The 139446-nt window shown below is 42.1% G+C and overlaps 15 protein-coding genes across 26 annotated transcripts in view; 9 read left to right on the top strand and 6 right to left on the bottom strand.

The window, feature by feature from the left end:
* The window catches only part of syne1b (spectrin repeat containing, nuclear envelope 1b), a 101972-nt gene extending 99453 nt beyond the window's left edge, over positions 1-2519 (top strand). Inside the window, 1 exon segment of the mRNA XM_048228420.1 lies at positions 1501-2519. Within this exon segment, the coding sequence (XP_048084377.1) occupies positions 1501-1750 (250 nt within the window). The 3' untranslated portion in view covers positions 1751-2519.
* Positions 2520-4058: 1539 nt separating this feature from the next.
* metap1 (methionyl aminopeptidase 1) lies at positions 4059-12262 on the top strand. 2 transcript variants are annotated; one of them, XM_048228459.1, is made up of 12 exons: positions 4059-4342; positions 6386-6437; positions 6649-6740; positions 7347-7407; positions 9269-9292; positions 9857-9948; positions 10054-10137; positions 10268-10406; positions 10931-11062; positions 11410-11553; positions 11861-11926; positions 12049-12262. In XM_048228459.1, the coding sequence occupies exons 1-12, from the start codon at positions 4229-4231 to the stop codon at positions 12213-12215; spliced, it is 1167 nt and encodes a 388-aa protein (XP_048084416.1). In that variant the 5' UTR covers positions 4059-4228; the 3' UTR covers positions 12216-12262. The 2 variants fall into 2 exon arrangements, with proteins under 2 accessions (XP_048084416.1, XP_048084417.1); XM_048228460.1 differs by lacking the exon at positions 9269-9292 and having other exon boundaries at positions 4064-4342.
* A 1893-nt stretch (positions 12263-14155) lies between these two features.
* btbd9 (BTB (POZ) domain containing 9) lies at positions 14156-20026 on the top strand. 3 transcript variants are annotated; one of them, XM_048227542.1, is made up of 13 exons: positions 14156-14421; positions 14735-14802; positions 15375-15488; positions 15572-15784; positions 16254-16617; positions 16864-17131; positions 17536-17758; positions 18191-18310; positions 18458-18567; positions 18821-19010; positions 19368-19475; positions 19561-19639; positions 19737-20026. In XM_048227542.1, the coding sequence occupies exons 3-13, from the start codon at positions 15403-15405 to the stop codon at positions 19896-19898; spliced, it is 1923 nt and encodes a 640-aa protein (XP_048083499.1). In that variant the 5' UTR covers positions 14156-14421; positions 14735-14802; positions 15375-15402; the 3' UTR covers positions 19899-20026. The 3 variants fall into 3 exon arrangements, with proteins under 3 accessions (XP_048083499.1, XP_048083498.1, XP_048083500.1); XM_048227541.1 differs by lacking the exon at positions 14735-14802; XM_048227543.1 differs by lacking the exons at positions 14735-14802; positions 15375-15488.
* Positions 20027-20127: 101 nt separating this feature from the next.
* On the top strand, positions 20128-22174 carry LOC125283950 (putative nuclease HARBI1). Its single transcript, XM_048227544.1, has 4 exons — positions 20128-21175; positions 21255-21370; positions 21477-21588; positions 21685-22174. Exons 1-4 carry the CDS (start codon positions 20740-20742, stop codon positions 22056-22058), a joined length of 1038 nt encoding a protein of 345 aa, XP_048083501.1. The 5' UTR covers positions 20128-20739; the 3' UTR covers positions 22059-22174.
* Positions 22175-22501: 327 nt separating this feature from the next.
* On the bottom strand, positions 22502-24575 carry LOC125283951. The gene is made up of 6 exons (XM_048227545.1): positions 24242-24575; positions 23507-23690; positions 23288-23358; positions 23003-23197; positions 22819-22916; positions 22502-22625 (listed from the first exon to the last, which is right to left on the bottom strand). Exons 2-6 carry the CDS (start codon positions 23677-23679, stop codon positions 22542-22544), a joined length of 621 nt encoding a protein of 206 aa, XP_048083502.1. The 5' UTR covers positions 23680-23690; positions 24242-24575; the 3' UTR covers positions 22502-22541.
* A 3676-nt stretch (positions 24576-28251) lies between these two features.
* On the top strand, positions 28252-32208 carry LOC125283948 (toll-like receptor 13). Of its 2 annotated transcripts, XM_048227539.1 has the most exons (3): positions 28252-28333; positions 29031-29650; positions 30383-32208. In XM_048227539.1, exons 2-3 carry the CDS (start codon positions 29052-29054, stop codon positions 32004-32006), a joined length of 2223 nt encoding a protein of 740 aa, XP_048083496.1. In that variant the 5' UTR covers positions 28252-28333; positions 29031-29051; the 3' UTR covers positions 32007-32208. The 2 variants fall into 2 exon arrangements, with proteins under 2 accessions (XP_048083496.1, XP_048083495.1); XM_048227538.1 differs by having other exon boundaries at positions 29031-32208.
* Positions 32209-53287: 21079 nt separating this feature from the next.
* On the top strand, positions 53288-61323 carry glo1 (glyoxalase 1). Its single transcript, XM_048227674.1, has 6 exons — positions 53288-53739; positions 55336-55418; positions 55573-55713; positions 55833-55900; positions 56467-56556; positions 61002-61323. Exons 1-6 carry the CDS (start codon positions 53479-53481, stop codon positions 61106-61108), a joined length of 750 nt encoding a protein of 249 aa, XP_048083631.1. The 5' UTR covers positions 53288-53478; the 3' UTR covers positions 61109-61323.
* Positions 61324-61594: 271 nt separating this feature from the next.
* slc38a6 (solute carrier family 38 member 6) lies at positions 61595-73648 on the bottom strand. Its single transcript, XM_048227672.1, has 16 exons — positions 73401-73648; positions 70742-70860; positions 70383-70456; positions 70080-70132; positions 69897-69936; positions 68010-68088; positions 67719-67804; positions 67561-67619; positions 67396-67461; positions 67009-67062; positions 65326-65405; positions 64637-64737; positions 64166-64290; positions 63582-63726; positions 63107-63201; positions 61595-62025 (listed from the first exon to the last, which is right to left on the bottom strand). Exons 1-16 carry the CDS (start codon positions 73485-73487, stop codon positions 61942-61944), a joined length of 1347 nt encoding a protein of 448 aa, XP_048083629.1. The 5' UTR covers positions 73488-73648; the 3' UTR covers positions 61595-61941.
* A 13-nt stretch (positions 73649-73661) lies between these two features.
* trmt5 (tRNA methyltransferase 5) lies at positions 73662-76207 on the top strand. The gene is made up of 5 exons (XM_048227670.1): positions 73662-73756; positions 73952-74598; positions 74851-74975; positions 75351-75993; positions 76076-76207. The coding sequence occupies exons 1-5, from the start codon at positions 73731-73733 to the stop codon at positions 76129-76131; spliced, it is 1497 nt and encodes a 498-aa protein (XP_048083627.1). The 5' UTR covers positions 73662-73730; the 3' UTR covers positions 76132-76207.
* A 20-nt stretch (positions 76208-76227) lies between these two features.
* mnat1 (MNAT1 component of CDK activating kinase) lies at positions 76228-80453 on the bottom strand. Of its 2 annotated transcripts, XR_007191824.1 has the most exons (9): positions 80116-80453; positions 79637-79789; positions 79442-79515; positions 79104-79207; positions 78748-78888; positions 78291-78419; positions 77975-78096; positions 76662-76838; positions 76228-76627 (listed from the first exon to the last, which is right to left on the bottom strand). XR_007191824.1 is itself a non-coding variant. In XM_048227673.1 (8 exons), the coding sequence occupies exons 1-8, from the start codon at positions 80202-80204 to the stop codon at positions 76727-76729; spliced, it is 924 nt and encodes a 307-aa protein (XP_048083630.1). In that variant the 5' UTR covers positions 80205-80452; the 3' UTR covers positions 76228-76726. The 2 variants fall into 2 exon arrangements, 1 of the variants encoding a protein (XP_048083630.1); XM_048227673.1 differs by having other exon boundaries at positions 76228-76838; positions 80116-80452.
* A 2426-nt stretch (positions 80454-82879) lies between these two features.
* ppm1aa (protein phosphatase, Mg2+/Mn2+ dependent, 1Aa) lies at positions 82880-96807 on the bottom strand. 5 transcript variants are annotated; one of them, XM_048228179.1, is made up of 7 exons: positions 96471-96807; positions 94224-95175; positions 92940-93057; positions 92345-92456; positions 91323-91380; positions 84037-84132; positions 82880-83623 (listed from the first exon to the last, which is right to left on the bottom strand). In XM_048228179.1, the coding sequence occupies exons 2-6, from the start codon at positions 95136-95138 to the stop codon at positions 84082-84084; spliced, it is 1254 nt and encodes a 417-aa protein (XP_048084136.1). In that variant the 5' UTR covers positions 95139-95175; positions 96471-96807; the 3' UTR covers positions 82880-83623; positions 84037-84081. The 5 variants fall into 5 exon arrangements, with proteins under 5 accessions (XP_048084136.1, XP_048084139.1, XP_048084138.1 ...); XM_048228182.1 differs by lacking the exon at positions 84037-84132; XM_048228181.1 differs by lacking the exons at positions 82880-83623; positions 84037-84132 and adding an exon at positions 85788-86629.
* A 2765-nt stretch (positions 96808-99572) lies between these two features.
* On the top strand, positions 99573-103558 carry dhrs7 (dehydrogenase/reductase (SDR family) member 7). The gene is made up of 7 exons (XM_048228185.1): positions 99573-99830; positions 100561-100713; positions 100885-100991; positions 101151-101390; positions 102028-102150; positions 102698-102913; positions 103177-103558. The coding sequence occupies exons 1-7, from the start codon at positions 99674-99676 to the stop codon at positions 103216-103218; spliced, it is 1038 nt and encodes a 345-aa protein (XP_048084142.1). The 5' UTR covers positions 99573-99673; the 3' UTR covers positions 103219-103558.
* On the bottom strand, positions 103514-111974 carry pcnx4 (pecanex 4). Of its 2 annotated transcripts, none has more exons than XM_048228177.1 (11): positions 111711-111974; positions 109633-110434; positions 109265-109444; positions 108463-108998; positions 108164-108264; positions 107718-107840; positions 107167-107527; positions 106823-106926; positions 105077-106173; positions 104700-104886; positions 103514-104570 (listed from the first exon to the last, which is right to left on the bottom strand). In XM_048228177.1, exons 2-11 carry the CDS (start codon positions 110322-110324, stop codon positions 104319-104321), a joined length of 3633 nt encoding a protein of 1210 aa, XP_048084134.1. In that variant the 5' UTR covers positions 110325-110434; positions 111711-111974; the 3' UTR covers positions 103514-104318. The 2 variants fall into 2 exon arrangements, with proteins under 2 accessions (XP_048084134.1, XP_048084135.1); XM_048228178.1 differs by lacking the exon at positions 111711-111974 and adding an exon at positions 110937-111695.
* A 304-nt stretch (positions 111975-112278) lies between these two features.
* On the bottom strand, positions 112279-129414 carry lrrc9 (leucine rich repeat containing 9). Its single transcript, XM_048228176.1, has 33 exons — positions 129246-129414; positions 128884-128950; positions 128576-128794; positions 128221-128361; positions 127905-127968; positions 127751-127821; positions 127341-127523; positions 126969-127124; positions 126134-126342; positions 124921-125052; positions 124501-124680; positions 123240-123357; positions 122998-123133; positions 122719-122868; positions 122330-122451; positions 121598-121795; positions 121184-121303; positions 120237-120428; positions 119925-120050; positions 117969-118109; positions 117505-117682; positions 117011-117231; positions 116544-116666; positions 116207-116337; positions 115844-115952; positions 115239-115378; positions 115010-115146; positions 114646-114863; positions 114269-114337; positions 113311-113436; positions 112984-113113; positions 112727-112847; positions 112279-112515 (listed from the first exon to the last, which is right to left on the bottom strand). The coding sequence occupies exons 2-33, from the start codon at positions 128938-128940 to the stop codon at positions 112476-112478; spliced, it is 4458 nt and encodes a 1485-aa protein (XP_048084133.1). The 5' UTR covers positions 128941-128950; positions 129246-129414; the 3' UTR covers positions 112279-112475.
* A 2741-nt stretch (positions 129415-132155) lies between these two features.
* On the top strand, positions 132156-136689 carry rtn1a (reticulon 1a). Of its 2 annotated transcripts, none has more exons than XM_048227380.1 (7): positions 132156-132253; positions 134143-134350; positions 134824-134962; positions 135322-135391; positions 135692-135738; positions 135949-136007; positions 136490-136689. In XM_048227380.1, exons 1-7 carry the CDS (start codon positions 132241-132243, stop codon positions 136530-136532), a joined length of 579 nt encoding a protein of 192 aa, XP_048083337.1. In that variant the 5' UTR covers positions 132156-132240; the 3' UTR covers positions 136533-136689. The 2 variants fall into 2 exon arrangements, with proteins under 2 accessions (XP_048083337.1, XP_048083339.1); XM_048227382.1 differs by lacking the exon at positions 132156-132253 and adding an exon at positions 133997-134018.
* The last annotated feature ends 2757 nt before the right edge of the window (positions 136690-139446 follow it).

The raw sequence follows: 139446 nt of genomic DNA, 5'->3' as shown, positions 1-139446 counted from the left end.
CTCTTGAAGGGCTTCTTTCTCTCTCTCTTTCGCTGTCCCTCTCTCTGTCTCATTGTCCAACTGCTGCCCTGGACTGCAGCTTTGCCCAGTCCTCACTCTCAGCTTTCTCAGTGGCCGTCAAGCTCGCAGCTCAGGCTTCTTCACAAATCTTCAGTCAGCAGCACGCTAGGGAACGCCAGAGAAAGCCAAAAAGCGTCTGGAATGAACAATGTGTCGGTCGCATTCACTTTCTCTTCGTTTCACTACTCTGTCCTCTCTGTCTTGTCTGTGGCATCTTCTCTAACTGATTTACCCCACCCCATCTCTCCCCGTGCTCCAGCCATCTGCCCCCGGCATTTCTCACCCTCTTTAGGGGTGTCAAGGTTGTCTGCTGACCCTCAGAACACACTGGAGCTCACATACAGAAAGATGTCCTCAGAATGAGGATATACTTTCATTTTAAAACTCCTTTCTGTGTGTGTGTGTGTGTGTGTGTGTGTGTGTGTGTGTGTGTGTGTGTGTGTGTGCATATACTTGTGTGTGTTTGTTTATGTGGATGTTGTCATAATGGCTGATGGCATGATAGATGGTCACAATATTTCTCCTTTAGGTGATGTATTTCCATAAGGAAGACTGGCCTTGTTACTCTGGCTGTGTTATTGGATGGGAGAATGTGGCCACTTTTCTGTAAGAGAAATGATTGTTTATGTGGATTGGCTGGTTGTTGTGCTGAGTCAGTGGAGTTCTCGGGGAAGCCACCCTGTGTGCTTTTGGAGAGTGAATGTCCTTCATGTGCCTCGTGTCCCCTGGAGCAACTGCTGCAAGCTTTGTTTCCCCTCTTGGACTCTGAGCATGAGCCTTGACCCTGGAGCTGCAGGAGAGGTCCTTGTCTTCTTTCTGCTACTGCAGCCTTGCATTTCCCCTCCAGCTAACTACTGAACAAACAACCAAAGTGTTGTGCTTTGTTAGTGTGACCAAAGAAACATATAACATGCAACATCTGTGGCCTTGTGATATCTCAGAAACAAAACATGAGTGTCACTGAATTGTGGTAGGTTCCTCTGTAGAACAGTGTTGTGTTAGACCAGTGTTAGGTTTTGTGTTTAGGTAGCTTTGTGTTAGAAACTGAGAAAATTCAAAACTGATGTGATAGAACTGTCTCCACAAATAAAGATAAAAAATAAAAAATCCTGTAAATATAGCATACAGTACTGTACATTAGTGTATATTAAGATAGTGACATAAGACTCATGAAAATGTGTTGCAGAGTTAGCAAAATGGCTAACACCCACAAACAAAACAAAACCGCAAAGCCTTGCTGGTGTGCTCTTTCACTGGAATGCTTAAGAGCTGTTTAATGGCATGCATTTTCATTCTTGGACTAACTTTAACAACATAACAGACTCAGTACAGGAGCCCGTACAACAGAAACCGTAATTTCCTGTCAGGTGTACATGTGACAGGCCGTGAGGTGGATTGAAGCAAACCTGGTCTTGTCTTCTACTCTGCTCCCTTACTCAGGGTACTCAGCGCCGTTGGATCCGCTTCCTCCCGTTCTGAGGGGATTGTATCGTCGTGGCGACGGGGCTCGATGGTCCAGCGCGTGTTGTGGACGGCGCTGCCCCTCCAGCTGCTTCTGTTGCTGCTGCTCCTGGCTCTGGCCTGCCTGGTGCCCTCCGGCGAGCACCACTACAGCTGCTCCCAGTCCAACAATTTTGCCCGCTCCTTCCACCCCATGCTCAGCTACACCAATGGGCCACCGCCCATCTGAGCTCCAGAAGGTAGCAAAGGAGGAAGAGAAAAAGGGGGGGGGGGGAGTGAGAGTTTATGGAGATGCCACTACACTGTCAGTTCATAACAATAGTGAAGAAAGCCAACTGCCCTATGTATACCATGACTACCCACACTCTCCATCTTGTGTCAGTGTTCAGACTAATCTTTGGGGATGTGCTGAAGTGCACCTCTCTGAACTACTATGTGGGCCAAGTGGCTACAAGTGCTACATGAACATATCTTCCACTCTTCTGATGTATGCGAATGAGTGCAGTACTGGATATAGAGTGTAAATCGCTGCTGTTGAAGGTACAACACGGTTGCCATTCATGTCATAAGGCCTATGTTTTTCATGTCCTTTTTTTAATGGAAAGTATTGTCAGTTAAGTTCCACACAAAAAAACTATATTAAGCCTGTGGATCAGTTGAAAATATATGAATAACTAGTAAAATATTAAGAATTATATTGCAATTATTTTTTACATGTATTTTTTTGGCATGCTGTTATAATCTTTTATTTTAAAAATGTCATATACTTATACTGTCGGAACTTGTCATTGTGAAATGTTGATTTATGCTGTCAACTAACTTAATATCAGACTCGAGAACTGAATCATGAATATTATATGAATAACCACAGCCATTGTGGAAGATATATTTATGTATGTACAGTTTGCTAAGGCCTAACAACCTTTGCATTTTAAATACATAACATGATATATGCTTTCTGTGTGTTTGTGAGATGACTATAAACTAAATTGCGCATTCTTGTCTGTGTGGGACAACACTGGTGCCGCTGTAGCCTACAGTATCACTCAAGCAATGTCCTGCCAAGGACTAACTCTGAGACACACACAACAACACTTAGATAACCAAATAGTACTAACTCAATGAAAGTATTGTGCAGATTTTTGAAATGAAGAATGAAATTAATATTGTTTTAAAGTTGTGCACTTAGGCCATGCTCCCTTTGGGCCAATTGTTGTGTATCAATTTGATCATTTAGTCCTTGAGCGATGACTTGCTTTACCTCAAATGTCTTTACAAATAGTCTCAACAATTTGATATATTTCGGGCCAGTTATGTGCCTTTTATCATACCCATTGCCAGCCACAATTCTGTATAACTTTTTCTGATATTTTGCTTAAGGGCGTACTCACACTGTGCCATCCGTACGTTTGAACCCTAAAGTCCGGTTCGTTTGACCAGTGTGATTGCTCCGTACCGTTACTTACGGTACCGCATGGTATGCTTATCCGCCTGAGGAGGTGAACTCGGGCACGGTATGACTGGGCGAAGATTCTAAAGCACAGCAGCTTAACTGTGTGCCTGGGTACAGTTTGATAGTATGCACGCATTGCAGACCAAGAACGGGAGTGAACCGTACTTTGACACAGTACAAGCTAACGCCGAGTACACCAAGACAGAAAAAGTACTTGGGGTTTGTCAGACATCACTGAAACATGATATGCACATAAACAAAAATTAAGTTCTTTTTGACTTCAAAAACACTTCATGTGGGCTTGGTATATAAAATGTCTGGTTGAGGATCAGTAGTCCAATGCTGTGAGGCTGTTTCTACTCCAAAGGTAATAAGAAACTAAATAGTTCTCATAACCCACATGGCGTTGTAGAGTCCAGGAGGACTGGGTGATTTTAAATCAAAATCTGACTGTTTCTGTCAAGAATGGCTAGAATTGGTGATGGTTAAATAGACAGTAATCCCAAAGTACACTTCAAAATCCACTCCACTGGCTAAATGAACAGAACATTAAACTTTTCACTTTGGCAGATCAAAATTCTATTGAAAACTTGTGGGTTGAGCTCAAGTGGAGACCCAGGATTTCGGCATTGAGGAATGTCGACACTCATTTTGTGTTCATGTAAGACATCACAAGAGGAAACATTATGTTGGCAAAACTGGGTTGCACAAAATAAATAGCCTTTCTTTAGACAATAAGGGTGAAAATAATTCTGAAGTATAGGCCTTTTAATTGATATTCCAATGGGGGGAAAATACATGAAGCTGTGACTTTTGGACATCATTTGAGAAAATTCACAGTAGCCTACGTGTTTTTGTCATACTAGAAATAGAGAGGTAGGCTATGCCTGCAGGCCTTGATTGTAACTAGGCATGAATTCCAACCTGTTGGTTTCCCGAGTGAATTGACAGAAGCAATGACTTCACGTTTTATGAATAGAATAGACTGCTCTAGACTGTTCTAGACTGCTGTTCCAATGACTAGATTCTAACTTGGCAAAATGGCATATTTCAAATGCAATCAGAGATTGAGAAATGTAAAATCTACATTCCCTTGTGAATGACGAGCACCAAACCAGTCCACCAACCCAATAGATGACAGTGGCGAGCTATAATTCGGTTACTTCACAACTTCGTAGATACCCGAAGAAAAACGAACTGCTGTGGTCACGGTGACCAAAATCTGTGGCCCACCCTCTGCATCTCTGCGACAGCATGGCGGCGTTGGAGACTCGGGAATGTGAGACAGAGGGTTGCAATAGCGAGGCAAAACTTCAGTGCCCAACATGCATTAAACTTGGAATCCAAGGTTCATATTTCTGTTCGCAGGTATGATTTTCCTGGGTTGTTTGGAAGTGTTTTGTAAAGGCATCCATTTTCAACGGCACACCCCGTCCGGAGACAGCGGCTTGTCAGCTAATGTTAATGTTAGCTCTGTGTTCTTGTAGCGTTGTGCATGTGTCACACGAGGAGTTGCCTGCTTGCATGGCCTGGTGTCAACTGGCCGGTCACTTGCAGCTCCTTGAGTTTAGTTAGCTATTAACTTGAGTAACGTTACAGTGGTAGCCTCAAGTCTCAGCCTTCTTAACCCAAAGCTACTTTTATGACATTTCTCACAACTTAACTTGGCTACCTTAGCTTATATTACCTAGCTAGCTGAGTTGGCTAATGTTAGCTTCAACCCTACGTTTCCCATTGGTTAGCTAGGATAACGTCTGCTAGCATTAGAAAATGCATCTGATGTCATTGTTTTCCACGAATTGTTTAATATTAGGGCAAATTCTGGTAGAATGAATGACTAGAACTAAATGTATCTAGCGAAACTTCAAGGTAGAGTTAGCTGAACGTTAATCAAGGCTTCGTACGTAACAAGTTGGTGTAACTTAACGTTACGTTAATCATGTTATTTATTTACGTTACCTTAAGTCACAACATTAAGGAAGCTACTACTGAGGCTTGTTAGGTGTATTTATCAGATGGGTAACTATACGACCTAATCTAACGTAATGCTATTGATGTAGCATTCTCCTAAACCATATTGCTGAATATCGGAGCTCGACAACGTTAGCCAGTTTGCTGTAAATGTGAAAATTCCACACGGATGGTCGGTATAACGTAACGTTAGCTGACGTTCAGATGTTGAGTCAGCATGATGTGTATCCGGGAAGCTAATTGCACACCATGAATAGTACACATGACAAGCGAATATTCATTTATATTTGGAAGGTTTTAAGACATGTCCCGTAAAACTTTTAGATCAACTGTTGCATCCGCTGGCTGTCTGACTTAATGGGTAATGAGGTTTTGTCATCTGGTCAGGTAGTCACACCCTACCCCAGCTCACTGTTACACTGGACTTGATTTGAGTCATTGCCTCAGACCAGTAAGGCATTGATCATACTGTCCAAAACAAACAGTCTAATCAACCTCGTGTGTGGATCTGCTGTTATGACACAGGATGGCCATACATCCACTTTAAAGTTCAAAATATTGGCCAAATCTTATTTTGGTAGATGCTGATATTTGTCTAGTTTCAGTCTCAAGCTGAGAGGCAGTGGAACTGGACATAGTTCCTAAATTGCTCCTGTAGCTTTACTTCAAATAACTTGATAAAATTATTTGACTAAGTAGGTAAAGTAGGTAAGCTTTCCTTGTGTGGGTGAACATGTTGCAAAGGGACACTCATATCCTGCCTATTTAAAATGAGGAGGCCCATGGCAACCTCTCAGTGTTAACAAGACATCTCTAGTAAGTAAGATATGCCAACATATCCTGAAACATGCAAACACAGCCTCAGGTCAGTGGTCAGTTATAGCCTCACCGAAACCATATAGGGTTGTCCAGTTCACTCACTGGTACTGTTCTATATATTTGGTGTCAGCTTACCCATCTGCATGAGACGGTGACAGATGACATACCACCTGATATCTACATATACTATGCCTTTGTAGGTTACACTCTAATTGGCTGGGGAGGCAGACCTGTTCTTTGCCATGTTTAAGTAGTAATGAGAAGACTTGACGCCAACAGTCTCTTGTGTGATTAGGTTCTACCTAGTGTAGATTAGGGTAGTGTTGTGTATAATACCTGTAGCCTAAGTCTGTCTGCTCAGGTGCTTTTAGAATCTGCTGTCTACTCTTAAAGACTGACTGGCATTTTGGTTGTCAACCAGTTGATTGTATTCAGAATATATCCTATATCATGTTATCATTTGCTTCTTGCTAACTAGATAGATAGATAGATAGATAGATAGATAGATAGATACTTTATTGATCCCCAGGGGAAATTCAAGTTGTTTTTTTTTAGATAGATCTATTAGATAGAACTATTAAAATAACTCTTAATAATAATCTAATAATGTTTGTCATACAGGAATGCTTCAAGGGTAGTTGGTCCACTCATAAATTGCTCCACAAAAAAGCAAGTAAGTTCTTTTTTTCATTGATTTGCACTGCATGTTTAACAAAACCCCTACAAGAGTTGTTCTCTCACACACAGAAGTAACAGTAGTCTACCTAAACAATTTCTTGCATGGCAGTGTGTGCCTTTTGTGCCATACGTATGGAGTAACTTGTGTGTGTGTGTGTGTCTGTGTGTGTGTGTGTGTGTGTGTCTGTGTGTGTGTGTCTGATCAGAGGACGTTGTGAACTGTGTGGAGCAGGACACCAATACCGACCCATGGCCAGGCTACCGATACACGGGCAAGCTCCGCCCTCACTATCCACTGGTGGGGCCCCTGCACTCCGCCATTATCTCACATTATCAGTCACATTCATAACGTTAGCACTTATGTATAGACCCTTTCAAGAGAGTTCCATTATCAGCATCATAGTTGGCCCCACAAGACTTCCTTTTTAACATTCCATATGTTACCTTAATGCAGAGGAAGTAGTTGGGGGCCCAAATAGAACGTTCAAGCATTGTTTTTGTTTACCTTGTTGAAAGGGTCCATAATTCGCCTTATTCACACAACGGCCACTGTAAACCAAAACATGGCTATGGGGTACGCAAACCATTTCATTGTTGTGTTCTATGTGTTCGCCAGTAGGTGGCGACAACGCGTTAATGATAGTCAGTGTACCCCATATCCTCCTTTTGGTTTGCACATGGCCGCCATGTGAATAAGGCGAATATTCTTATGTATGTATTACTGCAGGAGGGGCTGAAACACTAGAGTTTTACTCTACTTATACACATATAAGGTGTAACAATAAATTAATCTCGAATGTCTGTCAACACAATGGCACATCAATACCATTGCTTAATTGTCTCTGTATTTATGCTTACTGATCTTTATGTTTATGTCTTTGTGCTATACTGGATGCTTTTTTAGACTCCCAAACGGCCTGTTCCTGGGAGCATCCAAAGACCTGACTATGCTGACCACCCCATGGGTAAATAAGCCTTACACTTACGCAGATATATGTGCACACACAGGCACAAGCATTAGATGTGGACAGTCAGTGATTAATATTGCAGCAATGTGAGTGAAAATGTGTGTTTCTCATCTGGAGCAGCAGACAGTGGGAGTAAGTAACACATAGTGCCATAGAGATGTAGACTTGTAGTCAAAAGCTCAGCTGTATTGTAGAGATGCATAGAGAACTAGACAGAATTTGTGTCAGAGTTTGTTTGCTGAATTCTGTGTTTAGAATTGTAGAGTATAAGCGTGGGTTTTGGTGTGAATGTTTAGATTGTTGTAGATGTAGAAACATAGGAGGAGCTGTGTGTGTGTGTGTATTTTGTGTGTGTTTTTGTGTGTGTGTTGCTCAGAGCATTTTTTTTTTTTTTCATATATAAATGTCAGTTTTGTGAAGATAAAATGAAAGTGTACTATAAATTTATGTGTAAGGGGTCTGTAGGCAGAGCAAAATAATAATTCCAGCAAATTCAAAATGAATCATGATGGGAGCAAAAAAGGAGCATGTCGCAATGTCCAATGTCTTGTTCTTGAAGGTCAGAGGATCATAAGAGTTATGACCAAATTAACGTTATATGCACACATGAAATGAAGTTGTTTTTCTCCAGAGTGGAAAGTCCAAAAATTTCTAAAATTGCCCCAATTGGTCATAAAGGTTTGATGACCATGATGTGTCTGAAATGTATGTTCCTGAGCTTAACATATTTGCTGAAATCCTGAGACATGGACATGAATGGAACAGTGACTGCCTCTGGTCTGCATGAAGGCAGATTTGTTAACAACCAACCCCCACCCCACCCACCCAAGAGCGATCTGGGTTCTAGGAAGTGGCTGGTCATGAAGCAAGAATTTTTAATAATGGAGAATTTTCACTCTCACGACTTACGCGTTGTGAGGGGGGCACTCACAAGAGAGTCCAACATTTATTCTGTTTCCGATATATTCCACCATACTAATAAGAACAGCACTGGCGCCAAAATTTTAGGAACTTGACAGATTTTTAAAACTTTGATTTAGTGGTGCTGATGACATTCACTCATTGCTAGCCTGACCTTACATTAGCAGGAACTGCTAGAAGTCACCTTATCCTGTAGAATAAACGGAATGTAGAAGAAACGGGTGAAATGGAGCCAGTTTCTGTACAATGGAACTAATTGGAAGTGAACAGGTTCGTAGACTCTGATGATGCATCTTGCTCAGTCTGTCTACAATCTTTGTCCCTAGTGTTAGTGCAGTTGAGTCGTGGGAAATCGGTATTAGTTACACTAATATACGCATACATTTTAATTTCAGTTGGGGTTCAGCTTGTTTGTGCATACAATGGTTTGTTATGAATTATGTTTGTCTAACTGTCCAGGCATTTTCTCTACTGACACAGGTTGCATTCAGTTGAATCTATTTGTTTTCCCCATCATGGGGAGATGCCGTGTTGGCCACGTAGGGCCATTAATCACGATGATGACTAAACTCTGTCTGTATCTGTTATGCTCCTGCCAATAAGTAGGAGCCACACCTGCAGCCTAGTCCACCTGCTAGGAAGAGACATAAGACAGGCACACTGAGTGGGCAGGGCCTGGGTAGTCGCGGCAGTGTCGTAATAGTGTGTTTTTGTGTTGCTAGACTGTTGACTGGACGTCTGAGGGGATTGCTGTATAAAATACCGATTTACAATGACCGACTGCTTTATGGGGTGTAATGTGTTTTGAATAATGTGTGAAATAGGAGGTCTGTGTGTTAGACTGTATGCCTACCCTGTATGGGTCTTCGTATTGGAGAATGCGCGCGGGTGTGTGTGTCTGTGTTTGTTGCTCAAGTTCTTCTCTCGCTCACCACAGCAGCAGAGGTGGGGCTTTTGGCAGGTACGAGGCCCCGCCGCTGTTCGTGTGAGTGGCCGTGTGTGTGTGTGTGTTTGTCCGTCTCCATATGAAAGTCCTATGTTTGGATTTGTGTGATTATCTTGATTAGCTGTAGGCCACCGTCTGTGTCTCAGTGTTGTGTAAGTGTGTGAGTGTTGGTGTCCACACCAGATCCAGGTTAATTAAACAAGGTGGGTTTAGCGAGTCTAAATTTGTGTGGTCTGGTTTTGGTGTACAGCGGTATGTGGAGTTTGTCTCTGTGGTTGTAGCATGGCTTTGTCGGATCTGCATGCCTCTTGTGTCCGGCAGCCCACTTGTTGTCATTGATGAGATGAGAGTGGATGGTTTGGAGTTGTATGGATGTACATGGATGAGAAGAATGGCCATCAGATGGTTCTTTGCATAAGTGAGAATATGTGTGTTATGTGATGCCTTTAGTGTGCGTGTGAGAGACAGAGGTGTGTGTGTGTATATGCACACACACACACATATACACACACACACACAGAAATGGATGTGTATTTCCTATCTGTGATTTTTGTATGTTAATTATGGCTGTGTGTGCAGGCATGTCTGAGTCGGAGCAATCCCTGAAAGGGACATCCCAGATAAAGATCTTGACGAACGATGAGATTGAAGGCATGCAAACAGTGTGTAAGGTAATGCTCTGGAACTGTACTCTCTGACCTCTGTTGTCCTCCTCAATTGTTGTTATTCGCAGCTGGCTTCTTTGTTGGTAAATGTTTCTGGTCTCGACTTTGCAGTTAGCACGGGAAGTGTTGGACATCGCTGCCTTGATGGTCAAACCAGGGGTCACGACGGAGGAGATTGACCATGCTGTACACCTGGTAAAGAGTCTCAGCTTCCTCCCTCTCTGTCAGCCCCCCCCCCCCTCTCTCTTTTCCCATCCCACTTTCTCACTTCCATTCTGTACTCTACTGGGTGTTGTTGCTGATGGGCATTCTCTGTTCTGCATAGGCCTGCACTGCACGCAACTGCTACCCATCTCCCTTGAACTACTACAACTTCCCCAAGTCCTGCTGCACCTCCGTCAATGAGGTCATCTGCCATGGCATCCCTGATCGCAGGGCACTACAGGAGGGTGACATACTCAACGGTACACAGACTTTCAAACACTATGAGATACCAGCTAAAGTTGTCATTGTACTTCAGACGTGGCTTTTGCATTCAGCAACTCCAATCTTCACGCAGTTCTCAGTGTAACTGAAAGTCAGCAAAAGAAGGCGACGGTGTTGACAGGAAAACGTGTGTTATTGATAGACCAGTATCTGTAAATGATATATTGGTACATTAAACTCTTACCAAATCATTTCAAAAGTATAGCAATCTTGTAAACGAAGGTTTTTAAATGCAGTTGTTTACTTAGCGATTGTATTTACTTGCCTGTGTTTTATGGACATTAGAAATGGGCTTCAATGGCCTTTTGGCCAGACGGACCTGCGGAGCAAATCCCAAATTTGCCGAAAGGTCGTATGGGTATTCCTAGGCTACTATTTTACCTTAAAGGTTGTTCTATCATTTCGATCACCAGTACAAGCTCCCAGTTCTGAAGTGTACTTTTGGTCTGTGCTGTGTCGGTGTGTACCCTCATACCCATACTTTTGCTTACTATCTCCACAGTGGATATCACAGTCTTTCACAACGGTTACCATGGAGACCTCAACGAGACCTTTTTTGTGGGCGAGGTAGATGAGGGAGCCAAGCGTCTGGTGCAGACCACCTATGAGTGCCTCATGCAGGCCATCGATGCAGGTGAGTGCATTTGTTCAGTTCTGTGTGTGTTCATATTGCTGTTCCATCTAGTTCAGTAACGGCTGTGGGAGGAGTAGCACAGATCAGAGAAATGTCCACTAGCCTATGGACTATGATTTGTTGGACTCAATCTCATCCACATAATATTAATCATGCATTGTACCATGATTTTATGTGGAAAAATTGAAGAGGACTTGAGTGCAAACTTACATTAAAATGTCTTGAAATGTTATTGAAAGTGAAACTGAAAATTTGCGGATCTGCTCCAAAATGCTGATTAGTTTTTTTTCCATAAATCTGCTGACAATCTAAACACCTGTGTGTGTGTGTGTGTGTGCGCGCCACAGTGAAACCAGGTGTGCGCTACAGGGAGCTTGGAAACATTATCCAGAAGCACGCACAGGCAAGCGGTTTCTCTGTGGTCAGGAGCTACTGTGGCCATGGCATCCACAAGCTATTTCACACAGCACCCAACGTACCACACTATGCTAGTGAGTATATAGTGTATGAACGAGTGAGTTATTAGCCCACATAGAGATGAGGCAGAGGGAGTAGAGATGCATACAAGCCGTTTCTAGGCCAAGAAGGCCTTTCTTTTTTCTCATTAAAAATGTATGAATATGTGCCTTATATATAATATGTAACCAGGGAGTTTTTAGAAGTTAATCAATAGCTGGAGTGCATCTTTAAGTATATGAAGTCTATTCAACTGTACAGCAGACTGAATACATAGTGCTCTTCATGACTGCACAGAACCCTGTCGGTTTACATAATGGCTTTTCTGTTCTCTCTGTCCAGAGAATAAGGCAGTGGGTGTGATTAAGCCAGGCCACGTCTTCACCATTGAGCCCATGATCTGTGAAGGTGAGCTGCTGCACTCCCATTGGTGTACTTGTGGGGGGTAGAGAAATGGTAGTCCATCTGCAGCCTGGCTGCCCAAAGATGGTTCTTCACTGAGGTGTGTGTGTGTGTGTGCGCGTGCGCAGGTGGTTGGCAGGACGAGACCTGGCCAGACGGCTGGACCGCGGTGACCCGAGACGGGAAGCGCTCGGCTCAGTTCGAACACACACTCCTGGTGACCGAGACCGGCTGCGACATCCTCACGCGTCGCCTCGACGACAACGGCCGCGCCCACTTCCTGTCCTTCATGTAAAAGCGGTTTGAATCTGACCAGTCGCCACCCCCTGCGCCCAGCAACCCGACCCCAATCGGTCTGGCGGGCTGGCTCTGGTCCGGAGGAAAGGGATTGCGATGAATACGAGCTGGAGACGGAGAAGCTGAGATAATTGCTGAATGTTGTCACCTTGACGGCCATGTGACTTGAGTGTTAAATTTCTTGCTGCACGTCCGATTGGATGCTCTGGTACCCCCCCCCCCCAAACCAACCCAACCCAACCCAACCTCACACACCCTCCACCCCTCGAAACGACAGAAAGAGCAGGCGCTCTCTACCCCTATTCTGCGTCACGCCGTGCACCAAGACCCAGTCTGCTTAGGGCATTAATGAACCTGTCGCCGCGTAGAAAGCCACTGTGTAGAAAATCCATGAAACATTCACTGTATGAGGAATACACAGGAGGCGTAGTGTTGGGTGTCTGTCATCCATCGCTATGTCTTCACTCCCCTCACAGGCCCTGAGGTACAGTGATGCCCATAGCAGACTGGTCAGATTAATTATGTGTGTCTATATGCACAGTCGTTTCGTGTGTTTGTGTGGAAGAGTTTTTGTGTCTGTGAGCAATCAGTGCCTGACTGTGTGTGAATGAGTGACACAATATGTCAGGATATTACTGTGAGCAGTTGCTGGCTTGTACTGTATATGGTGTGTGTTTTCTAGTGTGTGGTTGTGCGTGTGTGTGTGTGTTTGTGTGTACAAGGAGTGGGTAAAGGAGTTATAACTTTTTTAACTCTAAGTGGAGATCCTTCTCTGTCATTGTCAGTTCACCGTTTCTTAAAAGATCTGATTTAATTCCAAAGATCACTGGTCCTGTTTTATTCAAGAGTGCCTCACGTCACTGCATTCAACACGGACAATCCTCACACCACCCTCAACATTCTGTCATACAAAACTACACTCATCACCACCCATCATCACCTTCTTTTTATGCACTTAGACGAGCAGAGCAGTTCCAGAAGGTGCAGCCTTGTTCCTTGTTATGTTCTTGTTTACCTGGCAAGCAAAACTGATTGCTTTTGACTCAGACATGTCTTTTGTGGAAGTTGGAGGCGTATGTGTGTGCTCGTGTGTGTACAGAGGGGGTACGAGGAGGGGACTGAAAGGGAGTGTGCTGATGTCCAGAATACATATCTTGGATAAATGTGACCCTGTAATATGTTTTTGTTCTACATATTCATTTCCTGTGTAACTTGTTACACAATACGGTGATTCATGTGAACACACTCTCAGAAGACAGATGATCTACACATTTCTGTTGGTTTCAGAAATGAGCTGTAGGCAAGGAGCGCTAAGGCTGTGTCATGCTGTCGTTGGCTTTTCAGCCTAGAAAGTGACAGTTTCACTGGGGTTGGTATGCTACCATGATGAGCAAGCATGTCACAATTGAAGTAGTGCTTGGTGCTATGATTGTAATTTGAAAAGATAAAATAATTAAATTTATTTCAGTATTCTTTGTCAAGCTGAATTAAACTGTTCATCCTTGTGAAATGTGCATACTCTTATTTTTTTCTTGCATTGCATTCATCTGGTCTGTCTCAACATGGTCCCAAAGATTTTATTTTTTTTTAATCTGGATGGAAAATAAACTCATGATAATAACTCAATAATACAAGTTTTAAAAGTCAAACTTTTTAGGCTCAATCTAGGCCTAGTAGGTCTAGTCTATTCAGCAAGATAGTTTGGCAGGCACTTTCACAGGTGTGGTCAGATAATAAAGGTATGTAACGTTACTTTGTTATGGTGGTAACATTAATTGGTAATGGCCTCGGTTTTTTGTTGTTGCGCCAACAGTCTGGAAATATGTACATTATCGTTAGAAAGTATTACAAATATTTTTTTTCGGTTTCTATAATTAGAAAACCATCTGGCAATCTACCACAGAAGCGCTACTGCCAACAGTTGCGTAATCTCTGATGAGCAAATACTTCCCATAATTCCAATCGGCCGGAAACAACAGGCTACTCCGAGCAGCTCCTTCGTTCCTTAGCTACAAGCCGTTTACTCTTGTGTTTTGACTTAATTATATGCTTTAACGTCGGCGTGGAGTCATAATAAACCCGTTCTTTGCATAGGAAATAAATACAAACATTTGGACTTTGGAAGTATAACGTCATTGGATAACATTAGAATTGAGCATAAGGACACTGAGTGGCTAGCTAACGAGCTAGCCATTTCATCTCTGGTAAGACCTGTGATAACGTTAGCTATCTTGAGCTATTCGACATCCCCCAGTGTATGTCATGCAGTCAATCATCTATGCATAACTTGACTCGAAAACGGATATATGCTGTTCTTCTATGACTTGGTGCTGGCCAGTGTTATCTAGCATGCATGTATTTTTGGAAATGTTTGATAAGCATGTGCTTACGCAGATTAACGTTATATGTTGCTAGCCAATGTTATGTCTGGGTAACGTTAATGCTAGCCAGCTGGCCAACAGCTAATGTTGGCTGCACCATTTGACTGAGGCTTTTGTTTTGGTTTTTGCTCATCAGCCATCAAGCTAATGCCACGCCCACTTAAGCAGTCTGGTCTTGGTAAAGTTGATATACGACCTCGACAGGTAGTAAGGCTTATAGCTAATTGTAATATTAGGCAATTATCAGCTAGTAATTGTAATGTTATGCTAGCTATGTGGTGTGACCTAGCTATTTATATCGTACTAACGGTAGCTTTCAACACTGGGGAGGCAGGTGGCATACCATTATGCCCTCCCTATTCGTTTCGTTTCGTCTTTCGTTTCTTCTATGAGCTGGTTAATAGGCTATTCTTTTGATTTAATGGGGTTTAGCCAACTGTTTAAACCCTATTGCGACGCGGTAGTTGGCTGGGAAATCTGACATTGTGAGATCATTAAAGGTGACCCAAATCACCATTCACTCTAATATTGCTTTACTAATATTGCTTTACTGAGTTTGTGTAAGACTGAGTTCGTGTTCGTGTCCTTAAAAAAGCTCCCAAGGGCCAAATCTCCCAAGGGTAACACAATGGAGGGCACTGGAATAGGGAATGTAGCAATCAGTGTCTGGACTAATAAATCCATCAATGGTTTATTGTTTTGAAATATAGCCATACCCCTCTATGCCCTCTTGAAACTTATTTTGTACCTATGTTTTATCCCTGCTCTGTTCAAAGACAAATTTATAGATATGGACAACTGTGTATGTGTACACATTTACACAGCATGAGTACTATAGCGACAATGCAGTCAGTATGCCCAATTCATTCTGATGACACTGCAAATGGAAGGTAAGCACCCTTGTGTGAATTGACTGTGTTGTTGACTGTGCTCGCACTCCTCCTGAAGCTAACGTGTGCGTATGTTTCTTCAGATGTGACGATCCCATTCTAGTGGAGACCATGAGCAACAGCCACCCTCTGCGGCCGCACAGCTCGGCGGCTCAGATCGACCACATGCACCTCCTCTCCGAGCAGCTGGGGGCGCTCTTGCCAGGGGAGGAGTACAGCGACGTCACACTGGTGGTGGAGGAGAAGCGCTTCCCTGCCCACAGGGTCATCCTGGCAGCTCGATGCCATTACTTCAGGTACCTTGGCAACACAGGTTACCACGGCTGACCATATTCAACAATACACGATCACCACACCTGACCATATTTTCTTATACGTTCACACTCACAACCGTATACTCTTACAGCGGGGTTACACTGGGTGCGCGATTGAAACGCTCCGTTTGCGGTGCGTTAAAATACATACAGAAGACTGGTCTAATTTTTTCAAATGTACACACCGCTATCATGTCTGGTGTAGCCAGTTCCATTGATTATAGTGGAAGCTCATTGTTGCAGCAAACGCTCCACAAATTACGTGCCACCAAACACACATTTCTTGTTTCTTTCTGTGTAGAAGCTACTTATGTTATCACTCCACTACACTGCCTCTGCTTCTCACCTTTTTTGCTATGGAAGACCCATGGGTGTTTATATGCGATTAAACCGAAATTAACTGTTTTACTCCTCTGTCTCTTCCCTCATGACCACCACCTTCTCCTTGCAGAGCCCTGTTGTACGGCGGGATGCGTGAGTCCCGTCCGCAGGCGGAGGTGCGCCTGGAGGAGACGCACGCGGAGGCCTTCTCCATGCTGCTGCACTACTTGTACACGGGCCGGGCCAACCTGGCGGAGGCGCGCGAGGAGACGCTGCTGGACTTCCTGGGCCTGGCGCACCGCTACGGCCTGCAGCCGCTGGAGGCGTCCATCTGCGAGTTCCTGCGCACGCTGCTGAGCACGCGCAACGTGTGCCTGGTGTTTGACGTGGCCAGCCTCTACTGCCTGAGCAGCCTGGCCGAGGCCTGCTGCGCCTACATGGACCGACACGCCCCTGACGTCCTAGAGTCCGAGGGCTTCCTTTCCCTCTCCAAGGTGAGAATGCAAGACGTATTACAAACTATTGAAAGAGACACTTAACACAGGAGATACTTTCCCAATCATTTGACTCTAGCTAGTGTTCTAAACCATGACCATTTGATCTTCACATCTTTACTTCTGCTATATGTATCCGTTTAATGTTATCCTTTTTCATGCTCTTCCTGTCTTATGCTACCCTCTCCCAACACCCCCACCCCCCAACTGGACTCTCTTGCTCTCCCTCTCTCGTGTGTCCTGCAGACTGCCCTGCTGACGGTGGTGCGCAGGGACTCGTTCGCTGCGAGCGAGCGGGAGATCTTCCAGGCCCTCTGTCGCTGGTGTCGACACAACGGGGAGGGCGCCGAATGCCAGGAAGTGATGTCGGCCGTGCGTCTGCCGCTCATGAGCCTGTCGGAAATGCTGAACGTGGTGCGCCCCTCAGGCTTGCTCAGCCCCGACGACCTGCTGGACGCCATCCAAACGCGTTCTGAGAGCCGCGACATGGACCTCAACTACAGGGGCATGTTGAGTGAGTGCAGCACCATCCTGACACATGAGCAACACTAATGGAACATTTTCTTTTGCCGTGCCAGTGTGGGTGCATGTGTAGCTACACAGGGGGGCCCTAATTGAAATGCTGGGCAAAGTGTGAAGTCTAACTAAAGCTTGCTTAATAAATATGCAAAATCTATTTGCAAATTTTATACCATGAGAAAGATCCTAAGCGCAAACAGCTAAAAGCTGTCTCAAGCAACATGATGCTGTTAGATAGAAGCTTTTATCCAAAATGACTTAGAATAACAATCAAGGTAACTGTGATCCGAGCAAGGTTTCATTAACATCTAGTAAAGTCTATCGAGCCAAACAGGTCATTTCTCACTTCAGAATATCCAATATGAGCTCAAACTCACAGAGCGCTCTTTGCTTTTGTAGTTCCAGAGGAGAACATTGCAACCATGAAGCACGGTGCCGTGGTGGTAAAGGGCGAGCTGAAGTCGGCCCTGCTGGACGGTGACACGCAGAACTACGATCTGGACCACGGCTTCTCGCGGCACCCCATCGAGGAGGACGGCCGGGCCACGGGCATCCTGGTCCGGCTAGGCCAGCCCTCCATCGTCAACCACGTGCGCCTGCTGCTTTGGGACCGAGATAGCCGGTGAGCACTGCGTGTACCACTCCATTACTCAGAAACATTTCTCTCTGCCTGCACTAAACACAAATATGAATGCAACATAGAACCACCTCAAAGAATTAACTCAGTTACAGTTCATTAGGGGAAATCAGTCAGTGTATTACACTGTAAACTATAGATGGTGCTGTGGATGGTGACATATTAATTTGGGCAGCATTTTTAGAGAGGGAATATGAGCATGAGTAATCACAGGATCATTTCAGTTCATGAAACACTCTGCACTGAGGCTGAATATATATTTATTGCATGTATATTTCTGCATTATCTACAGATACTGACCAATCTCTTTGTAGCACTCTACACCATTTCTAGTAGTCTTTTCTTCTTCTGGCCACAGTAACTTGTATCTGTGCCTAAGTCTCCTGTGTGGTTCTCTTCCTCCTCTCCTGGCTCCAGGTCCTACTCGTACTATCTAGAGGTGTCAATGGACGAGCTGGACTGGGTTCGTGTCGTGGATCACTCAAAGTTCCTCTGCCGCTCGTGGCAGAGCCTCTACTTCCCAGCTCGGGTCTGCAGGTAAACACAAACACACACACACACACACACACTTTTCCCTGAGAACATAAAAAGCATTTTGAAGCTACCAAGATATGTGGGTTTTTATCTCTGGAAATAGTGTCTTTATTTGGTGTGCATAAGATGTGATTTTGTGTGTGCTTACAGGTACATCCGTGTAGTTGGGACCCACAACACAGTTAACAAGGTCTTTCACCTAGTGGCTCTTGAGTGCATGTACACTAGTCGGCCCTTCACTCTGGAGAGAGGACTGCTCGGTAATACACATTTTATTGCAAATTCCCTGTGAACTAATGCAGAATATAATCCCTCTTTGTTCTTGGTTCTTGGTGAGCTTGCTCTCTGTCCCTATTTCTTTCCCACCAGTTTTAATCATATTTAGCCTGACGGATGCTTAATGTTGTAATGGCAGTTGCAATGTTGTGACTGTTGCCAGACCTTGATTGGATTAAAGGCCAGTTTCCCGTTAACGTGTGACTGAACTAAACTGAATTGAACTCTTCCCTCCAGTGCCCACGGAAAACGTTGCCACGGTGATGGCATGTGCCAGCGTGGTTGAGGGTGTGAGTCGGAGCCGGAACGCATTACTGAACGGGGACACCAGCCACTATGACTGGGACTCAGGCTACACCTGCCACCAACTGGGCTCCGGAGCCATCGTCATCCAGCTGGCCCAGCCTTACATGATCAGCTCCATGCGGTAATGGCATAAACACGCACACACGCACACACTCATCTTCAAGCCCATCTATATGCATAATTGTTTTCACTGGTAATAATTTGAAAATGAGTTTACACAGAGATCCAGGTCCGTGCAGAAATGCTTAAAGTGATTATGCACAGATTCTACAAGTTACACACACTCATGTTTAGGTTGCTGTAACTAAACATACTCACATATGAACCTTGTGATATTCATGTTGATGTGTGTGTGATGATGCACTGTTACCTGTTAAAAATCTTAACCCCCCCCCCCCCCCCCCCCCCCCTACTTTATTTCCATGACTTGTTGAGTTCACATGTACAAACTTAACATCATTTTTTCACGTGTTTGTAGGTTGTTGTTGTGGGACTGTGATGATCGTAGTTACAGCTACTATGTGGAGGTTTCAACCAATCAGCAGCAGTGGAGCAGGGTAGTAGACCGCACCAAAATAGCTTGCAGGTATGTGTCTATTCTGAGCCGTAGGCCATCATAATATTTGCACATCATGCTGGCCCTGTACTAATTCCCTCTTACCTCTCCTTAGGTCATGGCAGACACTGCTCTTTGATGGGCAGGCTGCTTCCTTCATTCGTATTGTCGGCACCCACAACACTGCCAATGAGGTAGAATTCACACACACACAAAAAAAAAATCCTAATTCAGCTGAATAGCTCATTCTGCAGATTTGATGTCCTTATGCATAATGTTTTATATCTCCAGGTCTTCCACTGTGTCCATTTTGAGTGTCCTGCCCAGGTGGAAACGGAGGTGAAGGAGAACCCTCCGGGATCTGACCAGAGTGGCCCTGAGCCCAGCTCCCAGCATGCTCCTCTGTCCCGTACCCAGAGGCCTTCGTCCTCTCCCTCCTCCTCACACTCTTAGACTGACTTGATGTTTATCACGAACAACCCTCTGAGATGCTTCTCACATATGCTTATGATGTGCTGCTAAAAAAAGAGATGAATCTATGTAGGCTATATTTATAATAAAACTGTGGTGAATGGTGAAAATTGTTGTGGATTGATGCTGTGCATGACAGAGTTGTTTTGGGTTGAGGGTTAATGGCTATGGTTATGGTATTTAGCAGACGCTTTTGTTTTGTCCAAAGCGACTTGCAGAATTGTGAAGAGATATTTTATTTAGAAGATGAGGATTGTTGGTCTGATTCAGTGAACAAAGAGAAACCATATCAAAACTTCATATGCAATGAAGTTCAGTCAGACTTGGTCCGGCCTGAGAAAAAAACGAACAGTGTATTCCACAACAGTGCCTCTGGGGGCGTAACGCTTCAGCTTCCAAGTTCCAACCCTCCGACCAAAACATTGATCATGTGATGTTATGACGTTCCGTGGGTCGGTAGTACAAAGGCGTATTCGGGGCTGAGCACATCCTCTGAAAACTACACATTTTTGAAGTTGGTTTTTGAGGTTTGCCAGATGTCTTTAGGCTTTACGTTTATTAATATAAGAACGCCAATACAGTACATGTAATTGATGTCGTTCCTCTCTGGGGTGAGGTCTTAAAAAGTGTTCAGTATGTAGCTGCTGTGAGGCAGTTAGCTCCTGTAGCCGCCGTTTCACGAAGCCATGTGGCTTAGTTAATCGGATCAGTTTATTGACTTCTTGGAAAAGCCCTGGATTTCAGTGCACAATTTCAACAAGCTGACAATTGGTGTTCGTCGGTATGCCTACATGAATAACGTGAACAAAACACATAATAAGAAATGAACGTACCGTTTGTTAAAGAGGTTATTGTTGATGAAGGAGCAAACATTGTAAACAGAGCATTCAGAAGAGGACGCATTTTAATAGATCGACTAGACCCTTTAGCACATCCCGATGATTATTTGTATGATCAGTATCGATTTAGTCGCGAGGGAATTATTTACCTAGAACAGTTATTAGGACGCCACCTTGCAAGCCCGACGGAGCGAAGTGCAGCCTTAACTGTAGTGCAGACACTTTGTATAGGGCTCCGCTTCTTTGCCACTGGGACATATTTATATGCTGTTGGTGACGCTGAAAATATCAGTAAAGCTTCTGTTTCTCGTGCAATCAGAAAAGTTTACCTTGCTTTGAAAAGGTATGTCAATGTATTCATCAGATTCCCCGGCCACGCAAAAGTGGATGTAATCAAGGAAGGTTTCCTTTCAATTGCAGGTAAATAACACAATGAAGAGGCTAGTAACCTAGATTGAAACCTATTTAACACAGCTTAACACATGAAATGTTTCCACAGGGATTCCAGATGTCCTTGGTGTTGTGGACTGCACCCAGATTCCCATTAAATCTCCTCCTGGTCCCCATGAGGGTGATTACATTAATACAAGGGCCTTCTACAGCATCAATGTCCAGGTATAGCTAATCATACCCACTATAGGATAATGTGCAACAGTTAATGGATGGCCTATATATAAAGTTGGGGTAAAAGGAAATGATTTGCAGCGCTTTATGTTTTCAGATGATCTGTGACTCTACCTGTGTTATCACTAATATTGAGGCAAAGTGGCCTGGTGCTGTCCTTGATGACCGCATCTTCAAGGAGTCCAGTCTGTGTGACAAATTTGACCAAGGTAGTAACACATTGAATCCTGTGCATTTCAAAACATTACACCTTGCTCATTTGTAGATTGTATATTGTGATCTAATTGCATTGTGCCATCCCACAGGTCAATATGATGGCATCCTTTTAGGAGACACAGGCTACACCTGCAGGACCTTCTTCATGACACCCTACTCTGACCCAAGCCCTGGGCCCCAAGCACGCTTCAATGCAGCTTTGGCACAGACTAGATCCAAGATCGAAACTACCATAGGCCAGCTAAGAGGACGATTTCAGTGCCTTAAAGGCCTAAGGGTCGTGCCAGATAGGGCCTGTGACATTACAGTTGCATGTGCAGTACTGCATAACATTGCAACAATAAGGAAAGAAAGTGCTCCACCGGTCTGCCTGCAGCCTAACGATGACGTTGAGACTCTGTACCTGGACGAGCCTGAAGGTCTAGCTATGAGGGACAAGATAGCTGCCCAGAATTTCAGTTGAACATTTCTCCCATCTTTGGGTCAGATTCAAAGTGATGGTTATTTTATTACACCAGAGACATTGTTTGATGACACATTTTTTATTAAATTATTCTTTCTCCTGTGAAGAAAACACAATGTTTAGTTGGTTAAGCTGCATACATATGTAGAATGTAGACTTATCTCTCAACATCCATTTACTTACCAACTGCCTGTCTAGTAACTGTATTTCCTTCTCCACTTTCCTCATTTTGAGAGCCCGGTAGGCCATCTCTTGTTCCCTGTTCTCAATCTCTTTAATTAGGTAATGCCGGTACAGGGTCTTTATGTCTTCTTTGTGTCCCTGTTAAAGTAGGTATTTTATTTATATAGCACATTTTTTATGCACAAAGTGCAACACAAAGCGCTCTACAAGACATCGACACACTGATGCCGGACAGAGCGGCATCATTAAAGGAATGACCGCAATGGATGTTTATGTTTTGTTAATGCTTATGGGTACAACTCAATCCAGACACATAAGAATTACCTCTCCAGCCTTCTTTCCTGTAGGACAGCCTTTCTCCTGGGCACTGCTGGGGTCAAAATCCTGTAAAAAAAAACATTCACACTCAATTTTGTTTCATTTGATCAGAGTGGTTTTTATTTTTCATTTTTGTACATATCCTGAGATGGCTGTCCAAACATGGGCATATACTTAATTGGAGCCTCCATATCAGCCGACATTACAGACAACAGTGTTGTCACTAAATATGCAGCGCTTTTGCAAGAGAGACTCATACCTCATCCATGTGAGTGTCATTGGAGAACGTCTCATCACACACTGAGTGTTCAGGGTCACCCTGTGGCGGAGGCAGGAGGGTAAGAGAATGGCCCGTCACTGTTCAGACAAGAGTATTTGGCAATGAGTGAGTAATCCTATGACGCGTTCCGGAAAGGGTTGTGTGAAAGATGAAGCACACCCACCCCTGATGTAGGAGCTGATACATGCGGCAGCAGGCTCAGAGCTGGTGCCTCCTGGGATGCCCTCCACCATCGGCCTGCTGGAGCTATGCTGCACAACAAACTCCTCGTCAGATTCATCCGATTTGATGACGACATTTGTTTGTATCTCGTCCTCATCTTTCTTAATGTCTTCCCTTGTCGCTTTTTTCCTGTTGGCTGTTGACATGAAGATGGTTTTGAGATGTGAATCTCTTGATGATGAGGCAGCTCATTTGCAAATTGATAATTCCTTTATTGAGAACCTACCTGTTTGCACCAGATTTTTATATTTGATTTTCACTTGTTGCCATGTGCGCTTGTAGCCACTGCCAGATTGCCTGAGAAGTCATTTTCATGATATATCGTAAGGTAACAATTCCAAGAATTTATTGTGGTGAGTGTTATCAAAAAGTATACAATTCCAATTACAGCTGTTTTTCTGATTCAGCCTATTAAAATTTTCAGTTATGATTAAAATCCTCATACTTATTTAATCTGTCTGCAATTCTCTGCCAAGCTTCCTCCCTCATTTTTGATGCTCTGACAGTGTTGGACTTATCAGTTAGTATGGGTCGTTCTTCTGCATAGCCCGCTATAAGAAGTTGTTGCTCCTTTGAAGTGAAAAAGTGAGCCCTCTCACTTTTCTCCATGATTTCCATAATTTTATGATCTATAAAACAACCAGATAAAATGCTCATAGCACAACTCAAACTTTAAAACAGTACACATTTTCAGGCTGTTTTACAAAGTATTGAATTCCCACAACAGAGAAACTGGCCACATAATATACCCCACAACTTCAATACTTTCTGAAGTAATGCAAAATATCCTTCTGGGAGCTAGCTGTCTGACTCTGTGACATTAACCTAGGCTACAAGCCTACAAAGTATGGGGTATATTTAAGTACACATTCCACTGCAGTTGTAGGTCCCTACAGGAGGATCAATGGTTATACCAAAGGGCTGTCACAGCCTGGGAAACACATTTCAGAAAGTAGGCTAAGGAAAAGCTTGGGTGAAGGAACAAAAACAGTTTTTTAACACTTGAATGAATATGAATGGCAGATATTTCAGATCTGAACCCAAGACCATATTGATGTTGTATAGGATATTCTAAATGGTATATTTAACTGACTGTGATAAAACAGTCTCCTAGTAAATCAAGACAGGATTTTTAATCTGCTCATCATTGGCCTGGATTTTGGAGCGCATTCAGACTTACCTCTCTCTGTCCATATATCCTACCATAGCCTCAACATCCAGGGTTTGGTGCTTAATTTATCATCTCACAACAGTACAAGAGTGTGCATCAATTATTTATAGTATTGTTTTATTGAATAAAATCGCGCATTTAGCAGTCTGTGATCGTAATCCTCGTTCGTGAAACGCAGTAAACATGATCGAGGGTACTGGTTTAATGCGCAAGCGCCAATTCATTGACTGTGACGTGAGTTCGTCAAACGCGCCCAGGTTGGTGTTCCTGTTTCATATTCTTTTGGGAATAGGTTTACAATGAACAGAGTAGACGACATGGAGGACCCCTCTTTGCGGTTTATTTCTGCATAGCGTAATCTGTGGGTTTGACGTGACGTGAGCCTCACCATGTGATGCGTTTCAGCCAATGTTAATGCAGACCTATAAACTGCAGTGTCCAGTGTAAGAAATCCACACCATCTAATCTGTCAAGTGAATAATGAATTATACGTCCACCTCCTCATGTGAAGTTCATGTGGAAGGAGCTTGTGTGCACAGTTCAACAGATGGAAGCCAGTCAAAATAACAACGTGCTATTTCCGTCTAAACGGCCTCTGCCTTTTTATTAGGCTACATCATATAGCCTACTCTATCTGCCACAAGGGGGCTTCATTAGGCTACTTCAAACTGGAAGCTGTATTCTCATTCCCACGTGTTTACTAGCCTAAGCCTATGGCTTGAAGTTCAAATTGTGTTCAAGTCTTTTAGCCTTCACTTTAATGCCCTCCTTACACTGAAAGACTTTGCAAAGATTTGGAAAAGAATTTTGAAAGACTAGTCTCAAACCCTCTCACATCTAAAGACAAGTAATAGAGTTTTAAGTCACAGACTAGGATTTTGCAACAACTGATCTTGTAGGGTCAATACTTGTGCCCAAAAGTTAGGACTAGATTACCAGGGTCTAGATTTTCCAGGCTAACAATAGATATCAACAGGAACTCAAATGATAGCCTACTCATAGCCCTATCAAAGTCATATTTTTTTTGTTTCTGCAGCATTGTTTCATGCGTCACACCGACTGTGAAATCACACGAAAAATGTAAGGCCGGCTTTACTTGTCACATTAAGGCCTTACACTACAGCATCGACATCCAGCTAAAGCCCATCAACCCCCACACATAAATGTAACATGGAAAACATATAGTCTACTTTCACTGTAAATGGAAATGACTCAATGCTTTGTTTTAATTTTATCTGTGACAATAGACTGTATAAAATAGGTGACAGCACTATATCCTCAAGGAACCCAGACTGTGATCAATCAATTTTAGCAAGATAGCCTACCACACATTTAATCCTGCGGATTTCAAAATATTAGACCTTACCAACATGTGATGGGCAGGATTGCAGGCAGCCCAGTACTTTTATTTAAAATATCCTCCCATCTTTTGTCAGATTCAGAATGATGTGATTATATGAACATTTCCAGAGACAAAATTCTAAAAAATAAAAACCGTTTTATTGAAATTATTGTTTTTCCTGTAAAGAAAGCACATTGTTGGATATGCTGTGCATTCACATAATGAATTCATACCTTTGACCAGAAATTTCATCCATTTCTGGGTTTCATGTCCTCCTGAAAGCATACCAAATGCTTATCAAGTCACTGTTCTTTCTCCACTTTCCTCATTCTTGAGAGGGTCAGCCCTAGGTGCTGGGAAAAAAACAGCATGAACACCACTGCATAAAAATGGCACTAGATACTACAGACTAACATCTGCATCTTGTTGCAGACGTTAATGATCTCAGTTGCTGTAGGAAGTAAAGCCTCTTTGTCCTTTCTTGTGAAGATCCTCAGTGTTCTTAGACCACTCCAGTCACCTCAGTGCACCTCAGTGCTCATGTTTTACTGTTGTCTGTGGGTTTAGTCACATAAAAGGATATGGGGTTACATATGGGGTCTGTGACATACACTGTAAAAAGATTCTGTGGTTTTCACAGCATCACTACTGTATATGGAAGACATATTTATTGTAATTGAGTATGTTGCTGTAGTGTCACAATGGATTATGGTCAAAATTCGCCAAACTACAGTAATAAAAATTTGCTGTGAATCAAAACCTATTTTTTACAGTCTATGATCAAAACCCAGTAAATATCAATCTGACTCCTCCCTCTTGTCAACTTTGTGAAAAATCCAACATGGCGAACAATCGGTTGGGTTTTCTGCACATAAAACCCATAAATAAAGGCTATTTTATTATTATATTTTTAGATTTGAGGCTAGAATTAAAGGAAAATGCCGGTATTTAGCACTTTGAGTCCCTTTTCGGGTTTGTTTTGGATGAACTAGAGTGGTGGACACTGAAATTTTGACGATTGGTCCTGTCTCGACTTTTCTGACTCGTTTTAAACCGCCTTTACTGCTTCAGAGTGGCTGCCTACAGGCATGCACAAACATGTCCTAAAACAACCCTTAACGTTCGTTTTCAAAACGTTAATCGGTGATTTCACTCTTCCCATACATTTTTAAAAGAAGTAAATGGTTATACTATATTTCAGTCAAGCTTTAGTTGGTTTAGATACAACTGAACGTATGCAAAATGGATAGCTAATGTATTAACTTTGATTTGCTGTGCTGCATACTGGACAATAGATGCACAACATAAATTAGGCCCATATGAAGTATTAAAATGATTGTTTAAAATAGTCTATGTTTGAACAAATATTGAAGGGAATCAGGGGGAGCCAGTTCAGTAGCCTATGTCTTTGACAAGTAACCTAGACACAGGTAAAGAACAGTCAGCCTCAGCCAGTAGGCTAAGCACAACCAGACCCTTACAAAAAAACCTGCATTAGGCCTACTAAGTGTCAAACTGCAGATTTCTGAGTATCAAAACTGCAGTTTTGGAGGAAATATTTGCATTTTTGTGCAGTGTTTTGAACAAAACAAAACAACAAAACAGCATTGTACTGCTGCTGCTGCTACTTTATCTTCTACTGTCCTTATTGCTTAGTTGTGTGTTTTATATTATATACTTTAATTACTTTTTCTGATGTTAGTGCATGTTGTGTGTGATGTCTGTATGCTACTTTGAAGACCTTGAGACCTTGAATTTCCTCTTGGGGATCAATAAAGTATCTATCTATCTAAGCCACATTAGATCGACAGCTTGTGCATTGTGTTGATACCTTTCCACTGCAGGAACTTGTGGGAGTTTCAAGTGGATTAATATTTACAGGAACAGCCCAATGTTTAGCCTTCTTGGTCTATTGGTTCTCTGCGGTAGTACAAGACCTTACAGTCCCACAAGATGTGTAACCAAGATGTGTTTTGCTCTTTCATCTCAATGTCAATTCCAAACACGTCTAAACATGCACGCCTAAGTAAATGTTCCAGAAGGAATGGAATCCCAGTATCAATAATCCCCTAATTGTGATATGATTGGCTGGCAAAAGTTCACTTAAGGAACAGTGCCTTGTGCAACTTGTTTCTGAGTAGAAATGGGGAAATGGTCATCTTCGCACAGCAGGGATAAGAATACAACTTCAGTTTGAGCTTTATTGCATCAGATAAGTTTCAGTTCCTATTCAGAAATCAGACAATTCTCATGTCTCTCAAATGGTTTAATTGTACAGGATTAACATAAAAACCCATAGTTCATAATTTAAATAATTTAATGATAAAGATGTTCTATTGTCATGTGATAACTACATAGCATCACACATTGACCCCAAAATAATTAACATGATAAACACAGTATTGTGGTTGTTACCTTTAATGTTGTTTGTGTCAAGTTGATCAGTTTTACAAATCCAAACTATATCATATTTTTATTCATTATATTTATTATTATGTTTATTATGTTATTTTGTTTAGCCATTTAAGCTCTTCAAAGTTCTATTATGACCAAGGGGAGAGTACCGTATGTTAGTTTGCAACTGCAGGAGCAGGGAGTAGGAGGGAAGGAGGGAGGGAGAGAGAGAGACAGAGAAAGGCAGAAAGAAAGAAAGAAAGAAAGAGAGCGAGTCTCACTTCTCAATTCAGCACAGAAGAGGGAGATTAGTAACTACACTATCTGGAAGGATTTTTTCCAACATCACTTGACAAGCACCAGTGGTATGCAATGAAACATTATTTCTATATTCATGTGACATTTCAGAATGTTCATCTTCAGGGGGAAGCAAATGTCTCTGTTTACTATTTGTGAATTTATGGGACAATTGACTATACCTTACATTGTTTTAGAATTCTTAATTTGCCTATTGGTGTGCATTTCGAGAATGACACTTTAGACATTGCTCAACCATGGTATGACTGAACTTTCGCTCAAACTCCCTGTCTATAAATGAATGCACGTTTAAAACGTTGATAAGTGAAACATTCAGTTGGATGGTGAGTAGGGTGGACACCAAAAGCTTGTTTTATCAAAGACATGAACAGGAACCAACAAAAATGTATTAGGCCTATAGGCAATTCTTGGATTAGAGAACAAGCATGTTGCATTAATAGACTCCTGCGGAGAAAGAGAACAAACACAAATTTAACTTAGACTGTCATAGACTTGCATATTGAGGAAGTGACAGGCTACATTTTTTCTCTGGTGGAACAGGGTGTGGAAAGTCAAAAATGTGTTTTATTTACAAATTTGTTTAACATCAGATCAGGTTGAACTATAAAGGGACGGATAAATTACTGCTCTAGTTGCAAGTCGTTTTAATTACACTGAATATTTAATTGTTAAAAATGATAACCTTATATTCTTATATTTTTTAATTTATTTAACATTTATTAATAGTTGTAATTTTCATTACAGACTGACAAAATTGATTGCTGCATGGGCCTAGCTAAAACTGTCAGAGTCAGTATGGTGCCACGGATGGATGTCTTCCAAGGGGGGGACAGAAGCTATAAGAGAATCACCATGCATATAACTGTGCACATATGGGACACTGCTCTTCTCTGTTTTGCTCTCTACATTGTGGCTTGTGTTAGTCGTGTATCTGGATTCACATATGGGGTCTGTGAATTACATGACCCTGAGCAGTGTGGAGGACGTACCAAATTTTTCTGCTACAAAAGAAGTCTTGAGCATGTGCCACCAAAATTCCCACATAACGTAACTGATATAGACATTTCTCACAATAAAATAAAAGGGATAAAGAGTGAGGACTTCCAAAATCTTACACATTTAGAAACCTTAAACATCTCCTACAACTCAATCTCTTATGTGGAGAAAGGAGCTTTCAGAGACTTGATTTCCTTAACAGAATTGGGCCTAAGCAGTAACCGTTTGAGCATAATCACAAAAGAATTCTTCCAAGGCCTGACCAATCTAAAAGTGCTCCTCCTTGACAAGAACAACATTTCGACCACTGAAAATTCATCATTTTCTGTCTTCCACCACTTAGAATGTGTGAAACTTTCTGAGAATAAGCTAACAGACATGAAACTAATGCAACCCATTTTCAGAATACAAACATTGAATGAAATACATATTGCCTCCAACAACATCTCAAATTTTCAGTCGATTAATGTTTCAAATTCATCCCTCAGACTTCAAATACTGAATTTAGCTCACAATCCTCTAAACATTTTTAGGATTAGTGAAGATATTTTCCCCTATCTCCAGGCAATCAATCTGTCATACTGTTTTTCAAATAGAAATTCAGAATGGGAAGTGCTGAATACAAGTTTCTTCAGGAATGTAAAGAGGCTTGAAATGGCTGGTGTTAATGTCTCATTAGAGCGATTCAAGGTGATACTGCAAACATTTAATAACTCACTGGTCGCATTAACATTGAGCGCTGTACCTCTTGCAAAATCCCTTATAAGTTATACTTGTCATATTCCAACACTTACAACGCTTACTTTGAGAAATAACAACATCAGTAGCTTAAAAGGCACAGGGCTGGAGAGATGCTGTCAAATTAGGACACTGGATCTGGGCCATAATAGACTTGCTGATCTGGAAAATGTTTTGGCATCACTGACAAATCTTACTTTTTTACAACTGGGTTATAATAAATTTTCATACATTCCAAGTATGATACAAAATCTATCCATGTTGGAAAACTTAGATTTAGTATTCAATCAAATTGAAAAGTTAGGTTGTTCTACCTTTAAAAATCTTAACAATCTCAAAACTCTCCGCTTGTATAGAAATAGAATTAAAGTTGTGAAAGACTGTGTTTTCCAAGACCTGATAAATCTAAAAAAACTGTACTTAGGATCAAACTATATCAGTTTTTTAGACAGAGCCTTCCAAAATGGTCCTGCTAAATTGGAATATCTAAAACTAAGCTCAAACTCATTAGCTTCCCTTAAAACTAATGACTTCAGAGGTTTAAAATCACTCAGGACTTTGATTTTATATGACAATAAAATTAATTCAATTGATGACGGGACTTTTGATAAATTAATTAGCTTGAAAGTACTGAACTTGCATTTTAACAAGATAACAGATGAATCACTCAGACCAACTGTATTTTCAGAACTTTCTAATCTTTTAGAACTGACTTTACAGAATAATCACATATTAAAAGCTGAATACTTTCAAACACCTCCTTTTTATAATTTAACGTCTCTTAAAGTGCTTTCAGTTTTATCTCAGCGTCATCATAACAATCAGTCTTTTTTGCCCTATAATTTCCTACAAAATTTGAGACATTTACACACTTTTTGGGCCCAGAATGCTGGACTTAAATATTTGCACGACGATGTGTTCAAAGATAACACCCAGCTCGCAGAACTAGCCCTGAGTGGAAATGACCTCACAACTCTCTCTCTGAATGTATTCCTGCCCCTGCGAAAACTCTATAAGCTCCATTTAAAAGAAACTCGTCTAAAAACCTTAGATTTTCTTGTGCAAGCAAACCTTCAAGATCTCTATTATTTGCAGATTAGCAATAACCAAATTTCATCAATCAATGAAACAATTATCATGTCCCTTCCTGGGTTAAGGCTACTCGATATGCAAGGAAACACCTTCACCTGTGACTGTAGCAATGCTCAGTTCATCAAATGGTTGGAGAAAAGTAATTTCACACAAGTACTTGCCGCTAATACATACGAATGTAACAGTCCTCCCAATTTCAAAGAAACACAACTTTTAAATTTAGATGTATCTTCTTGTTCAGAAAACAATGAGCTTTATTATTACATATCCAGCACTTGTCTTGTGCTCCTGACCTTGATCATCTCTCTCACCTATAACTTCCTACACTGGCAAATAGTTTATGGCTATTATCTCTTCTTGGCATTTCTCTATGACAATAAGAAGAAGGGGTCTCACAAGCCATTAGGTTTCCAGTATGATGCTTTTGTTTCCTACAACAAGCATGATGAACTCTGGGTCACCAGTGAGTTGCTCCCCAAACTAGAGGGAGAACAGGGATGGAGATTATGTCTGCACCACCGGGACTTCCAACCAGGGAAACCCATTGTGGACAACATCGTGGATGGCATCTACAGCAGCCGCAAGACTATCTGCATCCTCAGCCAGCACTACCTGGAGAGTGAGTGGTGTTCCAGGGAAGTGCAGGTGGCCAGCTTCCGTCTGTTCGATGAGAAAAAGGACGTTCTGATCCTGTTGTTCCTGGAGGACATTCCAGTCTATCGGCTGTCCCCGTACTACAGGATGAGGGGCCTGGTGAAGAAGCGCACGTACCTCAGCTGGCCCAAAGCGGGACAGGACACACGGGTCTTCTGGGAGAAACTAAGAGTTGCCCTTGGTGCCAGAAGGGGTTCTGAGGAGGAGAATTCCCTCAGTGATGTGCAGAATGTCCTTTGATCCTTAAACAGTTACGCTTTCACAGGTTCTGTCAAGAGACAATGCCCTATGCTTATGTTACTTTTGATGAAAGTGATAAAATCATTGTAATCATTGTCAATCGTAGCTCCTTGTGTAAATTAACCCAACAGTTCTGTGTGATTTCAACATTTCAACATCTTTTTGTTCAAATATATTTTTTTAACTATTACAGGCTTCTTTAGTAAATTAACTGGCTTTTTTGTTTATTCTAGTACTTTTTTACTCTTTTACTAAATGAATGCTGATGTTGTTGAGTAATTAACATAATGTGAAAATCATACTATTAAAAATAGCACAAGAACATGTAAGTTTTCTTGCATACTGGTTTTATATGATTATAAAATCACACAAAACAATCAAATTAATGTGAATAATGTGAATTTGAATATATTCGAAAGAACAAAATAATATGGCTATTATAATATGGCACCAATTGCCGCCCCTTTCGTTTGAAAATTCTAAAACAACAATGTTTTTTAATACTTCAAATTTAACATTTGATAAATGAACCTTACATTTTTCAGTAGCCATATGTGTGTAGATTTGAACAAAATCTGGTTTGGTTCTTACCAGGGTTTTTCTGCCTGAAATATCCTATTTTGTTTACCATGCTCAGAGTTTAGTGCTGGGCTGGTGGGTACTATTAAACACGTCACATCAACAGTTAGACCGAGAATTCTCGTTGCAAAATCAAAATTCCACTGGAGCTCCAAGCGGATTTGTACAGCCTTACAACACTGTAGAGCTCTTTGAGTCACGGTAAAATTTGTTACATAGCTAATTTAGATACACTTATGGTGTGGGTGCTTGCGAATGGGTGCTTACGAATCTGCCGTCTTGGTTTGTATATTAAGTGACACATACACGTAAGAGGGCGGAAATAGGGGACGGTCGGTAATAGGTGATGTTCCGATAGTTCTTTCATCAAAGAATCCTCTATTTGCAGCAGTTTCAGCCTTGCGGAGCTTTAGCATCCTTCTTTGAGGAAAATTTATGTCATGCTACCAGATCTAATGTACCTCCCACAGGTGGAATTGGCTCGATTGGCAATTTCTTCATTCCATCATGATGACCCAAGAACTCAGTAAGACCCTTAAATGTGAAGTGTGTTTACATTGAATTTGTCCACTTTGTGTCCTCTCTGTTTTGGCCTCACATCTATGGAAATGATGTCAGAGAGAATAGAAGCAAACTGCATGTCTCAGTTTCATTTCATGTGAGGATTTCCAGACCATTCTTTTGACTTATGACTTATGACAACAAAACAGAAGTGATCATTTTTGGACCGCCAAGCACTTTCTATGTGAACTAGTTCAAAGTTCAGTTCACAAATTTTAAATTAAACTAGTTCAGTTCATAGTTCATAATTCAAAATTTTGAACTGTTCACACTTTCCAAAAATGAACTAGTTCATAATTCTTTTTTTTTGTTCATATGTTGCTGCGAGCTATTATTTTTCAAAATGATTGCCACAGCCCATATAGAATGCAGTTAATTTGGGTTGAGGATCTATCTTGACTTTCTTTTTTTTACATTTATTTATTATGGATTTTGTTCATTTTACAAACAAACAGAACAATACAAAACATCACAATAGCACACAATAAGGCACATTATAAAGAAGCAACAGCAACAGAAAAGATGCTGGTTATAAAGCATAGATATAGCATATGGTTTGTACTTACACAAATTCCACACTACAATCGTAAAGATTACATTGTATATACTTCAAAATAGAGACAAAACGGAAAAAAAACTAAAAAGACCAGAAATAAAAAAAAAAAAAAAAATAAATAATAAAATGATAATATAAACAACTTAGTCCTATTTGTCATCCATCTAACCATCTACATCCATATTAGTATTCTCAAGAAAATTATAGAAAATATTCCATATTTTCCAAAACTTGTCAAGTTTGTTCTTTGTTGAGTAGCTTATCTTCTCTAAAGCAAAGTAAAAGGTCATTCCCCTCAACCATTGTGCTGAAGGAGAAATTTTGGATTACTAACATTTTTATGTATTAGAAGTGAATACTAATCTACATTTATTACATAGAAGTGAACATTTCATTTTCTTATATTCTGTGTATGCTTTCTATACATTCAATACTGTGCATCAATTTTGCTTTGTCTGTCATTTGCTCTCTCCATGTCACGATTTTCTAATAAAGGTCATGCAACGCCCTTTGTCACGAGTTAAGGGTATTCTGCCTGAGGCAGTAATATTAGGAATATCTCGACAGGAACTAGACTATGGCAAGAAAATGCTGAAGGATGTATATGTATTGTATTAACCAATTATCTACTTACTTGGAGTAGCCAAATGACCTGCGTATGGCACATGGATCACATGCTATGTCCAAGAAGTGTCCATGTATTGTTGTATTTCTGTATGTATGAGGATTTTTGTACTCATGTGATTTGTATTACCAATGTATCTAACGTGTATAAGATGGGCCCTCGCCCTAGAGAACTTTGAGTAGTGGAACATGCTGTTGCCAGTGACGTTGCTCCTGGTATCGTGAATACCTTGAATTTCCCCTTGAGGATCAATAAAGTATCTATCTATCTATCTATCTAATAAACCTGCAGTGGTTCCTCACACCTGAGTGTTGCCTGGATATTTTTGACCACAGTGCTGTAGTACAAGGTGTGTCTGATTTCCATGAGCAAGCAATACATTCTTTGGCTTCTAAGAAACAAATATCCAGCAAAGACTTTCCTCTTTGGGTGGTAATGTATATAAGTATAAGTATAATATATACTTTTTTGATCCCGTGAGGGAAATTTGGTCTCTGCATTTAACCCAATCGGTGAATTAGTGAAACACAAACAGCACACAGTGAACACACAGTGAGGTGAAGCACACACTAATCCCGGCGCAGTGAGCTGCCTGCTTCAACGGGCGGTGCCGAGGGGAGCAGTGAGGGGTTAGGTGCCTTGCTCAAGGGCACTTTCAGCCGCGGCCCACTGGTCGGGGCTCGAACCGGCAACCCTCCGGTTACAAGTCCAGAGTGCTAACCAGTGGGCCACGGCTGAATGAAGCCCTCTGGGTAGAGATTTAATATGCATAATTTAGGATCAAGAGGAACTTCCTCACCAATGATTTGGCTAGCCAGGTCTAATACTCTCCTCCAAAATGATAGTATCTGTAGACATTCCCAGATACAGTACAACAGACAGCAGCTCATCCCGGACAGACAGGCTACAGTGCCTGCAGTGACTCGCGGGAGATATCGCAGAATTTTGTTTGCAATAAATACAGCATAACTTTCATTCTTACTCATTAAAATGAGCATGATGACTGACAAAATAAATTCTTATGATGTAATTTAAATAAACCACTGTTAAAGGATCTCAGTTGTTGTAGGAAGTAAAGCCAGCTTTCTTGTGAAGATCCTCAGTGTTCTTAGACCACTCCAGTCTGTCACCTCAGTGCACCTCAGTGCTTATGTTTTACTGTTGTCTATCTTAGTGGGTTTAGTCATGAAAGGATTTACTTATGGGGTCTGTCTGTGACATACATTGAGTGGTACGGAGGTCCAACAAAAATGTTGTGCTAACAGAATCTTGATCATGTGCCACCAAAATGTACACTTAGCACAACTAATTCAAACATTCCTCACAATAAAATACATTTTTAAAATCTAGACGCACCGCAAAGCAGTACAAAATATGACCGCTGCTCAGTTCTACACATTCTCTCTGTAAAAATAAATCACACTTATCAATTTGTCTCCATCTCCTACTCCATCCCCTACTCTTGCAACTTTTTTGTATGTAAATGAGTGTGTGCATGTGTGTTTGCTTTTGTCTATACAGTATGTGTTCTCTGTGTGTGTGCGTGTGTGTTAGCTTAGTGTATAACAGAGCTTATAACAGAGACATTCACATTGCTTCTGTTTTTGAGGTCTCAAACTCGAGACAAAAGGTGAAACACTTCTCTAATTCACCCTATGCCAGCTTGTGACACTGCCACATTAGTTTAGGTGCCATTACTTAAACTTAAAGTATTATTTATTACATATATGTCTGTAGGTCTCATATAATATCAGTGTGATATGAATATGTACTTATTTATATGTATTTATCATGCTTTATTTCCACTGTGTATGATGGTATGGATATGGGTGATTTGTATGGGGACACTGTCGGCCGATACGCCTATCACCGCGCACCCAAACTTATATAGGGGAGCGCGCTAAATGATGGGGGCGTTCTGAAGAAAGTAGCAAGCGTGTGGGAGATTTTTGAATGTGTGGCGCCAGTACTCAGTGCTGCAGCTGAAAGTGTTGTAAACTGTTTCTCGTGAGGGGTAAATAGAGAGAGAGTATCCCTACGGAGGAAACGGACTTTATATAAATGAAACGCCGCTTGTACGGTGTGGGAGACCAAGCGCGTTACCAAGAAGAGGACGCGTCAAGGAAGCCTTTGCAGTCGGCTGACTGGATTTATGCACCGGAGTTGGTGAGACCGATTGTTTTCTCCTTCTTCTATTTTGCGTGGGATAACTGCAATCCGATCATCGCATTTTTTCCCTTTTTTGTGGATTACCTTTTTTGTTTGCACGTCGCGGGACAATTCGCAGGCAGCGGCCTTCTCGTTTCCTTGTTGGGATTATACAGACTCTTGCGGGCGTCCTGGCAAAGGACAGGATATCTTTCGCTTAGTTTGGACTTCTAGGTTTATTTTCGGGACTAAAACAAAGGACATTTAATTAATTTGGGGTGGTGTGGGTCATTTAATGTATGAAAATATAAAGCGCTGTGCGCGTTTCTGGTTTATTGTTTGGTGCGTGTTTTCCTTTACTGCTGGTAAACTGAAGATACCGTGGTGACGTGGTCTAGGCTATAGTTTTGATTAAGTGTCGGATGCACTCTGATTTGTACATTGTTTCAGGCATCTCATAATAAACTGACCGTGTTTATTGTTAACTGCTTAATCTTTCAAAAGAGCCCCTTGTGCGTTTTAGTTAACACAGCCAAAGGTAAAAGGTTGATTGTTACAAGCTCACACAGGCCTCCCACCCCACCCGTACTCCTGCAGCTCCTTGCAAACTCCAAGTTTCACATCCACTTCCCTGGACTTAACAACGATACATGGATTTGAACTGTGTGATGAACAGGTAAAGTGTACGAAAGGCTTAGTGTACCAAAAGTGATCGTACTTTTGAATTGTAATCTTAATTAATTTAGCATAAACAACACTAAACGTGGCAACCATAACACTGTGTCCAATCTATCAACAACATGTAATTTATATTTTATCATGAAATATTATTATGAATCGGAAATGTATTAACTATTAATGATGGTGTTTTTACAATGGTTTGTATAAGATAAGTAATACTTTAAAATAAATGTAATTGTTGTAATGTTTAACAAAAGCATGTAAACAAAGCCACACATCAAATGATTGTGACAGAGTGGGCCTTTTGTATGGTTGTTTATGAATAGGACTGATAATTGGGTGAAAATTGTGAAATTGGTCTTTCATAACAAGGGTGAGAGGAAGATACATATATATATATATATATATATATATATATATATATATATATATATATATATATATATATATATATATATATATATACACACACACACACACACACACACACACACACATGTATGTATGTATCTTCCTTTCACCCTTGTTATGACCTTGAAAGACCAATTTGACAATTTTGGTCTTAAAGACTTACAGTATATGACAAAGTCATATTTATATATATATATATAGGCTATATATATATAGATATGGCCTACCTTTGTGCTTTTGAACATACATTGTTACTGAAAGAGATCCACACAGAAAAGGGAAGGGGACATCTGTAACAGTGTAACAGTGTGAAAAACAGTCTCTGGCAAAAGTGATGTCATGCTCTGTCTGTACTAGCTGAAGAGGCCAGAGTAGGATATCTCTAAATGCTTTTCATGTGTGGCATTGAGAGTCTCAGACCCCAATCCAGCACAGAGGAGAGAAATTAATAAACGCAGTACCTGGAAGGATTCAAACATTATCTTACAGACACCTGACAAACACAAGTAGTGCGTATGCAATTCAACTGTATTTTTATAACAGAATGTATGACAGAATCTTTAAGGGGAAACACTATGTTGCTATTTACTGTTTATATAAACATGCAATTATTAACTAGGCCTATACCTTACAGTGATTGAGAAGACAAGAAAATAATGATTCTGTTTTGGCATTGTTCTGAAAATCACAAAGCTGAGAGGGAGGGTGCAAAAGGACATGGCAAAATCACACAAAACAATCAACTTAATGTGAATAAATATATTTGAAAGAACAAAATAATTTGGTTAGTTCTATTATCAAAGAATCCTCCATTTGCAGCAGTTTCAGCCTTGCGGATCTTTGGCATTCTTCTTTGTCAAAAATTCATGCCATGCTACCAGAACTATTGTACCTCCCACAGGTGGAATTGGCTGGATTTGCCATTGCTTCATTAAAGCCCCGGCTTACATTGATTTAGAATTCTTGTTATTCTAATTCTTGCATTTCGAGAAAAGATACTTTAGACATTGCTGAATCGTGATACGACTCAACTTTCACTCAAACTAAAGGAATGTTTAAAATGTTGATAAGAGACACATTTAGTTGGATGGTGAGTGGATACCAAGCGCTTTTTTTTAGATTCACATCATCAAAGACATGAACAGGAACCAACATAGTATAACAAAAATGTAGCCTATTAGCCTAGGCTATAGGCAATTCTTGGATTAGAGAAAGTAGGCCTATGTTGCATTAATAGACTCATGTGGAGAACGGAGAACTGACACAAATTAAACTTAGGGGTCCTATTTCATTTCTCCTGACCTTCCAGCATCTGGATGTCCATCATATACGCATGTAGGTCGAGTGTTTGTACCAACAAAGTCACCTGTGACCGGGGTGACGTATGGCGCTACGTCATGCACTTAAGGTGCTTTCACCTGGAAGTGACCTCTTGCCATCTTCTCGTATGAACGTAGGTGTTTCGAGTCAATCGCTGGGAGTCTTGCAACCTTTACAGGTTGGAGCTGCGTTTTCGCCCTTTTAAGACTGCGATTGTTGTACATTTAATCAAGGTAAGGGCATGGTTTTCTAATTCGTTGACGCGTCCACGAGTGGTTTCGCTCTATGCTGAAACCGAAGGAAATTTAGCTTCTCATTAGTTGGCTTAGCCTAGGATATCGGTGGTCTCGCCGGCATTCCCAGCAGCCTTCGACCAGACTTTCGTAGGCCTACTTATCTGAACTTATATCTGAATTCAAGACAGGGTTCAATTTATTTCATTTGGCTAACGTTAGCCCAGCATTATTGCTTATCTTCTGAGCATTGAATGACACTAGGTGTCTTGTATTTTGTGTTGGTTTACATATAGCGACTGTGGATAGCGGTTACTCGCTTTCGTTCTTCAAGTCAGCTTTTGTGTTCCTTAATAGACAGCATTTCTTAATAGACAGCGTTTGTTGGCTGTTTGCTTAAAATTTCAGTTTGTGTTTTTCGCTTGTAACTGGAGTCATTTGGGCTCGCAGCGAGTGCATTTCGCTCTATGCGCAGCTGAACTGGGCTGAGTGCCCATTATCAAGAAAGTTAACCTTTTGTTTATTTAAATATTTGCGGCATGTTTTTGGTGTGCACCGAGTGCTCGGCCTCCCTTGAGCCTGATAACGGTCACGACCGTTGGCCCCGTTGCCTTGGTATAGACCACCTAAGACAAGGGCTAACTGAGGGGGCTTGTGTAGACTGCTGTTGCTTGAGTTTAGCTGCCCGCACCGCCAGACTGGCCCAACTAGAGGAAGCTTCAGGGTCTCAATTGGCCTGTGCACAGGGAGATCCTGGCCAGTCCCCTAGATTGCAGAGACGCACGCAGACAAGCGAGCGTGCTAGGGCTGCAGACGTGAAGTGCTCTGAAGCGCACTATGTCAGACCCTTTGGCCCAGAAAGTAGACTTTTTGGCGTCGGAATTCGTGCAGATAAAAGCACTACTGGAGGGTTTACAGCGCCCTGATATACAGTCAGCTAGCGGTTCCGCTACAGACACTACAACACACGACCCACCACCCCCGGTCCTGTCCCCAGCAGTAAGTGCCTCTGAGGATGATGTACTTTCCATCAGAGCCTCAGAGAGTCTAAAGACGGTAGATGATTGGGCTGGGGATCTGGCAGAGCTGGTATCTCACGCCTCTGACTTCAACTCCCTAGAGGATTGTGGTTCCCTGGGTAGCACGGTTGCTGGTCAGGCTCTAGGGCTAAGGCCAGCAATGCAGCTTAGCACTAGCATGTCTGGGGGCGGATACATCACCAGCGGAGGCAGATGTGCAGAGAGCTTTTTTCAGACAAGCCCCAACTGCAGCTTCGGCCCCCTTTATGGATGAGCTACAGAGATGTTGGGCAGACCCAAGGCATTTTTCCCATCTCCCTAGTGATTGTAGACCAATATGCAGGGTGCATCCAGCTCTGGCCTCGACAGGATGCCCGGTATAGAGCCCACATTGGCGCGTATAGGAAATTCTATGTTTCAGCCCTCTCCCAGATCCTCCAGTCCCGTGGAGTCAACCCATCAGCGCAAACCCTCAGTGAAGCCTCGCTGCGGGCATTTGCCTATATGTCGCCCAGTCTCCACTGTCAGAGTCCAGCAGGAGAGTCCTCCGTTCTCTGCCGGTTGTGCCGGGACAGCTGTTCGGACCTGCGGCACAGCAGGCCCTGGAACACAGTTTGCGGGCGACACAGGTCAGGCAACAATTTGCTAGTTTACACCACACATCTGTTCACCGGCAGAGACCATACCCAGGGACCGACAGGACCCAAGTAATACCACGACGTCGCAGTCAAGGCCACCTCCACCAGGGGGGTTTCGCAGGCCTGTCACTAGATAGACCACTCGCCCGGCGCAGCAAGATACAGCATATGGCCGCCGTCCCTCCAGGAGCTGGAGGGGCCGAGCAGGCAGGCAATGACAGCTTCGTCCCGGCGGTCGGTTGCTTCACCAGCCAACAACGGTTGAGCTGGGAAGCGCTAACATCAGACCCCTGGTGCTGGACACTATCAGAGGGCTACAGCATTCAGTTCAAACGCCAACCGTCAAGGTTCACAGGGGTCAAAATGACAGGTAAGGGACGAGGCCAAGGCACTGGCCCTGCGTCAGGAGGTCAGGGCCCTTCTAGACAAGGGAGCAATAGAGCCCATAGAGCCATGTTCACTGAACATTGGCTTCTACTCCACATATTTCATAATCCAAAAAAAGGGGGTGGACTTCGCCCCATATTGGATCTCAGGTCATTAAACAAATACCTCAAGGCCTTAAAATTTCAAATGTTGCGCACAACAGACGTCCTCGAGACCATCGGGAAAGACGTCTGGTTCACGAAAACAGACCTCAAGGATGCCTATTTTCATATACCAATTGCACCACATCACCAGCAGTTTCTGCGCTTTGCGTTCGAGGGAAGGGCCTACCAGTTCAGGGTCCTCCCTTTTGGAATATCACTGGCCCCTCGGATTTTTACAAGATTCGTGGCAGTAGCACTGGCACCACTACAGAAAGAAGGTATGCTCATACTCTCGTACCTGGACGATTGGTTGGTAGTGTCTCAGACAGAGACAGATTCATTCAGGGACCTAGCTCTGTTGATATCTCACTCGGCCAGGTTAGGCCTCAAAATAAATCACGAGAAGAGCACTTTGACACCCAGTCAGCGTATAGTGTTCATTGGTATCCAGCTGGATTCTCGGGGGAGACAGGTAACCCCATCTCCTCAACGGGTGAACGACATCCTCAGTCGGCTAGGACAGTTCAGGAGAGGCCAAGGTCGAATCTTCAGTTCCTTCCAGGTACTACTGGGCACACTCATGGCAGCTGTTGCCGTAGTCCCCCTAGGCCTACTCTCATTGAGACCACTGCAGATGTGGATCAACAAACTGGGGTTGGATCCATGGACCGACAGGCACAAGCTGGTAAGAGTCACTGCCAGGTGTATTCAGTGCATGCAACTGTAACCCGTGAGTGATGTTGGCGTAAGTTGCCGTAATCCTAAAATCTTATTTACTTCCGGGGTGCCCGTGTTTACATTTTGGCCTAGCAAGACCTTAGCTTCCTGCTACACATACCTGACGATACTTACACTGATTAGAGTAATTGCAGCCACACACAATAAAACCAGGAAACAGCCGTAACAGGGCTGTGTGTTCTTCCTTTCCACTTTATTCCGAGCTGTGGGGATTTAATGGAGATCCCGGCAAGGTTGGTCTGCTGTTTGTGTGTTAAGATTCCCTTTTTATAACATAATCTAACTGCATTGTACTTTCCTACAGTTGCGGGTATCCTCTGCGGTGTCCAGCTTCTGCGTGAGCGTCCACGGACATTGATTACGACTTGCTGTTATTCCGAGAGGGGCTACATATGTGCGAACTGGCGAACTGGTTCTTGAGTGGCACGCACTATACCTGACTAACAGTCTCAGTCTTCCCTGAGGCTAGTTCACCCGTTGCTGTCCTGGGCCTACCCCCACTTGCTGAGCCTGAGGGCAATGCACATAGAGGGCATTCAGGACACAGCAGCAGACTTCTTGTCCCTCATCCCAGGAAGTGGAGGCTGCACCCAGAGGTGGTGCAGGCCATCTGGCAGCAATACGGCAGAGCAGATGTAGATCTCTTCGCCTCCCAAGACTCTACACACTGCCCCCTATGGTTTTCCCTGGAAGAGACAACAAGCCCCTTAGGCCGGGATGCGCTGGCACCCGAGTGGCCTCAGCAGCTTTTGTATGCATTTCCCCCACTTCCACTGATTCGAGCCATTCTCCACAGGATCTCCCAGGAGGGCCACGCAAGATGGCCCGGGAGGCTGTGGTTTCCAGTGTTGCACAGACTATTGGTCAGACGCCCTTGGCACCTCCCCATTCGTGCGGACCTTCTCTCACAACTGGGGGGACAAATCTGGCATCCGAATCCAGCGCGCCTACAGTTATGGATATGGCCACTAAAGGCCCAAGCCTCTGTTAGGCGCTTGCGACCCAGCAGTTGTTTATACCATCAGCAACTCACGGGCGGCTTCCACTAATGCGCTTTACGCAAACAGGTGGAAGCTCTTCATGGAATGGTGCCGGGCCCACGGGGAGGAACCAACCAGTTGCCCAGTACCGGCAATCCTCAGATTCTTGCAGTCTCATTTCGACGAGGGCCTGGCAGCCCAGGCCCCCTGGCACCATTCATGTTCACTGACAGTTCTAGACAGGGGTGAAAGTAGTTTTTATTTCTTGGTGGTACTATGATATAGAGTTATAATGAAATTTTCACTTAGCCTAATTATTTATTATTTATTTGTTTGTTTATTTACTGTATTATAGTCTACTTATCAAGCATTCACTAGGACTTCTTATCACTCTAGTATCACTAGATATCTTTAACCCACCTGTATCTGTTTTTGATTATGAATAAATTGCAAACACTTAATTAAAACATTTATTTATTTATTTAGCCTAGTTACTCTGCTCGCTCCCACTTCCAATCGTTTTTATATAGGCTACTGTATATCATGAAACACGTTTCTTTGAGTCATGCCTTTTTATTTGGGAGACTGCAATATACTGTAGTGTTTCACTATCATGAACTGGTTTATTGTCACAAAGCACACAATGCAGCATATAACACAGCGGGCCGTATCAGGCCCAGAACCGAAAGAGGCAGAACTTTCTCGAACAGTAGCCTATATTCTCCGGGGGTCCCGCCCCCCTCTCGCCAGGCTGCCAACCATGAGCATGCCCGGGGTTATGCATAGCGCTGGCACTCCCTGATTGACAGCCGGTCGCTACAATACTTCTGTCCGCTAAAACACTTTCATTATTGCTGCGCAAGATCTGGTACATGCGCTGTCTGTCTCTCGTCTCTCCAGCGAAACACTGCACACATAAAACCAGAATAGGCTATTGAAACATCAACATATTTTTCTTTACCCTGTATGTTTTTTTAGTTATTTCGGAGACTTTCCAAGAAACGTCCGTCTGCTAAAACACTTTGGATACCAGTGCACGTTGGCGCAATTAAGCTACTGTACGCGCGCTATAGCTTGCTCGTTGTCTGTCCAGCTGCACGGGAGGTTTAGACACAATTTAGATACAGTTCAGAACGATGTATATGAAATATATTTTGGGGGAAACGTGTTGCTTCTGGTAATTTGACGTTAGCAGTTGTGTTGTCATGCTGAAAGTGCAATATTTTTCAGAGACAGTATAGTTTTCTTTCCGGTACGGCGTACCCTCTCCAAATATTTTAGTGGTACTCCGTACCGGCCAGTACCGGCTTACTTTCACCCCTGGTTCTAGAGGATATTTGCAATAACTTCAGATCAGAATTCATTCTGATACATATTATCATATGAAGAGTTTGGTTCCAAAACACCATATCCACCATTTTAATGAATTTTCATAAATATTTTGTTTTCAAAGTTATTTCAGTACAATTGCAATTGGGTAGGCGTATTGTTATTTGATATATCTTTACTCATTCAAAACAACACAACTGCAATTTGATCAATATTACCTGAAATACACAATTAAATAACATGACTTTTTAAAGTTTTTAAAAACAGAGATATAGCATTTTGAACCGGAAGTTTCGGGAGTCTCCCGCATGTTGATAGCGGCTCCTGGCGCCCGCAAATTAGATAAAAATCTCCCGGGATCGATCTAGAACGAGCGATCACACAGACCGAGACTTAAAATCGCGTGTGCATCTGAGTGTAGCGCGCACACGACAGGGGGGAGAGAGAGGGGTGTTGCGTGAGCGCATCCGAGACAGAGAGCATCCTGATTGGCCTGTTTCGCTAAATCAACCAATCAGTTTTCAGTGTAGGCGAGCTTTTTATCTCTTTTCTCCCGAACTTAATCAGTTCAGTGTGTCTAGGAACAGGAGCGTCATGGCAGAGTCAGTGCCCCCAAAAAAAGAAAATGTAAGACCCATTTCAAAGTGTACCCTTGTCTCATAATCATAAGATTAAAAAAGAATGATAGGCCTAGTTTTTGCACTGTTTGTAACAGTGACTTTAGCATTGCCCATGGTGGGTTAAATGATTGCAAAAAACATGTTGAGGTGAGTTTAACTAGTGTCAATTCATGTGCATATTATTCAGGCCTATACTAGATGGCTAGTTGCCAAGGCTACATGAAAAGACCAAACTACCAAAATCTACATATTTTATTTTCACAATTTCTATCTATAGGCCTTCCTTATTTGGTGTGCTGACTAGACATTATTCAACAAACATATTAGTCTGTATTTCAGTAACTAAACAGGCAAAGGTTATTATGATTCATATTATTATTTATTTATTTATTTATTTATTTATGGGGCATCGTGATACCTCCCTGAAATTACTTTTTGCAGGTTGGGATGTCTGTAGTAGCCTGAGACCCCCAGAAAAGGTAGTCCTACAGTGTGAACAGGAAGGAAACTGAGGCCCCATCAGAGCTGAAGTGCACCAGAAAGGGTTGCAGAAAGAGATCCAAGTCCTCTTTCAAATTAACTCATAATGTGAATACAAAATTAACGGAGTCTCTTTTGTTTTGGTCCACTTTCTGGTCCCCTTTTAGTGGACTGAGGGCCAGATGTACGTACATTTGTGAACGTAGCGTTAACAGCACATGGACAAACCGCAGATTGCGAACGCTGTCAGACCCAAGTTTCCGTCGTATTTATCAAACTAGTGTAAACTGCGCCTTTCTCCGCCCATAAGCGCAATTTACGAACGTCCACATGAATGAAGTTAACTGATGACAACATTAAAAAGAATCAAACATTTAGCGATCATGAAATAATACCATACATGATAAGATGTCAACAAGCAGGGAGATGAAGATCAGTAGTTTTACTCAAACTACTTGTGCACGTAGGCTATGGAAAATTGGTCAAATCTAGCAAGTAGGAAAGTTTAAGTGAATGACGTGAAAGTGAAAGTAAGACATTCGAAAGGCCAACGAAAGTTAAGGTTGCTTTTGATAGTACAAATACTTACAAAACTGGTGCTCTAAATAGCGATTCTGTTGTCTTTGAAAGGTTCTCTTATTGACGCATTGAACTGCAATTTGGATTAACACCTGCTTTTACAAGGCGGAAGTATTTAGGCGCAGAATAGACATGCGCTTTCAGGAGCAGTCTTTGTACATACCGCGGAATACATAATTAGGCGCTCTTTACACTTCCCCTCCCATCTTTTTACGCTAAACTCCCACTTTCCCCTGGATCCTCCCATGAATGCATATGCATGACACGAAAAACGCAATTAGCCATTTTCAGCTCCCGCTACAGTTTGCGCTTTTACATCATTGCGGCATGTTTGTATATACCTCGCAATGATTTTACATGCACGTTGCAAAACAAATACGCCTGAAGTGGGCGCAAAAGCGTTAGTACATCTGGCCCTGAGTTCGGTTATTTTAAAAGGGACTAGGCCTATATGTGAAAACACCCTAAAATTTGTTTAACATTAGATCAGGTTGAACTAGGAAGAGGCAAATAAATCATTGCTCTAGTTGCAAGTCATTTTAATTACACTGAATATTTCATTGTTAAAAATGATGACCTTATATCCTGATTCTCTAGCTCCAAATGCAGCTGTGGAAAATTCAATTCACATTACTAATAAGGTCTAATGGAATATGTAACAGTTTGTAATAAATGTGTTTTGTAGGTATTTTTATATATCATTTAGTTATGTATTACATAATACAATTACTCTTTTTTATTTATCTAACATTATTTAATAATAGTTGTCATTTTCATTACAGACTGACAGAATTGAATTGCTAGATGGGCCTAGATGGACCTGAGGCTTTCAGCTGAGGACAGAAGCTATAAGAGAATCACCATGCATGTTTTGCTCTCTACATTGTGGCTTGTAGTCACGTGTCTGGATTCACATATGGGGCCTGTATGTTACATGACCCAGAGCAGTTTGGAGGACGTACCAAATTCCACTGCTACAAAAAAGGTCTTGATCATGTGCCAAAAAACCTTCCACTTGACATAACTGATATAGACATTTCTAAAAATAGAATAAAAGCGATAAAGATTGGGGATTTCGAAAATCTTACAAAATTGAAAATCTTAAACATTTCCTACAATTCAATCTCTTATGTGGAGGAAGGACCTTTCAAAGACTTGATTTCCTTAACAGAATTGGGCCTGAGGAGTAACCGTTTGACCAGAATCACAAAAGAATTTATGCCTGACCAATCTAAAAGTGCTCCTCCTCGACAACAACAACATTTTGACCATTGAAATGTCATAATTTTCTGTCTTCCACCATCTAGAGTGTGTGAAGCTGTCTAACAACATGTTGAGAGACATGGCATCAATGCAACCCATCTTCAGAGTTCAAACTCTGACTGAAAAACATATTTCTTCCAACAACATCTCAATTTTTCAGTCAATTGATATTTCAAATTCACCCCTCAGGCTTCAAACACTGAATTTATCTCACAAACCTCTAAGCATTTTTAGGATTAGTGAAGATATTTTCCCCTATCTCTAGGCAATCAATCTGTCATACTGTTTTTCAAATAGAAATTTAGAATGGGAAGTGCTGAATACAAGTTTCTTTAGGAATGTAAAGAGGCTTGACATGGCTGGTGTTAATGTCTCATTAGAGCGATTCAAGGTGATACTGCAAACGTTTAATAATTCACTGGTCGCGAAAACTATATAAGCTCTATTTAAGCGAGACTCACCTGAAAACCTTAGATTTTGTTGTACAAACAAAACTAGATCACCTGTATTATTTGCAGGTCCGCAATAATCAAATCTCATCAATGAATGACACAATTATCATGTCCCTTCCTGGGTTAAGGCTACTCGATATGCAAGGAAACACGTTCACCTGCGACTGTAGCAATGCTTGGTTCATCAAATGGGTGGAGGAAGGTAACTTCACACAAGTATGTGCTGCTAATACATACCAATGTAATAGTTCTCAGGACACGGGTCTTCTGGGAGAAACTAATAGTTGCCCTTGGTGCCAGAAGGGGTTCTGAGGAGGAGAATTCCTTTAGTGATGTGCAAAATATCCTTTGATCCTTAAACAGTTACGCTTTCACAGATTCTGTCAAGAGAATATGCCATATGCTCATGTTAATTTTGACTTCATAACTATTGTTACATCCAAACTCATGCTGAATTCTAAACCAAACTGTTCTATGTGATTTCAACATTTCAATAGAGTATACCAGCTTTTAACTATGATTAATGGCTTGCTAATCAACTCTTACTGATTGATGATATGAGCAATTAACATAATGTTAAAATCAGCTTCTAAAAAAAACACCACAAGAAAAAGTAAATCTGTACAAATGTAAAACTTCTTTACATAGGTCATTAGGTATACTGAGCTAAAGATTGCATAGCAAAACACAACAATAAATAAAATCAGCTTGTGGATAAATAATGTGATTATTATTTCTTTCATCGAAAAATTCTCATTTGCAGCCTTGCAGACCTTTGCCATTCCTCCTTGCAAGGCCATCTCCAGACAATCAACAGGAGGCTGCTACAAATACCTCCCACTAGTGGGTGTAACACCCTAAGCAGCTTAAAACCATGGGTAACACTTTACTTGACACGTATCTACATAGGAGTGACATGACACTGTCATAACTTCTCATGACAAAAACCGAATGACACTAACCCTAATCCTAACTTGTCATGACAAAAAACGAATGACATTTGACAGAGGCGAGTGATGGAAGCCTTTTGTCATAAACATTTATGACTTGTTTATAATGTTTATGACACATTCATGACAGTGTCATGTCACTTATGTAGATACCGTCAAGTAAATTGTAACCAAACCATGTACACTACCGGTCAAAAGTTTGGGGTCACTTAGAAATTTCCATTCCACTCCATTATAGACAAAATACCAGCTGAGATCAGTTGTATTGTTTTTTTAATCAGTTTAATCAGGGCAGCATTATGTGCCAAAGGTTTCTTGACTATTGTACAGTAGAAAGAAATGGCTAATCTTTCATGTAATATCTAAATTGCCCATTTTCAGCAACCAATCATCCAATGTTCCAAAGCCACATTCTGTTCACTAATCTGATATATTTTTAAAAGGCTAACTGAGAAAGCATTGGAGAACCCTTTTGCAATTATGTAAGCACATAATGTAATCTGAAAACTGCTGCCCTGATAAAAAAAAACACAATGCAACTGATCTCAGCAGGTATTTTGTTTATAATGGAGTGGAATGGATATTTCTAAGTGGCCCTTAACTTTTAACCCGTAGTGTAGCCAACTATCAGATTCAGAAGCTCCAAAAATACATTTATAAAAAAAAGAAAAAGTGAATGTCCACACACTTTGTGAAATACATCTTCACACCACAAACTATATACAGTCTGAATACAAATGGTTACGGTCAGCTACTTTGATATTTTACATTCTGCACCTACGCATGTGTATTTCTGGTGCTATTGCCCCTCAATATTTCTATGATTTCTGTGAACAATGTGGAGCTGTTGTGTCACTTGTGTCTTTCTCTGTCTTCTCATCACGTCACCAATAGTGTTGGGCATTTCCTGGGCATATTGTCAAGTCAAGTCATTTTAATTGTAGCACATTTAAAAACAACAGCGTTGACCCAAAGTGCTTCACAATTTGTGAGGTTAGATATGACAAAATAAGATAAAAAAGACCAAACATTTGAGGAACAGAGACAGATGCAGATGCATTGCTGATGTTGTTGAGTGGGGAGCCTTTCATATGCTTCCAAACAGTTATCCACTTTTAAAGAACTATTTCCAAGGTGAATCTGAATTCAATTAAACATGTACTCTGTATTTGCAAATAAGTTTGATCACATTTACAGTTATTAATTTAGCATACATCCAAGCTACAGTGCAAAGACATTATTACAGCAGACATGAAGTTATGATTGCGTTTCAACTATCAGACTCATTTGCAGCAGTGCTTCTCTTTATCATTAATTTGGGTTCCAGGAGTGGGATTCCAATCCATGGGGACATGTGTCCTGTCCATTGGATCTTAAAACGGACTCTTAACCACTCTGCCATTCTTTTCATTGTCAGAACTTTAGAACTTTCAGAACTTTACAGATGACACCACCGTCATTGGTTTGATCCAAGATGGTGATGAGTCTGCGTACAGGCAGGAGGTGGAACAGCTGGTCCAGGTGCCGCCAGAAACAGCTTAACCCCAAGAAGACTGTGGAGATGACAATGGACTTTAGGAGAAGCCAACCCCTCGCCATTCAGAACGACACAGTGTCCAATGTGGATTTCTTTAGGTTCCTGGGATCAACCATTTCACAGGACCTAAAATTGTCCCTCCACATCGACACTATCCAGAAAAAGGCCCAGCAGAGGTTATTCTTCCTGATACAGCTAAAGAAGTTTAATCTGCATAAGGAGCTGCTGACCACTTTCTACTCAGCCATCATTCAGTCTGTCATCTGCACCTCCATCACTGCCTGGTTTGGGTCTGCCACCAAACGGGACAGGGCCAGACTGCAATGGACAATTAGGGCTGCAGAGAGCCCCACCCTTACACTGAACAAAGTCAATTAACACTGTTCTGCTCATCTACCTCATGTGTACTTCAACCTTATAGTTACAATAGTGTTATTAATACATTATCATTGCACTGAACTGCCTTGCACTATATTTATTTTTAATCTTAAACCTCAGTCTATACTGATATTGCACTATCCCCACCCTTTCAACTGTATATTGCATCTTGCTTGTGAATGTTGAGGTGTCCACGACCATGGCAACCTTGACAGGGACAACAAGGAAGCGATCATCCTCAGCTGCAGCTGATTCTGATTCTGATTAATATTTAGAGACCAAGAGCATGTAAGAGTATGGCCGAAATCGCGTCGGCCGGTGAAACACTTTGAGATTTAGAGGGATAAGGCCGCAGGAGAATGAAACACTTCACGCTATCCTCATTTGAAAGAGAGAACAGGCCCACAGCGCCTCTCACGTGGAATGAGAAGTATGTTGCGCCGTTCTCCTGTTGATCGAGTGTCTGAACAATAGACAAGCTGGTGAAGAGTTAATTGGTAACTGTTATTATTACAAACTCGTTTAATCTGACTCCATTTAATTAATAATTTGTATCAGAAAGGCAAAAAGGTTTGAGCACCAGGCTGGTTCTTACAAGCACAACACAGTTCCTACGAATTTCTAAATACTCTTCTATTTTTTCACTATATAGGAATGGGTCTGCCCATGAATGGGTGTGTCTCTTTTGCATTATAATCCTGACAGATATCCTGCTTAACTGGATGGTAACTGGCCTTACCTCTTTGTCTTTTGAGGACTCATAATTATGCTCATCTAGCCTGGGTATTCCCAGGCTAATGCTCATCCAATGTGGAGAAAGGAACGACGCTAAAGAGAGGGAGTAAAACAAGAAGAATGAATAGCCAGTAACTCCTGAGAGCAGCTGTTCAGAACTATGGGCATATACGCTTTATAGCAGCCTACACATCAGCCGACATTAAAGACAACAGTGCTGTTACTAAATATGCAGGGCTTTTACAAGAGAGGCTCATACCTCGTCCATGTCATTGGAGAGCGACTCATCACACACTGAGTGTTCGGGGTCACTCTTTGGTGGACGCAGGAGGGTGAGAGAATGACCTGTCACTGTTTAAGGGTGGGGATGGGGTGGTACATTGGGAGAGCCTGTGAAACATTCCCAGAAAGGGTTGTGTGAAAGATGAAGCACACCCACCCCTGATGTAGGAGCTGATACACGCGGTAGCAGGCTCAGAGTTGGATGCCCTCCACCATCGGCCTGGAGCTCTGCTGCAACAAACTCATCGTCAGACTCATCCGATTTTATGATTCCTCGCTGTCTTTCCTAATTTTTCTGTTGACGTGAAGATGAGATGTGAAGCCTGATTGGTGATTAGACAATTTATTTGGAAATTATTAGGCCTACTTCATTGAGAACTTAGGCTACCTGCTTGCATCAATTTTTTGTATTTCATTTCCATTTGTCGCCATGTGCGTTTGTAGCCTCTGCAATATTGTCTAAGAAGTCATTTTCAGGATGCATTTAGGGTAATTAATAATTAACAATCAGATGATTGATAGCAGCTGCTTTATCAAAAGTAGGCTATTCAAGTTGCTATGGTTTGCATTTGCTTAATAATAGTATATGTATATGTTTATTTATGTTAAAAAGTCCTCTTACAAATTGAATTTGTCTGCAATTCTCTGCCAATCTTCCTCCCTATACTGCTTATCAACTCGTTTTGACAAATACAAAATCTCTTACACCACATTTAAGTTATAAAACATTTATCTTAGACATAATTTACAAGACACAATAAATTTACTTAAGTTACCTTGGTGCATAAATCCCTCATAGACAGTAATGATTGATATTCATCAAATCCCCCCATATGTCAATGCATGTTGCATGCATATCTATGGTCTATTTTTAATGAGAAAATGATTTAGCCTAAATGAAAGAGAATGTTTTGCATTTTCCCGAAGTGATGTAACCATGTTATGTTTGTTTTGACAGACATTTTACATATATATAATTCAATGTATTTAGATATTTTGAAATGTTGTTAGGCCTAATACTAGTTGATTACAAGGGCAAAGTAAGTTGCAAATCATAGTAGGTGTTTTTTTTTTTACACCACTACATTACACAACAGTTGGCCTAATATAATTTGACCAATGCTGATTTAGTGTGGTTCTTACACAAATATTAAACTAACAAAATCATAGGCTAGGTCTAGCATGTTGGTTAAGACGCTCATAGCCTATCCGTAGGCCTAATTCCGCAGCCAGCCTTCAGTACACACATGGCCTATGATCCAGGTTTTGATAATGTTACATTTATCAAACATTCACAACACTATGCATCAGTGATTCATATCGCTTTTTTGGCTAAAATCATTTAGGAGTTTGTGATCGTAACCTACGTTCATGAAACGCATTAGTCAAAGTCAAAAAAGTCAGCTTTATTGTCACACAATACTATATGCAGGGGAATTGAAATTACGTTTCTCCCTATCCCACGGTGAAGAAGACAATAAATATGATCCAGGGTTTGATTTATTGCGCAGTCGCGAGTTCGTTTTTTTAGGTGACGTTCCCAACGTCAATACCAAAGATTCTAGAGCGCTCTAGAATGGTCAAAACTGCCACAGGGAATTCCAGTGTGAAAATCCTTGGGAACACTACTACTAGCCTACAGTCAGACATCTTCAAGGGTCTACTTTTTGCATAGCTGATTCTGCTGGCTTGAGCTCATGTGACTTGCCGCAGCCAATGTTAATGCTGACCTATATTCCCCTGAAGTTGACACATTCGTGGCGCTAGTAGTTGACAAATAGGAACTTGACCTCCATGATGGACAGTTAATAAAGAAAGCGCCACTGGTGCGCTGTTTAAATCAGCAGAATGCAGTGTTTCAGAACAACCTATTTACGTCTACCAAGTACACAATTTTGTATATACTCCATCTGCCACACGGGGGCCTACTGCGTTCAAACTGGAAGGAGCTGTATTAGGTTTGGTTTACCACGCCTAGCAGCAGCAGGCAAGACTTTGCGCCAGTCCCGTCGTTTTCACCTGAACCGGGCAGATCTCGAAATGACTGATCAAGGTTTAACAGACGAGGCTCTTGCAGCTGCTTGCAAGGATGGAAATCCTATTACCAAGGTAAAGATAGGTTTAGCCATGTTGCATGTATCGGGGGTCATCTTGGAAACCTAACATAGCAGAGTGCATAACGTTAACGCTGAGGAAGTTTTAACCGAGCCCTACGGGACAGTCGTTAGACAGCCCACTGGAATGTGAATGTTGGTGTATCAAACTCGTGGATCACTCACTGTAAAGTAACTTAACTATGGGTAGTGATACATTTCCCATCTGACGAGTCAGTAATAGTAGTAAAATAAATGATTTAAAACGTACAACGTACAACTTACCCATGTTATGTTCACAGGTTGTGCTAACACTGTGCTAACGTTTATGTTGTATCAAGTTCAACCAGAAGCTAGCCTAGGTAGTTGCTAATAATATCAGTGTTTCAACTATTTATGAACATTAAAAGTTATTGGATAGCGAATTGGCTTCTGGTCAAGAGTGGCAATTCGACAATTCCAGAATTAGCACTGACATTTCCGACTTATGCTTCTAACTGCTATGCGTGGCGAGAGCTCTGACATTATACACGATGTTAACTTGACTGATTGTGCTGCTATGTAGGTAGGCAGTTCCAGAGCCATTTCGCAGCCTATCAGAGAATATAGCGAACATTTATCAGGTGATGGGAAAGTTCCAGACTCACAGATTGTAGAAATATTTGGAAATGACCGTAATTGGACATTCCTCCCACAAAGACTTTTTTGGGGGTCCACACCCATTTTTCAAGTAGGCCTTCAATTAGGTAGCCTACTTTACCTTTTTTGCTTTACAAAAAATGACAGTCCTCAACCAGATTGCGAAACAGAGGCCTTATTGCAAATTTAACACCATTTCTGAATCAAAACAACCTTATTATATCGTCACCATTAGATTCAACTGAATTGTCATTGTGCAGATCAAGTTCAAAGACAACAAAATGCAGTTTGCGTCTAACCAAAAGTGCAAAAAAGCGTAAAAAGGTTTACAGTCATATAAATTAAATGGAAATATGTGCAGTGTATTAGCAGTAGGCTAACCTAAAGAGCAGAATGGCTATGCAGTATGATAATGTATACAACGTGCAGTGTAGTGGCAGTTCATTATAAGAGTAGTAAGAAGAATAGATATAGCCTGTATCAGTGTATTAACAGTAATATATTATGAGAAAAACAGAATAATTATGTGTATTCAGTATGAACTGAATAGACAGATATGTATAATATGTACAGCTACGTGCAGTGTGGTAACAGTACCATTGCAGTGCAGAAACAGTAACATTATAAGAGTAGTAAGAATAAGTGTATGTGCAGGATGAATAGTATGAGGAGCAGTAAAATATGATCATCATCAACCATTGTTTATTCAGGGAAGGTTGATGCCATGAGTTAACAAAAACACAGCAACAACAATCAAATAAAAACAATAAAAGAGTGTATGATACAAAAAACAAATAAAAACTAATATAGACTTGTGTGCATTATCTGTATGCCACACAGTAGCCTAGGACAATTGTTCTCAGAGGTCCCTAGACAATAAATTGACATCTTGAAAGCCTGGATGTTCATGAGGTTCATGGTGGTTGAATTCTGGTTATGATATTGGTTATGATATTGGTTGTTGTTCTTACAGGATTTCATGATGCAGCAGACTATGCTCAGAGTTAAGGATCCAGTGAAGTCCTTAGATTTTTACACACGAATTTTAGGAATGACGTGAGTCATGGATCAGCAGTCTTTTCTTGCTTTAATTCTTCTCTCTGTCTTTCCTTTGTGTTTAATCCTTCCTGGTTCTGTTCCGTAGAACACAGGAGATTATGAAAAACAATTTTAACATAGGGTTTCTGTGTGTGTGATCTGTTTTGTCCAGCTTGCTGCAAAAGTTTGATTTTCCAGCAATGCGGTTCTCTCTCTACTTCCTGGGTTATGAGGACAAGAAGGAGATTCCAGGTGATGTGAAGGAGAGGACGGCGTGGACCTTCTCCCGAAGAGCCACCATTGAGCTAACACAGTGAGTTCTGCACATCATGAGTACAAACCTTTCCGTATTGTACAGATGTCCTGCTGTGATGCTGTTGCTGAACATGGAGCTGCTGTTATTCACTACTGTAAATGCTCTCCTGCCAACAGTAACTGGGGTTCAGAAACTGATGACAGCCAGTCCTACCACAATGGAAACTCAGACCCACGTGGATTTGGTGAGTTTCTTTATGTTTTTTGAAAGCACATGATTCATCTTGATATCCAGACATGGGTAATAACTCTAACCTGACTCTCGCCAGATGAATTTAATTCCGCTTAGCTCCGCCTAGCTTCACTCACATCCATCTGGGTCCTCTTCCATTGAGAGTGATTTCTGCACCCGATTTTATGGTACAGCCAATCAGGACGCAGGGCGGGAGTTTCATAGATGTGACATAGTGTAGAAGCGACTGTGAGACTGTTCAGCGTGACGGGTTGGCTTCGATGTGAGTGGTTGAAGTAGCATGTCAATAGATGACGGACAAGTGGCGTATTCAATCATATGCAAGCATTTTTTGATTAGGCCCTGCCTTCTGAAACACCATTCCAATTGATCGGTTCCAGATGGATGAGTGGAGCTAGGCGGAACGAAATTCATCTGGCGAGTCAGGTTATAATAACTCACCAATCTCCACAAATAATAGGCCAGACATTACGTAGGATGATTATCACCATGAGGTTTTGTTCAATAAATGTTCAACAAATAAATGGGAACTGTTTTTTTATGTTTTTACTTATGTAGGGCACATTGGCATTGCTGTCCCTGATGTGTATGCAGCCTGCAAGCTTTTTGTGGAGGAAGGAGTGACCTTTGTGAAGAAGCCAGATGATGGTGGGTATTGAAAACTAAAACCTTGCATCAGCTTCATGGGTTTTAAGCATGGAGATTTAATATAGAACTACAGAGAGAGAGGGAGGAAGTACTGCCCCCATTCAGTTCAATGGCCCATGCTAGGCTAGCTACTTCAGCAAAGAAGTTTAAAATTGACCGCAGCCATCTTTATCAAAATGGTATTTCATGTAGCGTATAGAGTGGCGAAGTCCCGCCCCTTCTACTTCCGGTCCATGGGACCTATCTTTCAAAAAATTATGAACAGGAGTTAATGGAGAGATAACAATTATTTTTTGGTCCAGTTTGAATTGTGCCACCTAATTTCACATATGATATGTGTGTGAATTTAAAAGATAATTTTTCACGCCAAGAAAGTACTGTTGTTCGATAGACTTCAAAAGTTATGTTGGTTTTGTGCGAATCCACTCAGTGGACTACATCTCTCGCCTCGAGCGATGTACGCCACCAACTAAAATGAAACGATAAGAGCTGTTATGCTAGTTAACGGTTGCATCTTGCTGCCTGCTATGTCACTTAACAGTATGTAATGTACAGTCTATGGACGAATACAATTTACCTGATGTGTTTAATCCTCTGACTCATGGTATTTTCTTCGGCAAGGAAAGCCCAATTAAGACCTGTTGCTGGTATGCTTGTACAATCTAGTGTGGCTGTGAATGAGCTAACATCACTAGCGCGACTGATGGGTTTGTAGTCGTTGGAATTACGATCTTTCACAATGTTGTAATTCAATAGTTACGAAACAAACTGCAAATGTCTTTACATGAAAAATTGTCTTTAAAATTGACAAACATCATATGGGTAATTCAAGGCACAAGTCAACCGGGACCAGAAAATAATTTCTTTTTCGCCATAGACTGCCATTCAATTTTTTTTAAAGATAGGTCCCATGGAGGCAAAGGGAAGGGACGGGACTTCGCCGCTCTATTTCCGGCACCAGCTAGAGTTAACCAATTAGGTTCCACGTTACAGATGAAGACAACGGACGGAAATACAACAGCATAGACCTCTCCAGAATAAGTCCCTCCTCCTAACTTCTGTATCCATCCAACCTTCAGTCGTCAAATGTCTATGGGAAATAACATGGCGTTTTGAAAGATCGTACCTGTCAAACTCTGTAGGTGACAAAGTAGAAAAAGCTGTGGGCAGATTGGCCTACACACTTCTGCCATCTAGTTTCCACTGGATTTTTTGATTGTAACGGCACCGACAATCAAAAAATCCAGTGGAAACTAGATGGCAGAAGTGTGTAGGCCAATCTGCCCACCAGCTTTTTTCTACTTCGCTACCTACAGATGTTTTACCGGGTATGATATTTCAAACGCCATGTTATTTCCCATAGACAATCGACGCCCGGAAGTTGGATGGATACGGAAGTTACGGAGGCGGGACTTATTCTGGAGAGGTCTATGTCATTGATGTAGATTGGATATTCTTGCAGAGGAAAAGTAGTTTTTCGAGAATGCGCATCATCTATTGCCATAGGCGCAAGTTTATTTTATTGGTTCGCTATTGGGATAACATTTTGGGTATGGTGGTACAGGAGTTTGCCCCGTGTCTCGAAGTTCTATAATGTGATATTCATTGATGTTATAATACACAATGCGAGTCAATATTGAGTAAGAATTAAATATTTTGTATTGGTCACGCAAATAATGATCCCTATGACAGGCTGTATTGTAGGACATTAAGTGCACAAGATGTAGCCTACAAAAATGACTAATTGAAGTAGCCTACAAAAATGACTAATTGAAGTAGCCATGGTACATAAGAAACTTGTGGATAGCCGGGATGTTTGGTGCGCCCCGTATGTATATTTGCAGATTGTTAAACCGAAACTTGCAGGCTGAAATGAAGCCAACGCAAATTAAAACACTTACCGATAGACACACACACCCCTCAGTCAGGGTTCCCGCGGATCCTTAAAAAGTCTTAAATACAACTTACAAGGCCTAAAAAAAGTCTTAAATTGTTAGAGATGTCTTGAATTTTCGAAAGGGAGACACTCGTCTGATAATTTGCTGCGCAATTTATGAAGGAATTACGGTCTGACAGAAAAAGAAAACAAACGTTTTCGCAATCAGAAGGAAATACTGTACATGTTAAGTTGATCTGTTTGCATCTTTCCAGCGTGTGTTGCTGGCCTAGCCTAGGGAAGAAAATATCTGTCTAAGTTATAATACCTGTAATATCTGTCATCAGCTTGCTTGCCAGCCTTACCCAGTAGGCCTACTTCGCAAAAGTTGTGAAATATAACCGTTTAATATAACCATTTTTTTTAATGGCGGCAACTGGCTACATAAAAAAAACCTGTGCGTTCATAATATGTACGTGCTTGAGATGAAACCAGCAGTTTTCAGCAGGATCCGAGGAGGACCTGTCTCTTAATTACTTTAAAACAAGTCAATGGTTTTACAATGTTTCAGTCAAGCTTTGGTTAGTTTAGATACAACTGGTATGCAAAATGTAAAGTGGTGGATTAACTTTAATTTGCTGTGCTGCATATGGGACATATAATGCATATGGGAATAGATGCACATAGTAAATTATATAAAGTAGGCCTATTAAAATATTTAAATAGCTTAGTCTAACTTTGAAAAAAAAAATATTGAAGGGAATCCAGTCCAGTGCATGTCTTTGGCAAGTAATCTAGGCTACTACAGATACAGGTGAAGAACAGTCAGCCTCAGCCAGTAAGCACAACCAGATATGTACAGCTAGCTTCAAAAGCAGACCATAAAATTGGGCATTTATAGCTGTGAAGGTGATTCACACACAATTATTTTTCTTTCACCAGAATATATTTGGTAACTTCTGTAGACATCCAAAATGTGGTGGGGGTTAAAATTAGTAGGAAAAAAAAACTATTGCATAAAACAATTTTAAGTTGCCGTATGTATCTTTTTGCCGTGGTATGGTCTTCATTTTTCCATTTAGATGTCTTGAAAAGGTCTTAAAAGTCTTTAAATTTGCACTTGGAAAATGTGCAGATACCCTGCCCTCAGGTATAATGCAGTTCGAGCAACCAGGCATTTCAAGTGTCTGCAATTGCTGTCACTATCAGAAACTTCTGACACAATCTCATAGAAACCAATGCAGTTGACGCTTCATCTATTTAAAGTTGAGGGGAGAGGGTTGTTGGATATTTGGCTATTGCCTCGGCTGGCAGCCTGATCATTTAAATCAAATGGAAGTAGCCTAATCATGTCAATGGTGCAGGAAAACAAACTGATAGTCATAGAAATGAATTTTGTGTGTTTGTGTAAAAATGTTTAGTTTCTTCGACAGAGTAGGTTAATAATTGGATTTAAGTCATTGCTACACATCTGCTAAATGTATTGTCATAGTCAGTTACTTTGCCAACCCACAAATAATGGAAACATTAGCAATATAATGACATTTAATTACTTTTTTCTTTTACCACAAAGCCTAGACCATGCAAGTAGTAGGTCAAGAATCCATAGGTTAATCCAAGTAGGCAGAAATGCCTACCACCAATATGGACGCATGAGGATGCGCGTGCCCAACACTAAACTCGTGCATGAGCTGTCATCTACCAATCAGCATGTAAAAACTGGTGCCGGAAGTCGGCCCATGGGACACCATATTTTAAGAAATGTAGGCGCCCAAATGCCATGCTAATTGGCTGAAGCTAACCCTGACTCCCTGGTTTTACAGTGCAACCGGAAAGTTTTCAGACCCTTTCAAGTTTTCCACATTTTGTTATGTGTCAGACCCGCCTTAAAATGGATTCAGTTTATTTTTTTTAGAACTTGATTGGAGTCCACCTGGGACTAAATGAATTCATTGGACATTATTAGGAGAGGCACACATCTATCTATATAAGGTCTCACAGTTGATGGTGTATGTCAGAGTGAAAACCAAACCACGAGGTTGAGAGAATTGTCCGTAGATCTGAAACTGAGTAATCAGGCCCTTTGTCCCCAATTACTCAGTTTGGCTGGGCGGCCAGATCTACGAACACTGTTGGTAATGTCCAATGAATTCATTTAGGCCCAGGTGGACTCCAATCAAGTTCTAGAAGCATCTCAAGGAACGTTGATAGAAGTAGGATGCACCATAGCTCAATTGCAAGAGTCATAACAAAGGTTCTGAATACTTATGCAAATGAGTTATTTCCATCTTTTATTTTTGATAAATTTACAAAACACTCCAAACACCTGCATTTTTGTGGAATATTGGAGTATTGTGTATAGATTGATGAAAAAATTTGATTGCACTGTAAGTGCTCCTCACAACCCGATGACTAGTTTGGTTTGTGGCTGAATGTGTAGTGGTACTTTATAACCAACATTTTTGTGTGGGGGCCTGCTGTCCTCTTTACTCCAGAACTTCTCCAGCAATTGCTGACTGTTTTTCACTGACCTAGAAGAATGCCCACATGACATGCTTTCTTATTTCAGGTAAAATGAAAGGCTTAGCGTTCATTCAGGACCCGGATGGTTACTGGATTGAGATTCTGAGCCCCAACGGTATGGTCCCCATCACCTCAGGTGGAACATCAGGTTGAACCTCAGGGAGCAGGAGTTGCGTTGACCATCATGTGCAATTTAAGAACATATGGGAGAGAGAACTGGAGGTTTGCGAAATTTGTAATTACAGAGGTCAAGAATATAATGTACTAATTGTGATAACTGTGATGACAGATGCTACTATGAAATTATTTTTCTCATGCATTAAATTTTTTTTTGTCAATTATTGGTTATTAAATTGTTCTTAACACTACTTATATTTTCTGTGGTTGGTATCAACACAATCATGTAGTGTCTTCACTTGTTGCCATTTTTGACTTATAGTAGATCAATAAATGCTACTCTGAAGTCAATGCTTTTTGCTTGATAAATGTAACTTTTTCCATTCATATAATGGTAAAACTTTACTTAAAAACCTTCGTTAGCTTGTTAAATGCCATTAGTCAAAGTCAAGATCATAGTCAGAAAGAGAACTTACAAAAATGTCAATGTAACATCAATGGTTCATTTAAAAAAAAAAATGATTGAATTAGTACGTGAAATATTTATTGTAGTATTTCAGAAAATACGTGCAAAAGACAAATTATCAACATATAAAAATGATCCCTTTTTAGATCCATTATTGCTTCAATTATCAAACATCAATTAAAATCACAACATTCATGATATCATAAAAGACAAAAATTCATAATTTGTTTTCTCATCACAGAAACGTCCATATGTAAACAGTATTCAATATCAGAGTTTAGTGTGTGCGCATGTGCATGCTTGTGCAGAAACAGCCGTGTATAATGAGGAGTGTCGACTGGTCCTGTTCTGTGTGCTCAGAACAGCATACTGGTTGTTTTACCCTGACGGGGCTGGGATTGCATCAGGAGTTCTGTGCCCAGAAGACGACGATGATGCTTAGACTCAACAACCCAACAAGCACTCCAGTCACAACCAAGCACACCGCCTGCAGAAGAGCATAGAATAGCATTAGCATACACACACAAACATGCACACCAACATAGAATTCCTATGGAAAAAAGAAAACTCAGATTTGGAACTTATGTTCAGATGACTATAGTTTATGTTTAAGATGACTTAGTTGATAGCTTATAGATATATATATATATATCATTGTAAGCCTAATTCACAGTGATTTCACATTTTAGAAAATATAAAGGGCTTGAAGAGTGCATAAGGATTAAGCTTTAGGCTGTGTGAAATTTTAAGGTGTAATTTATGGTCAATATTGATAAATGCAAAAGATAAAAAGGTGTACAAAATATGAGCAAGCACCGTTATATTAAAACTGGAAAATTAATATACAGAGCATAGAAGGAAGCTGATGTAAGAGTACCACTTCATCTTACATAATCAAGTTTTTAAGGCTACATAGCGATCATGAAAACATGAACATAAGAAATAATAAGGCACAATAAGTAGAGGGGGAATCTGTCAATATCTTCACATCAGCTATTCTTGAGCAAGTAGGATTTTTATTGCCCACGACCTACTATGCTGAGTAAATCACTCACTCAGCCCATTTCAGACCAGAGGACGATGAAATACAAACAATGTCTACCCACACACACCCATGCTGGAACATACACAACGAAACTGCAATACACCCTACTGTTAGTGAAGGAGGTAAAGAGACTGCAGCTTAGCCATGGCCCCATCCTGTACATTCCTATTCAGACACCTAAATCTCACTAAGCTAAGACCAAAGCCCAAACCACCTTTACCCCATTTTATAAACACATACACTGAAAATGGCAGAAAATAAACTTAACTTTAGCATGCCAGCATGACAGGGTTAATGCGAAAAGGTAAAGATTGCAGCCTGAGGTAAATATTTATCCAAAAAGAGTTGGTTAGAAGTCAGGGTAAAAAAAGTTAGACCAAGAGGAGTATATAAAATACCTCCAAAAGCCACTAACGGTTGCGACTGGAGAGCATGCGGACACAGAGAAACAGGAGCAGAGATTCAGTATCAGAGGCGGAGAGGGAAAAGCTGAGCCATAATGGCAGAGGAGGATAAGTGGTACCCCAATGGCTGGTAGTGACAGGAGTGGGTCGGAGCGCATCCTCAAGGAGAACAGGCCCGGGAACACAAACAGCAGACAGGTGGAGGTGGTGGAGCCTGCAGGACAGAGGAGAGTTACACTCGTCGGACACTAATGAAAACACAGGCACTAACGTGAAAGACATTCTGAAGAGAGTAGCAACCAACCCCACCTGAGACCCTGACCTTTACCCTAATCTTTGTCAGCTTTACCTCAACAACTAGAATCCAAGAATATAGGACACTGTATTCTGCTACCATTATTGGTTCTTTTACTAGGAATTAATACAATTTAAGCTACTGCAATAGTATTGCAATATCCACAGATATTCTCAATAATTATTCTACTGTTGTAAGTCCATTTGGTTAAAACTTCTGCTTGTAAGAATTTGTTAGTAAGAATGCCCTGAACTGCACCCATGGCAAACAGCTAATACTCCACCCACAGCCTGACTTACCAATAACGCCAAAGACGTTCCTGATGTCAGGGACAAATATGGCTAGCAGCAGCACGATGGTGAGAAGCAGTAGAGTGGTGAGGGAGTGAGAGAACCAGGAGAATGGCCGATTCCCCATCACCAACATCTGTACAGCCTTCCGAGCCTTCCGAACACACACACACACACACACACACACACACACACACACACACACACAGAGACAGAGAATTCTGAGTCTGTCTTTTAATTATTATTAAAATAATTTTATTATTTTATTTTATTATTCTTTAATTATATTATTTTACCTTGTGTGATTTATGTTTTCTGTTTTTATTATAAGCTTTACTTTTCAAACTATTTTTTGACTATTGCCCTTTTATGCTTTTATTTGCTAATACTGTTTGCGTTTGTTTATGTAAAGCACATTGCCACACACACACACACACACCAATTTTATTACATCATCATCAACAAAATATAGAAAAGAAAGAGGGGGATATTGAAAGAAATATATCTGTGTGTGTGTGTGTGTGTGTGTGTGTTTGTGTGTGTGTGATGGAAATGGTAAGCATGTGTGAAATAGGAATGTGTGTTACACTCACTGGGAAGTGGATGAGAGGCACGGTGAGCAGCACTGCTAAAAGGATAGCCAGACGCACCAGCATCACCAGGATGTCACGTGGTAGGTAGGTATCGTAGCCTAGCAGCAGCTCAGAGTCCACCTTATCTGTTTTACACAGACCAGCTCAGTAAATCACATATGGACAGATTGTGCCTCAAATATTAGAAAGGATATAATGAATATGAATAATGAATAAATATGTCCTCAGAGACTCAGTTGTGTGTATGTATGTGTTTGTATTTTATAGAAAGAAAGAGAACATTAAATAAAAATATAAATATATAAATATAAAAAATATAAAAATTTAAATAAATAAACAAACCAACAAACTGAAGTATGCCCTACCACAGAAGGTGAGGACTCCGAATAACAATATATGAATCTGTTCTCAGAGACTCATTGGTGTGTATGTGTTTATAAGGAAGGATAGGTAAACAGGAATGTGCCATACCAAAGAAGGTGAGGTATCCAAATAAGGCAGAGATAAAATATAGTACAAAGCTGAGGGATATGCTGACATTCACCACATACTGCATTCGCTTCTTATTGGGTCTGAGCAAAGGAATCAGAGACAGCAAACATCATTTCCACTTCAGCAGTCATATCAGACAAGACTTTTTGTTGATTTGTTACAACACTGTCTGGAGCCAAAAGTTGAGTCAGAAGTTGGCTATACCCTTGACCTGACATTAAAGCAACACCAAAGAACTTTTCCCTCTGTCGCACGCACTATTTGTTTATCCAACGCCGGCTTTGCAAATAACAATGTCCACAGACAAGGTAGAATATGTTGCATGCTTTTACGAAAGTACGATGTATTGCGACATCAGATGCAAGTCAAATTTGTAGTTTCTTATGTCTCATTCCACCGAACTACAGATCCGCTTCCTGATCTTGCAAACTTACATAGTGCAGTTATAGCCGATGGAGGGCCGCGAAGCGAATGCAGAAGTGCCGTTCACCCTGTTACGAGTTGATGAACCACTGAAACGATTTTGGAAACATTATTTTAAGGTACAAAAAACTCTTTGGTGTTGCCTTAACCCGGACTTTAATCTTTAATGAGTGAATTAATTGAAAATGTTTTATGACTCACAAACCACATCAATGGACACAGACAAACAGAGATAGCATACACACCTTTGCAGTTCACAGTAGATAGGAAGGATTGCAGTGTGACAGAGGAAAGAGAAAGCCATGGTAGGGACAGCATATGCGCCCTGAAACAAATACAGAACAGACACTTCAAAAGGTACACAAAGCTTAAGGAATGTTAGGGTATCTAGATGTACCGTAAAATGGTAAAAAATATGACCACCGCTCAGTCCTGCACATTCTCTCCACAAAAATAAATCATGCTTGTCAATTTGTCTCCATCTCCTACTGCATCCCCTACTTTTGCAACTTTTGTGTATGTAAATGAGTGTGTGCATAGTGTGTTTGTTTTTGTGTATTGTTTGCTTGTGTGTGTGTGTGTGTGTGTGGGGTAAAGGGGTGTGCGTGTGTGTCTTTATGTGTGTGTGTTTTTCTGTGTGTGTATGTGTGTGCGTGTGCCTCCTTGCCTGCATGTGTGTGTGTGTTTATCTGTGTGTGTGTGTGTGCCTGCTGCCTGCATGCGTGTGTGTGTGAGTGTGTCAGGGGCGCCCCCAAGGGGTGGCCTGGGGTGGCCGTGGCCACTACATCATAAAGTCTGGCCACCCCTGGCTATGTGGTTGATGGACGCAAAATGCATCCAAATTAACACCCATTATTCTCTGTTGAATTGCTTACGGAGTACTTATCACACATAAATCAGACAATTATCACGTGGAAGAGCGGAAACAGAATTCCAATGATATTAGCGGCTAGGTGCTGTGATCAACGGTTCGGGAGAAAATTAACGTTGGATATGCATGCCATTTAATCATATTCCCATTCTGCACACAGTGCTTCGTCCATCACCACACCCATTACTCTTGGTTGCATATCTCACGAACACTTCACTCAACACATAGCAAACCAAATGTCAAAAATAAACAGCAGACCTTACCGGACTACCGGATATGAAGCATTCCTCTGTACATTCCTCTGTACTGTACTGTACAGTGTTCCTTGATATAAAGGCTGACATAAGATATATGCAAGCATGATCACATCATACTTTCCCAGATATGGGTAGCATAGTCTTGAATAGGGTATAGTCTAGCATATGAAGAGCTCTTTTCCAAAACACTATAAATCCATTTTTGAAAACATCAATAAGTCATGTCATTTAATTGTGTATTTCAGGTAATATCAATAATGCAATTACAATGCCTCGTTTTTGCCTTTTCATTTTTAACTAGGTGGTGCTACACCTCAAATGAGTGGATATGGGATGTATTGACATGGCCCCTGGAGACCAACATACCAAAATAATTTAGTCATCCTAGGCCCTACAGTTCTCAAGATATTCACAGAAAACTTAGATATGGGATGGGTTGACATGCGTGATTTATTTTGGCAGAGAGAATGTGCAGGACTGAGCGGCGGTCATATTTTTTACCGCTATGCGGTATATCTAGTTCTGACATCTAATAAGTCAGTATTGCCCTTCATTTTCTACCTTTACTCACGCTAAAAATTTGTCATACCAGCTTCAACTCATAGACCTTTATCAGTGCCCTCTATTCCCTACGACAATGATGAAAAGATTTCAGAGCCTTTTTGTGCACTTCTGCTTGAACTACTCAAAAGTCTGCATGATAATCTATGTGGTGCCAGTAGCAACAAAAATATAACAAGCATGTACTGATAATTAATGTCATATAAATGTGGACATAAATCCATATAGGTCATGCAAACCTTGCTGTTGAAAACAAAGAGTTTTGGTGTGCATTCTGACACATTCGAAGGCAGCTGTGGGAGAAAAAAAAACACAGTCATATGAAACTGATCTGAGAAACTGAGTTCTGGTGTCTTTCATTATCAGATGGCTGCATGCTAGCCTGATGCAGCCAACCCCACATTTGCAATTGTTAAACTGGAAAAGTGTATTCCAATGGAGCTAGAGGCGTTACTATTAAACTTAGACCTAAATTACACTGAAAATGGCTAAGTTAACTAGTAACTCACACTTCTGCCCCATCCTTCTCCACTACAGTCACACATGCATGTTCACATTTAAAACCATGTGTGTATGGATATGTTTAGGCATGTATGTGGGTTTATATTGTATGCATGCAAACAAACCTCATATAAACTTAGAGTTCCATTGACTGGGAGTGGACAAGGTATGGACCATTTCTTTATTACAATCTGCAAGAAAGAATATATACCATTCATAATTGCTCACACTCCAAATTGTGTGTGTGTGTGTGTGTGTGTGTGTGTGTGTGTGTGTGTGTGTGGACTTACCACCACTGTGAAAAAGAACATGAAGAAAAAGGCCAGACTGCTGGTATAACCCAAGAAACCTGTTACAAGACACATGCAAACACGCCCATATTACATCATGCAGAAACCTTTTCTTCTACCAACAGACTCCACATAAAACAGATCCCTCAAAGCCTTACCAATCTTGGGCAATATGGCCAGTGGAAGCACCACACAAACAGTAACCAGGATGACAAGAATGGTGCCATCCTCATACCATTCACCCCTACAGAGACAAAAGAGAGAGAAGGTGGGAGGGGGAGGGGGGGCAAAAATAAACATGAAATACATTTGGAGTATTAACAAGACACAAGACAAGACACAAGAGAAGTGAGAAATAAGACTAGTACTAGTCTACACGTATATACAGTATGTGTAGACCAGATGGTTATAACTTGTCTGAACGATTTGTGGAGCATGATGAGGGTTACCGTTCATGATCTGGACTGAGGAAGCCACTGATGGCGGCAGGAAACTCAGACTTGAGGATGAACATGTAGGAGGACATAGCTGTGGGAAGGGAATTCAGAGGTAAGTCACAACATTGTCGTTGTGGTAAAATGCACATTCACACAGTTGTCTACAGTGAGCTTGTACACACACACTCAAACAAACACACACACACACACACACACACACACACACACACACACACACACACATTTATAGAACCATACCTTGTCTATTTCCACAACAATTGTTTAGAATACAGTTGTTTACAATCATATTGCATATTATCATATTTCTTACATGTATTTGAGCATCAACCTTTTAATGTTTCACATTTTAGTTCTATATCTTCACTGAATAACCTTCTGTAAGTCCCAACATTTACATTTTTACTCTATAAAATGTATTTTTATTTATAATATGGTAACAGTCAGGGTTGGGTCAGATTACTTTGAAATGTAATCCATTACTGACTACAAATTACATGGCAATTTTTGTAATCAGTAACGTAATCAGTTGGATTACCAAAAACATGTAACGTAATCTGATTACTTTAGGATTACTTTTAGATTACTTCAATAAATATGTCCCTTAAGTAAAAGACACCACCACTGAATTGATGAAAGAATTCTCATTCTATTTTTCTCTTCATTATTTCATTACATCTAAGAAATCTCTTTGCTCTGAGTAAAGCATTCCTGTGTCAATTAACTAATCTTTTCCCCAAAAAATCTTAATGTAGCCCCTTGTTTTAGTGTTATCATTTACTTTGAGGTCACCAGGTCCCATTGTCTGAATAACATTTTTATAGCTATTCTCCACTTTGGGGTGGTGTTTTGGTGGTTGAAATTTTCACCCCATCCCAAAATGGATCACTTAGTCATCATGGATATGATCATGGATCACTATTCTCCAAACATGCACAACTCAGCTTAACCTTTATAAGGGCACACCTGGACAATGAATTTAGCTTTCGCTGGATTTTTTTGACCTAGGAATATGGCCTGAAATTGAATGACACCATGTCCATTTCAATTGTGGGGGTGAGAAAATTATTCCTTTGGGATGTTTTTCAACCAGGGGGACCTGCTGACTTTCTCAAAGTAAACGGTAACACTAAAACAAGAGGCTACATTAAGATTAGGAAGAAAATATCAGGCAGTGTGCCGAGAGACCTGCCCCAATAGTAAATAAGTTAGTAAGTATAGATACTCTTTTGATCCCGTGAGGGAAATTTGGTCTCCCAATCCGTGAATTAGTGAAGCACACAGAGCACACAGTGAACACACAGTGAGATGAAGCACACAAAGAACACACAGTGAGGTGAAGCACACACCAACCCAGAGCAGTGAGCTGCCTGCTACAGCGGTGCTCGGGGATCAGTGAGGGGTTAGGTGCCTTACTCAAGGGCACTTTCAGCCGTGGATGTGGGCATGGGAGAGCAGTGCTCAACCACTTCTCCCGCCCACATTTTTTCTACTGGTCGGGGATCGAACCAGCAAGCCCGAAGCTTGTCAAATTAAAAGATAGCTAGGCTATCATAAAATAGTTGCATTGTTTGCATGATAAAATGTAATCAGGTAATCCCCAACAATGTAACTGTAATCTGATTACACAATTTTTTTATTGTAATCTGGGCTGATTATAGTTACTTGATTTTTGTAATCTGATTCGTAATCCAGATTACATGCAATCCGTTACTACCCAACCCTGTGCACAGTTCATTAACAAAAATGCATTAATACTCACATTCACTAATCATTTGGCTGAGCATAAAAAAAAACATTCAGAAGTTCATTCACAACATTCAGATTTCTGGTCATTTATGAAAATCTCAAATATCATTCTAAATATTCCTGGATACATACCTCCAATGTTCTGAATAAGAATAGCGCAGGCCACCAGGATCTGTGGGTGAGCAATCATCACAGTTGGTTACTTACATACACATGCAGAACACTAGAACTACAGCAGGACCCCCTGTATGGCGATGTTAGGGGGGTGTTGCTGAGACTATTTTGGCTAAATTCAAAACAAGGAATAATACTAACTTTACCAAACCTCCCAAATGCTCGGCCACCCAGATCTTCATAGGATGTAACACCTGAGGAAGAAAAGTATTGAACACTAAAAACAAACGAAAGCGCATATTGAATACTGAAAACAGATCACTCACTCACCGATGTCTTTTTTCAAAGTTGTCTTATCATTTCCTTGCAAGCAGATGCCCACACTACTGCCCTCACAACATGTAGAAGCAAATAATCAATACTGAATGTTTCCCCTCACTGTTTTTGTTTGCACAAGGCTAAAAGCCAAAGGTCAAGAGTTACACAAAATACAGGGAGTTTTACCTGTCTGGTCACATAGAGTAAGCAGCAAATGGATTGAATATGCAGCCAAACTGGCCACTACCAGCAGCAGGATACTGTACCAGAGAACAGAGAAAACACATAATTATATCGGTGGTGTGTACACAATCATAGTGTGTGTGTGTGTGTGTGTGTGTGTGAATGTTCCATATTTTGATAGTTAAAAAATAACAACTTGTCTGCAATTTCAAAAAAAGTGTGACCTCGCTAAGTCGTGTGTATCATGCCATTTCAAAGTGTGACACTCATATTTCAATTGTTGCAAGACCAAATTAATTTAAAGTTACTGATCAGCATCTTAGAGCTGCAGTATATCCACAGTGGGCTGTGCATGTAGTCACCTGAAACCCACGATGCCTGTGCTGGCCATTGCGAAAGACAGCCCCAGGATTCCACTCCCCATAATGGCATTAATCAGGTTAAACACAGAGGACTTCAAAGAGGCATTTCCACCCCGCATCTGAATGACAAGCAGAGAGAGAAAATGTCATTTGGCTGTTATATGATTGGCAGTGCACAATAAGGGTCACACGTATGTGACAGAGACACAAACACACCTCACACATGTTATTCAACAGACAAACCTCAAAGACATCGCTGCAACATACCAACACACACCATCCATTTTTCACACATGCAAACAACGCACTAATGACTAAAGCACCTGTCCAACTTAATTGCAGACATATTCATCATACCACAAACAAACAAACAAATACATCAATGTGCTATAAGTTCATAACGAAAGGATAAAAGCAGCAGATTGTTTCAAGCTTACCAGTGTAAGAGTTTGTTAAGGTATAAAATATTACACTATGTGTTAATGAAATACTTTCCTAAATATGTTTTACTCGTTTCTCTTCTGCGCTGTCAAGCAGGGCACTACCTGACCAAACAGATGTCAATTGAATACAGCCAGAACATGGGTATAGGAGCACGGTGAGATGCTGAATGGGTATAAATCTGTGGTAAAAAATCTGAAAGATCTACAGCCTACTGCCTGACATGTTCTTAATGAAACTCTCCAGGCTTCTTCCATCACTACTTCTCTGTTAGAATAGTAACTCAGAAATAATCTTTATTGAAAGAATGTGCATATCTGTATTGTACATAATTGCCTATTTAGGAGACTGCCTAGCTTTGAGTGGATTAGCATGAACCAAAGGCTAGATCGCCTGGTGATTTTCATCAACCTAATGGATTGTATCTATTCAAAGGTTAAGAGTTACACTTACTCACACAAAGTGATTGGTAGCACATGATAAGCACATGAAAACAGTATAGCATATCTACACCGAAGTCCATTGTGATTCTCACCTGAGAAGAGACCTGATCATATTTCAAGACACATCGATTCTACCATGCATTCAAATTCAGTAGGTTTTTCTTCCTTAATCTATGCACATTTCTACTTAAAAACTACTTAATTATAGAAGGGTTTTAAGGTCAAAAGTAAGGCATTTATAAGGGGTGAAATGAAGGGGCTGTGTTTCTTAGTGAGTAAAACGCTCATGCTGTCACAAAAAGTGATGACTGCAGTTCGCACACATGTGATGTCTTCGGTGGAAGGGTGAAGTGCATATCAGCATTTATGAAAACTGTGAAATCAGTGTGAGGACTTAACTCATCTTCATAGCTAGAATAAATTCTGCCTTGGTTTAAGTGTTTTATACGGAAGCGCATTGCTGCCACACTAAAATAAATAAAAAGGCTCAGTATTATGTAATTACGTGAAAACTTCCTTGTTATAACAATATCTTTTTCATGTTTTAACAAGATATTTATCATGTTATTACATGAAATTATCACGTTATTTCATGATACTGATATTTTCACGTTATAACGTGAAAATATCATGTTATTTCAAGACATGATATTTTTACGTTTTTACAAGATATACATCACGTTATTACATGAAATTATCACGTTATTCAAGATAATGAAACTAAACGAAACAAGAGGCAAGAATAGGATATGCTCGTTTACACGACTCAATCAAATTCTATTTTCTCGTTATTGAACACGGTGGATGATATTTTATAGGCCTATAGCCTATGCGAACACCCAAGCATTGTCCAGAATAGTCTGCACCTGTGTGCAGTAGGCTAGCGGAGTGGCAATCGGGAGAGTCGGGAGGATTCCCGGTGGGGCCGGGCTGATTACAGTGTGATCTCAAAAAGCGCATGCTATTGCTGTTTGAATATTTTCTTTGCTGTGCTCTCCAGCAGCCTGCACTGTGCGACTGCAGAGCTTCACTTCTCACTCCCCGCGTCCCTTCCCCACAGCCTTAGAAATGACTGCAATGACCTGCAGGCTACCGAGCCAGAGCGCTCTATACATTCACCCACATTGCGTGAAGATTCGCATATATTTATCAAAGACCTTTCTCCCTCTTGCGTCAAGTTAACGAAAGTTTTATTTATTGTGTTGATAAGAAGATAAAGCAGAACTATCAGGCTGTGTGAGCAGGCTATCCTGCACAGAACCTCTCTTCAGCCGCTCTCTGCTGATACACACACATCCCTCTTCGCTGCTCCTCAGTCAGCTGGGAATTGACCACACACACAGCCTGCACACACATACACACATGCACAAAAATAAACATTCATCAAGCAGCACTGTGTAATAGCAGTCAGGGTGCAAGTTCATAGACACGACTAGTTATCATTTATGCCAGCCATGAGCTCTCGTGGCCTTGTTTCGTTTAGTTTCGTTATTTTGAAATAACGTGATCATTTCATGTAAAACGTGATAAATATCTTGTAAAAACGTGAAAAAGACATTGTAATAACAAGAAACTTTTCACGTAATTACATAATACTGAGCCTTTTTATTTATTTTAGTGTGGCAGCAATACGCTTCCATAGTTTTAAGGTTTAACATCATCAAGAAAGCCAGTAATAAAATGAGCAATATCAACGCACACACACACACACAACGAACCAATGCAATGATTGACTCAACGTTGTTAAATTATAGGCTAATCAAAATGCAACTTACAGGTCCCAACAGAGGAGTTGATTCTTCATCGTCCCCATCGATAGGACGGTAGTCGCTCTGAACTGTCGTGTTAATGTTACGGTTCATTCTTACTTTGCCCTTCTGTAGAGGTAGTTTTGTGAATGAGACAGAGACAGAGGTATCAATTGCCAAGACACAAAGTTACCACGGTTTTATACTTCACAGCAACATTTCTTTCCAAAGTTGTGTTCTGTTTAAGTCACATGACCTGGAGAACTATTCGTGGCACGCCCTCAACCCATAAACCAATCAAATGAGAAAATAGACGTCCACTACTGATGACGTATTTGTACTCACACAAGTCGACTCATGTGCACGAATCTGGCGATAATAAGGTGAGAAATCTCTTGTTGGTTGATAATAAAATACATATTATTCTCTTTTGTCTCACGGTTGTCTACGACTGTGTCGTTAAACAGTGACATCAAGTAGCTTGTTGAAATTCATAACGATATTATTCACTGTCATGACATGCAACAAATTAACGTTAAACGTTTCGCTCTTTTTCTGAAACGCATTTACCTCCACAGACGTGCATGTAAAGTGCTTTTCGCGGTATTGGAGACTCAACGTTGTCATCACCTGTCATCGATTCTGTGTCCTCTCTCTGGTGGAGGGGGCAGCCCTAAGCTAGTAATAGGCAGGAGTCTTGTCCGATTTAAAACAACACTGCTGACGCCAATGCAAGGCCAAGAGCAGCCCTCGCTCGAGCAAGGGCTCTACAGGGCTCCTTCCACGGTCCGGGGTATGACCTGTCTTGACCGTGAAGCCTTTGCCCAAACAATTATTGTTCCGGCCATTAGAATACCAAAGGCAGTGGTATTCTCAGTAATGAAATATCTTAAAAAGGTGTCATTGCAGAGGCCGGGTTTGAAACGTGTCGTCGATGAGGACGGTAATGAGGACAGCGAGCATAAACTGCTCCTGCTAGACCCGACAAAGATCACCTCATCGGACGCATTCAGTGAAGAGGAGGCGGGGGCACTGAGGGCCCTTGAAGTAGCGCAAGAAGTTTGTCAACATGAATTGAAACTGACCTACGATAATCTTAAAACCGAGGAGATTCTGCGTGCAGTGCTGCCAGAGGGCCAGGATGTTGCCAGCGGTTTTAGCCGCGTCGGACACATTGCGCATCTGAACCTACGAGATCATCAGCTGCCACACCAGAATCTAATAGGTGAGCGTTTCAGCTACAGCGGTTCCCGGCCCTGCTGCCCAATCTGTCTAAAAGTACTGTTATTCAGAGTCACTATGAAATGAGCTCTGATTTCAATTGGTTTTATACCCAAGCTATCTGCACAGTTCTCAATCCTTAGTAGCTGCATTTGTAATGTCATCACCTGATGCACATACAGGCGCAAGCCCACAGGATTTGTTCTACTACAGTTAATTAAATGAACCTCTGTGCTCTGATCAAATCCTTCCTCAGGCCAAGTCATCATTGACAAGAACCCAGGCATTACCTGTGTGGTGAACAAGACGAACACCATTGACTCCACCTATCGTAACTTTAAAATGGAGGTGCTGGCTGGGGAAAATAACATGGTGGCCAAGGTCAGCTGCCCACCTTGTCATGTCCATTCACACATTGACTTGATTTGTTTGCCTTTACTGTGCACCCACATCACTACCGGTACCTACACCACTCACAAAATGTCAGGGATATTCAGCTTTCGGGTGAAATTTCAGGATGAACCTAAAATCCACTATAACCTTTACAGGTGAACTTAATGTGAGCTATGTGACCATCTCTAAACATTTGAATGCGAGTGTCCAACAGTTCAATGTGTCAGTACTTTCTGTACTGAAACATTACATTTCACCAGAAAGCCAGATATGCCTAACTTTTTGTGGGTAGTGTATCATAACATTGAAAGTATGCATTGTCTGTTTCTCCAGAATTGACAATGTGAATTATTTTCCCCACAGGTGCGTGAGAATGGAGTGTCGTACGAGTTTGACTTCTCCAAAGTGTACTGGAACCCACGGTTGAGCACAGAACATGAGCGAGTGGTGTCCATGCTCAACCGGGGTGACCTGGTGATGGACGTCTTTGCAGGTGTGGGACCCTTCGCTGTGCCAGCAGCCCGCCGCGGCTGCACGGTCCTGGCCAACGACCTCAACCCAGAGTCTCACCGCTGGCTCAAGCACAACTGCCAGCTCAATAAGGTCAGCTCAAAGGTCACGACTTTCAACCTGGACGGAAGGGAGTTTATCCGTGGGCCGGTCAGAGAGCGATTGCCTGGTTTGTTGGCCAGTGATGCTGGGGTCCACTTTGTGATGAACTTGCCTGCCCTCGCCCTTGATTTTTTGGATGCCTTCAAAGGTCTTTTAGTTCCAGAGTCTGACAAAGAGACTTCTGGAAAGTCCAATCTCCCACAGGTGCACTGCTATGGGTTTTCCAAGGAGGACGACCCCAAGAAGGATGTGGTGGCCCGGGCTTCAGCCAACTTGGGTTTTGAGCTAGAGGGACACTGCTCTGTGCACATGGTCAGAAACGTGGCCCCTAACAAGGAAATGATGTGCGTGTCATTCACACTTCCACACGAGGTGCTTTACAGCACACACACAGGTGAGAAAAAGAGATACTTGCACATCTGACACACAGTACTCATAACATATTTGATGCATGTGTAACACTCTTTTGTTTACAGACAGTCCAGATGAACCAGCTGCTAAGAGACAGAAATGTGAAGAGCAACTGGACTGAAACATGCACACTTACGTATACGAATTTTCTAATAAAATTTTACATTACTATTCTCCACTCTGTGCTGCAGTCAATGACAGCTGGCCAAACAACAAATTAAAATTGTCTGTAAAAATATTTTAATGGAATATATACACACATCATTGAGGAAAAACACACTCACTAAACCCAGGGCACAGACCGACATGAAGACAGGATTGAAAGACATTTTTGCATTTTTGTCCTGTTTTTAGTCCATATACGATGCAAGAAGCAACTGTGTTGATGCCTAAATAGTTAAAGTATTGTCCATTGTAGATAGGAAAGGATTTGGGGACTTTATTTATAAAATATTTCTAGCAAACTTCACACCTTGCATCAACACAAGACTCCAAAAGGGTGGTGTGCACAAACATGAATAGTGGAGAACAGTTGGTTCTCTACAGCATCTGCTGACTTTAGGTGTAGACCAGACCAATCCCAATCTAAATGCTCTCCAGTACTAGAATGCTCCTGTGGGGCTTGGACAGCTACATCAGATGTTAGGGATTATGGCGCAATCTCTGGTCTCCGGAAGTTGATGTGCAGACTTGGGACAGGTTCTGATCAGACCAGATCAGGGGTAGAGTCCACTGAAAGCGTCCTGAAGAGCACGATGACAAGCCAATCCAGAGCAGTAGCCCCCAGCCATGTCCTGCTGAGATGCTGCTCGCACATGGTTCAGGTACCTGCAGAGAGCAGATTCAGTGAGAATGTAATCAAATGAATGAGAATAGCTCATCAAGTTATTGAATTTGGTGGTTTCCAACATGTTATAGGGCACAAGGGCCAGGTTAAACCCTCTTCTGCTTATCAAATGAGTGCTATTCAGACACAATTCCAAACAAAAGAGGCTTATTTTTGTCACACTTGCATACAAGAGGCACTCTACCATCATGGAAAGAGCAAACTTAATTGACTGATTGGTTAAGCTTTTTACAGAGTGATCGCTGGAAGTGAAACCAATACCACTAGGGCTATCACTTTACGTTCGAAAATCGATTGCACAATCGATTGGACCAAACAACACAAGTTTCGAAAACTAAAATAGGGAATCGATTTTAACCAAATATAAAAGAATTCCGAAGTGCAGAAAGCATTGCGAAAGCTAAAAAGAAAATTCCCACCAATTTTACGCACCGGGAACAGCTGTTTCAATCAGCTGCTGTGCTGCCAAAAAATGGAGGACAACGCAATCAACCTGTGCGACATGTAGAGAGACGAGTAATAGGCCCCTAATAACTTGGAGTTCGATGTGGAAGTACTTCGGATTTTTGGTATATCAAACTATGGAGAAGAACAAAGCGGTAGGCTACGCAAATTGTGCAATCGAGTTCTACGTAGGCGAAATTAGGCAACATTTCTAATCGTAAACACAGACACAGCTACGTTGAAGCCTGCAGTCATGTCACTGATGTAATGGCAGTCCACTCGGCTTACTGGTTTTCGAGAATGTTGCACTTCTGTTTGTCATTGTGCACGAAACTTCACGCCAATATATCAGAAATATTGCTGGCTTGGCGCCTACAAAGCCCTCTTTACGCTCATCCTAATGCAGTTGTTTGTGGATTGGCCTATATTTGGCGTTGAAAATGGAAACGTCTTTAGACATAAAAAATCGATTTTACAATCGATTCAATGAACACGTATGTCTCAAAAATCGAACAGGATTTTTTCACGAAAGTGACAGCCCTAAATACCACTGAATATTTTTCATTTGTAAACCCTAAACAATGGCATTGCCTCTTCCCTTTGTGCCTCTCGTCCACAGTACTCTTTTCACACCCCAACAACGACAGCAGCCAGACAGGGAAGGGAGTCTTACCCAAGTCTCTGCAGTTGGTCCAGCTCAGGTACTGGGGGCCCGTGTGTGGCAATGAACAGAGGCTGGTAGTGATACAGAACCTCCCGGATCTCTGGCACAGGCTGTAGTGACACCGTCTGACCCTAAGGAGGGGGGTTAATTTCTGTTTGTAAGCTGTGTTACAATAACAATTCCTACATGTTATTGCAACACCAACCCATATTTTCTAGGCTAACGCTAAATACTAAAGTCATCTTTGAGTAGATGGCAACCATAGATGTTCCAAATATGCCAGTTTAGGTCAGTTGGACTGAAAGCGTGCAGAAATTCAACTCACCATTGGGATGCCCGTGGAAAAGATGGTGGTTTTGACGGCCTGCTTCTGTTTCTCGATCTGCCGCTCCAGCTGTGTCGCTCTGTCCTTGTGCTGAGCCAGCAAGACACACGCGGGCAGCTGGGAGCTCTCCTACAGACCCAGGGCATAAGAGAGCATTTGAATTTGAATAAGCATCTGAATGCATGCAGTCTCTCGCTGGTCTTGTAGGATGTGCATGACATTACTAACTCAGAGAGGTTGCTCTTGTTATGTGATGGGAGGTTCTTTATCAACATCAGCTGCTGACTATCCTCACACAATGGTCCCCAGTGCCTGAGCTGAACCCGCTGCAGAAATTGTTCTAATTGTAGCTATTTTTGTGTGAAACAATTATCTATATTTGTGTGCTGTGAGAAAGACATCTAGAGCTGGAGGAGAGATGATATCTGCCTCTAGATCCGTGTATCTGCAGTCTCACCAGCTCGTCCAGCAAGGCCTGCTTGTTCTTCCTCTTGGCCTGGAGCTGCCTCTTCTCCTCCTCCAGCAGCTCCAGTCTCCTCTCCTCTGTACTTTTCTGCTCCAGCAGCAGCAGCTCCTCCAGCTCCTCCTGCTCACGAGTCTGAGGTAAGAGGAGCAAGACAAAGAGCAGAACATTGGTTCCTCCATTGCACTCAAGTCCACCATGTTGGATACAATAGTCAGTGGAAAACCAATTTGTGGGAGCCTTCGGGATATTTGTTCCCTCTACCATCAAGATGTGCACCTAGTTCACTGGCATGAAGACACGTATGCAAAAGCACTGATTTAGCTAAAACACATTAGTCATATACTCACCAGCTTTACTTTGTTGCGCTGGATGACATCTCTGTTCTCTCTTTGGTACTGTTCCATTATCTGCCGAGTCCTCTCCAGATCAATGTTATTGGTCAGATTAAATACTAAATACACACAGAATTCAATAATAAGCACCTCCTTCTCTGTGATGAGCACAGGCTTGAAAGTCAATAGGTTCCTGCCGTTTACATCAAAGATACTTGCATAGGCCACTCAAAGATGCAGAATGGCTAATTGAAAAACAGTGGTTACCTACACGTAGCCTATCCTTAAGAATAAAGTCTACCTGTTATGCACAAACAAGTCATGTTAGCCATAAACAAATTAGACACACTCACCAATCTCTTCCACCTGTTCCAGATAGTCATTGTACTCTCTGAGGCTTGGGAAGTCAAATTCTCTTTTGTTGTATCTTATAGAAGAGGCAGAAAAACATAAATTACATTGCAGTTTTTAAACTGACTTCTCACTCTATAGTAGGTGACTGAAACAATTAAAAGTATCCAATTTACTACATATGTATATGCATTTACATCTTCAGAACTTTCTTGCGGATTTCCACCTCTTTGTCAATCGCTGGATCCTCGAACAGCTGTACGCGGAAATTGCTCTTCCTAAGCGGTGTATCACACTGAACACAATTCCCTGAGCCACGCACAAAAAGCATCTCCACGCAGCTCTCGCATCTGCAACAACCACAAAATACATGTTATGAGTTATACAAACATCGCTTTGTTGACGACAACATTAAAGCCAACATGACTATTTAATATATGTAGCTTTCAATAGTCAATATGTTTATGTTCATACACGTCAAGAAAAGCCTGAAATACAACAGCACGGTATCCTGCTCTATTCAGTATGAAGGATATGAGTCAGAGTCACATATCAATAGTACATTTTATTTTATTGATAAGTGTCCTACAAAATACAGCACACAACTGTCAAAGACAAGCTGCAACGTTAACGTTAGCCATAGCTGGATAACAAAAAGTTTGACGAAGCTACTTACAGTGTGTGACCGCAGACGTTGACCATAAGTTTTAGAGATGGGTTTCTGTATTTCGTAGTTTTGCATCGCGGACACCCTTGGTCGTCCATTATTAACGATTTGTAGTTCTAATATTATAGCTTTTATCTAATGTTCACAGTAACATGCAGTGATAGTCAACTGCCTTGTAAACCCAAACGGCAATTCGAATGTGTTGTTAAATTAGTTCCGACTGGCAACGTGAAGCAACGCGATTGAGTTCCCCATTACGCATGAATGTGACTTCAGCGTCTGCTTAACCACTCTTTACTGTCTCGGCCTAGGACCAAGACACGTGGCCCCACATCAGTTTTTGGAGAGCACACAAGCACAATAAAATGAATGAAGAAAAAATACTTTTTTATCAATAACCTTAGCTATCGGTCCGCTTTTAATTGTTTTATTCTGAGTGGGCCACTCATGCAGATAGTGCCCAACACACCGTGACTACATAAACTAGGCTATTGAGTTCGGACCGCTTGCAGCAGGCAAGTAATATATGTTTCAGTTAGGATTGGTTTCGATTATCCCCCTTTGATTCATGCGTGCATTTACACGATTGTGAGTAGTCTAAGCAGAATATCAGTTCTGAGCCATATTCCATTATTATGGATGACGCATATAGAACATGACGCATTGGACTATTTGTTCTATTTAAGTTAACAAGAAAATATTTGGATTCCATTCCCAAGTGGGGACACATCGCACACAATACTTTGTTTGCTCTAATTTCCAATGGTTGACAACGTTTTAATGTTTCATTGGGTGAGTGAGCAATAGGCATTTTGATACTAAAACAATAAAATTCCAGTTATTTATGAATAGAATGGAACAGAATAGCGTTGTGACTAGGCCTAATATAACCTTAGCCTAATATACCGTTTTTATATTATTTTCAACATATATGAAACATCACTATACTCACATAGAGGTGTTGCATTTTTTATTTCTAAGTCTATGACATAGGCAATAGGAAAAGAGTCAACAACAAGCACAAGTGCAATGGAGAGAACAGAAGGAGAAAGAGAAGGTGTGGAACCTCTTTATCAAAGTCAAGTGTTGATTCAGCACACTCTTGAAAAGAAGATGAGAACATGTCTGGTGGGAGATGTTGCCGAGGTGGACACACTAGTGAACCTCATCAGCACCCCCCAAACTGACACTGACACATTCGAGCACAGAATGAGCTTGACCCGAGGACAAATGACCGAGACACAGAGATCAATGGAGGAGGAGGTCGAGGTATCCGACCTGATGGAGATAGAAGGATACTTAACCGTTCTTGAGCAGCGATGTGAGAATCTAGGTTGGCTTCTGAAAGACCAGGAGGTTTTGCATGGAATGGATCTTAGGGCTGTTGAACGGGAGAGGGAGCAGGAGAGAGCAGAGTGGGAGAGACAGATGAGGGAAAGGGACGAAGACCTATTGGCATCACTGATGACTGTAGCTATTAGCAGAGAAAGGGTGATATCAGACCTGAGGAAGAGACAGGTAAGAGCATTACTGCATACATTTTACTCTCTGTTCCTCAAAATCAGACAAGTCACATGATACACTGCTTTAGGTACTAATATCCTTTATGAGACATCATGGTACTAATATCCAGAAAAGTAGTTCAGTTCTTAAGTTAGAACCAGTAGGTTAGGTTAGTGCTTGGCTGAATGGAGGGAAAATGCCTTTTTCTTCATGGTATACCCTTCAGGGCATGGGTGGGGCCGTGAGGAATCTACCAGCATGTAGTCTACCTGAGAGAATCCGGAGATGGTTCTCCTCCCGTCTTTCCTGCATGGTACAAAGCCACACTGTTCTCTTTGCATGTTCTCATTTTTTTCCATTCTACCTCTTGTATCAGACTTATTTCTCAGGAAATCTGTAGATTTAACTCTACTATAGTATCGCACATTCCTGACATGTGTTTGTCCTCAGAATGTGAGAGGCCGAGGGTCACCTAGCGTTAACCCCAGCACCTGCAGTGGAGGCAGAACTGCGGGCTCAGCAGGAATCAGCCAGCTTTGGAATAATGCTCACAGAATGTATGAGGTGAGTGTGAGAGGCATCCAAGGGGCAGTCAGAGCAAGAGATCTTTAGAGGATTGCTAAACTGGAGGAAAGGGTCAGGAGAACTGAGAAAAATAACCTGGGGGTTAAAGAGATGGCAGAAGAAAAGGCTTATAAAGCAGGAAAGGACATCAACTTCAGTGGAGATTTGAGATTAAATGTTCTGATGGGCGATGAGGACATGGAGGTGATTACAGAAGGATTCGGGACAGGTTAACCTGCTTCTTGTCATCTCTGATGTCTTCCTTCAGGTGTAGAAAAGAGGCCAAAGAAACCTGATGTCAAAGAAACCTGTCTAAGGAATGAAAACATCCAACAATGCATAAGTGAATAAACCATGAATTGTTTCTCTAACCTTAAGAGTTTACTAATCATGTTAACCCAAACATTTCCAGACTTCATTAGCTCTTCACCAGTATCTGTACACTTGGTTCACTGGAAAGCTGTATAGTAAGATCAGCTGTACTTGGTTAGTTAGAGGTCCAAAGCTTGAGGTAATATGGAGAGAGAGACAGTATTTGTTTTAATGTGTAAGAATGTTTTATTGTTTTTCATTCAGGGCAATTCAATTGTTTTTATATATAGAAGTAAAGTTATTTTTTTAAAGAAAAATAGCTATATGGAGTTCTTTGCCACCATTAATCTGTCTTATGTCGCCTCCTGTTGACTGGAAAACATAAGACCACAAATGGGTTGAGAGGTGTTTATTGATACAATAATCATTTCCATTTGGTCAGGTGATGTTCAAGCTAAGTTAACTCTTTGGCTGCCTATGTCTACATTGACAAGGTCTTCTAAAGCCTGAGATAGATCATGAAACAGATTTGTTTTCATTCATAAATAACATTTAATACATAATTCAACCTTGTGTACACTTGTTGACTTTGTAAGCAAACAAAAGTGGTTTGAGCACCTTGCAAGTGTTTGGATCCCTTCAGGCAACTCAGCTATTGACCAGAGTCATAACTCTTATCAGCCTGTCAAAGATTTCAAGTACATGTCAAATTTAAGAGATAAGACATAAGCCTGAGACAATACGACCGTATAGAGGGTTGGTGGCATAAACGGTTTTCAGCGTATGGGTGAACAACCTGCTTGACCAGCTTTTCTGGGTGTAGCGAGTCATTGAAAGAGGTTAGTCAAATTGGGTTGGTTTTACGTACATGGATTAAGCCTAGTCCTTGACTAAAAGGAGGAACTTCAATGGAGTTTTCCACTGAAGAAAGCTTTTAGTCTACGACTAGTACAGGAAGTTGTACAGGACGTTTAGTGTCAGAGTTTAGTAGTACGGTGTGGAACAAAGTAGATTTGGGCGATGTTGTAGTGGATGACATTAAGGGGATACAGAGCAGATAGGGATGAGGTGAAACTGCCCTGCTGTAGATTGTTCTCTAATTTTAGCTGAAACCACGGAAGAAGAGGATGTCAGGATCCTGCAGACAGATGAGGAGAGAGAAGAGCAGAGTATGTGAACAAATGTGTGACACAAAACAAGACAGGTGCCTCAAAGAAGTTCTCAGAAATGTAACTTTAACATAACATTTGCAGCTGTTAGCTAACAACAGCTGTTAGGACACACATGCACACATGCATAGTAGATATTCTCAAGGCCTGTTAGCAAGATGCCCATCCTCCTCTATATGAATGCAGTGCTTTAGTAGTATCCAGGACAACACCACTTTTACCTTTTACTATGCAATAAAATTGCCCCCAATTCTGCAAATGATTTGGGCCTCGAAGACACAAATGTAATTTGTTCTATCACTAAAATACGAATGTTAACATTTGATTAACATTTAATTGAAATAAGTGCTGGTTGCTTTTAATTCGGCAAAGGAACAGTTACCTTAATATTCTTGACTTTCAATGCAATGAGTTGGACTCCACTTTTTCAAGATGACTTTCCCTTTCCCTGTTTCCATGACAGAGGAGTGAGCCTCTCCTTGTAAAGACAATGTTATGTGTGAATGATGTGACACAAATCAAACCAAATATAAATGGAGAATTATACATGGAAACAGTGTAGAATGATGTGAACAGATAAAAAAAGCAAGAGGGAGATGAAAGACAAAAGGTGGATATGAAGTTAATAAGGGAACATAATAACTCACTCCAGTGACTAAGATTATCAGGGGAAGAGGTAATGCGTGAGTGTCTTAAGAGCTATCTTTTGAGCATCTAAAATGGAAATGAATGTGAATGAATGACATTTTCTCTCATTCACAGTCACCTGGGCCTTGTGGCCTGGAGGAACCAATGAGGAATGCTAAATGCAAAAAGCACGGAGAGAAAAGACAAAATGAAAGTCTGGTCCTTGTCTTGTCATAGGGTAAATCAACCCCTTAAAATACCTACCCCGACAACTGCCTCAACAACTGGATTGAAGAAGAATTTGTTGTGAAGAAAAACAGCTTGATAAGACTGCAATTGCATGATATTGCATAAACCACAATGAACATGGCCGTGGGGGTGGAAGAGAATGAAGTTGAGCAATGATCCTCTAGCTGATTACAACAAAGTCCATCAAACAGGTGACAGGGTGTGGTGCATAAAGCTGAATAAAGTTTGAGTGATGACAGCACGTGCTATATATGCCACTGAAAGAAGGCACAAGACTTCTCGAGAGGACACGGACAATCAGAGGATAAAAAATAATCCCAGAGCATTCTATTGATAGAAGAAGAGACTTTTAAACGGATCAGATCTAGATTCAATTTACTAAAATAGTAGCAGTGACATGGCCATTGGGTCAGACAACAGAGAATTCTTTTTAAAATGTGAGTGTATTATTGACACAATAATTCAGGAACATACTTCAGAGACCATGTTTTGCAACATGGGTCTTGATAAGCAGAAGAGCCAGCTGGGTCATAATGATGGTTGTGACCATGTTTTAGGATGAGGGAGGGCTATATGTAGGAGGGTTTTTTCAGAATAAGATCTTTAAAGAAAAGCAGGTGGAGGAATCCCTGACCCGGTGATCTCATGAGGCCGAAAACAGGGAATCATTCAAGAATGATGCTGAATTTCACTTTAGATCTTTGAGTGGCCAAACTGATGATAAAATGCCATGTTTGCATTTGAGATTTTCCAATATTCATCACCTAAATTAAGTTAGCTAAACAGGCAACCTTTAGTGAAGACTGCTGTTTTAGTGTGTTAAGAAAAAATGAAACTTACATGGCTTTTGTCAGTAATGCAAAATCACAATCAAGCATTTAGAGTTTAGGATATTATGAGGCACATTCATCATGTGAGTAGTATTTTGCCTAAAAACACAATTAACTGCAACTGAAACTTTATACAGATTCATTGGAGCCTTTTCACTCAGAAAATTACTTTAGTATCTAGCCACTTCCTTTCAGAAAGAATGAGGACAATTTCAGGAACATCAAAAAAATGATGTGGATCAAGAATCTACTCTAATGAGAGGTGACAATGAGCAGTTCCAGCACTTTCTCTTTCATTAAAAACACGGTCGTAGCCAATGTTAAAATGACCCTGGCTAATCGGTCAGTGTCACTCCTGAGCTAGTGCTTTCTAGGACAATGTGCTATACAGCAACTTTTTTTAACAAGAGAATGACAGAGACCAGGCTCAAATAAAATAGGTTTATTTCCAGTCTGAAAATATTAAAATGACAGACAGAAAAACAGTTTACGAGGGTCTGAATGGGTTAAGAGGAGGACTGATTTTCCTTGATTACTTCATTTGTGTACATATTTATAAATGAGTACAAATATACATATTAATCATTTAATAAAAATAGCTTAGCTTATGTGCACAACAGATGATCAGGGCTTTTCTTTAGAGCAGCTTGACTGTGAACAGAAGATTGCTCACATCCACTCAAAACAGAGGTAAAAACACTGCTTTTGTTAGGTGTGTGTGGTGTGAGGGTCTACCAACGTATCATTTTTTTCTTTCTTTTTTTGGTTCCCTTTGCACACAATGACATTGGGGAGAAGATGTAGGCCATAAACACACTTACACTAAAGGATTCAGTTCCACACAGTATGTTTAATTATTATTATTAATATTATTTATGATCCTAAAATTGGTGTGACAATGGATTTTTTTTGTCATTTTTATATTTATGGCAAGGTATGCACATCAGGGCCACATCACATAGACAATTTTTATACGTAAAGTACATCATTAAATTGTGTGCAAAGGGCAAGAACCAAATGCCACATTGTTTTAAACACTGTTTTGAGGACATTTGCTAAATTTGTTCAATTTGTTTGCGACAGCTGTGCAAAAAACAACAGAGACTGTGTTAAAATGAAGAAAAAAGGGGGGAGAGGACTATTCAACTGCTTATAGCTGGGCCAAAAAAAAGCATGCGCTGTTGAAGCCAAATTTAACAGACACACAACGAGGGGAAGCCGGGGTTAGCTTAACGTCGTCTGATTGTCAGTCTTCGGGGTCAGAGGGGGCTGCAAATCACAAAACTAAATTTAGTGTCCAGACACTGAAGGGTACACTCACCAAGATGCTCTATCCATACAACCATTTTCTTCACAATGATCTATCCAAAAATCTAGATACTTAAAAGTAAAATCCTTTGTGGCCAAAGCCTTAACTACCAACATTACTTGCTCTTCCTTATTTTGTCCAGGGGGGCAATATTATAATCATTATCATCATCATCATCATACTATAATTAGCCACAATACCTTTTATATGTTCTTAATAAGTTACACACAGTTTCACTGACAAAAAACTGCACAAAGAAGGGGCATGGGGAGGGTTAAGTTACCAATGCAAGAATCAATTAATCAATCAACCAATCAAATCAAATCAAATCAATCAACCCACTAACCAGTCAGATGCATCAATCATTCAAACACTATAGCAGCAAACTATTCTCCCGTGGCCTATAGGACAGCCAGCACACCTCTTCTACGACAGGGATACGCTCTACACAGACAAGCTCAGAGCATTCATGGAGATTTTTGTTCTTCCTTACAGTTCATTCAAAGTCATACAGTAAAGAAATGTAAAAGCTCAAGCCATTTCCAACATGTAAAAAAGAAACTCAACTCTTTCACACTATAACAACCATTTGAAACCAGCTTCTGGAGATTTCTTTCCTCGACTTACTGTTGGTCTGACCAACCAGTTTAGCCATACATAAGCCAGGCCTACGGTCTGTGTGGTTCCTGAACATTAGATGCCATCTCTCCTCACACCAGCCTACTCCAAATATACAGAGACAGGGGGCAGTAAAGTGGGCCAATGGGTGGATGAGTGGCGTTTGTGTTTGTGTGTGTTTGTGTGTGTGTGAATGGAAAGGGGGGGGGGGGGGCGGGGGCAGAGTTCCATTCCTTTCTATTCTACACCAGCCTCTTCTGCAACACCCCAGCAAATGTACTGAAGGAGCATTCTTAAACAAAAAGCACACGCAATGACAGCACATAGTATGTTTACCCATACGATTCATTCAAAGATCTCCCTCACAAGCACGCACGCACACACACACGCACACTAAAGCACAAAACAGATTAGCTTAGCTTGGTATAAGGAATAGTTCGGCTCTGTCTTTCGTGGAAATGTAAAGTCTCGAGATCATGAAATAGTGTCAACATGAGAGGGTTTGACATGTGAACAATGTGATAACAGAACTGAGCATGGAGAAAGATTACCGTACAAAGCAAGTGCTTCAGTATACAAAAACAAAGAAAACAAACAAAGAAAACAAAACAAAAACATCAATAAAAACTGAACATGCTCTAAGCCCATGTCAATTACCCGTTTCTTCAAGGAACACACAATCACACTGTGTGATATGTGGTGGTGGTGGTGGTGACCAGTGGGGATCTGGGGCTGTGCGTTTCTGGAAACACAAGGCAGCCTTCTTTTTATCTTTTTTTTAACATTAGCTTTTTTTCAACCCACCACTTTAGCTGCATTTGATACAGACTTCACTTATGCACTAGACAACTGTACACCACAAAAAAGAAAACTGTAGATCAAAATGAATTGAAATAAAAAAAAAATGTTATAACCAACTGTTTGACTAGCTGTAGTAAGGATTTGGGTTTAGGGTAGAGTGTAATGATACTACGGAGGGATGGTAGTTGCTGGTTGGTAAAACATTGGATGCAGGAGATAATGCTGTTGGAGGCTGCAAATGGAGGCGCTGGTTTGCAGGGAGGGAGTGGGTGATGGGTGTTGGTTGCAGAGAGAGCCCAGGGTGCTGGGAGTTATCAGAGGGTACACTGGTCTAACGCCGGTGTCGGTAGGAGAGGGAACAGGGGAGATACTGAAGAGTGTTTTTGGGGGAGTGGGGGGTCTAGGAGAAGAGGGCCTTGAAGGAAGTCGATTTTGTAAGTCTGTGAAGGACTGAAGGAATGAAACCCAGTGGACAAGAGTCCCCAAAAATCCCAGGAGAGATAGCAAGGAGGGCCGTAAGGGTTGTTGTAGGGTGTTCATCTCCTCCTCTTCCGCCTCCTCTTCCGCCTCCTCCTGTTTTCCCTTTAAAGATGCGGGCGCTGTGTGGAGACCAGGTGGAAAGCTGGGTGTGTTAGTGCATCACCACATGTCTTCTGTGGAGGCTGAGTCCTTCAGCAAAAAGAGGGAGGAAACAGGCCTTTAGAGCCCCGATCCTACACACTAGGTCTGTGCGTGCGTGCGTGCGTGCATATGTGTGTGTGTGTGTGTGTGTGTGTGTGTGCGTCTCACTATGTGTGTGTTTTGTATGATGCATACTGACATATGATTTAACATGGCAACAGTGGTAAATGATGAGGAGTTGATGACATCAAGTGGGTTGTGATTTGAAAGTGAGGAAGCACTGACTTCCAGTTCATTTGGCCCCCACTGTGTTTGTATGTTTTCCCAACCCTGTACGTTTTCTTTCAAGCCAAAGTCAAAAGTCTGTGCTGGAACAGTGTCTTAACAGCAATTACAGTTAACGTAGACTGATGAATGGATGACACACATAAAAATCAGAATGAAGACAAAACTGATGCTGAAACCTTATAAATCATGGTGCATGATAACAAAGTAAGTGTTTGTGATAAATGACAAATGAGCGTGTCTGATGTGGGAGGGAGTGACCATTAGAGACCCAACTACACAGAACAGAACGTCCATGCTTCTCACTGCTGAGCAAGTGCACTTTCCTGTGTCCATCTAGTATTCGTAAACAAACAAAAAAGAGGCCTCATCACCAATGACTGAGTGTCATGTTGCACATACTTTGTCGAAAAGACGTCTACAGGCACAAATCTCATGAATCGGGCAGAGATTCAGGTTTGCGTTATATTTAAGAGGACGGCCTTGTGAGCACAGTTTGCTTGCTTTCATTTTACTGATGCAGTACACACTCTTATTCCATCTCCCAAGGTCCCCAAGCCTACGTTTTCATGACTGTGGCAACGGGAGTTAGTCTACTTTCTAGCCAAATTCAACTCAATAGCTTGATCTCACCAGCTGTTGAATTGCTATGGAAAATGTCACCATGGGTAAGTGGCCAAGGACTGACTGCAATTGTTCGTATCTCCATGTAAAAACACTCTACCCAAGTGGAGAGTTTAGCATGCCCAGTGCAACACAAAACTAATGATTTGATATTATAATATAAGTGCAGATCATGGTGTACATGACACGTACAGGGCATAAAATGTAAGGGCAAAACAACCCATTACCTGACATAACTATTCACATACAACTATTCCTTAACTGCACAGTAGTATGCCATATGGTGTAATGGATTAGGATGGCTCAACACTTCTGATGTAGATCAAATTTGATTTTATGAATGCATCTATAACAGGTGTGCACACTGACGATCTTTGATATTTAAATATCCTACAGTGTCCACAAATGATTACTTTTGTGTTTATTTAAACGTAAAGCTACAAAAAAAGACAATGTATGTGAAAAGTCGTATATCCCTTTCCTGTATGAGTGTATACTGCCATCTCACGCCGCAAACAAATGAAACTATCAGGAGTGTGCATTTCATAAAGTATCCAATTTTGCATACCTTTTCATCATTCTGTGCATGCACATAACCAAATAGGGATACTAAGATTCAATAATTACACTTCAAACGGTCACTCAGATACTCGACTATCCATACACACCACTAATCTTCATGTGACATGACAGAAAACAGAATTTTGCATCATCAGGTGGTTTTAGTATCTCATATATCTGAACGTTTGCATAGTGATCCCAATACCAATGCTGAATACACACCAATTGAGCAGCCACATCACTGACCCTTAGCTGACTGTTGCATAAGAGAGTCAATAGCTGTGCTGGGGCTCATGGAGTCATGCCCAGACAGGACAGAACAGGAGTGGGTCTGAGCAAAGATCCACATCTGATCAGGATGAGGAGCGGAACAAGATCCTCTCCACCGTCATCTATCCCACTTTTACTGACTGCTCCTCACAGGACATGAAGTCAAGTAGTGGACAACAAACACGTCATCTAGATATCCGTTACAGGGACTTCCTTTTGCCCGTGAACATAACAGCTTCATGATACAACCTGAGGGTGCTTTCCCTATAGTCTTCTGCTAGAAGTAAAAAACAACTTGGGCTGGAAGGTCCCATTCATTATCTTGCTGAGAAGAAAAGGCTTTTTAAAAAAAGGCTCTTACTATTATGCAAATATACTACCAAATCAAAACAGATATTACAAACATGATGCTAATCCCTAGAGAAACCAGAAGAATTGAGGGAGACGAGGCAAAGGAAAGTAGAGAATGAATGTATGTATGTATGAATGGATGGAATGAAGATTGAGGTAGATGATGAGCAGCGGTACTCCCAGAATTGAGTGACTGCTACAATGGGCTCAAATAAAAGACAATGTTAATCACACACACACACACAAACACACACACAAGCTGACCATGCTGATCAATTTTCTCTCTCACAAACAAACAAACAAACACACACACACACACACAAGCTGACCATGCTGATCAATTTTCTCTCTCACACAAACAAACAAACAAACAAACACACACACACACACACACACACACACACACACACACACACACACACACACACACACACACACACACACACACACACACACACACACACACACACACACACCTCATCAGACAGAACGAGTGAAGTGGCATGTGGTGGTAATACTCACTGTGTCCTCGTTTCTGAAGGGGTTGAGTTTGTTGTATACTGCTTCAATAACGCTTCGTCTGAGAAAAAACAAGTGCACTTTTTAAACAATAGACAAGGTATAAAGGTATCCATTGATGTGTGTGCTATTTAAAACACACATAAGGCCCTTGTGAAAGGTCTCAAATAGGATTCAGTCTGATTATCTGAGTATCTGATTTCAGATATTTGATCTGATAGATAGATTTCAATTTCAACATTCTGGAGTTTTGAGGTGAATCTGTGTGACCTGTGGTTTGTGGCATGAGTCTGATTGACGTTTGGGTAAAGTCGGGGGGTGTAGACACTATGGGTGGCTCTGAGGCTAGGTGTAGACCACTTCCAGCTAGCATTCCATTGAACCCCGTTCATTTTGGCGTCACTTTGACATTAAATTTCCCCTTGGAGATCAATAAAGTATCTATCTATCTATCTAAATAACGTTACATCTGAAGCGTTTTAAGCCTCTACATGAACCATTTCTATTTTCGGGGAAATACAACATTGTGTGATTGGCGTCATAACATCGTAACTCACTTTACGACTGAGTAATAAACGTTTTTCCGAAAACAATGCCATCATGACGTAATCGTATGTAATGAGCATGCGAGTTAGCGTCGCACAGGAGCAAAGTAACCGTATTCCCTGGATAAGAAACTCGAAGGCAGTCTGGGGGAAAGTCCACAGGTAAGATATTTAGGAAAGTATCGAGGGGGGAAATAACAATAAAGTGATGTTCTGATGGGTTGGCACTACGTCAGAACAAATCCCCACGAAAAGCTACACTCGAATTCACCGGACTCTGCACGTTATCAATGTTCTTAGCACGGCTACCAGACGAGTTACTGCTGCTTAACGTCACACGTTTCTCTCTCGCCTGGACTGAGGATGCGCGAGAACTAAGGTCGACCAACAGGAAATGGGTTCAATTTGCTTCACCTGTCTTGTTTGAGGTCTATGTGGTGGCTCTGTCCACATCTTTTACCGTCTATGGGAACTACTCACTTGCTGGCGAGCTCTCCTCCTGGTGGCAGGTTGGGGATGCTCTCTGTCGCTAATGTGCGCATCACATGCACCATGTCCGGGACGCCCTCCTCACCATTCTGCTTCAGGATCTCTGCACAGAGGGAGACCGAGCCTCAATCAAACACACCCGTTTGTCTCTTTGAAGGCAATTAGATGGGTTAAAGCGGTTTACATTTCACAACTCTGCCTTTTTATTTCAGTCAGTGGCAGAGGACGTCCAGTCAGTGTTGGGTTGTGTGAAACTTCACTCAAACATAAGTACCATTACTGACCGTAACAACAAAACAGGCACAGTGAAATAACTATATAGTGTAAAACATACATTAGCTACTGCTCTCTACTCTAAAATAGTTGTCCAAGCAGATTTTATGTGACATCATACTGATTTTAACAAAAAATACAATGAATTTGAATAAATTCCAAAATGAGTCAATATAATGAGCACCACAAAAATGTGCACAAGTCTCTGAAGAGTCAAGTCTAGCTCTTAGCCTGACAAACACAGTCTCCACTCTGAGGTGCCCATGCATGGTAAGTGCTAAGTAAGTGTGACAGTACAGAAGCGTTAGTGTACCCTCCACTCGGCTCTCCAGGTACTTATCCAGCTCTGATTCCCTCCTCACGGCCTCGGCGGACACCTTGGGCGCTCCGCTGAAGCACACCAGCACCACACTCATATTGTCCCTGCTCCCCTGTACACACACAGATAGACAGAGAGAGGGAGAGAGACAGTAGAGGCAGATAGGTGAGTAGTGAGAATTGATTGAGAATGATAGAATAGAGAAGAATAATAGCACATTACATCATGTCAAGTTGAGACCCTTGTATGGTAGAAACCCCCCTCCACCTTGTTAATAATCTGGGAACAATAGATGTCAGTGTCCAGAAGTAGGTTGTTTTTTTTATTCTTTAACTTATAGCTTCTACTAAAAGTTTGTTGTGCAAATCAAAGATGTATAAGGTAAATAAGTAGTAGTCACCATACGTTTACTTGCTGGCTTTGGCTAAATCTGTGAAGTAACAGTAAGTTCACTAGTTGGTCACATTCACTTGATTTGGTCATTTATAGCTTGGTAAGCAAGATCATCTTCTTATATGATGGAAAACACAAGCCCAGCTAGTGTAAGGTGTGGGTTTACACAAAATAACATTCATGAAATTATTCTGAGACAGACAGCATGTTTACTACCTGATAATCAGATACTATATTTTTTAGTACACATTTTAGAGTACACATAAAGTCTGTAATTTTCTATTTTGTTTAAAAGCATACAATTCTCACTGACCAAGAGTAGTGGCTAAGGACAGTATAAGAGTTGTTCAGAAAAAGGGCAACATGCATGCTGAATGTTCCGTAGTCAATCTGATTTTCAACAGGGCTCCCAGCACAAAGGAAACCTTGTGAAAGAGGAGGGATTGTCTTTCCGATAAGCAATGTGTTCCCTCTCTGACTGATGCGTTCCACGTAACTCTGGACCAGCAGGGGGAAAAAAAAACTGGGATGGCTTGGCGGAGAGCACATTCACACACTCAAAATAGGGCCATTATGCCCCCATTTACAAAAGCACAAGACCAACACTTAAGAGCCCCGATCTGGCAAAGATGGAATATAGCTAAGCTATGGTGACGAATGAGCTGCGAGAACTAATCATTCATACATGTGGTTTCATTTGTTTGACAACATGAATCAAAAAGCTATGGTGTCGCCTTAGATGACATATAGCAGAGCTGTCCAATGAGACCGCACAGATACAAGTCAGTCGATTTACAGCTTGACAGTTGACCAAGGAAAAATGAATACAAGTTCACTGGCTACTGAGTGTGAGTAGGTGGTGTTGACGGAATGAAATGTTCTCACCTTGTAAAGACAGGTGTCGACAATTTCATTGCAGACCCTCTCCAGATCGTCAGTGACCTCCAGCCGTGAGCGCACAAAGTCACATAGCTCGTCGTTGGCCATGACATCCCAGATGCCGTCGCACGCCAACACGATGAACTCGTCGTCGGGCTCGGAGCGCTCGATGGCACAGACTTCGGGCTCGGGTGACACCAGCTGCTCGGTGGGGCCCTTGCCGTGCACGCACTTGTAGTCGAAGTCTCCAAGGGCGCGCGAGACGGCCAGCGAGCCGTTGACGCGCTGGATCATGACGGAGCCGCCGGCGTTCTGGATGCGCTCCTTCTCCAGCGGGTTGTTGGGCTTGTGGTCCTGTGTGAAGAAGTGTACGGTGCCGGCGCGGCTCAGGAGCCCGCGTGAGTCGCCGCAGTTGATGAAGTAGATGTGCTGCGGTGACACCATCACACCCACGGCCGTGGAGCCACTGCGGTCGGTCGCGCCGCCCCCTTTCCGGTTCTCCGAGATCTGGCGCATGTGCTCATCAATCTGCAGGAAGCCTGTGCGGATGCCCTGCTTCACTTGGTCGACGCTGGGCTCATCTACCTCTGGCTCCTTGGCCACCTCCCTTGCGGCAGTGGCAGCTGCAGCGGCGTCAGGCTGCTCCTGGGTCTTGGTGCCGCCCTGGAAGTCGGGGTTGCTGGTGATGTGCTCCAGGAGGTGCTCGCAGCAGTAGCGGGCCACCTGGGAGCCGGCGTGCCCGTCGTACACGGCAAAGAAGGACCAGGGACTGAGGCCGTGCGGCAGGCCGATGACGGCCGTGTGCGCGTCCTCCATCTCCACCCGCCAGCCCTGCATGCTGCTCAGCCCATAGCGCAGGTCGTTCCCCTCACCACAGGCATTCTGTTTCTCCATCTTTGGCTTGTCCAAAAATGCACCCATTATGTATGAGTGTGTGCTTTTGTTATGATGCTCCTATCTAAATCGAAAAAAAAGAAGGGAGAAACCGAAAATAAGTGTTTAATTTACATTTTAAAAACAACACAGTCTGACAGTTCTGAAACAATTAAGTAATGTTACTATTTTCATTTCCTCTTTATTTACAAACGGGTGTTTCGTTTAGTCTTGCTGAATTATGGCTACCAAATTTAAACTACAATAATTTATGGAAGCTGATCTATCTGGTTGCCAGCCTTGTATGGAAGTGAGATTATCACTTCACCACAGCGCGACGCGCTTCTAAAAATATCTGGCTTGACCTTAGAACGCTTTTGGTTGACTTGCACCGATGGTAGCAACATTCCTATTTTATCAAAATGCTTTTTAGGAGACCCGTTATAAACAACGATTACAGGTGCTGTAACACCATTAATAACATTGCAATAGTTTTCCGTGCCGTCACCAAGATTCCAAACTGTTTATCAATAGGGCGTCTACAGCACAACTGTTATAATATGCCCAAAGTACATAATGTCTACAGCACAAGTAAAACTCAACTGTCAGCTAACGAGATCAGCGACTGACACTGGATGAGGTGGCGGAGAAACGTTAATACAACTGCTAGGAGTGACGGGATTATCACTGAATATCATCTGACGGGCTAAGGTAGTTGTTATTGACTTGCTATTGTTAGCTTCACTTCTATGGCTCCATATGAGAGAAAATAGCTATTTGCTTTGTGAGGTGTCTCGAATTTTAAACAGAACTCAATGACAATTGCATTTATTTTCTGAAAGAACAATTATCGTGAACTAACACATTATTCATAATGTTAATAAATTCTGCGTAGTGTGATGTTATACTGTATTACTTGTCAAATAAAGGCATTCTATCTAATAAGCAGCACAAACACTGGTTTAGATTCTAGTTACTGCCAAGCGCCTTGACAATCTGTGAGGCACTGCGAGGACACTGATGCGTCGCGTCGTAATGTGTATCTGGCCCTTAAATATAATGTTACAAACCTCTAAATGCCTATTGTTAACGTAACATAACTGCTCGTTAAATTAGCTGGTTAAAATACTAGTCGTGTATTGGTATCTTCAGTCTGGATTTGTCGTATCCCACAAATCCAAATTGAGAGCTTGTATTGCCTGTTCAACTTGTTAAAAGGTTAGCACTAGCTAGCTAGCTAACGTTACAGTACGTTAGCATATTATGCTAACCTAAGACTAGCACGATGGCAATAACGTTAGCTTCCGTGTAAACAATCGATATTGTTTATTGACCAAATTATCTTAAACGCAATATCAAGAGATGTCGTTAATAACTTACCAAATCAACGTAGGTCCAAAATGTACCTTACGATGCTGTACGCTGCGAAAGAATTTCAAGAACTGCAAGAAACGCCGTTAAAGCAGAGGCTCAACGTCGGATGGACTTGGTTTGTTGACTGGCTTGTGCTGGGAGAAAAACCCTTTCCCCGCGTTCAGTTTGTGAAAGAGCGGACCTCCCCGTTGTCAATCAGCCGGGGATGCATTATTACAATATTCTGCAATATTTTTACCTAAGTATTTTCGATTGTGGTGATGGGCTGGGGGACTACGCCGAGCAGTTTACCCACCCGCACGCTGAACCTTAGCCTCTCGACGAGAGGACCTGGATTGAAGACCCGGATGTACATTCAGCAGGTTGCGCAGTCGAAACAAATGACATCATCCTTTTACGAGCGCCTTTCCCATACATATCAGATCAAAACAACCAAGCGATGTGCATTGGCCTTAATAAAGAGACTGCGATATATAACATAAGAGGAATAACATGTCCATTATACTTGAACATGAGGGCACAAATATACAGTTTTTGTTGTCAAAAATGCTCTGCTTGAAACCAGTTATTATTATGATAGCTAGGCCTATAATGTGATATATGATATAATAGGATAGGCTACTGCATGTTCACATAGTATTGCGTCGTCTGAGTGGCGTCGGCGCCATAAATGTGTAAACAGCAGATGCATGAAAACATCTGCAAAAAAAATCCAAAGCAAAACATTATTCACATTCAATGCACAGTGATAGGCTACACACCTGCCCACTTGCTTTAAGTGAACATTCTTATATATTGAAGCAGTTCCTTTTTTTGGCCAATAGAAGCAGCAGTCAACATTGAACAGTACATTTACCGGTGATTTCATTTTTAACTCTACAGATTACATGATTTGTGTGTTGGGCCTCATTACTGCTTCAGTTTAAGGTGTTGTACCTTATTGTCCCTCTGTACCATGCTTCTTTATCATCTGTTTTTGTGTATTTGTTTACATATGATCACAATAAACATGTAGGCTACCTTTGAGTCAGAATAGTGCTTTAATTACATTATAATTATTAGCTTTCATTTTATGAGGTTTGAACAGAGCCGGACAGTAACAGAGTACATTTACTTGAGTACAGTACTTGAGTACAATTTTGAGGGATCTGTACTTTACTCGAGTATCATTTTTGGGGAGTACTCATGACTTTACTCAAGTACATTTTAGAGGCAAATATTGTACTCTTTACTCCACTACATTTCTATCCATAACTGTGAGTACCAGTTACTTCTTCTAAAAAAAAAAGGAAAAAAGAAAAATCTCAGAAACCCTCAATTTGTTGTTTCCCTCTCAAACGTGATTGGATGGTGCAGGCGCCACTGATTGGAACAGCCTATCAGCAATCACCTTCAGCTTTCCGCCAAAGTCAACTCCATGGTCAGATTTAGATAAGAGACGAAACAATGGATGAAGACACAGCAGGTCCATCCCGGGAATGTGCCAACCTGTGGCCCCACCTCGCCAGACTATTTCAACTTTCTGAACAAGTTAATGATAATGAAAATAGTATTTTGTATTTGAAATACATATTTTAAATACATGTATTAGAAATACTGCCCATCCGGCAACATGGTAAAAAGATGAAAATTACTTGATTTTACTTTCAATTCCTTTTAGATTCTCCAAGGTACTAACATTAAAATTTTTCATAAACATTTTCGCTTCAAGTGTTTCAATTACAAAATAGTATTTTGTATTTGAAATACATATTTTAAATACATGTATTAGAAATACTGCCCATCCCTGGCAACATGGTAAAAAGATGAAAATGACTTGATTTTACTTTCAATTCCTTTTACATTCTCCAAGGTACTAACATTAACATTTTTCATAACATTTACTTATCATACTACTATTGCAGTAGTAATGCAATATTTAAAAAAGTGTAGGCTACTCTTGTACTCTTGATACTCAAGTACTTTTAAAAACAAGTACTTCAGTATATTTACTTAAGTAGGCATCTGACTGTTGTACTTTTACTTGTACTTGAGTAAAATTGAGCAAAGGGTATCTGTACTTTTACTCAAGTAATAAAGCTGTGTACTCCGCCTCTGGGTTTGAAGGTGGTGGTGTGAGTCTGACTGTAAGTCAAGTGTGTGGAAGTGAGTAAGTGTGTGACTGTGTATGAGTGTGACCAGTCCTGTCTGCCTGTCTGTGGTCATGTCTGTCTGTGAGCCTGTCTGTCTGTTTGTCTATGGGTTCTGCCTGTCTGTCTGTGTGTCTGTCTGCTAACCTAATGTCTGTGGTTCTGTCTGTCTGTAATTCTGTTTACTTGGCTGTGGTACTGGTCTTGGCCAGTGTTCACGTTAGGCTTTTTTGGACCATTATTTTATGACTGTTAAGAATACTGGCACATACACACCTTTGACTAATCTGAGTGGCCCTTAAATATGTCAGTTTTGACGAAGATTCTTGACCTTGTTTATCAGATATAGTATAACCCTATGCCATAATGAACATGATGCACACATAGCCCATTGCATATGGAGGCATGACGAAATCCAAATTCAATTAATTTCAGTTTATTTACTCTGTTGGAAGAAATCTTGGGCAGAACCGTGGCTGAAAATGGCTAGCTGGGCGAGACAGGTTAGGAGTACAGGTTCATCAGGATAAACATTAATAGAATTAAAGCGTATTTGGTTTAGATTTGGTTAGGTTCAATTATTTTCCTCAAAAATGTTAAACAAATAATAAATAAAATAAGATAAAATAAAATTATAATTCCATGAGCTCTGTGTTTGGGCTAATTCTGGAGCAAGTACAATAAGTTTATAAAAGGTTCATTTTGATAATAGCATTCTGGTCTGTTAAGGAAACAAAGAGGTGTTATGCATCTTTTACAAGGATTTGTTTATTTAGCCTATGTGATTTATTTTGACCCCTACAATTAGAAAATGTAGGCCCATTCCATATCTTCATGCACGATATGGAATTCAATTGTCACTGATTTAATGTCGATTTAGTGAAACCCAAACGTATAGGTTAGAAAAATGGCAGACTTTTATTTAGGCTACAGATGCCCACTTCCTTTCTGACTTTTATTTTGAAGATAATAGAAGGCGCACAACAGTAAATGCCCGGTGTTTCTTGTTGGTCTCAGTTGTAGTACATTGCACTTAATTTAGCAGTTTAGATTTGCAAGTGGCAGGTTGATTTCTGCAACATGTGTGAGTTAGATGGATTATTACCCATGGACATGTCCATTGGTTGCATTTTACTCATGGTCGCAACTGTTTATGCAGTCGTGCAGATGTCCCGTTTTATCTTCGCCGATGCCGACTTCACATTGCTTTGGGCAACCTCTTTTGGAAAAAAGCCTGGTAATGTCAATGTCTCAGTGTCAAATGCTATTACTTTATTAAGTGTCTGTGTTAACCTGTATGGAGTGCTAAATTAGTCGGCAATCCTGATCCTGAAGAACCCTGTGTCATGTGACATCTGTCATTGGTCCAACCAATCGATTCAAGTCAGGGTCGTCTGTTCAGCTTGTGCCACTGACTGACAGGTATATGCAGTGCAGGGTAAAGAGTGGAAAACATGAGGGTCCCTCATTTATGTATATTGTGATATAAAGTGTCCTGCCAAAGAGCTAGATCCTGATTCATCCAAATGAATGCATGCTGTTGTCTTTCCTGGTCAAAGGTTGATGTTGCAATTCTGAAAGATTGTTTAGGAGTTTCAAATGTGTCTAAGAGTTTCATATGTCATGTGTTTGTCTTTTCCGAATTCATTTCCGAATATTATGTATGGTAAAAAAAAGGGCTTGAAAAAGGGTAAGCCCACACAATATGTTGCCATAATATTTTCTGTATAACATAAATAACATAATAAACATAATAACATAATAACATAATAACATAATAAACATATGTCATTAAGTTAGACATTTTGTCTTTAACAACAGTACAGCAGCTCAGCATAGGACTTCCTCTGCTCCTCGAGAGATACTGTGCTAAATAAACCCCAAATCCTTAAGGAACTGTATGAGTGATACTATTTACTTGACAGATCTTATATTGGTATCATGTAACATGCTTGTGTGTTAATCAGAGGCTCAACTGAAGGGCCGGGTTGTGTGGATCACTGGAGCATCCAGCGGCATTGGTGAAGAGCTGGCCTACCAGTTGGCCCAGATTGGTACTCAGCTGGTCTTGTCAGCACGCCGAGAGAATGAGCTGGAAAGAGTAAAGCGAGAGTGTTTGGGTGAGTAAGAATATTTCTGGTGGTTGCATACGCACTTGTTTGCAAATACTGAAATGTGTGCATGCCTAGAAGTTCTTGAATTCCCCTTTCATTTTATGCATTAATGGCAGAATTAAGCGTCAACATTTATATAGTAGCAGTAAGATGAAGCATGTTGCTTTCTCATTGTAGGACGGTCTAGACTACATGAAGAGAATATTCTTGTTCTTCCGCTTGATCTGCTGGACCGAAAGACTCATGAGGCAAAAACAGCAGCTGTACTTGAGCATTTTGGAAAAGTGAGACTTTTAACTTGTGTTTGTAAGTTATTTTTGTTTGTTTGGAATGTGGTCAATAATGTGTAGTCAAGGATGTATTTCGAATGTGGTCAAGAGTAATCTCTGATAAGGTTTGTGCATGACCGATGAACCTGTGTGTATATCTCTGTTTGCTCTAAGATTGATGTTCTCATAAACAATGGTGGACGCAGTCAGCGATCACTCTGCTTGGAGACCAATATGGAGGTGTATGAGGCTCTTATGGAGCTCAACTTCCTGGGGACGGTGTCCCTCACAAAGCAAGTGCTTCCCCACATGATTCAGAAGGGTACGGGCACTGTGACCACAGTCAGCAGCGTAGCGGGCATCGCAGGGGCACCTCTGCTCACGGGCTATTCTGCCAGCAAACACGCACTGCAGGTAAGGGAAAGACCACAGTGGAGTTTGTCTGTCGGGCTATTACGCCCCAATGCACCCCTTTAGTCCATGTAATGGCTGTGTCTGGACTAGGCAGCACTGCAATTTCAGCCATCCAAGATATTATAGGTTTTCTGTAAAATAATTGGTATTAATGGTTTGTTGATGTAGTCATGTAAGTGTGTAGAACACAACATGCTCATGCAGACATCAATACATCCCCTCCCCACATGCATTTGCAATACACCCTAGACACTTTGCTTTTGTTATGTCTGGTAGTTTAATTCAATATTTATTGTTTTAAACCAGTGTTGTTGTCCACCTCCCCTATGTCTTATATGTTACGGTCACACAAGCTGGGCTGTCTGGGATGTTGGAGTATCTATCAGAAAACTCACATTTGATATTGGATTTAGTTTAAATAGTATATTTAGTATTTAGTATTTTAGTATCATGTTTATCTTCTTCTGTCTCTATTGTACAGTGGAGTTTTTACTTATATTACTATATTAAAAAGTATATTACTTTTTCTGCTGTAAGTGCATGTTGTGTGTGATATCTGTATGCTACTGAGACCCTGAATTTCCCCTCAGGGATCAATAAAGTATCTATCTATCTATCTATCTTTTTTGAATTGCAGGGCTTTTTTAACTCACTGCGGATTGAGGTAGCTGATTACCCTGGAATCACCATCAGCACTATCTGCCCCGGACCAGTGCAATCACAGATTGTCCAGAATGCCTTCACAGAAAAGCTGAACAAAGTTGGAACTCACAGCTCTAGTTGCAACTGACATGGTTCACATAATTGCTAGAGGGCTTAATGGTCTGGGCAGCCGTGGCCTACTGGTTAGTGCTTCGGACTTGTAACCGGAGGGTTGTCGGTTCGAACCCCGACCAGTAGGAACGGCTGAAGTGCCCTTGAGCAAGGCACCTAACCCCTCACTGCTCCCCGAGCGCCGCTGTAGCAGGCAGCTCACTGCGTCGGGATTAGTGTGTGCTTCACCTAACTGCTGAGTGTGTTTCACTAATTCATGGATTGGATAAATGCAGAGACCAAATTTCCCTCACGGGTTCAAAAGAGTATATAAACTTAAAACTTAAACTGGTAATCAATCTCAGTCATGCAAGATGTTATGGAGGTTTTCTGTAATAGAGTTATTAATGATTTGAAGATGTCATGTAAGTGTGTATAGTCTAATTAAGAATGTTGCTCAAGATTGCTCAAAACTTGACTGAGTGCTCAAGATTTCTCCAAGATCAAAAGAGTCTGATTGATGTTCATCATGTTTTCCTCCCCACCCCTTTTAGCCATTGTCTCAGGCCGGAGATCAGCAGCACAAGATGACTACCGCTCGCTGCGTACGACTCATTTTGTGCGGATTGGCGAATCATGTGAAGGAGATGTGGATTGGCCACCAGCCATTTCTGTTGTTTTTCTATGTGTGGCAGTACACACCCACATTAGCCTGGTTTGTGACTAGTATACTGGGGAAGAAGAGGATTCAGAATTTCAAGGCTGGACTGGTAAGTCAGCAGTTATGAATAGAACCACAGTTTGGCCCAGTGTTTATGGTAGGGAACCACTGTTGGTAACCACTGCTAATTTCATTACACAAGGTTTGTGAAACCTCAGTGTAGCAAGTTAGCAGTGCCATTAAGTAGGCTGTGGTTATGGACATAGATTGATGCCAGGATGGGATGGACAGTGCAATATTTGGGAATACCTTTATCATCCAGCAGTAAAACTCAATTAGTGGTTAAACCATCTTTTTTTTTGTCTTTTGCAGGATGCAGACGCAGCTTACTTCACAAAGCCAAAGGTCCCCTGAAGGCCTGTGCTGGGTGTAAAGCAAAGATTCTAGAACAGAGATCTGCTCTAGAATCTTTGGTGTAAAGTCTGGGGTTCTGATGAATTTGTGTTTGATTGATTGATTTGATTTGTCACATCTGCTGAAGAAATTGTGTTAAGTTGTGTGAAATCTAGTCCAAATAACACTAAAACATTCTAAATATCCGGTGTTCGCAGTATCACTGCAAATGACATAGATGCTCTCTTGACTTGTAAAATGGATAGCCAAAAAATAAGCTTTTTTTTTTTGAAAAAACTTTTACTGTAATAAACTGTACATACAATAAACATTTTACAGAAATAAAAGTATTTATACAAGGTTTACCGCAAATAGAGAAGTGAACACATGGACCACCACACTGAAATTCAAAACAATGAAGGAGTCTTCAGAGAGGAAGGGAGGACTGCAAGAATGATGCTTAGTGTTTTTACAAGGAGGAAATAGTGTTCAGTTAAGATCAGTTGCAAGTTTCACAACAGTTCCTGTGGTGCAGACACAATTTGCTGTTAGAAAAGAACTGAATAAATATGGCCATATGATGCTATTCACATTTCAAAGGGAAACTACTGTAGTCTTCCAGTACTCCTGCAGTTTAACAGACACATACTGTAGTGCAAAGCCTTTCCGAAGACCCTCTCAGGCCACGCCTTCAAGAGGGCTGACGAATCGCCAAGCCACCAGATCCTAATTCAGGAGAGACGACAGGAAATCAGTCCTTTGATGGATGCACCCACACACCAATATCAACTAAAGGTGAACCTTACGTAACTCTCCAAGAGCCAACTGCTTGATCCTTTCCCCATGCCCTAAGTGCTTTTATCTCATGTCCTGAGACAAAACTGCAGGTACTCAATCTTTACAGCCACGTGTCTGTGTGTGTTTGTGTGTAAGGCTTTATACTTTCCCCCCTGCTCCTGTGAGGAACAAGAACCTAACGTCAAGCTCACCAAAAAGGATATGTCGACATTTTCGTTCACAACATCTCTAATGACACCTATTTTTTGGCATTACTCAAAAGAGTGAGTTCCTTCCATGATCACACAGTCTCGGTGTCTCGTTTGTGTGCTCTGGTGCGGGTGCTAGAGGCAGCCCAGGTGCAGGGGGGCGGATGAGTAGATGGGGTAGCCCAGGGGCGGGTCAGCAGCCTGTACGGTCAGGTTCCTCAGGAGCACCGGGTGGGCCTGGATGCTGTAGCGCTCCTCATCGTCGTTGGTGGCGTACAGGAGCTCCCAGGAGAGGTTAGCCCACTGGCCCCGCACGCCCTCGGCGCACACGTGACCCACGTACACCAGCTGCTCCTGCAGGGTTAGCACACGGCCAGTGTACGTCCCCTATTCACACACACACACACACACAGACAGATGAACAAGTCATCGTTACACAGTACTTTGTAATGAATTGAATTCTCCACATTCAAGATTGGATGTTTTGAAATCAGACTGTTGTTGTAATGGGGTTACCATAGCAAGGTCGTGACCCAGCGAGAAGAGGAAGGGCTTTTCCTGACGCACGCTCTCCTGCCAGCCGTGGTCTGTCGCTGTGCCGATGTACCAGTGGTGCTCGTACTCGTCCAGAGTGGCCTGGAGCTCCTCCGCGCTCTCCATCGCCCCCAGGCTCGCCTGGTCAAACAGCAGCTTGAAGCTGTACCTGCTCACCCACACACACACACCAGAACTTCTGTTATTCACAATTAAAAGGAAGTCCAGTGAAGTCCTACTGGTGTCTCCCCCTGTCAAATCCACAACTAGAAGTCTGGATGTTGTAATGCTGGGTCGGGGAGATGAATTATCGGGAGTCGTTAAACACACTGTAGTTTACACATGTTAAGGAAACTCACCTAAATGCTTTCAGGGCCAGCTGATGCAGCTCTCTCCTCCCCTTCAGCCAATCCAGAGCCTCGCTCCAGGGAGCCCCCCCTCCGTAGAGGCGGAACACCAGGCTGGGGCTGGGCTGCTCTGCCTCCAGGCCTAGCGCCACCAGGCAGGAGAGTGCCACCTGGCTAAAGAGCTCCAGTGCGTCCCTCTCCTCCTGCAGGAGCGCGGCGGCATGCTGGCCCCCCGCCGCCAGCCGGCCCACGGCAAAGTGGAACCAGTCGGCGGGGACTAGCGGCTGCAGCTGGAGCATCTGTGGCGGGGCCAGGGGGGCAGCCGTCCGCCACTCGCTCGGCAGGAGCTGCGCGTGCGGGCCGCTGAGACGCCGCGGCCCCGCGGCGGGTAGGAAGGACGCCTCGTGCAGGCCACCGCCGCCGCCGTCGCTGCTGCCGCGGTCAGCAGCCGGCAGCCCCAGGCCCAGCGGCCGCAGCGGGGGCAGCGCTGAGAGCGCCATGTTCTCGTACAGGCTCAGCACCTCCACGGAGCCGGGAAGGGAGAAGTTCCTCTCCCGGGGCGCCGGGACGGGCCGGCGCGCCACCTGCGGCCCGAAGAGGTCATCGTCGTCCAGCCAGTCGGCCGAGGAGCTGAGGCTGCCGCGCTGACCCGGCGAGGAGGACGTCGACATGGAGGAGGACGAAGAGAAGGACGAGGAGTGGGAGCCCGGGAGGTGGGTGGTGGAGAACTGCGTGTCCCGCTGCAAAGCACGCTGGGAGCTGCCGCTGTCTGCGCCCGGCGACAGCGGTGCCTTCTCCTGCAACGGGGGTGTCAGCCGGTCCCTCTGGGCACAGCGCTGCAGCAGTAGCCACAGCAGCACCTTCACGTAGTCGGCGCGCAGCTTGCGCAGGTGCTCGTGCGAGTCGATGATGCCCGTGAGCACGTTGCGCGCGTCCGAGTAGAGGCGCACGGGCAGGGCGCAGCAGGGCGTCAGCGTGTTGCCCCAGTGGGGGTTTAGCAGCTGACGCCACTGGTTGGGCGCGTGGGACTGAGCCAGGGCTGCCTCGAACACCTCGTCCATGCGCCGGGCCTCCAGCGTGTGACACGACGTCTCCTGGAGCTCTAAACCCTAAACGAGAGCAGGGAACAGGAGAATCAGTGGAATAAAGCACTGTTAGCCGACTGGCTGGACGACGATGACCTCTTCGGGCCGCAGGTGGCGCGCCGGCCCGTCCCGGCGCCCCGGGAGAGGAGAAAGTAGAAAACTAAATACCCATGCTGCGTTAATAGTAGTAGTGTGGTCATTTTGTATACAAGGTATAGTTTACTGGATAGAACAGTGTGGAAGTTTAGGGTACTTTAATGTAGTCAATGCACAATACAGTACGTTTGTGTTACAGCTGCTACATGAATCCTTAAAACGTAATAGGGAACTAAAGTATTTTAACACATTTCTACATGCCCCGTCAGCGTTCATTGTATAGACCCTTTCAACAATAAAAACAAAAACAATGCTTGAACGTTCTATTTGGTTTCCAATCTACTTCCTCTGCATTAAGATAACATGGAATGTTAAAACGGAAACCTTGTGGGGCCAACTATGATGCTGATAATGGAACTCTCTTGAAAGGGTCTATAGCATTTTCGCAGTTGACTGTCCAAATTTGAACCACAAAAGATCTAGAAATAGGGCCCATGTTGAAAACTACTGAAGTTCCCTTTAAGGAGCACTAGATGGTGGTTAGTCTGTGTTCAGGGTGCAGGCCACTGTATTGTACCTTGATGTTGAGAGTACAGTATCCATAACCGCGCTCTAGTAGCGTGAGCCACATCACCCTGTCCTGGAAACGACACAGGAAGTGAGAGCCAGGCGGGGCTGCACCTGAGGGAGCGAACAGACACAACAACAGTCACCAAAATGACAAACACACACACACACACCACACAAAAACACTCTTGGGAACTGTAGAGAGAAATGTTACACAGTAATCGTGTACATTTGGCACGCATGTATGTGGTTTATATTCATGATGTGATGTGACGTGATATCCAGAGGTTGGTTAGTGAAGTCAAAGATAATGACAAGCTGTGGCAGGAGAGAGCAAGCTGCTGTCTCACTCACCAAGGGCGCCACATGCGATGGCTCCCCTGAGGGCAGACGCCAGGCGGGCGCTGAGCTGCTGGTAGTACACCGAGTCTGGGCAGGGGCAGGCAGTGCCGGGGGTGCCCGGCCAGGAGCGCAGGGGTCGGGGGAAGCCCACCAGAAAGATGGGCAGAGTGAAGAGGGGCAGGAGGGGCGCTGAGAGGAGGGCGGAGAGCACCAGCTCCCCCAGCAGGAGCGGGAATAGCACTGCGTTCAGCATCAACATGGCACTGGTGGACTGGCGGCGCTGTTTCGTCTCAGTCCACGACGTGACGATCACGGTGAGGGCAAACTTCAGCTTGGAAATAAACTGGGAGGCGCGGTCAATCAGCAAGCCCACCTGTGACAGATGACAATTCAAACATCTGTCAGAATACCGTTACTCAGACGGTGACCAGTCAGTCGAAAAATAAGCTAATACTACAATTAATACTACTAATTGATCAGCACCAATGGCTGTGCTTAGTGACATTTTCAATCCACACATACAGACAGACCCACTCCCGTCACCTCTGCAGATTGCGACTCACCACCAGCAGCTGCACCCCTGTGCCCAGGCTGTGCCACCCTGTAGCTGGTGCCCCCTCTGAGCCGAGCCTTATCAGCACCACCACCACCATCTGGAGCAGGGCATCCTCCGAGCTCTGCCACACCTGGAGGCCAAAGGTTATCAGGATAACCGGTCATTAGGTCATGACTTTTTTTAGGTCATTAGGCATTAGGTATTCACTACTTTTCTTCTGTTAAGAGACTCTTCTTAGTATCTGTCTCCTCAGTGCAAAAACATTAGTACATTCAACTCTAAAACATTTTCCCACTCAAACAAACTCAAGATATGTGACTGAACAAACTAAATATATATGCCTTCTCAAGACATCCTAAGAAAGAGATCAGAGATCTCTTAGACTAGTGGGATGATAAAACATGTGTTATGCATCTTTATGGATTTGCCTGTGGGGTAAATGTAAACTGGTACCATTCTGAAAGCTCGCGTGAAGCCCACAGCTAGTGATGCTGTGTGCAGGTCCAACAGAGATCCATCCAGAGCCAGGAAAGTAATCATGGCAAAGGGAGACACTGCAGAAAGACACCAAACTAGCTCTAACTACACAACCAATACAGCAATCAGTCAATACATTCTGTTTAAACGAACCAGCTGTACACAGTCACTGAGAATTTGAAGATATAAACCACTTTACATTACATTAAAATTTAATGACCTCTTACTCCCTTGAAAAGATTTGTATTTGTATTATGAACATCTGTATTTCTTACCCAGATTGAGCAAGACCCTCCTAAGATAGCCAGCCAGGCGAAGACCCCTACTGCTGCGTCTGAAGGCCTGAGAGCAGCCCGTCTGTTTGGGGTACAGGGGGTTCCTTAGGGTGCCTCCCAGCAGGAACACCCCCTGGATCTCCCTCAGTCCCTTGCTGAGAACCAGGAGACAGATGAGTGCATAGGCCACTGCCGCTTGGACACCGTGGAGACTGACAGAGGGCAGCTCCTCCGTGGGAGGTCCCTCCAGGCTGAGGTTCCCTGTCTGGGTGGGGTGCTCAAAGAGGTAGTGGTGGAGCAGACCCCCGTCCGCCATGGCTCCGGCCAGAAAGATCAGGCCCAGCGGCAGGCCCTTCAGGCCCAGGGAGAGAGCGCGGGACTGGGCCCGCCTGGACCTGAACACCGCGCCCAGCTGGCTCCCGTCCAGGCTCAGCAGGTAGCCCATGCCGACAGTGAAGAGCACTATACCCAGAGTGGAGGGGATGAAGTAGGTGCTCACAGCCACGGATGCTGACACCAGGAACATCACCAGTAGCCTGACAAATACACAAGCACAGATAAGAGGACAACAGAAACAAACAGCTAACCTAAAAAAAAAAAACTAGAATATTTTATTATACATCCTCTCATCACTGCATAATCTTAAATATTCCTAGACTACAAATATATGCATTTTGTTGAGGTTGTTAAGTGACATCAGCTAAAATCAAACCCACACTCATAAACAGGGGCGCAGGGTTAGCAAAGAGAGCAGGAGAGGATTGACACAGGTTGTAAGGATAGGAGGGGGATGGTGTCTTACCTGAGATTTGTGGCCATGGCAGAGCCGCCGAGCCCCAGCACCAGAACCTGCTCCATGGCCCACAGCAGCAGGGCATCAGGAGGGGGCAGCGTGCCCAGTGCCCACAGCACGGGCAGCACCACAAACACCACGTGGAGCACCTGACATGCCAACCGCAACTCATTCATTGGGTCTGTCAATCTGCATTCAGAGAAACACAGAGGCAGGAAACTGTTTATAGAACATGAAAGATATGTGGAGTGGACTGTGGGTAGATGCATGCAATTGCTGGTTGGTTGGTAGCTGGTTGTACGCAATGTATTGTTGCATTTGTAGCATGCAGGAATGTTTTTAACTATGCCCAGTAGTGTGGTGGGTGTCCTTCTCACCTGTAGACCAGGTCGACAGCAATGAAGATCAGAATGTACAAAGGTCTGGTGAGTGCTGTGATCTCATAGGTGTCCTGGGGCTGGAACGTGGCCGTCTCTGGGGGTGTGTTGACGATCAGAGCGTACTCCCCGCTGCACAGTGTCACCCAGCTGAGGGCAAAGACTGGCATTGCTGCACCCATGCCCCCATACAGACCTATCAAGCTGCCGGGCAGCAGATACCAGGTCCCCAGACCGCACAGCATGCCAGCCAACAGCGTGTGCAGGACAACGTTGACCATGAACTTCTTCCCGGGCACGATGAAGCGCACGGTCTCTGGGGCCACGCAGTGTGAGAACTCCACCTCCTCTTCGTCTGCCAGGATGTTGTTCTGTGCCGAGAGACGCTGGACAACCCCGGTCCTCCGCGCCACGCACTGTGCCAAGGTCTGCAGCGTGGCGGCCACAGCCAGCATGAGTCCCCCTGAGAGCGTGGCAGCATAGGCATCGCCCAGCACGCCTACCTGGTATAGCACAGTGCCCACCCCGCCAAGCATGCAGGGTGTGAGGAACAAGAGCAGCTGGTGCAGGTAGACATATGGGGGGGCACAGTAGCCCAGTTTGAGGCGCGGACCCCCCAGCAGAGTCTGTGGAAAGCGCTTCCAGAAGAACTCCTGCTTGTAGTCGTTGAGCAGGGGAACTTCAGGCCCCATGATGAACACAGCCTGCTGGGGAGGCCCCTGCTCACCTCCATGCAGTGCTAAAGGGGCATCACACCTGCTCTGCTGGAATGCTTCATGATGAAATCACAGTGGCAACATCTCTGAGACAGGACAGATAAAGAAGCAACGTTATAGGGCACCTAGGAGTGACCTGTTGATCTACTAGATACATAACTGAAAATATTTAACTTGATAACATTCAACTAGCTACCTATGTGCTTGTTTTAAGCATCTGAGTTAAGTTCACTTAATACAGTTCACATAAATTGGACTAATTTGTTTCATTTCCGCTGCCCACTGAAGATGATTAAGAGCTTAACCTGAATAATAATAAAAAAAGAAAAATTAGAGTAACTAAAAACAAATGGGTAATTTTAGATTACATTACATTGTTGTTTATTATTGCTATTTATTCTCATTATAGTCTGACCAACATTTTAATCTGTTCCCTGTTAAATGTAAATATTATATTGTTTTGTATTTGTATGTCGCTTTGGACAAAAGCGTCTGCCAAATCCCATAACCATAATATGTTGCTGTGGGTTAAGGTTGACATTTTTCTGGCAGTGTAAGTTTTGAAATGAATGCTGCATTCATACTTACAGATAGTTGTTAGCTCAGCTGTAATGTTTGTGTATCTCTCCTAGCCAACTTCAAGTAGGCTAGCGAATACGCAACTGTTACCTTGGCTAAGTTAATGTTTCTGTTTCCAAGGACCCAAATTATCAGTAGTGTTACTTTCTTAACAGTGTGCCCATGACAACGTACATCATCGACAGCTTTCTACTCAAGTATCCTTACAGAGATGTAGCCTGCTACTGTTTAACATTTTCTTTACTTGCGGCTATCTTCAGATAACTGATCAATAACTAATGTGATCTAAGTTACTGCTACAGTATCTCTGTGCTGTTAAGGCAGCTAACGTTATCTCGCAAGTTAAATGAAGCGACGTAATCAATAGCTAATGTTAACGTATTTGGCTAGCTGGGTACGTTTGATAGCGACAACCCTGTCTTATGTGCAAAAGCTATATAAAGGATAATACACAGGTTACTATAAAGATGACGACAGCCACTAAAGTTAGGTTTGAGGTTTTCACAAACACCCAGGTTATATAGTCAATGCAAAGGCACATAACAAGGGTGGCTAGTTAGCTAATGTTAACGTCAACCATGTCTGGAAGCCAACTAGCTAACGGTTAGCTAGCTACAGCTAGTAAATAACCAGTTACATGGCTTGCTCTTTAGCAGATCTAAAACATTATACCGTATCACAGACAACGATAAGTGTGGTGTTCTACGTTGTATAACGAGGAGGCTAGCAACTCAGATGACTTCTATGAAAAAAAATAACGGACAGCCTCGTCAAAACACTGACCTCTGTTGTAGATGGCAGTAATGAACGGTTCAGCCAGGTTTCGGAACCACTGGTTGACTTGGGTTGTGTGCTGTAGCACCAGTGCATGGAGAAGCCGCCTTTTTCTGTTTCTTAGTTACAACATGCATAGAGTATCGACTAATTAATCATCGGTAGGTCACACTTTCTCATGGATAATTATATTGCTTACTAGTATCATCAGAAGATGAGACAATGAAGATCTGACTGATTCGTCAAAGTGATCCTCACCGATTTGTTGTTTGTTCACGTGATGTAGAATGCTGACCCACCCCTTTTTTCTATGAAATTTAAACATCTACGGACTCGCACCCACCGAAAAAAAACATCATTTTTGCTATGAAGATCTCGAGTGCTCACACATTTTTATGCAGTTTCTCTTGGTAGGTTTTTCCTTAACATTAGTCATCCTCTCAAAGGCCTAGATGCCTCTAATCCAGCAGTGGTCTTCACTTGCTTTGTCCAGAGTGAGTAGAAACATAATCTTTCACAAAAGACCATTGAGAACTGTTTATGGACACATATTTTTTTTTATTGTGATACATTTAACACATATATTGTTGTCAAAAATAATATTTTACCCCCCACAATATTCATATTGACATGAACCAAAAGACAGTAAAACAACATATAAATATAACAATGTATATATATTTTCACCATGAATTCATATTCACTGCATTCTGTATGTGATGGTCAAGAAACATAAAAAGAAGGAGAACATGTTTGTGTGCCTCCTCTGCACTTCTACATGTGTGGAGGTTTTGGCCCATTGTTGCTCTGGAACCTGACAAAATAGGATAAATAAAACGCATTAGTGGGTATGTACATCTGCACATGCAAGTGTGCATATCTCTGTCTATGCATGCCACTATATACATGCAGTATCTGTACGTATGGGCTCATGTCTGCAGCAGCTGTGTGTGTGTGTATGTGTGTATGAGAGAGAGAGTGAGAGAGAGGGAAAGAGAGAGAGAGAGAGAGTGTGTGTGTGTTACCTATTCTCTTCATCAGGGTATGTGAGGAGGATTTTGTGAGTGCTGGGCAGTAGGCTGCCCGCGCCTCTGACCGCATGCACAACTTCAGGCTGACCTCCACGACCTTGTTTCTGTTTCTTACCTACAAAACACAGATGACAGACATGTACATAGACATAGAGAGGATAATGACGTGGGAGTGTTTGCGAAATGACCAAGGAGCAGATGAGAAAAAAAAAAGAAAGGTGAAGGCATGTGTGTGTTTTGTCATTACATACATGTGTGTGAGTGTGTACTGTCCAAGAGAATCTCCTGCCCCAGCAGTGTTCCGGTAGCACCACCTCTCACTGTAGTTGCCCGGGAGATGTATGGCAACAGAGTAGGGAGGGTCATGTCCATAGCAGAATACTAATCACACAACAGACACACTCAGAAAATGAACCTACGACATAGATACTTAGATGCCACTCTCTCTGAACACACACATTTGTTTATGTGTGCAGTGTGTGTGTTTACATGCACATGTCTGTAAATGTCTACACAGTAGTGATTGTGTTTGCCATGTTATTTGATTATTGCCATGCTGTTTGGGTGTGCAAACTTACCTGTGTGTCTGTGCTTAGCAGCTCAGCCCTGGTTCGCTCCTCTAGTGTGACCATGAGTCCATCCAGCACCTGCAGTCTGGAGAGGCGCAATACCACTCCTGGCCTGTGGAGGGAGCGCCGTGCCACCTGACACGCACACATAAAAAATATTTCTACTGAGCATTCGTCTAACAACCATAATATAAGTATTTGTAGGAGAATGTTAAGATCAATGATGGCCTTCTCTAAGTCTGTCAAGGTGTAAACAGTTGTTAGCCTGGCTAACACCACGCTGTTTTTTAGAATGGGTCCTGGGATGTTTCGTTCACTTAAATTGGCACATTCATTTCTTACCAAATCTTTTTGGAAGAACAGCAAACACATCTTTTCTTGTAAAATAAGCTTTGTCTGTCATCATATCAAATCATATAATAAGCAGTTGTGATTGGTTTCTGGGTTTTTGGTGATTCAGAATTTGCTGTGAATTGCAGAGTTGTCAGATGGATCTGCTAAGCATATTCAAATGCGGTCACATATTCATGTTCACCCAGGCTATATACTGTAGTGTTCACCCAGGCTATATACTGTAGTGTTCACTCAGGCTATATAGTGTAGTGTTCCCCCAGGCTATATAGTGTTCACCCAGGCTATATAGTTCACCCAGGCTATATACTGTAGTGTTCACCCAGGCTATATACTGTAGTTCACCCAGGCTATATACTGTAGTGTTAACCCAGGCTATATAGTTCACCCAGGCTATATACTGTAGTGTTCAGCCAGGCTATATACTGTAGTGTTCACCCAGGCTATATACTGTAGTGTTCACCCAGGCTATATAGTGTAGTGTTTACCCAGGCTATATACTGTAGTGTTCACCCAGGCTATATAGGGTTCACCCAGGCTATATAGTTCACCCAGGTAGATGTACCAGAGTGTGTATTTAAGTGTTACTGCATATGTTAGCTTGTGCTAAACTTACTGGGTTTCCAACTACCGAAAGCTCTATTAGGGATGGTAGAACCTCCAATTTCTCTAGTTCAGTCAGCTCCTAGAAGAGGAATATAATTCAGTGTTAGATCCACTTAACTCTTTGATAGTGTCTCTTCAATGTTTTTTCTACATTGTCACAAAAAAGTTTTGTTTTACCATTGTGTATTGTGCATTGTGTGTCTCACACAAGAGGAAATCAACTGATACTCATCGAAATCATTGCATGATGAAATTAATTATGGGAACATATAATAATAAAGTAATATACAAAGTTATACAAACACATTTTAATAACATAAACTGCATTATAATGAAATGATTCTGGCGAACTGACTTTGATAAATGATTATATATCTAAGGGTGTACCTCCAGCTTGTTCATACTGAGGAAGAGCCGGCGCAGCTGTGGCAGTGGCTGCAGGTGAGTGAGCTCGCGCAGTCGGTTCTCAGACATGTGCAGCTCCAAGAGGGATGTCTGTGAGCAGAACGAGTTCTCATTCAGAACTCTGATCCGGTTCTGGTCCAGAACCAACTCACGCAGGGTGTACAAGCCCTCCAGCCCCTCCACCTGACTGATGTCATTTCCTGTTGGTATGTAAACATTCAACAAATCATTACATTCATTCATATGAATACACCCCTCTCACCTCCAAAACATATGTCAACTCCAGTAATTGACTAATGAGGGTATAATAACCTAATTCCTTCTAAGTTCTTTTTTTGCTCCCTACCTTGCAGAAAGAGAGCTTTCAGATTGGTCAGCCTGCTCAACTGTAAATTGGCCAAATTTGTGATGCCATTGTGACTCAGATGGAGAACCTCCAGACTGGACATCAGCGGTTCGGCACTGTCTCCTGGATCCCAATCCCTTATGGACAGAAAGGTACATTTCAATCAGGGCTAAAACACTAACATAACCCATAGACCCTCGGGCCACAAAAAGAGAAAACTGCACTGTACCGATTGGCCTTGTTGGAGCCTTGTTGCCCGTATCCACTAGAGCTGACCTTATGGTAAAGAATCTGTCTATTGCTCATTTGTATAGGCATCTTCTGGCGAGGTAAGATGGATTCAATGTGGTTGTGGTTCAGGCAAAGAGCCTACAGAGACACAGAAGATCATGTGTACAGACATGGTACAGTAGTACAGTAGTAATTCCTACCTAAGGTCTCCTCCGCACTGGAGCTGTAAAGTTATTCCTTATTCTGTCACTTGGAATACATGTAAATGTAAACATGGGTGTAAAGACATGTAAAGACAGTGATTGGACAGGAAAGATAAGAGGTTGGAGGCACTGCAGGTGCTTCTTGATGAAATATAAAATATTAACTGATCAGTTATATGGCTATTTAAAACTATTACTAATCTAAATGAGTGATGTGCTGTAGATTGAGTTAAAATATGTATTATATAAATATTTGTAGGCTGCTCTTCACAAGCAGCACACTATACAAATGCAGACAAATGGCAACTGGCAACTGACTTTACCTTTGTGCTGATAAAAAAAATATATGAACAGGTAAAAATACTACCATCCAAAGGTAGGAAAAAACAAACACACATACCTTGACTTTGGGTAGGAAGATAAGGCCACTGAATGAGGTAAGATTGTTGTGCTCTAGATTGATGCTGTGAAGATTCTGGAACAGTTCAGGGGGAGCTAGATCCACCACCCTGGAATATGGAAGGATTTGACAATATAATTACATCATTACATATTCAGGCACTTTTTGTAGTTTTTCACAGTGTTGGCAAGGCTAGTCAAACAAACTGGACTTTAGGGGTTAAACATACTCGGGCATGGTATGGATGGATGGTATAGCGTGAGTAGTGTCTGAACTACAATATTGGGTTGTCAGTGATAGTGGCATTTTTAGATGTCTGCACCATATGGTTATGGAGGTTCATTTATGATACATCTACATTACCTGACGGAACAGGACTGCATATTCAGCTCTGTAATTTCTTTGTAGTTGGAATGGCCAAGCTTCTCTGCTACCATATCTGGTGTCAGTCTCCCGCCAAATGTATCCTTGGCATTGTCACACTCAGACACTTCCTGCAAATGTGGACAACACAATTAGTATATCAAATTAACATAAGCGAATATGTGTGAAATACATCCTAATAAAAGAAGAGGACTTTGAGATCCTTATAGTGACAAGACCAGAGCAGCTGTGAAACCACTTGAATACCCTTTTTCAGGGGGTTGTAACTGTAACACAGTGATCTATCCTCCAGCGCTACAGAGGGTACAGGTCTCACCACAGCCACCCCATTCAAGGCTTTGAGGGAAGGTAGATGGAACACCACATAGATGCGGTAGCTCTCCAGCTTCTCCAGCAGCGGGTTCCCATACAGGTCCAGGATAATCAGGTTTGTCAGCACCTACAGGAAATAGTACGGAATATTATCCAAACGTACAGACAAATAGCTCATGTTAAATTATCTGCTAAATGCCACTCTGAGCCCAAGCTCCTGATTTACCTTTATTAGACCAACAGCAATACTGGACGTCAGACTGTAGCTCAGCAATCCCATTAGTATTCAGTAAAGTGTGAATTCAGTCTCAGGTTAAACATCATGACCTAACGACTACTTCCATTGTGGCACTTGTGGAACCAGTTGCTGTCATACTTTCCAATGAACTTCCACTTCTTCTCCTCTAATTTCCCCACTATATGCCTAAACACATATCAGTATATCTGTTGGATGAGTTAGTAACCCTTTACCTTGAGGTTATAGATATCCCTGGTGGTGGAAATTTTATTGTTGCCCAAATACAGCTCAAAGAGTAAGCGTGCCCTCTGAATTCCATACAGGGAGTGAAGGGCATTGTTCTCTGCGGACAGGAAGTGAAGGTTGGGGAGGCGGTCGAGGATGGAGCCATCCAGCGCGGTCAGCTGGTTCCCACTCACACTGAGACGAGTGAGGCGGTGGAGCTGGGAGATACCTGAGGCCAGGAGAGACGGATATTCATAGAGAAAGACAGAAAAGGAGAAAGAGGCAAGTCTGTCCAAAGGATCTTCCTTACCAAGAAACTTTAAGTGCCATCTTCCCTGCACCTTTTTTATATCCTACATTCCTACTGTAAAACTTCCTACTTTATACACGTTTCCTACCTCAAACTTTATATACTACAGTATTTCTGCTGATGGACAGGTAAACATATAGTCATCCAGTAAAACAGACAGACAGACAGACAGACAGAGTTTGTCATTCTGACCATCCAGCTTGCAGAGGCAGTTGTTATCTAGAGACAGCTCTTCCAGCAGGCTGCAGTTGTCCAGGCCCTCCACACGGCTCAGCTCGTTGTTGTTGAACGAGGCCCAGCGCAGGTTCACCAGCTTGTCCAGGTTAGAGAGGCGTGTCAGGCCCTGGCCATCCAGATTCAGGGCAGTGATCTGAGGGAGAGAGGGAGGAGGTTGGGATCTGGTTACTGGAGCTACTCATACTGTTAAAACTGTTCTAAGATGGAAGTTGCATCCTTGCATTCAATGTGTGTTGGTCTGATGGTTTTTCCTAAAAAACAAACCACCTACAATCGGAATTCCATGAAGGTCAAGGTGCTGCTGTTTACAAACTTCAGCTTATTTCAATTGAATTACAAGTATACAGTATGAGCTCTCTTATAATAATGATATTTTAGGAATATGTATAGGAGCTCTTTTGTGACCCTTCCATTTTTACCTTGCTGGTCCAACCAGGTTGCAGGTCATAGCGAGGGTCAAAGGGCGAGGGTTTCAGGTGAGTGAGAAGCTGAGCTGCCGAGAGCAAGCTGAGGCTACGCGGTCGCTCAGCGTCTGTGCGGGCATGAGCCAACAGGCAGGCCTGCAGAAACACACAAACAAGCTTGATTCTGTTTGCCCCCTCATTGGAGAACCTCTTTATTAATAAACAGGAGCAACACTTTTAAAAAAATCTCCCCACTAAGTGTATATTCTACACAGAAGCTTGAACACAGCTTCTTCCCCCAAGGAGTCACTCTGTTGAACGCTCAGAAATAGCCACCACCCTTGCACTGAACAAAGTCAATCAACACTGTTCTGCTCATCTACCTCATGTGTACTTCAATCTTACAGTTACAATATTGTTATTAATACATTATCATTGCACTGAACTGCCTTGCACTATATTTATATTTAATCTTAAACCTCAGTCTATACCAGGGGTCTCAAACTCAAATGAGCTGGGGGCCACTTCTGCCAATGTCATCTGATTGGAGGGCCACATCAGTGTTAAAGAATAATACAAAAAAGAACGGCTATTTCCTAAAATGCAATGTTTTTTTTTCAAATACTGTATTTTCAAACACAAAACTACAAACAGAAAGTGCAAGTATTTTTATCTATTTAAGACACCTGTGCTAGCAACCTTGTAGCTTATAAATAAAATAATGATAAAATAATTATTAATACAAATTATAAAAACAAACAAAAAAGCATAAAAACAGGTAGGCCTATGTTTCACACCAAATAAAAATATTTTCCTCTCATAACTTTTTTAAACCTGGCAATAGGCGTCAGGGTTAAGAAAGCAACACCATTGGATTTTTATATCAAAATTTCAAAAGGCCATGGCTTGAAAGTGGTCAGAGATAAAGTCCTACTGTAAATGTAAAAATGTGAATAACATAGCCTACCTAAGACTTCGTCACACGTTAACGTTTTTCAACATTTGGTGTAGGCCTATTTCTGCTTCAATTTGTGCAAAACTATGGCATGCATCGAGTCATTACAAATGCACGTCTTCGTGTTTCTCGCATGTAATAAGTATTTCCTGAAAACTTTGTGCAGCGATTTAGGGTTTGAATCAAGCTCTGGATGTCTAGCAAATAGTGGAGGAGAGTAACCTACAAATGAGATTTGTCACCGTACTGGGATCTATCGTCTATTTTAATCAGTATAGTTGTTTGTCGCAATTAAAAATACCCTCAAGGGCCGGATTATTATTATTTTGACATACGTCGCGGGCCGGATTTAAGCCGGACGCCCGCGGGCCGGGAGTTTGAGACCCCTGGTCTACACTGATATTGCACTATTCCCACCCTCTTTTCAATTGTATATTGTATCTTGCCTATGCCTGTTGAGGTCCACGACCATGGCAACCTTGACAGGGACAATAAAGAAGCGGACTTCCCCAGCCGCACTCCCCCTCCAGACAATTGCACTACCCTATCCCACGCATAGTCTTCTATTTATTTGCAAATGTACATACTGTATTTATACTTATACATAGCCATATTCTACTGCCATTCATTCTATTCTTACTGTTCTGTTTTTTCTTTTATGTTTTTTATTCTTATATGTTAAATGAGTGTTGTACTTTGAGAGCAAAGATTAACTGGAGTCAAATTCCTTGTTTGTTTACGCAAACTTGGCCAATAAAGCTGTAATAATAACCAAACCAAACCAAACTAAAGAATCTGTATGCTTTTCAAAGCTTTGAGCCAGTTGTATGCAACTCACAGCAAAGTACTGCCTGGCAAAACATTGCTAATATTTTGAAAGTGGTATGTTGTGCAGAAGATTTCATTCTTTTGGTTTTAGGTCCCCGTGTTGTAGTGGGATACATGCAACCACCAAGCTGTCCACCTGGGTTTGGCTTGGCCTGGTGGAAAAAGAGGAGGAGGGGAGCTCCCGAGACCTGGTTGATCCTGGAGCCCATGGCGACCTGGACCGCTGCGGCTGCCTCCTCCTCCGTGATGAGGACGTCGTCCAGGTGAGTGAGGCTCCTGAGTCGGCCCAACACCAGCATCCGTATCGACTCACACTAGACAGAACGCAGAGGGAAAAGACAGGGGATTCAGTCACCATCCACCGCAAGTTTCAGCAAGTTCACTAAATCAAAATGTTCTCAACAACTACACAACTCAACGAAATGTTCCCTTTGATTACCATGATCTTGATCATGTTCAAATATCAGTAATCAGTTCTAGAGTGAGACCTTTCCCCTCACCTTGTGCCAGGGGTTGTGGCGCGTGTCCAGCCGCAGGAGGGCAGGGGCGTGCTTGCGCAGGACGGCGGTCTCTTCGCGGGCGTAGCTCAGCTGGTTCCAGGCCAGGTCCAGCTGCTTGAGACGCGGCATGCCCCTTAAACCCTCTAGAGTGGAGATGTGGTTAAAGCTGGCGTCCACATTCTCCAGGTTAGGCTGCCAGACCATAACAGGGCAAATAGGTTAACATATTTCATTGCAGCATTGCATAAGACCACACAGCATATGTTTTACACCAGTAGACCAAAGCCTGCATTGATTGGGAAGGGGGAAAATACTGTGTTTTTGTATATTCAGTATAATAAAATGGCACCCAAGTCCTCTAAAATAAATTCTAGCCGTCTACCTCCAAGTAATTATGATAAATAATACATATGTGTTTTCTAACATACTGTGTATCTCGCTGACTGTTACCACTTTTATAATAACCCATTCTACCATTCTAATCCTCAATCTCCATTAGTTCATCCCAAAGGTGTTTGATGGGGTTAAGGTCAGGTCAAATTCTTCCACTTTAGACTCACTCAACCATATCTTTATGGACCTTGCTTTGTACACCCTATAACAGTACCACACTTGAATTCACTGAGCTCTTCAGAACGACCCATTCTTTCACAAATGTTTATGAATGCTGACTGCATGACTAGGTGCTTGGTTTTATACACCTATGCCAAGCGACCTGAATGAAACACATTAATTAAGTGATTAAGTGTTCTAATACTTTTGTCCATATAGTGTATCTCTACAGGTTCAATATAATATCATTATCCTCATCATACCTTCACTTGAGATGACTGGAGAGTTTCAAAAAGGTAGTTCACAGGCTATTCATGCATAGGTAGTCAATGGGGCCACTAAAAGGCACCCTTAAACCAGTTACTCCATCAGGTAGCACAGTATCCCCTCCTCACCAGGTGTGAGATGTCATCCAACTGTGTGAGCTCATTGAAACTGATGGTCAGGTGGCGGAGGGCCGTCAGACGAGAGATCTCCTTCAGTTTACTCAGGCGATTACCATGGAGATTCAGCACCTGGACAGTGAGACAGGTTGGTCGGATGCAGTGGAATTCGGGTGATTTCTTACAGGAAGGGGACTGTGGTGATGCTGCACATGAGCTTGTTAGCTAATTAGGAGCCTCTGGGACCCTGTAAAGTGACTGAGATTATGTTCCATGCAACAAAGCTTTGTATTGTTCAAATGAAGATTAATACATTTAGTTACTACAGTATATCTATTTGTGTCTATCCACACTGTTTCCAAAACAAAACCATTGGTCCTTGAAAGCTCTTGCAATACAGTTGTAATGTACAGAACTCTCTCTTACAGTGATCTGGCTGAGCACGTTGGCTCTGGCAACGTTCAGGAGGGTCTTTTCATCCAGGCTCAGGAGCTTTGCTCGGGGCTTCAGTATGGGTTCCATAGCCAGCACCTCATCATCTCGAGCCAAGTCATTGGAGGTCACTTTTGGATCACCGGCAGGGTCAAGGTCACCATCATTTGGTGATGGATGCTGAACCCCTTCCTGTAGGAAGTAATGTTATAAAGGACTTATATTCATGTCATTAACATGACAGAAAAGGTTAAGGTCAATTTAGTAAGCATGTGGAGAAACCTTCTATGATGAGTGAAAGAGTACTGTTATAGCTAGAGTTGTGCACCAGCAGGACCACTGATTTAAAGGAACATGCCAACTGGTGGGTTATACCAGTTAGCCTATAGCTAGCCTATTGCTAAAAGGGAGCTATAGGCTAACTGATGTAAATCCACTTCCAGTGAGTTGTGGGCTAGGTGAAGCTAGGCTAACGGTGTTAGACTGGGTTATTGTACGCATAGAGAAGAGAAGGGTATGGAACTCTGGGGTGTAAAGTAGATGGCAAATAAGCTAATTTCCCCCAAAAAATTGGTGTGTTCCTTTAAAATGACAACCTGCAGGGGGTCAATTCACAGTTCAATTAGGAGGTTATTCGAAGTCAACAATATTGCTATTACTACATTTTACTGAGCGAGTGTAAAATGAGCTGCTGTATGGGCTGTGTGTGGGTCTCAGAGGCCCTACCTGCGTGATGTACTCAAAGTGGACGAGGTACTCTGGCAGCACCAGCTCATGATCAAACACAAACCACTGCGTCTGACGCTGAAGACAATCACAGCACGAGCCTTTGAGAGAGCACTGAATTTCTACAACACACACACATACACACACACACACACACACACACACACACACACACAGAGCCATGTAAATATTATACACAACATAACATGATTACAGATTTTTAGATTAAAGACTTGAAACCACCTTGAAACGTACCAACTAACCTTTAATGTGTCATAGTGCAACTTTTAACACAAGTTTTAAGATACAAGCACAAAACATACTCATTTACTTATACAATAAATCAGATCTACAATCCCTCACACCAAGATACACTCCCACACCCCCACCTGCTGCAGGTGCAGTCTTGTATGAGCTCTGGTGGTTCTGGCTGAAGCTGCGTATGGAATGGGCTTTGGGATAGTTGGTGGGGTCTACAGGTACTCCTTCCTTAAGCGCCACACTACGGCCCAGAAACACCTTTGAGATGATGAGCTGACCTACACAGAGAGAGAGAGAGAGAGAGAGAAAACTTTATATTTGAACTGATACATATAAACACACACTTTCTGAGTATGTATAAGTTATCATTATGGGATTTTGAAAGAGATTTGAAAGTATCTTCACACCGTTTTTGAAAGGTAAGGGGTCTGGGTGCAGCTCCTGTGCACTCTTGGTGCTCTGCCTCCGGATAGCATTCATTCGTAGGTGTTCGCAACCACTTAGACTGTTGGACAGTGGCACTGCTCGCTCTCTTCCTAATGTCTGAATATATATGTTAACATACACAGAAATCATAAACACATATGCATACACACATCTTATACAACACACACACACACACACACACACACACACACACACGTGTTACCTTGTAGTGATCAGCAGTTTTAAAGCCATTTTCTAAGATGTGCAGAATTTCATTTTCCTCTGGAGCATGTTCCGGATCAGGCACATAGAACAGGTAATCCAGCCCCCGCTTATAGTTCCTGCTCACAATGAATAAAGAGTGTACGCCACACCACACCAGTTTGTCACCACATCAGTTTGTCTTGAGACTGTATTTTACTGTGTGCATTGTGAGTCTGTGATGTCTGCTAAATGAGTGAGTGAGTGACAGCAGACAGTGTTTATAGTGCCATCCAACAGTATCATTTGAAAACGTTGGAATCACTTGGAGAAATCTGAGGTGCATGTCAAAAACACTTCAGCACCATGGACAGAAAACACACATAGCTGTTCATATCAGCATCTTTTGGCATGGATGCTTTCTCACTGTATATTTTTAATACACTATTAATTTCCCATGTGTGAGAGTCATGTGATAAACATAAAGATCTGTAGATAGATCATTAGTAGGCATAATTGGACAAGAGAAATTCCGTATTTGCAGACTGAAACTGATGCTAAATACTCTTTTTTTGCAGAGACCCTCTCTAACTAACTAACTAACTAAAGGCCCAATCCCAATTCTCTGTCCTAATTAATTAACCAAACTGCATGTGTTGGAAATCTAGGTTTAAATAATAAGCAACACATCCGTACATTTAGATATTGATAATGGCAATGAAATTAGAATGTGTTGAAAATGAAATAGGTCGTTACGTACGCAACATCGCGTTCTTGACAGTGAAACAACCATACTTAAAGGTTGTATCAGCGATTGTAGGCCCAAAAAATGCCCAAACAAATATTGATCACATTCATCTACGATCCGCTAGCTGCCTGCCCCATAAGCAGGCCGTCAAAAAAACGTGTCTCTGTAGGCAGCCTAGGCTCTGAGATCTGCACACAAAAACAAATGCTATCGACAAGTGTTGCCAACCACTCAAAGGCAAAATAAAGTGTGCCAACCAATCATCCACAAGATGCGCGTTCAGGAGAGTTTCAATTATACGAGAGGGAGGGGGAGGGAGTAGCGAGTTAGCTCTCTGTTTTGTTTGAACATCAACAGAAGTGATGTGACCCCGCCATCACTGATACAACCTTTAAGAGGAGAGGCAATGACAAACCAGCATGACAGACGAATGACCCTTGGAAACTGGAGCACTGATCCTGGAACAGTGGTGTGTAAGGACACCCAGTGCAGGAGGTCACCCTACAGGGGCTGGGTTACTCTGAAACCGACTCACTGTGAGAAGAGCTGGGAGTCTTTACTGGCCAGCAGGCTGTGGAGTTTGTTCTCGAAGCGCAGCCGCAGAGCGCGGTTATGGACCCGGATGATGTGCTTGACTTTGATGCCAGTGACGCCATATTTGGAATAGTCCCATGCACAGAAACGGGACAGCAGCAGGTCATAACAGGAAGTAAACCTAAGAGATGAGAGGAAAGAAAAACAGATGAAAAGAGTAAGAAAAGGAAAGAGAGATTTATCTAACCAACACACTTAAGGTATAAAGACAGAGAAAATTCCTCCTTAACATTCTTAATCTCCTAAAGCCTTTTAATTCCATGCAGTCTTTGAGATTTACAGTAATATGTATCTGCTTATCTAAGAAATAGGAGTGTTGTTTTGATAATGGTATCATGTAAATATTAGTGTGTGTGTGTACCAGGTGTCGCTGGTGCTGCCCTCCTCAAAGCGGATGTTGCCCACTGTCTCCAGCTCAAGCACCAGGAAGTGCTCCGTCATCTCCTTCCTGTCTGTAGCCAGCTTCACCTCTCGCCTGTGCTGTGCCTCTACTCTGCATGCCACAGATACACCATGTACCATGAAACATTACACCCACCTTCAGCTCAGTTTAATTAAAAATGACACAGATCTAATGTGATCCAATTTAATTCCAATCAGGAGCCTTGTCCAATGGACAAGGATCATTTACTGAGCAGAATCAGCATCCATGTGGCTCATTGGTCGATTTGCAGTCATTGGACTTCATTCCCCAATTTAGTAGACATCTCTGACAGAAGATTCTAATAATCACCAGTGTTTTCTTATGATGGGATTTATTCTTAGGTAAGAACAGAATTTATGCACACACAAGAACACTCTCATGCACATTTAGATGCTAATATGTTATGCAAAATAACTGGTTATTGTGCTTTCTTCAGTTCCATTGTATATTATATGATTTAGACTACAACAATAAATATAAAAGTATGTTTGCTGTTCACTTCCTGCAGCAGTACATGTAACTCCATTTTAGAAGTACTACATTTAAAGTGACCATGTATGTGCCATCCTGTGCTTGTGACCATGAATGTTGAAAAGCGGTATGAAAAATGTGAAAAAGAATTTCCCCAAGGGGACAACTAATAAACTAACTAACTAACTAAGTCCAGTGCACCATTATTTTTAGATTTTCATTTGGGCTTTTTTTTTAACTTATTTCTCAACTTTCTCAGTCTGCAGTTTGTTTAAAAGGGATTGGCAGTGTCTTTACCTATGGGAATAACTGACATGTAGTTTCAATTTACAATGGGACATGATGATAACATTTCATTTCAACGATTTTAGAACTCTTGAATCTGACATATATTTTTCTTAGGACCCTGCTCAAGATCAAATTAGATAAAAACTTAAGAGGATATTTGTGACTGAGACCAAATTTTATTAAGATGGAACTGACTTGAGCTTCGGTTAGATCATGCATAATATTTCAGGCCTGTCTGACTCTACACACCCGCGCGCAAACACACCTTTTCCACTCGCTCGGACAACATTGTCTTCCTCAGTTCATGCCTGCCAGATCTATTCATCTCCGTTTCTGCCTCATCAATTAGTCATAGCTGTCACAGCACAGGCACACAACAAGTAGGACTTACTCTTCCATTCTCTGGTTCCAGAGGCGCAGCCTCTCCCTGATGGCGTCCAGTTTACCCAGCAGCCTCTGCTCCTGGCCCGGGTCACGGCTTAGTTCGGACAGCGTGTCGCCGGGGTCTCCGGAGCCTTCAGTTGCGGGAGACGCTACCTCCTCCCAGGTGCGGGCTGATCTCCTGCCAGTGGCCTGCATCTCAGAGAGCTCCAGCTCCAGCTGTAGGAACACAGAAACACTGAGGCCCAAGTCATCACAGCACAACAACTGTACTGCTTATCAGTAATAGCCACTTTATCTTTTGTTATTTTTATTTCTTCAGTATTCAACATTTCAACACATTCACAGGTCAATCAAAACATGCGTGTGTGTATGTGCCTACTAGTACAAGCCAACATCTGTGTCACATCTGTGGGTGAAGCATCAGTACTTTGCTGCGTTTATTTTAATATTTGATGGGGCAATTTCATTCTCTGGTACAGTAAGGCGAGGATCACATCAGCCAGCAGCAAGTGGCAGCGGCAAACGTAACACAACGCTCAGACCATAATAAGTCAGACCATAATCTCGTTCCTAAGCAACACAAACGGTTTGTCAATTGAATACGCTTGCGTTGCGCTTTGAAAGTTGAACCAAGTTCAACGCTTAGCTTGTTCGACGCTAGCGTTACGCCAGCGTTGCCACCGTTCCGCTGCCAAACTATAGAGAACAATAGGAAGCCTGCTGCTTGCCGCTGGCTAATGTGATCCCCGCCTAAAGCCCGAATCCAACTCTGACCCCAAAGAAACACATCAGCCCCCTAAGTCGGCCAGTGGTCACAGCTGGGGTATGAGTGTCCAGCTCACCGTCTTCAGGGTGCAGGTGAGCATGTGGATTCTGTCCCAGGGCAGCTGCAGGCGACCATTTCTCTGCTCCAGCAGTCTGGCTTGAGTCTCGTCAAGCTGCCTCTGGACTAAGCGCACGCGCATGCTGTAGTACATCATCTTCTTCAACACGGTGGACTACAAAGGAAGCATTAACATTAACACTGGACACATGCCATCCATTCAGTTAATTGCTCTTCCTAAACTAATACACTATGTGAGGAATTACTTAAGTGGCTGGATTTGTTCAACACGACACGTCTAGTCTAGAGTTCAGTTTCAACGATGAACACACACAAACACACACAAACACACACACACACACACACACACACACAAGTATCTGTATCTCACCTCTGCTGTATCCTTGATCTGCTTGCTGGAGATGCGGTGTGTGTCCAGGCGCTGCAGCTGAGGTAGGTGGTAGAGCAGGTGAGTGGCGTAGTTGTACAGCAGACACACAGGGTTGGGCCCAGACTGGGGGTCCTGCAGGCCCAACTCCTTCAGCTGGCCCAGTGCTGCCAGGGGGGTCAGCTCCTGCACACAGGACATCCACCAACAGGATATCATCAGGAATTAAACATCGCTCCATGCATTTCACATGCCGTGTGTTAAACATCTAGTGCGAAGAATTTTTGAATGTTCAGTTCACTTTGCAGTAAAAATGGTCCCTTATGTTCCTATAGACTGACCATATCATCGGATTATAACAATTTGAGTGTCCTGAAGGAGTAATGTATGATTAAATAATTTGTAACAACTACCTTAAATGAGCTGATTTGGTTTCCTGAGAGGTTGAGGTTTTGTAGATTGATGTTGGGATCCAGACTGTGTCCTACAAAAATCAATCATTTCAATTCACGTGTTATTTCAACATGATATCAAATACATCACATTGACTTATAATAGAATACATACCGATCCTTTCTATGGCATTTTCTGCGAGGTTCAGTTCCTTCAGTTTTTCAAGTGTTTCCAGTCCCTGCAGAGATGTAAAAGAGATATGCCAAAAAAAATCTACATTATTCATATGATTCGTATGTGTGTGTGTGTGTGTGTGTGAGTGAGTGAGTGAGTGAGGGAGTGAGTGTGTGTGTGTGTGTGTGTGTGTGTGTGACTGAATAATTGACTGGCTCCTATTTAAATGTTTGTGTACCCTTGCTACCCTTGTTCACACTAGTGTCAACAAGTTTTCCACTAAACAACTGGAATATGCCATCTGAGCTGGGATTACCTCTATCTTGGTGATGAGGTTGCTGTTGAGCCACAAAATTTCAAGGTTTACAAGTAGTTCCAGATTTGCAATTTCACTAATGCGATTGTCATACAGATACAACTTTTGAAGCTGAAGGCAGTTATGCAATCTGGAAATTTCCTGGAAGGAGATGGATAAGGAAAACATACTTAGCAAACCAGACAATGGCGCTTCAGATGTTATACAGCATGGCATCTATAAAATTGTGTATTGTATAATATATTAGTGTGTATTGTGTGGTGTTATAGCATAATCGAACAAACTGTTTTTGATTGTTTGCGTTGCTCTCTGTGACAGTTGTAAGGAGAAGTGAGGGTAGATGGAAACATATTACCTTCAACTGGCATTCTGCGACCCAAAGTTCTTTAAGCAGAGGGCAGTGCTCCAATCCCTGAATATGGGTCACACTCTGGCCCATGATGACGAGTTTGGAGAGTCGGGGAAAGAAGGAGAGACCAACCATACGTGGGTACCCCGAGAAGAACACCTCCAACGATGAAATACCACTTCCATCTTGACATACTTTCTCACATGACAATCCATTCGCAGAGCACTGAAACGCACGATTTACTGGCTTTAGAGAGGGATATTTAAGCACTTAAACACATAATATTTGTATTAAACACAACAACTGCATTTTACCAATTCTTTGATGACTTCTTCGTCTCCAATTTGTCGTTGCTTTTCAATCAGTGTCATATTTTGCTTCCTACAGATGCAAGGATGAATTGGTTGATCACATTCATATCACATTCATTCAAATTATGTGACAAACGAATACAACAGCAGGAGGTATTTTCGCATACTTTCAAATAACGTTAACTAGCCCAGTTTCAATAAGTGTATTGTTTTGTGATGAAAGGCAGCATAGTGCTATATATTATGCTAACGTTAGCTACAAAGCTGTTGATAGAAAGTAACCATTTCAACTCATTATGAGCTAGTAATTTTAAGCTTGCTAATTCGACAAATTGCTAACATCACAAATTTGAGTCAGAACTTACTGCTGTCAAATATGACCAAACGGAGTTGTTAGATGGGAGCTGTGGCAAAGCATAGTGTTATTTTCTTGCTCAAACGTCCTCAAGTAACAGGTACACCACCCCACGAGGCATATCCCCCGCAATGTTTGTCATCAACGGGTAACTAAGAGCGTTGCTGGGGAGCCATATTGGAATTTTGGAAAAACTTCCACTAGAGGGCAACCCATGGGGCAACCCTGGCTACGGAGGTGTGCATCACCATACCCAACGTATTAACATTTGGGGTTGATCACCACCTCTGAAGATTGGCCGTATTGGATTATAACTTAAGTGAGCAAAATGTAAAATGAAATGTAAAATGAAAAATATTTAAATATATTTAAAAAAAAAATGTTAGTCCTATTTTTTTTTTTTTTATATTTATAGTCCTTTATTGTTTGGTAACAGGTTTGTTGGCCTCAGTTGCTCTTTTGTGGCTTAATAAGCACTGGAAAAACCTGCAACCTTTCTTAGTCTCTTTTCTATCCCACCCTGCATTCATCACGTGCTGTGTTGAGCAGCCTGGCAGGTTGTCATCCAACCCCTCCAGTTTTTTTCTCTTTCCTCTCCTCTGCCTTTTGAAGGGCTCTTTGCTGTTTTTTTTACTCCAGCCTTTCTGACCCTTTCCTCCAGCAGTGCAGTCTGGCGCAGATCCCTCAATCTCCTTGGTATGTTTAGAGGGTTAGTGGAAGAAGCACTTAGAGGAAAAACAAGAAATCAGTCTTTGAATATGTAAAATGAAAAGCACTTAATAAAGTCTTCAGGCAAGACCACAGAGAAGAGAGCAAGCAAAGAGAACATTCCTGGACTGTGACGCCTGTAGTGGCCTTATGTCACCCCAAGTGGACTTGGAAAATGTAACACATGTTCATAGATCAAGGTATTTGTATATTTTATACTGTGAGAAATACCTTTCAATGTTAGCCAATTATCAGACCATAAAGCTATGTAAGATTGCACATTAAATCCTGATTGCACCAACGTCCACTCAGTCATTCTGAACAAATCACTACTTAAAGCAGCAAGCAGTGACAAAAGTTCAGGTAGCCTAGTCATATTTCAATTTATGAAAATTCCGCTCAAAAGATACGCAAATCAAAAGTTACTCAATGGTGATTTGAAATTGGTAAAGATAACACATTTTCCAACTTGCTAGCATGCCTTGTGCTGTGCTGCAGTAGGCCTACTGTAGTTTTCTGCTATACCATGTAGTTACAAATACTGTCAAGTTCGAGGTCAAGGTCACCTATCAGTCTAGAACAGAACAGACTTTTCTACCAAGACCTTTTCCCATTCAGTATTATTTATTTCAGTAACAGTCTTTGTTCATCCACCTTCTGACCATTTTAAGTTTCTTCAGACTAGATGTTTAACACACGACATGTAAAATGCATGGAGCGATGTTTAATTCCTGATGATATCCTGTTTGTGGATGTTCTGTGTGCAGGAGCTGACCCTGGCAGCACTGGGCCAGCTGAAGGAGTTGGGCCTGCAGGACCCCCAGTCTGGGCCCAACCCTGTGTGTCTGCTGTACAACTACGCCACTCACCTGCTCTACCACCTACCTCAGCTGCAGCGCCTGGACACACACCGCATCTCCAGCAAGCAGATCAGTTTGTTTGTGTGTTTGTGTGTGTGTGTGTGTGTGTTTGTGTGTGTGTGTGTGTGTGTGTGTGTGTGTGTGTGTGTGTGTGTGTGTGTGTGTGTGTGTGTGTGTGTGTGTGTTTGTGTTCATCTTTGTGTGTCGGACAGGGTAGGTAAAGAGAGGTAGAAAGACTCTGGATGTGTTGTTTATGCCTGTGTATATGCAATCCAACTGTTGAAAACAGACATACTCCTCTGAGCTGCCAGCCACTTAAATAGATAGCATTCCTCTCAAAGCGTACTATAGTTAAGGAAGAGCAATTAACTGAATGAATTCCTTTCAGTCCACTGTGCTGAAGAAGATGATGTACTACAGCATGCGTGGGTGTTTTGTGCAGAGGCAGCCGGCGTTACAACATTGCACTGCTCTGTGATGCATAGAGAAAGGTGGGTGTAATGCTTGTCAGGAATAAACAAAGTGATGACAATGCACAATTTTAAGTTTGGCATCACTGAGAGTTTAGATGGTTATAGGTATGTATTAGCATCACTTTTATCCAAAGTGACTGAGAAAACAGAAATACAAATGAGCCTACTTGCAATAGAATTCAATGACCAAAGAATTATATATTGTGGATTAGAAAAGTGTGATGAGAAACGTTTTGATTTTGATAGAAAAGGGAACCCAAGCATGTCTCCTTCAACCAAATGGTGGTCTAGTGTAATTACATTTATTTCAACCAGTGCACATCAAACAATGCACTATAAGCTAAACTTTGAAGACAATTTTATTTTGACCACTGGTAGGGGCACCTGGTCCTACTGAAAAAGCTCTGAAATAACTCTCTGACCTATCATGACAAAACCTTAACTTGGTCCATATGGACAGCACCAAGTGGAAAAAGGTTCCTCTCTGAGCTGAGGTGCATTTTTTCACACATACAGAAAAAAACATGTGTGTGTGTGAGCACGATTGTGGGGTTACAGCTGATCTGTCATGTGTCAATGGCCCTGCTCTAAAGCCAGTGCACTGCTCAAGTGTGTGTGTGTGTGTGTGTGTGTGTGTATGTGTGTGTGTGTGTGTGTGTGTGTGTGAGACTACTGGATAGATTTAAAGAGAGTTAGAGAAAAAATGGAGAGAAACAGACAGAACGAGAAAGGAAGGGAGGAAGAGAGGAAAGGAAGAGAGAGAGAGAGGAGAGAGAGAAAAGAGAGAGAGAGAGAGAGAGAGAGAGAGCATATAGAGGAACTATGGTTTAGCCAGCCAATGCAAATGTCAGTGTAGTCCCTCCCTGATCCAGGAACTCTCCCCTCCCTGTGCTCCCTTTTTATCTCTCTCTCCTTTTGTGTGTGGATACAGCAGCTGTTTCTCTCTCTCTTTTTCTCGGCAGACATGGGCTCCACAGGTCAGTGACGGCTCTGAGCCAGAATAACAGCCTTAGCCTTAGCAATGCTACCTACAAGGGCTAGCCTGACTTTAATTTAAACTGTTTGAATGAAATGCGATGATAGCCATTTGATGTAAGCAGAGTAAAGTTTCTGGTTTTTCTTGTCCGGGTGCTTGTCAGGATGTTGTGTCCGTCATTGTTGTTGGTGTTTGCTGCACCCTTTATGATTCTGTTGTGCCATATGGTCTTCTTACCTCATTTCACATGTAGGCTACTGTACATACATTGCTCCTGATAACACAGACACACACACACACACACACACACACACACACACACACACACACACACACACACACACACACACACACACACACACACCCGGGCTCACACACACCCACATACATATTCAAATTCTTGTGTTGTGAGGTTCTTGAGATTCTTGATTTGATTGTTGTATTGATCGATTGATTACTGTCTTGGTGGACTTGACAGCCGATACAGTGCGAAAGTATGCCGTGTACACGCATACAATGAGAGCAGCTGATATTTCTGCCTCTCAGTTTCTGAGAGTGGTCTATATTTAGTGGTGGTGAACAGGGACACACTCACAGTGGAGCACACTGCCTACACACACACGCAAGCAGCTGGAGCGTGGCGGCTTCCTGCTCAGCAGGGTTTAACTCCCAAACATGGGAAGAGAGAAGAAGGAGATGATGCAGAAAAAAGGAGTGAAGACTTCTTTTGTAATAAGCTGCTTGGAAAATGTTGAAGTAATTAGAAATGTCGTCTCAAATTGAATTTTTTGTAATGCTGAAATCTTGCTGAAATGTCGAGAATTTAATTGCAACAGAGTTTGAGATATATGATTAATGTACAGAGGTTTGATATCATTAAATTGTAATTTGTCCTGTTGTTGCAAACTAAAGTTGGGCTGCATCTCTCTCTCTCACTTTGAACTGAGAGATTTTCATCCACTAGTCAGCCCCTGATTTGCTCTGTGACATTTCCACCTTTCTGATTGCTTAGTGACGTTTCTGCTCTGTGCTCAGTTTGTGACTGATTAGAGTGCACCGTAATTCAGCGTCAGCACCAGTCAGTCAGTCTGGACAGCAAACATCATGCAACAGTTGAACTACTGTTACAGTTCTGAATGATTTGTCTGAATGATTAGTCTGACATTGGTCTGGAGTTAGTCTGAAGGATTTAGTTTTAGTTAGGCAGGACGTGCTCTTGGTATAAAACAATATTTAATAGAAATGATGTATAGTTCAAAGGGTCTAAGCCTAGTCATGGACTAAGAGAACTTCAGTGGAGATTTTCATTAAGAAAAGCTTTTAGTCTTGAACAAAGGCTACTCCATGCACGGGAAACAGGTCCATGGCATTTATAGAATCTCATATTTGTTGTCACCTGAGGTCCTATGCAGACAGAGCGTGCCCTTACCAGAGAGGTGGCAGGGGCAGGGCGCTCTGAACTCCTATCACCCGCCTCTGCTGACATAGAGAGCTATTTCTACCGTGGGTGCCAATCATTAACCAGGCTTGCCATGCGGGTAAGCTGGGAAGTGCACAAGCATGGAGCAGGTGTCACATGTGACCCCCCACATTCGCTGGCTACTTCTCCAGGAAGGTCCTTATGAAGTTCAGAGCCAATCCAGTGGAGTAACTGGAAGTACATGTATAGCCGTGAGGCTAACTTGGGATTACCGTGGTATATTTGTCCACATTGCAAGCTGTTGGAGGCCAATATAATAATAACACTTGGTACACAGTAAAGACAAGTATGTGTGAGGGATGGCATTTTATCAGTGTCCCTCTGGAATTTCAAACAGCATGTCAATATCTCTCTGTATCTTTTTCTCTTTTGCTTTCTCTCTCTCTTTTTCTCTCTCTCTCTCTCTTCAGTGATGGAGTTGCTGTATTGGAGGGACCCGCGGAAGACGGGTGTGGTGTTTGCAAGCGCCCTGCTGTTACTGGTCGCCCTGAGCCGCTTCAGCGCGCTAAGTGTGCTGGCCCACGTGGCGCTGGCCATCCTCTCGGTCACCATCAGCTTCAGGGCCTACAAGTCCCTCCTGCAAGCTGTCCAGAAGACCGACGCCGGACACCCCTTCAAGTGAGTTTGATTGAGTGTTGGTTTGTGAGACCTTTTCAGTATACCAAGATTAACTGTGTAAACTCAGTGGGCTGGTTTTCCATACATGGATTAAGCCTAGTCATAGACTTCCACTGAAGTTCTCATTTGGTCTGGGACTAGGCTTAAATAATGCACGTGAAACTAACCCAGAATGTCTTGGAGGCTGTAACATTAGTATTTCTCTTTGTGTAGCCCTTTTTCTGCTGCAACTGATGAGAGAGAGAGAGAGAGAGAAAGAGAGAGAGAGGGAGTGAGAGAGAGAGAGAGACCAATCCCAGCAATTCCTTTATGAATGTCAGAAATGTTAGTCTTCCCTTTCCTATCATGTAATGTTTTAAAGAAACACTTGAGTTGAGAGAGAGAGTGAGAGACAGAGACAGAGAGAGTGGAAGAGAGAGAGAGGGTAAGCGAAAACTCCATGTGATGTATGGTGATGCATTCTCTTCCCATAGGGCGTATCTGGAGTTGGAGGTTGCTCTGACACCAGATCAAATGAGCTCTTATATTGAAAAGATGCAGCTCTACGTAAACAGCACTCTCGTGGAACTGCGTAGACTATTCCTGGTGCAAGACCTGCTGGACTCCATAAAGGTCAGATCTCAATGCCACTCATTCATAAGGCAAAATGCATAAAATCTTTTGGATCGTATGGATAATCTTTTGATTTAGAGAGAACAGACTTTTGAGTACAGACATCCTTGAGGAGTAGTATGAGGCTATAATGACGGTAGCTTCACTAATTACTATGACACCAATTTTCTCTGTCCCATTTTTGATATGCACCCAATACCCAGACCATATTAGGATTTCCATCAAGGAGTTGTTCAGTAATAAATTAGAATACGTGTGTGTGTGTGTGTGTGTCTCTCTCTCTGTGTGTGTATGTGTGTGTCTCTCTCTCTCTGTGTCTGTGTGTGTGTGTGTATGTGTGTGTGTGTGTGTGTGTGTAGTTTGCAGTGCTGATGTGGTTGCTGACACACCTTGGGGCTGTGTTTAATGGTCTGACTCTCCTGATTCTTGGTAAGTTTTCCCTGGAGGTCAGGTTATAAATGGCACACGTTATTATAGTGATAAAGTCTATCATTAGTCTGTTCAATGTTTGGTGCTGTCTTAATCTACTGTCACAAACCATCCTCTTTATGTATACAGATCATTTGTAGGATCATCTATACACACACATACACACACACACACACACACACACACACACACACACACACACACACACACACACACACAAACACATCAAAATTAGAGTACCACGAGAGAAGTATGAACTATGTCATGATGTCATGAACTAAAACCTTCTTTCTCACCTAGCTGTGGTGGCCATGTTTACCCTGCCCATCGTTTATGAGAAAAACCAGGTGAGTCATCTCAGTGGGTCTGTCAGTATGTGTAGTATACCTGTAGTATGCAAATCAGACAGAAAATGTTTATCTTTGTATTTGAATACTAACGTATAGGAAGTATTCAACTGAATTCAGTATTGGGGTCTAATATAGAGTCTGGTATGTTGTGTTGGGATATGTTGAGAGAGAGTATGTTTGATCTTTTTCCTCCACCCCTTCTTCCAGACTCAGATTGACCATTTCTTGGGAGTGGTGAAGAATAATGTACAACACATCTTGGCATTGTAAGTCCTATATCACCTGTGTCTGACTGTCTAACCCAGACACAACATGAGGGAGAAAGTAAAGGGTGGTTACACACAGTACATGATAGTAAATGACGTAAACCTGCTGAAATCTTGTCATCATAATAAGAAAACGTTCTGTACCCATAACAATACTGGAAATAAATCAGAGGTAATGTTTAATATAGAAAAGTGCGTCGGCAGAAAGGAGGGGTTGGGATTTTCAAAGCTTTACAAACTTAAAATTACAAACACCTTAATTAGGCCATTTGGGATTTTCACAGGTATCCAAAGTTATTTTGGGGCTTGTCTTTTTTATTTTCTGGCATCCAACTTCATGAACGCTTGCAGTGAGAGTGTCATTCAGACTTGTGACCAGCAGTTAGTGATTTTCCCAGTCAGTCAGAGCTGTTAATGACATGTTAGGGCTCCTCCTGCTGGTTGGATGGATGACTGATGGTTGCATCTGATTTACTGTACAGGATCAAATCGAAAGTTCCTGGAGCCAAGACGAAGAACCAGTGATGCTGCCTCAAGGAGTGAACAGCCCAATCCCAGCATTCCTTTATGAATGTCAGTCTTCCCTTTCCTGTCAGACATGTCATTTTTTAAAGAAACTTGAACAAAAGTGAAAACACTGTCGACTGCATGCACCTGAATAAATTATGTGGTATGCTTTGAACAATTTGGTATTTGGCATTTAACTTGTGAATTATGTGTAAATTTGAAACAATTAAATTTCAGTAGTAAATTCAACTATGAATTATTAAATGATGACCAAGCGTATTTACAAATCCATTCATTACATTGAATCCCTTGAAAACACATCAGTTGTTCTGCTACAAAGATGAAGAAGGATAAATCTGACTGCAGTGTGTACTTTTCTGACTGCAGTGTGTACCTTTATGTGTCTACCTCCTTTAACATTACACTAACGTCTATAGTTTTGACCCTGGGCAATGTTGTATTAGGGTAACAAAAGTTAAGTTTAGAAGTTTAGAAATTTCAGTTTAGAAATGTACAAACAAATTTAAATCATAACACTTCTGTTGTTGTTAGGTAAATACATCTGTTTCAATGAGGAATAAGAGATGGACCATAAAAAGTCCAAAAAGAATAAAGAAGAATGAAGGAAACAGTGCTGTGTGTCAGATGAAGACATGGTACAAAGTGGGTGGTGGTGAAATCAATCCAGTGACAGTAAAAAGAGAGGATGTAGAAAGCCGAGATCTGTGTAGAGCCCTTGTCTTGCTCTCTTTGGCTCACACCATGGTGTGAAACGCTTAGTCAAGGTCTCAGCCATTTCAAATTCCGGGCTATTAATAAACCGGAGATCATTAAGTCACCATAAATAAACCTCAATTTAGTCTGCTTCACTATGTCATGCATTTCTGATGTATACCTGAGACGATAGAGCAAAGCTCAAGCAAGGTCAAGGTCAGAGGCTCCTTTCCAGTGGGGCACATAGGCCTACAACAGAAATACCTACTTGTACTGTGAAGATTGTGTATATTTTGTCTCATTCTGCCAACCACAGATACTGTTAACAGTATAGGTATGAGATTTGCCATCACAGAAGGGTAACAAGTAGTGATGCACGATATATCGGCCGCCGATATAATATCGGCCGATATGGTCATTTTTTTACACATCGGTATCGGTCCGATGTCAAAATAGGGCCGATGTGAACAGGCCGATAATCATTCCTGTGTATTTGACGTGTGTGTAGCGATCCAAGCGTGTTATCTGTCTACAATGAATCCGTTAAATATGACTTTCTATTGCATCATATTTCTTATTTAAAATAGCAGGGCAACAAGACTGACAGAAAGACGACACTGGGCATCTGACAAAAGTTATTTCAAAACGTTGTGTTGTATTGCGCTGCTCGCATTGCTTGCAGTCAAGTTGATGGCTGGCTTGCATGTCATGTCACGCCTAGCACTACATCTCTCGTAGGCTAAATATAACTGTGTATCAGGCAGAATGTAGTTATATGGTCATAATAGGAATTTAATAGGGCTGTAACGATATGCGATTCAAAACTGAAATCGCAACACTCATATCCACAAACCTGTGTCGCGGTGTGAAAAGGCAGAACCGACACACCCTTTCTAGTGTCTAGCAGTGCTTTGCAGCTTACGCGGCCGCAGAAACAACACACATCTCCCGCTTTACTTGGCGGTAGCCTACGTTGCTTTCATTGTAGACTTTACCAAACAGTATAACCCCCCTGTTAACCTTTCCTGCTTTGTTTCAGACCGTAGTCAGAAACGCAGGGGAGATTCGTTATTCGAGGGTCGATGTTATAAGATAGAATAACGTCGGGGTCACGGTCCCATTTCTGATGAGCAAAATACACGAGCTGAACTTTATGGAGTTTTATTTCGGACAGTAACACCGCTCACACTGTGTACAGACTCCAACTTTAACTTCCACACTCTCTGCTCCAGTCGCATACATACACTTCCTCACTCTATCTCCCTCCTTCCCAGCTTCCCACACACACACACACACACACACACGGAGCTCTCTTAAAGGAGCCGCAACACCATTTTACAACACTCCTCTCTTTGCCCCGCTCTCTCTCGCTCACTCAATGGACACGCGCGACTCGGCCAACGCAATCCAAATAAAACATTACAATCGTGAAAGCAAGGACTCATAGAAGACGACTAGCTAAATTACTATTAAATCTGCTTAGCAACATTAGCATTCTGCACATATTTGTTTAAAACTCTTGGTTTCAAGTTGACTGATCATCTCAATACCAATGTTTCCCAAAAGTGCCTGTACCAAGGAAAACAAGTATTACCTTTAAACTTAAACACACATGGGGAAACTGAACAGTCCAATCAGTAGACTATGACAAGCTAGCCAACTATGCTACTATGGTACTTTGTTTACAATATTTCCAGGCTTCAACCACACAGCTGAATTAAAGAGGGAGAGTTGTAATATAAATAGTAGGCCTATAGTGTGCCATACCTATAGGCTAATCTGCATAAAGTGCTGTCATAAATATCAGACATTCAGTATTCTCTCTTTTTATATCAGGATATAAAACAATACAGATATATTCTATTTTGGAAAATAGCTCTTTATTTGATTATCATAAGAATGGGTTTTCTATACAGATATATCGACATCGGTAAATATCGGTATCGGCTATAACAGCAAAATTAATATCGGTTATCGGTATCGGCCACAATTTTCACATCGGTGCATCACTAGTAACAAGCTAGGATTTAGGTTTGGCGAGGGTTAAAGAGCAAAGTTTGGCAGAGCTTAAGGCAGGGATCTGAGGTGGGGCTAAGTGTGGGTCGGGGATTTCCCTTCACTCTCTGAGCCAGTTGCCAAGAACCAGGGTCCAAAGTAATCTTTATTAAGGTCACAAGTAGGTAGCATAAGCAAATGTGTTTTCTTTGTAATGTATTAT

Source organism: Alosa alosa, chromosome 19 (assembly GCF_017589495.1).
Source record: "Alosa alosa isolate M-15738 ecotype Scorff River chromosome 19, AALO_Geno_1.1, whole genome shotgun sequence".
Classification (NCBI taxonomy): domain Eukaryota; kingdom Metazoa; phylum Chordata; class Actinopteri; order Clupeiformes; family Clupeidae; genus Alosa; species Alosa alosa.
This window is presented reverse-complemented; position numbering and strand designations above follow the sequence as displayed.

Coding starts and splice junctions, on each gene's coding strand:
- glo1 (XM_048227674.1), top strand. CDS start 53,479: ATGCAGTGTTTCAGAACAACCTATTTACGTCTACCAAGTACACAATTT. Junction 55,419..55,572: donor ACACGAATTTTAGGAATGAC/GTGAGTCATGGA, acceptor TGTTTTGTCCAG/CTTGCTGCAAAAGTTTGATT. Junction 55,901..56,466: donor CTCAGACCCACGTGGATTTG/GTGAGTTTCTTT, acceptor TTACTTATGTAG/GGCACATTGGCATTGCTGTC.
- LOC125283951 (XM_048227545.1), bottom strand. CDS start 23,679: ATGGAAATCATGGAGAAAAGTGAGAGGGCTCACTTTTTCACTTCAAAG. Junction 23,198..23,287: donor TAAAAATCTGGTGCAAACAG/GTAGGTTCTCAA, acceptor TCATGTCAACAG/CCAACAGGAAAAAAGCGACA. Junction 22,626..22,818: donor ATGACACTCACATGGATGAG/GTATGAGTCTCT, acceptor TTTTTTTTACAG/GATTTTGACCCCAGCAGTGC.
- LOC125283950 (XM_048227544.1), top strand. CDS start 20,740: ATGAACGTACCGTTTGTTAAAGAGGTTATTGTTGATGAAGGAGCAAAC. Junction 21,371..21,476: donor TCTACAGCATCAATGTCCAG/GTATAGCTAATC, acceptor TTATGTTTTCAG/ATGATCTGTGACTCTACCTG. Junction 21,589..21,684: donor GTGTGACAAATTTGACCAAG/GTAGTAACACAT, acceptor GCCATCCCACAG/GTCAATATGATGGCATCCTT.
- trmt5 (XM_048227670.1), top strand. CDS start 73,731: ATGTGCACGAATCTGGCGATAATAAG. Junction 73,757..73,951: donor ACGAATCTGGCGATAATAAG/GTGAGAAATCTC, acceptor TTACCTCCACAG/ACGTGCATGTAAAGTGCTTT. Junction 74,599..74,850: donor GCCACACCAGAATCTAATAG/GTGAGCGTTTCA, acceptor ATCCTTCCTCAG/GCCAAGTCATCATTGACAAG.
- btbd9 (XM_048227541.1), top strand. CDS start 15,403: ATGTGTACACATTTACACAGCATGAGTACTATAGCGACAATGCAGTCA. Junction 19,476..19,560: donor CGCACCAAAATAGCTTGCAG/GTATGTGTCTAT, acceptor ACCTCTCCTTAG/GTCATGGCAGACACTGCTCT. Junction 19,640..19,736: donor CCCACAACACTGCCAATGAG/GTAGAATTCACA, acceptor TTATATCTCCAG/GTCTTCCACTGTGTCCATTT.
- metap1 (XM_048228459.1), top strand. CDS start 4,229: ATGGCGGCGTTGGAGACTCGGGAATGTGAGACAGAGGGTTGCAATAGC. Junction 7,408..9,268: donor CTATGCTGACCACCCCATGG/GTAAATAAGCCT, acceptor CGCTCACCACAG/CAGCAGAGGTGGGGCTTTTG. Junction 9,949..10,053: donor GCATGCAAACAGTGTGTAAG/GTAATGCTCTGG, acceptor TCGACTTTGCAG/TTAGCACGGGAAGTGTTGGA.
- rtn1a (XM_048227380.1), top strand. Junction 135,392..135,691: donor TCTGACTCTCCTGATTCTTG/GTAAGTTTTCCC, acceptor TTTCTCACCTAG/CTGTGGTGGCCATGTTTACC. Junction 135,739..135,948: donor TCGTTTATGAGAAAAACCAG/GTGAGTCATCTC, acceptor CCCTTCTTCCAG/ACTCAGATTGACCATTTCTT.
- LOC125283948 (XM_048227538.1), top strand. CDS start 29,052: ATGGGCCTAGCTAAAACTGTCAGAGTCAGTATGGTGCCACGGATGGAT.
- slc38a6 (XM_048227672.1), bottom strand. CDS start 73,487: ATGAACCGTAACATTAACACGACAGTTCAGAGCGACTACCGTCCTATC. Junction 70,861..73,400: donor CAACTCCTCTGTTGGGACCT/GTAAGTTGCATT, acceptor CTTGTCATTCAG/ATGCGGGGTGGAAATGCCTC. Junction 69,937..70,079: donor CATTTGGGAGGTTTGGTAAA/GTTAGTATTATT, acceptor GCTCACCCACAG/ATCCTGGTGGCCTGCGCTAT.
- lrrc9 (XM_048228176.1), bottom strand. CDS start 128,940: ATGACACTGATTGAAAAGCAACGACAAATTGGAGACGAAGAAGTCATC. Junction 122,869..122,997: donor CCCCTTACCTTTCAAAAACG/GTGTGAAGATAC, acceptor CTCTCTGTGTAG/GTCAGCTCATCATCTCAAAG. Junction 117,232..117,504: donor CTGCCTCTGCAAGCTGGATG/GTCAGAATGACA, acceptor TCCTGGCCTCAG/GTATCTCCCAGCTCCACCGC.
- ppm1aa (XM_048228179.1), bottom strand. CDS start 95,138: ATGGGTGCATTTTTGGACAAGCCAAAGATGGAGAAACAGAATGCCTGT. Junction 93,058..94,223: donor TCGACACCTGTCTTTACAAG/GTGAGAACATTT, acceptor GTGTGTGTACAG/GGGAGCAGGGACAATATGAG. Junction 91,381..92,344: donor GGAGGAGAGCTCGCCAGCAA/GTGAGTAGTTCC, acceptor GTTTTTTCTCAG/ACGAAGCGTTATTGAAGCAG.
- mnat1 (XM_048227673.1), bottom strand. CDS start 80,204: ATGGACGACCAAGGGTGTCCGCGATGCAAAACTACGAAATACAGAAAC. Junction 79,790..80,115: donor AACGTCTGCGGTCACACACT/GTAAGTAGCTTC, acceptor TGGTTGTTGCAG/ATGCGAGAGCTGCGTGGAGA. Junction 78,097..78,290: donor TTTCCACGGGCATCCCAATG/GTGAGTTGAATT, acceptor CCCCCTCCTTAG/GGTCAGACGGTGTCACTACA.
- pcnx4 (XM_048228177.1), bottom strand. CDS start 110,324: ATGGGGCCTGAAGTTCCCCTGCTCAACGACTACAAGCAGGAGTTCTTC. Junction 106,174..106,822: donor ACTGTACTCTCAACATCAAG/GTACAATACAGT, acceptor GCTCTCGTTTAG/GGTTTAGAGCTCCAGGAGAC. Junction 104,887..105,076: donor CTGGCCCTGAAAGCATTTAG/GTGAGTTTCCTT, acceptor GTGGGTGAGCAG/GTACAGCTTCAAGCTGCTGT.
- dhrs7 (XM_048228185.1), top strand. CDS start 99,674: ATGTGTGAGTTAGATGGATTATTACCCATGGACATGTCCATTGGTTGC. Junction 100,714..100,884: donor AGTAAAGCGAGAGTGTTTGG/GTGAGTAAGAAT, acceptor TTCTCATTGTAG/GACGGTCTAGACTACATGAA. Junction 100,992..101,150: donor TACTTGAGCATTTTGGAAAA/GTGAGACTTTTA, acceptor GTTTGCTCTAAG/ATTGATGTTCTCATAAACAA.